This window comes from Chelon labrosus (genome assembly GCF_963514085.1).
Source record: "Chelon labrosus genome assembly, chromosome: 3".
Lineage (NCBI taxonomy): Eukaryota > Metazoa > Chordata > Actinopteri > Mugiliformes > Mugilidae > Chelon > Chelon labrosus.
The window spans coordinates 31153680-31297858 of record NC_140339.1 but is presented as its reverse complement, the minus strand read 5'-3'; the positions used below and the strand labels follow the sequence as shown (position 1 = coordinate 31297858).

At 40.3% G+C, this 144179-nt stretch overlaps 1 protein-coding gene across 1 annotated transcript; it reads right to left on the bottom strand.

The window, feature by feature from the left end:
* Positions 1-43002: 43002 nt before the first annotated feature.
* On the bottom strand, positions 43003-127996 carry cdh8 (cadherin 8). Its single transcript, XM_084541463.1, has 11 exons — positions 126816-127996; positions 94274-94568; positions 69168-69287; positions 63850-64017; positions 63405-63592; positions 58136-58386; positions 51160-51296; positions 48469-48590; positions 47626-47743; positions 43813-44064; positions 43003-43627 (listed from the first exon to the last, which is right to left on the bottom strand). Exons 1-11 carry the CDS (start codon positions 127071-127073, stop codon positions 43134-43136), a joined length of 2403 nt encoding a protein of 800 aa, XP_084397589.1. The 5' UTR covers positions 127074-127996; the 3' UTR covers positions 43003-43133.
* Positions 127997-144179: the final 16183 nt, after the last annotated feature.

Below are 144179 nucleotides of genomic sequence, written 5' to 3'. Positions count from 1 at the left end.
CTAGTTTCTTGTAGGACCAGTCGGAGTGGTAACCAAAAACACAAATAATTAATTTCTTTATATAACTGAAAAATCAATTCAGGCGTCAAGGGGTTAAAGGATAGGAGCTTGGTGGCAGAGAACAGAAATTAGAGGATAGGAGCTTGGTGGCAGAGAACAGAAATTAGAGGATAGGAGCTTGGTGGCAGAGAACAGAAATTAGAGGATAGGAGCTTGGTGCGAGAGAGAAAAGAGTAGAGGACACATACAGTCATTGTGTTGTTGTGTTACAATACAGAGAATACTAAATGTTACTTCTACCGCTATTTTTTTTTTTTTTTTTATGGAAACTTTCTGATCAGCCTGAGGGGTGACATTACTCAGAACTCAGAGCTCAGAGAAATCAGGGACAATATTCAGTTTGTTTCAGTGCAATCACTGTGGGTTTGTTTGCAATGGGAAAAGACATTATTGCAGTGATTTGCTTAGAGTTTACATTTTCTTGACATTGCAGTCCTTGAGGGAACAGAGTCCTCTGGACTTTTTTTTCAACCCACTCTGAGAAGCATTAAAGCTTTTTTTTCTACCCATTTTGCCACTAACACGATTAGAAGCAGCCGACAGCAGTCCCTGCATGTCCCACAGGTAGTCAGCATGTCGCCGAAGCTCCATCTACAGCTACCCACTTGTTCAGTCATTCAGCTCTCCCCATACAAGAGACAATAAATATTCTACTATTTTAACAAGCCATGCTTCAGTCTTTATCACCAAGTAATATATATAATTTTTTACTATAATTTTTAAGTTAAATGCATTGCACTTTGGTATTGTACTGTACATTCTATATACCATACTTTTGTAATTCACAGTGAAACACTTTTTTTTCAGCTCTATTTTGAAAACGAGTCTCAGACAGCAAATAGGAAGTGATTTTTCACACAGCCCGAGTTTCCTGTACCGCCTATATTTCTAGATTGTAAATATTACTTTAACTAGGCCTTTTTCTTTTGTCACTGGATATTTACACTTACACTTTGTGTCTGTTAACCATTTTGCATTAGGTATCACAGTAAACTGTACATTGTAAATACTGCAAGAAGAACATGCATCATCAAGCACATACACTTCAACCCTCAGAGACTGCAGACTGACAGCTGGTGGTGCACATTAGTGGGACAGTAACAACCAGACTGCAAATGTAAACACATGAATGCACATGGCAATAAGTATTTTGTCAGCTGTTTATTTTTTTTTTTTCCCTTTGCCATCCTTGTCAGGATGCTGTGTCCTGTGAGGTGTCTTGCTGCAGGCCAAGCAGGTGTGCACTGCCTGGGCCTATGTGCTTTTCAACATGGCAGTGCCACACACAGGTTAATGTGATAGTCCCCTGCCTTATCTTATGTGACGAGGGGCCTTTCTTGGCCGTGCCACAAAGCTGCTTTGAAGCATCTGTCAATGCCCTCCCGTGGATAAATGTCATGTGTGGAATATCTCAGGAGGCAGCTGCGCCATTGCAATGACAACGGCAGGAAGCAAGAAAACAGCCCAAAGCTTACACTTCAACATTCAGGACAAGGAAGGAGCTTTCTTTATTTTTCTGTCTCTTTTTTATAACAGTCTGCAAGGTCACACATCAGCAAAGCAAAGTGACAAAAGAAAAAAAATCTAAAAAGGGTTTGTTTGATCTCTACTTCTTTCAGAAACAAAAACACGTGTGTCTCTTCCTACTTGCTGCACTCCATTGTGCCACCTATTCATCACTTCTGTTTTTCTAAATAATATTTATGGCTTCAAAATAAGCCACTCCCTTTTCCACATATTTATGTGAAAACACATTATTTAAAACTTACAAAAACACTGTGGCAAATCAAGCATGGGTTTCTCAAACATTTTGCAGAGGTCATTTGTTCACACGGCTATTCACATATTCACCACACTTTCAAATGAGAAAACCCCTTGTTCCCTCATAATACCAATAGCTGGCAAGCCTCTTTAGTGGCATTGAAGCTCACTGAGCCTTGCATTCTCATTGTAGTCTTTGTTAACTGCCATTAGACTGAGGTGGAGAAATGGAGGTAGCCTTGAGATTGTAATCTGGTTGTCTTTGAGTTTCGTTCAAGGAGAGACTTCTGTTGCGAGTCTGCAACATTATAGAACTTTCAGCCTTTGTCTCTCCACATACTTAAAATACAGAATTCATATCCTGAGTCCTCAGTGGTACACTTTTCCTCACCAAAATGAGAGCAGTATTATTTGTATTAATGTCATTAATGCAGTTTGTGCAGTTTAGAATGCGGCCATGGCTGAAATGAAATAATCATGAATAGAGCACACAGGCTTATTGGTAATAATGACCTCCCTTTAAGGGATGGCACTATATTCACTATTCACTATTCTCTGTATTCTTCTATTTTCCAGATACTTACTGACAAAAACACCTCAGGTCATGATGCAAGCCACTTCCATGGTCTTGAAAACAAGATACATTGTAGAAGCATATACAGTTACAGTTCCATAGCAGTCATTCTGGGTACTAGATTATAACTGGAGGATGGTTTCACATGAAATTACTTTTTAATCACTTTCTAGACAGCTCTTGCAGCAGTTCCCCACCAAAGCCAGTCAAAACCAGTTTTTCTTCTCATTTTAAAACTGAACATGTATCACTGCACAGTGAAACGCCAACATCAGAGTTGGATACATGAAGGTGTTTATCTGATCTTAGATAACATTATAATAGATAACTGATGACATTATTAATGTAAAAAAATAAATAAATAAATAAAACAAGACAAGTCTGTAAACATGACTAGAGGCAGATGTTTAAGACATAAAATTTTCCATTTCACCACTACATTACATTTGCTAATATTAAAGTCATTCTTAAATGCCTCAGTGGCCTAGGGAAGTCTGTTTCTGGCTTTCTACAACACAAAGTGTTTATAGGAAACAGTGAATCTTCATCTAGACATCTTTTTCTGTTTCGGAGACCAAACCGATCAACTGATGTTGGAGCTTACTAACAGAAACTAAAACAGATCGAGTGCAAGAGTCATTTTGGTAAAATTTTGCTATTGCATTATTAATTAGTATTTTAAAGGCCTATCTCAGATCGGCTCTGCAAATAAGCTTAGGCTTTTAAGCACCAGTAAAAAGTTTGGACGCACCTGCACATGCAAAGGTTTTTCTTTATCTTTTCTGTTTTCTAGTGTAGAAAATAAAAGTTAAAACTGAATAATGCAAATGGAATTATGCAGTGAAGAAAATGTGTAACTAAAGCAAACATTTTGGCAGATATTTAAATCAGCTTTACAAGGTTGTCACCTGGAAGGGTTTTCAGTTCACACCTGAGCTTTGGCCAAAGTTAATTCAGAGGATTATTTTTTATTTATTTTTGCAGCCTTGAAGCATTTGAGAGCATGAGTTGGGCTGTGCTGAGGTACTGTTGGCATGCAATTAATAGCCCTAGTCAAGTGGTATAGATGGGAAAAGAATCATTAAACTAAGTAAAGAGAAACAACAGCCCGTCATTACTTTAAAACAAGAATGAATTACAAATGTTTCTTAAAATGCAGCAACACAAAACACCCATTGCTGTGATGAAAATCCAATGTCTGCAACCGGACCGTTTACAATGTTTACAGTTTACACGATGACTATCGTGGCTTTGTTAAAGATATTTCTTATGTGATGTCTTTGCTGGCTTGCCAAAGGTACTTTTGCTCTTTTGCTCTCCACAGGGACGATCAGCTTTATGCAACCAAAGTCTGCTCAAATATTATTGTCCAATTCTGTTTATATTGTACCAGATAGATTCCAGTTCCAAAATCTTGTTCTTAGCATAGGTGTGGAGATATCTGATTCTTGATCTGCTGCTGACAAGAAGTTCATTAGGGTTACCGGCCTCAGAAATCACCAGCACCTCAAATTACCTCCCACATCAGTGCGTCCTCGGGTTCAAGTAGCAGACACATGTTAACATCAAGCAGAAGAGACTGCATGCTCCAAGTGCTTGAACAAACCTGTCTGCGACACTGCTTACGATTCACTCAGAATTAAAACTCAACCAGTATGGCATTGACTCAAAAGGCACCTCCAGATGACCTAGCCTCCACAATCAAAATCTGATTAAGCTGGTTTGGTCTCAGCCCATAAATCCAAATGTGTTACTTCATAGGTTTGATCTTGTCAGTTTGGTTCTTTGCTACAGTATGTGGCACTGATTTAGGTCTCTTTAAAAAAAAAATAAAAAAAAATAAAAAAATAAAAAAATAATATACAAACAATAATCAAGCAAGCTGCAATTTTTGTAGCCACTTTAAGTTACTATTGCACACATACCCAGATCGCTAGAGTGACTTACTCTTTAACTGGATTTGGACTTAAACTGTTCATAAATATCTTTTCACTGCATGTACATTTAAATAGAGTTTCCAAAAACAAACTTTTATAGAAATCATCATTGAAACAATAATGCACAACCTGTTAAAATAAGGTGCAAAAGGCCCACACCGTAGCCGAGGAGACAGTTTCAGTGGAGCTTGTAGAGAGCAGTCAAATGATTTCAGCTCAGTGTGAATGTAGATTGGTGTTGTTCTACTTATCCAGTGAGGATGGAGAAGCCAATTCTTTCCACTCCAGTAAAGTCTTGGATAATTGGAGTTTTGTATTAAGATTGACACCAGATGAAAGTTGGTTATTAACACAGGGTGAAGCGTGGCAGATTGTTTATTAGAATCCTGTCACTATTTACAACCCAAAACGGTAGTGCCCTGACATTGAGAGTTCAATTGAAAGTGGGGTAAGGCGAGTTTCAGCTGCAGACTTTGTTTCCTTGCTGCAATCAATTTGACTGACTCAAACTCAAAGTGCAGAAGAAACACTGATGTCCATTTTCAGGAAATTGCTGTTCACCATATCCATTGGACATATCCACTTCTGCCTCATATTTTTCATATATCGCAAAATGTGTGACAGGTCTTCGACGAACCAGTTCCTTTTTATTTTTATTTCATCGTTTTTTATCAGTTTATCAGCATTACAAATACAGTGGTATTACAAGTGAAGTGTCTGGTTGAAGATATCATAAAATACTATCTGGTAATTTTAAACAGTTTGGAAAAAAATATATCTTCACATTTCTTTACATATTATGTGTTGAAATATGAATTCCGTGCAGTATGAATCTCAAGAAGAGAGGCTTTTAAATCAGAAAGGCATGCTGTTGGACAGTAGGGAGATACAACATTAATATCATTCTGCATACCTGTGTGCGTATCATATGAAGGCATATACTGTACATGCTGTGCACAGTGTGAGATAATATGCATGTGTCCGGCGTAGTCTTGTTTCAACTTTTTTCTTTTTGTATCCAAGTGCTGTGTTGCCAAACTCAGGATCCTCTGCATAGTTCAGAGCTGCCCTTTGTCCAGGGGTTCGGGGATGGAGTTGGTCTGTGCATGGCAGGTAGTGTCTGGCTTTAGAGCTGAGTGTTGCTGCTTGCTAGTAAGTTAGTGTGTAGCAGTCTGCCATAGGTGCCAAGTCTGACTCGATCTCTTTCACCTGCACTGGTACTGACTCCTTTTCTCATTCTTAACCTCCTTCTCTCCCTCTCACTCGCATGCACACATGAGCACACATTGGAGACGACCTTATCTGACGCACCCCAGCCTGCTAAAAACACCACAACATACCTAATGAATCTGCATGAAAGCAAAATCTGCCTCTCCACCACCAAATCTGATGTGTTTTGTATTTACACTGTTAAATCCTGCAGCATCCCGACTTTAGCCCCGTAGCTTCAGTTTCTCCTAACAGATGATGACATGAGGCTTTAGGCTTCTGCGGAGTGTACCTAAGTTGGCTTATCTATCATACTCTTCAATAAAGATGGACATAATGCAATGTTCAGCACTCTGTCCACACACCCTTCAACCTCACCGTCTCTGTTCCTCTCTTCTTCACAGTATACGGCCTGATTCCCTCTGACGACTGGTGAACAGAAACGGGAGCAGTGCTAAATTATGCACAATGGGGATATCTATTTTCCTGTTTCCTCACAAGATAACGGCTTGTTGTTCCATCCTTTGTTATGGACCGTGTGGGCCCATGGGATAATAAGTAGAACAAAGGATGGGAGAAAGCAAACCTGCTTGTAGTTCAAAACAAGTTGTTCATGCCTTTGAAGATGCACACTTACTTCAGGCAAAAGTGGGTTTGGAAGAGGAAATGTGCGTGTTATCTGACACACACACACACACACACATGCATTCATACACACATAGCAGCGTGATTACCAAGACCTTTGACCAGGTTGATAACCAGTCTGCTGCCTGGTGACATGCACATGCAATTAAGGAAGTGCTTGAAAGGGAACAGATAGTGTGCACCCTCAAGGTGAAGGTTATGAGAGCACTGTTTAGCAAAGATGTTTGATCCATTATACATTGTTTGTGTCTACAGCTGGTACGACGAGAATTATAAATATTGTATTAGTCATGGGACCTGCATCTCCGTCTCCCAGACAAGTTCATAACATTCTCGGCAGGGAAGGGCGGGACCTCCTGTGGCTTTTTTTTCCAATCCTCTTCTGTTCCTTTCCCTCCTGCTCACTGAGATCAGTCACAGAAAAGACTCTGTACAACATACAACATGTGCATCTCAGCTGGGCAATTGTTGCATTTTTCATTCGACCGATGAGCAACCGGAACACCAGCATCAGCAGCGTGTTAATAATGGTGATCACTTTGTCACAAATCTGTTGCTCCTGTTGTCTCTTAATCCCACCAAGGTTTTGGCATTAGACTGTTGTATGTGGTGCAGATTACTACCAGTTATGAGCCAAATGACACATTATTGAATGATCATTTGTGTTCTCCCTCCAAAGGTTTTGACCATATGCCCAGGCCATCTTCAGTGAATGTAATTTGCTATGGTGTTACCACATGAAATAAGTATAAAAGTTTGGTCGCACAATAACAATCGGTTGGTAAAGAACTGTAAACACAACACTAGTCACAGCACTGTTTCTAAGAAGAAGCAATTTCCATTTAACCAGGTCTACAGCCAGGAGTCTTGAATCCTGAGGCGTTAGATTATCACACTACAGTTGTAAGACATATTTTTTTTTCTGTCAAAACATGCTAAGTAAAAAAACAAAACAAAAATAATAATAATAATAAAATATCCAGAAACCTCAGACATAGCATCACTTTGGGGTCATAGGCCTTTGTCACTCCAAATATTTTATAACATCACTTAATCATTTTATAACATCACATCAATAAGAATGGCTCTATTCGAATAATCCAGAACCATGAAACCTGGTGATTCAGGTTATTTACACCTGTGAAGTTACTTTCTCATTTTGTAAAAATATTGTGCTTACTGATAAAAAATAATGTATTTGTGTATCTGTGCAATACAGTACACAACTGGTATTAATATGTATGATGTGATAACGCAATAGTACAAATCACACTTAAGTCAGTTCAAACTGACACTAAGTTACATTAGGAAAGGTATGGTTCGTTCTGTACGTACGTACTGTAAAAGGTACGTACTGTAAGTACGGTTTATGAGTCAACATTCAGTAAAAATAATCCCTACTTTAGAGGAAAAGATGAATGAGTCAGAATGTGTCAGAAGTAATACATGCTACCAGGTCGCACCCTTATTTCCTTCAAGGTGAATTTAGTGGTTCGAGGATCTGACTAAAACTCTGAAGAACGAAGGTTTCACCACAAACTGTCAGTCAGTTTGCACCCTAACTGGTATTGGCTGGAAGCGTAGAGAGGGAGAGGGAGAGAGAGAGAGAGAGAGAGAGAGAGAGAGAGAATGAGAGAGAGTGATGGATTACACCTCTACTGTCCTTCACACTTCAAACTGTGGCTTTGGAGGAAAAGCATCAGGTGAAGCTTTTATGCACGTATAATTGAATTTTATTCATGTTGTTGTGATTCCCAGTGATGATCACAACAATTTTACTGTTCTCGCCACGACTGCAATTATTATACATCGTTAATGCGGCAGTTGTGCATATGCTGTGCTGTCGACCTGCACCTGTTCTTACTAGCAGTTCCTACATATGGTGGAGGATATTTGCCGTGCTTGTCATGCAGTCTGCCGTGTTTTTATAGCAGACTGCTCTGCCTTGACAAAGGTGTTGACATGGCTCTGCACTGTTCTCTCACCTATAAATGCCTTGTCATCTAGAAGCAATTTCATATCTCAGCCCTTGAATAACTGGTCTGCTGATATTAGGGTCGCGCCTCTCAAAGCTCCCAGTGGACAACAAGAGGGAAATACACTTGCCAGTTGTCCGACTGTTCAAAACAACACACTTGAACAATGAGGATGTGTAAATAATGGCTGAAGAAAATCTTGACAATTTTGAAGGCAGGTGTTGAAGCTACCCTGAAAATCTAACAGTGGAGTTTTTCATAACAAGAAAAGCACCAAAAGATGCTCATGTACAACTATTCAGTTTTAGTATTTACAGTTAAAAGACATTGACTGCTACAACTGAGGGAAGCAGTTCATCTATGTATTTTGAATTGGCTTTGAAAAAAACAAAACAAAATTGCTTGTCCACTAGTAAAGCGAGTAAGTCACACAAAGAAATTACAAAGCACAGGGCTGATGTCATTCCATGTGTTGGTAGGTTTAGACAAGAGCTGTGCAATGCAATAATAATATAAAAATATTCTTTTCACTTCAGAATGATTGATGTGGAAATCACTATTAAATAACATTAATGGGGAAGTCTGTCATTCCTTAAGAATCCACACAGTGAGCTTTGTTTACAAGAAAACTCCACAGGGAACCTTTTAATTTGAAGTTCACTTTATGTGTCTATCCCAAATAAATCAAATAAAGATTTGTCAGATTTCCAAGCTATTATTTATTTCTGAATCAATGACTTGAGTCTCTCTGCAGCCAACACGGTCCAACATTTATCCCAGTACAAAGCAACAGCAGTGTTGCTTTTCAATGAACACCACACAGATCAACATATTCTGCTGCACAATGGTCTGTACTCTGGTACTGGCATTATTTACTTTATGTGTCACATAATGTAAAAAGACAGACAGTTTCAGGTCTGCTCCCGTCACGGACTCAGTCATGACTGAAAAGGCAGACAAGCGACTGTTGCTGAGGTTTCAACTAGCATGACTACTGGAGGCTTGTTAGTGAGCCTGGCTGTTAATGCCAGGGCTAGCAGTTTAAAGCACAGCCCTTGTGTACGCGGCGTGAATGTAATGATAGCTTTTCATCTCAGCCGGCACAGATTGCCTCCATTCATTGCAGTGGATATCGCTCTGTTTGTGACCCCTGTTTGAGACGATTTTCTCGTCCTGTACCTGTGTCAGACTCTCCTTGTTTAATTTTACTTCTCCAAAACTGTGAACAGTCTCTGTGCCCTAAAAAACGATAAATGAGAGCTGATCCACACACAACTGATACATTTATTGTAAATTGCTCATCAGTTTATCATTGGTATTGTTTTGGGAAAATTACTGAGATTGTTCAAAAGATAAAGATACTAAGACACTTGGTTAAATCTCCAACGGCTGATTGATTTTGTCACTTGGGAACACATATATCCTTCATGTCAACTTTTTAGCAGCCACTTATTCATTTTAGCTGTGTTTTTCATGTCTTTCAACTCCTTAGGGAAACATCTGACTCTTTAGCTGCTAAATTCTTCACTACGTTCACTAGCAAATAGCTAAGCCGTCTGTTGCTTGGTGCTGAGCAAGTACTGCACAGAGGGTTGTTCTAGGTTGTTGTTTTTTGCTGAAAACAGGACAATGAAACAGTGAGAGTGCACCAAAACAGTAAACTTTTTGGCCAGACAGCTAAACAATGCTCTGGAACTTGCCGCTTTATCAAACCGATTGGAAATGCAGATTCTTTTATTCTTTTGTGTGTGGTCCTTTGGCATGTTACATAACCATTTGTTTATGTTATAATAAATATTGACTACAGCTGCTCTAATGTAAAAAAAAAAGAAAAAGACGGATGACTAAATATTGTGCTCTGTGTTATGTGTATGAAGTTGCAGAAAATAAAGTGCAAGTAAATGCACACAACGTGCCTGATTATATGTGTCTGTTAATATTCATTCATTCATTCATTCATCTTCTGTAACCACTTGTCCTGTGAAGGGGGCTGGAGTCTGTCCCAGCTGTCATCGGGCAAGAGGCTGGGTACACCTTGGATAGGTTGCCAGTCTGTCGCAGGGCATGTCATTTTTATTTATTTTTTTAAACTCATCCTTTGTCATAGAATAGAAGTGCAGCACTGATCATGTGTTCAAACACTTGGATGGGCAAATCATGAAATAGTTGAACGCTGTTAAGAGCGAACCAAAGTCTCTTGCGGCGCTTCCCATTTCCTATGAATAGTCAACGTCAATTTCTTTCAACCATGCTCATAATCTTTTCCCATCTTTAATCAAGTAGTTTTAGTTGTCTAAACGTAGCCCTAACATTAGAAATAGGGATGGCAGATTAGAACAGAAGGAGCTGTGTCTTTCTCTCTTTTTTGTGTTGTTTTATTCGTGCAATCTGAGGTGTTGTAGGGTGTTGTAAAAACATAGCAGTGCTAAAATGATAGTTTGAGGAATTATGTTACAAAAAAAGTACTCAGATAATTCAAATAAATTGCACTTCTATGTGATAAGGCCTCTTCTTCTGTCTGTGTGAGTAGTGGACCTGTGGAAAGGAGGCTTGGGTCATGTTCATGTTTCAATATCCAAGGGAAAATCCAGGGATGTGGTATTTACCTGTGGTCCTTGACTATGACTAAGATAAGTAAAATGTAATTTCCGTGTGCAAATATGTGTGAAATGAAATACACAAAAAGGACAGATTTAAAGGCCTTGGATTTATCTTGACCATATTTACTTTTATATTATTGCATGTTCAGTTTAAGAGAGTGAAATATGACAAATTAGTTTATGACATTTCATGTCTGGGTGGTTCCGCTCTTCTATGTGGAGGCAGCTTGGAAGGAGATATGGAATAACTACTTCTCTATTGGCAGTGATATACCACTCCATCAACACGCAGAAGGAGGATTGAAACAAGCCACAAATCCTCTACGAGTACATTTTTATATTAATGATAAGTTGTCGATGATAAACAGGTGGGATGCTCTGCGTTTAAATCTCATCAGAAGTCAGGCACAGAGTGTTCAGGGGAGCTCTTCGTCCCCTGCATGCAGCACAAGGCTAGTTATTCATGTGCCAGCTTCTCCTGGATTCTAATCCATTCTGAACGCTAGTTCCATTCCCAAGTCTGGATCGGATTGTCTGCCCTGAATTTTAACCTGCCCAACTACAGTATTTTTATTAGCTCAGTTTTCCATTTGAGGTGGCGAGGGCGTTCATCCCTCAAACCTTTCGTAGGATTGTTTTCATGTTCTTAACAATGCCTTTCAGCTTTCATAGCCAGTTCAACATCTTCAATATAAATGGCACCCGATTCCCAACCCTCAACGCTGAAGTCATTCAGTGGGTGGTTTAGCATGAGGAAATATAAATCGCCGGCTCCAATAAATACAAGCAGTTAAATGCTGCATAAATGGTGCTAGGCAAGCCTTCGCAAGTAAATCAAACAATTGCCTGGAGTGGAGGATAAAATCAATAAACTCTGAAGAATCTCCCACATTACCAATCTCTGAGACGTTTTCTGCCGATGAAATGCTGTCCAAAGGTTGAGAGAGTGCTTTTAAGACATGTCCGTTTCCATTTCCTGAAGCCATTCTTGTTAGGACAAAGCTTTAAAGCACAAACAGGCAGAGAATCCTCCTATAGTAGCAAAAACTGGAAAGAATGTATGATACGGCACAGATGGAGAGACAGCTCAATAAGTATTTCATTGGCTGCCATGTATCTCTTTCCCAATGAAACTAAATTTCAAAAATTTAATTCATACATCTGCACTTCCTAGATTAATGCACTGTAATAAACAGTGATTATAGACCCAGCTTCCTCTGAGAGCACCATGTTGTGCTGTGAATATACAGTTCACTTGATTGATCAGTTTGAATAAAAGGGAAAACTAATCAAACTTTGAATAATTTTGAATGTCTCCCAGATGGAGTCATCAGCTGGATCATTTTGTGCACTTCCTAGCTTGCTCGACTTCAGAGGATATAATACAATACATTTATTCAATTGCAGTCTTCCTATTGATGCACAAAATAGTTGTGCTGGCTTGAAATCAATTTCAAATTAGTTCATTTCAAAAAGTTACATCAGTGGTGCCTGAACAAACCTGCCTGCTGGACAGCCAAGAAAAGCTACCGCAAACTATTTATAATGTATTGTAATCCAAAGATTGGACATGGTCACGATCCATAGTCTATGAACTACTACTATACACAGATGAGTGACAAATTAAAGATAAAACCTCAGTGGGGAAGTACAACAAATGCTCCCAACAGACAAGAAAGGTCAGCATTGAACCATTGTGGCTTCTACAGATATTGTCTGCTGCATCTGGTACAACAGTAAGGTGAGTTTGTCTACAGTCTATGGTATGCACACGAGTGGTTATACAGTACAACTTTTGAGTAAAATCCTCCAGATACTCTTAACAACAATAAAAACTGACCCAGCTGCTTTTGGACCGCAGATTTCTGACAGACCTATCATCAGCAAACTAATGTTTCAGTGTAAAAGTAAGCAATGTTTAAAAGAGGTGTGTTATTTTTCAGTGTGGGAATGTGCAAGGGAGAGAGTGGAAGAGAGACGGAGTGAAAGAATGGGAGGGGGAAAGGAGAAGGAAAGAGCAATTTGTACATCTCCGCCCACAGCGCTGCAAGCTCTGTGTTGTGCGGGTCAGAGTGTGACGAACCTACTAGCTCGGGCTGGGCTGCCCTTTCTGTCTCGCTGCACCTGTTTCACCACATTAAACACTTCACATGTTCCTCAGGGTCCCAGCTCTCAACTGTTCTGTACACTTGGCCTCAGAAAAATGTTCATACACGCAGGCGAATGTAGGGGCTTCTAAAAAAAAAAAAAAAAAATGGAGTGAGAATGAAGGTCGAGAATAATAAAGATGATGTATTGAGTAAAGGTTATCCTGTCTCTAAGATGCTAATTGTTCTGTCAACGGTATTCATTGGCCAGGACTCCCAAAGGGCATGCATCCATTTTGTTTGTTCCAAGCAGATGGGTTCTCTCTCTCTCCCCCTCTCTCTCTCTCTCTCTCTGTATGTACGTGTGTAACTGTGTTGATATGCGGCTCTATTTATGCATATGCTGTGATGTTTGCGGTGTGCACACACCAGCATGCTGGATTAGATTACCACCCTCTGTATTTTCATATGTTGGTATGCATGGATCTATTTGCATGATAAAAAAATAACAAGACTACACAAAATTCTGACAATATGAACTATATATGATGATGGATAAGACTCAAGCAGACGGTTGGGATTTAAAGACACTGATTGTTTTCTCTGGACCCCAAGCATGTGGTTATTAGCTACTGACAATAACAGTCTGGTCACATAAGAGTTTGTAAAATAGTTGCACAATGAAATAAAGTGACTGTAAACAAAAATGTGCTTGGATGTACATTTTCCATTTATTTTGAGGCACTGAGCAGGACTCAATACAAAGTTTTAAATTATGCATTTCAATCGGCATTGGGAAGTGAGAGCACCTTTTGTATGAAACTTGAAAAAGAAAGAAAGAAAACAAACAAAAATAGCCTTGCAGTGTTGTGTTACAAAGTGCCATACAGCTTCTGTCCATACTCCTGACCTACATACTCCGATCTCCCTCTCGCCAACAAGTTTGATAAAATTAATACTTGCTTAGAGGTTTCATTTGATTATCTATTTTCATGTATGTTTCTTCAAGTCCGCACCTGGAAGACTGAAGGTCAGTTTTTTGTGAAATATCATTTGTAACTGGTGAACACTCTTCAGCCAAAATGCAGCAGCAGGCCACTTTTTGCTGACAGGTCACATTTGCCATCTGCCAGTCCGCATCGTTGCCTTTTGACACCGAATTTCAAGTGTGATGTAATGAAGAGCAAGTAAAACGTGGAATGACGAGCTGATGGAATCTAATGATAAAACATTTTTTAAGGCCTTAGCTAATTACTGACAGTATAGATTTTTTTTTTGCAGTTTACACTTCTGTGTGCACACTTTAATGCATAATGATCATAATTTGATCATGGTGGTATCTATTCATGATGATTTATAGATGCGTGGTGTGAATTAATGATAATACAATCAATCAATCAATCAATATTTATTTGTATAGCACCTTCCAGCACCCAATGGTGCACAAGGTGCTTTCCAGGGTAAAAACAAGAACAAAAGCAATATTACTAAAACATAATTAAGACACAGCTGAAGAAGGTGCACAAAGTGCATTCAAAATGTAAAAACAAGAATAAAAGCAATATACTACTAGTAAAACAAAATTAAAACACAACTGTAACATAAAGGAGCAACAGTCCCAGTTAGTGGCTACGTGTGAAATGCCAGCCTGAATAAATGTGTTTTTAACTCTGACCTAAAAGTTGTGAGCTCGGTGGTAGATTGAATATGAGCTGGGAGAGCGTTCCACAGTACAGATGCCATAAACATTCACTGTAACGTACAAAGTCTGCTGATCCTTGTTGTCCCAATGGAACATGTATAGTCACTGAAACTGCACGTATTAAAACAGCTGATGTGAATATGCAGAAAAAATCTAATAAATTAATTAAAAAAATGTACTATTGCATGTCTTGATGCTTGGCTGTGTTGGTATAATAGACGGACTAAAATGGTTTGTAGACATAAATGTGTTATTTATTTCTTATTATCTTCTTCAACAGATGCTCTTGTTCAGGTCATTTAGGCGCACACTGCTGGAAAATCTCTGCTACCAATATTCACAAAATATTCACAAAAAAATGAGTGGATGAAACACATTGATTTCCAATATATTCACAGTTTGTTGGTGTTTAACTGTAAGTCAGTGTTTTCAGGTATACTACTTTGATTTCAACAACATAGCTGGTCTGGAACATTGAAGACTCAATTGAAACCATAGACTATAAGTATGGACAATGCGTCCCCATTATCTTGCATTGGCTAAACTGACACTAACTTCCCGTCGATATGAGCAGCGCCATCTTGCGAGTTTGGAGCCAGAGTCTGCGCAGTACGGTCTCTGCCAGACTCACTCGCTTTTCATTTAATTAATACTGCATTCTGCTCTACCTCCACCAGTTACAAAGAAATGTTGGATTATACACTGTACTGAATTTATTGTAATTTATTTATTCTTTCCAAATCTCACGGTTCTATGGACTGCTTCACAGAGCGGTTGGCATGGCAACTGGTAGTCAGTGATGTCACATCCTGTTTCTACCACGTCAAATAACTAATAAACTTTTCAGAAAAACGGACAGAAAATTTTGGGGAAAATACAGATTGTTCCATATATAAGCCGCACCCGACTATAAGCCGCTGGTGTTTTAATGTTTAACTACCGTAAGGGTTTCTTCTACCACGGAGGGGATTGTCGGGACAGAAATGACTGTTTGGAAACGCAAAGCGTCCCATTTATTTACATTGAGAAACACAATAAATCTTTCAATCAATCGATCGATCAAACTTTCACATCTTTGACATTACAAACAGCATTCGTGCAGTGCACAAATAATAGGCTACAACGGTGCGCTCCTAGCGCACTTCCTGCAGTCATAGTACCGTAGTAGTGCAGTATAACAAAAAACAAAGCTTACAACGCTTGACGAGGCAATAACGTTAAATGGCTAAATTTAATTCGTTTTTAAAAGTGCTTGCCTGTAACACGGCAGCAAAAGTGCAGTAACCCGCTGCTCAACTAAATAACCAGCATCTTTTTCGAAAACAGCCAACACAGCAGTAAAGGTGCAGTAACACGGCCGTTTACTGTATCAAAATAACCAGCCTACTATACCAGAAAAGTCAGCCAGATAGATCGCCTTTAACTTAAAAGCAGCTCTCGTATTGCATTTGGACTCACTTGGTTTGTTTTGCTCTCGTTTACCTGTCGCGAGCTGTCTGTCTCGCTCTTGCGCTTCCATGATAGTGCGCCCCTGGTGACCGTTAGCTGTAAGAATCCATATATCCGTTGTATAAGCCGCAGGGTCCAAAGCAAGTGACAAAAGTAGCGGTTTATAGTCCGGAAATTACGGTATTTTAATGTTTTAGTTAGGTAAGTCCCATCTACTAACATGAAGGAGGTGGAGCTTATGACCTATAGGCTAGTGCAGCCAGTTACCAGGGGTTTGGCTTCACTTTTCTGTTCCATCATCCATCTTTATACAGTCAGTGTTTGAAACTAGTATGTCTGTAACCTCTTGTCCTGTGAAGGGGGGGATCGGAGCCTATCCCAGCTGAGTAAAATCACACATCACACATCACTGTGCTGCTGCCCAGTCAGAGGAACTGATCTGTAATAATATAATATATGGTGGTCAAAGGTGTTTTTAATTCCATTGACAGAAAGAACGGTGGGAGTGGAAACCATGCGTCATGTATGTGGTTCCTGTGGACAACTTGACAAAATACATCTCAAATGGGTTACGGTTGCACATTTCTGTCTCTCACTCAGAGCCTTTGTGTTGTATAAGTATATAAGAGACCGTCTGATTCCCAGTCTTCATGGCCTCTTGCAGTTATCCACTCCTACCTGAATGAACAATTTTTCAACCTTCCTCTTACATTTTCAAACTGTCATGTAACATCATCAGTTTGTATCATAAGATTCCACATGTACTCTTTAGTCAGATATGTGTATCTATGACAGATGTATGTTTATCTCGTTTCTCCTGCTGTTCTCTCTCTTTTCTGTCTTTACCTGGCCTTAGGCAGATGGGTCCCTCCATATGAGCTGGGTTCTGCTCAAGGTTTCTTCCTGTTAAAAGGGAGTTTTTCCTTGCCACCGTTGCCTTCAGGCTTGCTCTGGGGGTTTCAGGCCAGGTTTTGTAAAGCGTCTTGAGACGATTTGTATTGTTATTGACGCTATATAAATAAAATTGAATTGAATTGAATTGAATTGAGTTGAATTGAATTCCAACCAGCATTCTTTATCTTCAAAATTGTAGCTTCTCGTACTGTTAATGCTTACATCATTGGCAGGGCCGAAAGATCACTTGTCAATCGCATGAAGCTGGTATTGGCGATCACTTCTCATTTTTGCACACTTTCTCGTTTGGATTATTTAATATGTATCAGAATAAATGTGCTTTATTTTTCAACATTACTGACTTGGTCTAAATCAACTTCACAAGAAATGAGCCTGTGAAAAATAAATATGCTAATGGAGTGTAGAATCCTAAACTGAAGTGTGGAAGAAAAGGAACCCTACAGCTCTAAAAGGCTGATACAATATGCACAAGTGCTGTATGTGCTTTACATGTACATAAATTCCATGCATACTTAAAAGAAAAGCCTTCTGATGAATGACAGTAAGACGTAAGGTTGAGTCTTCAATTTGGCAGTTGAACGTTCAGAGGCAGAGGTGGAATAAATGGCTCTCAGTGGGAACAGTGGGGTCGTCCCTTTGCCACAGGCTTGCTTTCAGTTAAAGAGACAACTCTGTCAGAGTGTGGCCGGTAATGAGGGGCACACAGCGACACAGCTCACACTTACACCGTACAGTCTTAAGGTTAAATGATATGACAGTCTCTAACTAAGTCTTTTTTGCCTTAAAGGTCAGCTGAATATTTTATTGCCAGCCCAGCTTGGCAGTGTATTGAAATGGTAATGTTAATACCACTACAGGACAGCTTCAGTGAGGGAGGTCCTCTGAAAGGTCAGCCAGCCTCCCAACTGCCCCTCCCACGCACACACACACACGCAAGTCTAGTAACATAAACACACACATTCACTGCAAGTAAATGCAACATAAATGCAGATTCTCACTAAGACAATACAGTATGAGAACACACACAGACACACCAGCCCATGTTTTTGTAGTCATCTGCTTGTTAATTGGTTTCCCTCTTTTCATTTCTATTGCAGTCTGTGCTAAACTTCAATGTGGAGTTTCATTTCGCAGCATCATTAGAGCACAAGACAATTTCCTGCCTAGTCCAGTCATGGAGATGAAATGAAAATTACTCTGATTGGCTGCTGTAAAAGATGTGAGTTTAAGGGCAATATCTGAGGTTGTGACTGGTATGACACATTTCTCCTTTAATGCAGGGTGTGTGTAGACAAAACGTAATCTTAAAAGACACGTTTAATCACAGTAGGAAGCTTTCAGTGGTAGGTACAACCAAGCATAGGTTAATGCAGATATAGGCTCAAATGACTGGGTTGTAGGTGGTTCTGTGCTGCTACATTGCTTCTAATTGGTGGAGCTGCTTGATCTTACTAGTACATTCAACAGTAGAATGGACACCGACACACTGGAGTCTACAATGCACATTAAAGTGTCAGACTCAATGCATTATTAATACATGAATTTAGAGGAGCCATTGCTAATGTCATTCGTGTGCTTTTCTGATTCTAAAGGTCTGTTGTACTGTAATGCTTCCACTGCAATATCGCTGCAGACAATAAATCAGCAGAAATCTACTGGCTACTTGCAAATAAGTGCTTCAAAGTATATGAATACATCAAAATACACGCAGAACCCTGACCTCAGAATCATTTAATGATTCTATGATCTTGAAAGCTTCACAGGTGCCGGTGGGCATAATTCGTTTCCAGCTTTCATGCTTAGCTCCAAACATTTCTGGGTATTAGAATTTGGCAGGTTGTCCACAAATCCCCAGTTGCTTCCAGTGCGCGGCACTGGTGTGTGAATGTGTGTGTGCTTGTGTGAGTAAATGGCTAATGTCTGTAAAGCGCTTTGAGTACCAATAGGTAGAAAGGCGCTATATAAAAACAAGACCATGAGGTCCCCAATGAGGTTTCCCTCTCTTGCTATTTATCAATTCCTGTGATTTCAGCTTAAGTAAAGATAAAAATGTGTCATGTTAAAACGTCTGAATGCTCATGCATATGTTTTCTTTTGCTGATTAGTGGACCTCAGCTATAGTTGAAAATGTCTGAAGCCATGCCAAAATTATCTGAGCACACATGACAACTGTGATTAACAGGTTTTTGGTCCCATTCCAACAGGTGCAACAAAACAAATAGACATTTCTGGGAGATGCCAGTCAAACTCAGTCTGTACACACCCACTCAATTCAGAGAAGTGCCAAAATAATCACAATATAGCTGTGTAGGTTTCATGGCTGTGCAGTCTTTAACAAGTGCAGAGTCCAAGACAAATAACAATTAAGGTGGCTGTCTATGTGAACGCGAGGACAAATAGGAGAAACAAAAACAACAAGCTTCCACATCAACCACTCATTTGCCATCATCTATCTGGTCCACAACTTGCTGACCTTGCTGACCCGGCAGACAATGTTGGCTAACCATGTCTCCACCCCCGTTTGTAGTGACATCAGCTTTGGACTAGTCAACATCCGCTCACTCACGGGCAAAGGACATCTTCGGGGCTTCCTGCTCGATCGCAAACTGGATTTTCTATGCTTGACAGAGACGTGGCAGCAACCAAATGACTTTTCTAAGGTGAATGTATCCACACTACTTGTTTTTTTTTTTACCTCTGTCAGCCCCACCTCACTGGTCGAGGAGGAGGTCTCGCGATAATTCACCACGAGAAATGGCGTGTCTCGCCTCTCTCCCTCCCAACATATTCATTGTTTGAATCAGCGGTTCTGCAAACCACTGGACCAACACTGACCATAGTAGCTGCTGTTTATTGTCCTCCCAAACCCAACAAGGATTTTATTGATGAGTTCTCCTCTCTTCTCACCCTCCTCTGCACACGCTCCCCCAATGCCATTGTGCTTGGTGATTTTAATATACACATGGACAGTATCAATCATATTCTCACTATGGATTTTACATCATGCTTGGACAGTTTTGATTTTCAGCAACACAATTTCCCCACCCATTCCAAGGGTCATATCCTTGATCTGGAGTGCTGCTGTAGTGTCTTCCCTTTAAACTGTTTTACTTCTACTCATCTCCCCATCTCTGGTCATATGTATGTATGTAAACCATCACGTATAATCTCTTTTCGTAACATCAAAGACATAAATTTGACAACCCTCACCGCGTCCATTGAATCACTTCCCAGCATCACCTCCCCTTCCACATCTGATGATGATGTTCTCCACTACAACAGCAGTCTCTGCTGCTAATACTATGCAGATCTCATCAATTCCGGTGATGGGACCACTCAGACTCTGTTTTCTTTACTTAACAACTCCCTGCACCCTCCGGACAATTTCCCCCCACACTTCTACTCATTTGAGTGTAACTCACTCATGAACTTTTTCAATGCTAAAATTGAAAATATCCATCAGCAACTGGTCTCTCACACCTCCTACAATACATTCCCTCCTGTTTCCCCACCCCCTTCCTTTCAACTAATTTCACTCTTCTCTCTGTTACTGATGTATCAAAACTCACCTAAACCATCCGCCTGTCAACTCAACCCCCTTCCGAAACCCCTGGTCTCCCTTCCCTGTCTTCTCTGATTACCGCCATCATCCACTCCTCCCTCACCTCTGGTTCAGTCTCACCATCTCTCAAATTTGCTGCAGGAACTTTGATTCTTAAGAAACCTGGTTCAGACCTCAGCAGTTTCAATAACCTCCGGCCTATTCTTCTCTCAAATCCTAGGAAAAACTGTTGGATCCCAATGCCACTCTCATCTCTCCAACAATAACCTTTATGAACATTTCCAGTCCGGTTTCCGTCCCGATCACAACACTGAAGCTTTACTTAAAATAACCACTGACCTCCTCCTGACAGCAGACTCTGGACTCTTCTCATCCTCCTTGACCTGACCACAGCTTTTGATACCATCTCTTACTCCATCCTTCCCCATAGACTGGCATCCATTGGATTGTCCCAATTCATTCAATTAAAAACCTTTGCATTCCAGCCAGATTCTGTACTCGCTCCAGTCCTCTTTATCATCGACCTCCTCCCCCCTGGTCACATATTCCGTAGATACAATATTCACTTTCATTGCTATGCAGACGACACCCAGCTCTACCTTTCCTCCAACCCCTCCACCCTCCCTCCCAGCCTGGATTATCACCAGGACCCCTTCTTCTCATCACATCACCCCTGTTCTCCAGCAGCTTCACTGGCTCCCTATCACGCATCGCATCATCATAAAATCCTCCTCCTAACTGTCAAAGCCTTCCACAACCTCACCCCTCCTTACCTGACTGAACTTCTCCACATCAATACACCTAGCCGGACTCTTAGATCATCATCATCATCCATCAGCCTCACCATCCCTCCTGCCCGCATGACCACCATGGGTCCCAGAGCCTTCAGCCGTTCTGCCGCCCGCCTTTGGAATTCCCTTCCACCCATTATCAGTAACATTGACACATTCACTATCCCATCTCAAAACACACCTGTTCCTACAAGCTTACCCACCCTCACTGTCACTCTCTCCGGATTTTTTATCCTTTTTTAACCAAATCTTTTATCTTTTTTATCTTATCTTTTCAGTATCTCATACTTGTAGTTTTTTAATGTTTTTTATGTCTGTTATGTATTTTAAACCCTGTCTTACATTGTAAGGGTGTTTTGAAAGGCACCTATAAATAATGTATTATTATTATTAATAATAATAATAATAATAATAATAATATGATTAATTTAAGTGTAAGAAACCAAATGTATTTTATTTGCAATGACATATTGACTGTGACAGTGTGACAGTTACGACACACTACACAGTGGCTGATGTATTTAGGCTGTTTTTTGTTTTGTTTTTTCTCCAGAGAAGAAAAGAACATATTTGTTGCTGTCTTGAGAAAATCTTGTATCTCAGAGAAGTCATCTTTCCACAAGCAAGAAACACGGCTCTGTTTTCTGTTTTGTGACAGTCCATTGCATCAGATATTGCAATGAGAGCTTAAATAGTGGGAGCTTTTTCTCAGCACATAAATAACACTTAATTCTTGAGTCCATCTGAAATGGTTTTCATGTGACAGCATTGCTACAATTCCTGACTGTGTTGTCAGGAATTGTGTGAGTTTTTGTGTGAGTTCCTCCGAGTATGGGTTGAATAGTAACCTGAAGAAATTAGGATATTTTGGATCCTACTGATATACAGTACATTTTTTCTTGAATTCAGAATAAATGCCATGATTGTAATTTATCATCTGTATTTTATTTGCATGTTAAATGATTACAGCCGTGTCTGATTGTATGCGTCTATGGTGTGGAAAAAGGTCAAAATAAAAATGAATATGCACCCATGTTTCAATACAAACCATTTACTCATTCTTTTATTCATTCATATAGTCGTTAAAGACAAAACACAGATTTCATTAGCCGTAAAGCTTTATAGATTTATATAATTTTCTCTTTATCTGTGTGATATGTGGAAGATGGATGAAGAGCAGACAGTAAGGTGGCCATTTTGTCAATAGACGAGGAATCGTTAAAGTTTTACAGTCACATTTTAATCCTCTGAAAATGTAAGCCTCCACCCCCTCCACACACACACACACACACACACACTCACCCCCCACACACAGTGGTCTCTACCCCTCTCTTCATCCCTCACTTCCCTCCATTTGATTTTGTCTGGGGTCAGCAAGGTTTCCTTTGCTCTCTTCCTCATGGATGCATTCCAAGCTGAGTTTCCACATATGCAAGGTGGTAGGGAAAGTTGCTGACACTGGTGTAACAATATGGAGCCCTGTAGAGCACATCTGTGATTTCAGCCCTCATTGAGAGCATGCAGCCCAGCAGAAATTAACCTACTCTTATACACACTGGTGGAAAGCTAGAATTAGAAGTCCATTTTTCACAAATTGCATTTTTTTTTTCATTGATCCTTAAAACTGCACTTATGTAAAAATACACTAGTACAAGACTGCAAAATTAAAACACAACCCCCACAACCGTTGCTGCAGATTAGCCTTGTATGCTCATGAACCCTGGGTCTCGGTGTCTTTCATAATTTAGTTGAATTTGAATTTAAAACATTGACTGATTACAAACTGGACAAAGTACCTTTTATCTCCTTGCAATTCATTAATGTGAAGCAAATCCCAGACCTTCTGGAGAGTTGACCATACTCGACCATCGAATATAGGTAGTCGCAGTGGTGGGCCAGCAAAGCCTAAACTTTATCAAAATCACTAACTTACATTTTTATATTTTCCCATTCATTTTATTAAATTATTCCCAATAGCTTATTCTTTTCATTTTATGTCTGTCTCTCAGCTGCGATGCTTTTTGGAGTGTAACTTTGCATTAGAGCTTTTATCTAATCATAATTCAGCCGCCATGTGTTGCTGACGTCAAAGAAATCTGCCTGGGCCTTCACAATTAAAACTGCAGACAGCTGAAGCTTGGAATACATTGTAATGACACTGTTCTTTTAACCTGTCACATTTCAAGTTCATATTCCTAGGCCTTCTCTGACGCCTATGGTAGTGTCAGCGTTTTCACGTCCTCTGATTGGACGGTCAGAAAGTCAGTCTGTTCAAGCCAAACTAGTGGTCTGCTGCGAGCCTATCTATGATGCAACGTCCTGTTTTATTGCATATCCGTATAATGTTGATGGTTTCTATAGCAGTGGCATCGTAGCGATTGTATTAAGAGGTGTTTTGAATGAGGTTGGAGGTCATTGAAGGCCTACGTGGAAAATGCGCCACTGGATAGCTGTTCAATAATGCCACCTAGGTTTGTAAGAGCCTTGGAATTCTCAAGGACTCAATACTTCAATACAACAAGGGAGAGCAATGCAACCTAAGTGTAGATACTGGAACAAAGTAGTAAAAGAAATAACAATAATGCATTATCCTTTCTTTTCGGTGACACAGTTACAAATGAAACATCTTAAAAAATGTAACAATTTGATTACAAAAAGTGATAAAAGCTTAAAGAATGTCCGTGTGCAATGCTCCTACATCTTGCCCCTACAAGATTTAAAAAGTATGAAGAAGTGGGACTGTTTCTCCAGACTGTTGTGAGGCTGAAGTAAACCAAAAGCAATACAATGGTTGTAGTTATTGGCTTGTTTACAGCCCCCTCTCTCTCTCCCTCTCTCTCTCTCTCTCTCTCTCTCTCTCTCTTTAGATGCCATTAGATGCTGCCAGTGCTTTTAGTTATCCCATTGCTCTTTCATAACCAGTGCATCTTAGCTATAGGACACACAACTTGGATAGATGTCTCAAACAACACATCCACACTTATTTGGAGCTTATTCCATTGCTGCAGTAACTCATGTGCCTCCATGAGCATTACCTGTCTTATTGGCCTTCTCTGCAATGTTCTCCAACATACTTCTTACCAATTTCATTATCATCTTAAGCAATTTTCCAATCATCTTCCATGTGTTTTTTGGCTCATGTTGGTGGGAAGCTGAAATTCGTCACCTGGGCCACCTCACAAATTGTGCCTGTCTTACTGATAGAATTTGCTACGAACACTATGCATCAGCATTGACATTTTCTTTACCAATCAGATGTTTCAAATTAAAACGAGGCTAGTCATTCTACCTAGCACAGTTCAGCTGCCCCCGGCAGGTCCGTATGTAGACATGCAACTTGACTGTTTGCATACACAGTAAACTTTTCTCCAGTCAGATAGTCGGAAAGACTGATTTATTTCCATTATTGCCCACCTTAAAGACCAGAGTGGGAAAGAGCATTTCCCATCCATGTTTGCTGTGAGAAGTGTTTGATTTCAGTATTGACTCTTGTGCTAACCCCTTCATCTGATAGTTTATATCATTAATGATTTCCCTTTTCAGGGCCTTTTTCCAGTCAGGTTCACATGATGATGATTATTTTGTCTGGACTCACCTATTGCAAAGTATCTCCTGGCTAGGCTGACACTATTACATTTGTTGAATCACAGGAACTGTGATTACTCACGTGCCAGGGCCAAGGCTCCAGCCTCTGCCCAGCTTCTGTAAGTACAGGCAAATGAGTACAAGCGTTGGCTCTGCTCCTTCTCAACTGGTTTCCAGAAAGCCTTTTGCAGCAAAATCGTGTACATGACAGCAGCAGTGTGCCCTTTTTTGTCTTCTTGGTCTCCCTCTCTTCACCTGCAGCCCTCCTTCCTGGTGCCCTCTGACTGAGTATTGGTTACAGCTATCAGTCACAGTCAGGTTAATTGTCCAATCTGTTGAACTTTTAGTCTAGCAGGCTGCAGTCTATCTAAGAAGCACCACATGCAAACACATGACAGTACAATTCCAAGGCTATTTATCAAAATACTTTCAGTTTTTTTTTCAAGTACATATTCATAAGAGACACAATGATGTTTTGGGCTGCTATGTGGAGCAGTTGTGCCATACCAGTCGCAACCTTCATCTGTGGGCGCCTATTGCATGCACATACACATGTCTGCACATGTTTATAATGCATAACCATCTTGATGGACCTATTGAGATAAATCATATATTAATATGAAGATAAATGCTTTTCATTTTATTTGAAACACAGCATTCTGAGTCAAAACATATACGAGTAAATGAATCAAAATTACATGCTAGTTTTTACAAATCAAGTGAAAACAGCACCTAAACATAATTTCTCCCATTCCTCCCAACAGCAGTCCTGTAGCCACACGTATTAAGATCAATAAGACAAATAGGGTTGGTCTGAAAACAAAGAGTGTGCCGCCCAAGAACTCCATGAACCTATTTATAACAGAGGCTTTGTCCATCGGAATAATGATCCCACAGCAAGGCTGAGACATCTCCCCAGGCCGGGATCCATATCCCTGTTGAGGCTGCCAACACTGCAGCCAAACACATGCCAGTAGCATGAAAATAACCCTCCGCAGTGGCCTCTGTCGTGTCTTACACATTATTCAAGCATGCACTGTGGGCTTCATCTGGGTGATGCAGGGGTTGTTAGTCTGAAACTCGCCAAACTTGACTTTATCAAATCAGATGAGCTTTTAACTTTGGGTTCAGAGAGAACATGTGGTCCAGTAGAGACAGCGATTTGGTTATTGTGCAAATAAATTCCAAATATCTAATTCATGCAGACTAAGTAAACTAAAACGGAAATACATTTTAGAGGAATGGCTGGATGCAAATCTTTCATTTATGCACAGAGTAATGTGGTTTTCAGGGAAGCAGAGGCACTTAAATATTAGTAAATTCGATAGATGGTCTCATCCACTGTGGTCCCTATGAGAAACCAAACACAGAAAATTGAATTACATACTGTAGGTTTTTGTCTTTATTTCCATAATGTGGACCTTTAATGGAATTACTTCACTAAGAGGAGAATTTTCATTTATCATTTGAAATTCAGATGGGTGCATTGTGGGGAAAGTTGCTGACAAAATTGAAACACATAAAAGTGAAACACAAGGCTGTTTCACCCCATTTAATTAGAGACAGCAGAGGAGGACAGAGGAAGGAGACACGAACACATTCTGAGTGCACAGAGGGATATTAATAATGGCTGTTTTTTTAACAGTACTGTGGAAAATTAAGACTAAATACTCTGCTTCATCTCCATTATGTCGCTATTTTTTTTTATGTCGGGGCAAACACACACTGGCGGACAATAGCTATTGGATTTATAATGCATCAAGCTAATATACTTGCACAGCCTTATCATTAAAGCCAAGGCCAAAGCTTTGACATATGGATTGTGCAAGGATAATTAAGGGTTAATGTGTCTGTTTTTTCTTTCAGCATTCACTGCATGAACTGATGTATGAGATTTAAGTTTCTATAAAGAAGGGGGGAAAAATATATACCATGTACCAGTTTTTTTCTATCCAGTGGACTATTTAAGTTTAATTTGACGAGAACAAAAACATGCAAGAATCAGAACTTTCAACACAATAGACATTTAGTTGAATTATCTCTGTAGATTGTGCACACTATAATCTCTATAAAAAGCACTGTAAACACAAGCAAAAGTCACCTTGAATGCATCGGAAAGCATTAACATGTAATATAAAATAATGAGCTGCCTTTGTCTATACACTGACAGTGGAAGGTTTGGTGGTGACTGGTTAAAAAAATTGAAAGTGCCTGGCATGTATAGGAAACAGGGTGTGCAATGGGTTATGTATGTAGGATTTTTGCAGTATCTAAAAACATCGTAGTTTGTACAGATAATTCCGTTAAACTTGCAATTAAATATGTGAATTCCCCCACAGCCCACATTTAATAAGTCATGAATACTTATTTCATTAATTATTAATTCAAGTCACATCATTCTAATAGAAGAAAGCAATAGTGATGCATTTGTCTTTGGTCACCAGTAGTAATGACCGCGGCAAAGGCTAGCTCATCAGAATGACTGCTCCACATGCTCACCTTGCACAGCTCTAATAAGAGTGCTTGACATAAAATCATACTAGACCTTTGAAATACATGCAAAGGTGCATTCTACACAAATGCAAACTGGTTCTCTTCTGACAAGTAGCGTGTATAGAGCGCTGCACACTGCAGAAACAGGAGCACTTTGCATACTTAGCCAATCAGTGGACGCTCACTTCAGTTCGATCTGCAGACTGGCACACCAATTCATGGCACATTCTGCAGTCATTTAAGTAATCAGTTGGTACTTCCAACATCCACACTCCCAGAGCTGCTTTTAGATAGTATGCCATTTAGACCTAGAAGAACAGAATTAAAATTCAGATTTAAACGCCTGCTGCTTTCGTATGTGTCACTTGTAAAGTGATCATGGTGATGAATGTTGTAATTTTGTCTAAGATTTTTTTTCCTACTTTGGACAAAATCATGGCAATCATCAAATTCCCTGTGAAAAGCAATCAAACTACAATCGCAGGTTCATATCTTATAATTGGTGTCAAAGTAATGTTGCATATTTGCCTTTCATTGTATTGAAAGCATTAAAATGCAGAAACCCCACTCAGTTATAGATTCACTTTATTTTGAAATGAATAAATGCAAAGCCATGAAAGGACACTGACATGTACCTTTGTAGGAAATCCACAAATGCTTCTAATGTGGTGCAAATTTTAAGCAAAAGCCAGCTAATAAGTAATAATAATAATAACTAATAAAAACGCTTTGCAGCAAACTCGTGATCGATTTGTTTTATGCAAAATTCCTCGGATTATATAATGAGAGTATTTGGATTATATTACTTTTTTTTAACCTCCTAGTTTCACCACATGTCGTTTTTCTCTCTATGCTTAAGCTTAAGTCCCATAATTAGAGTAGAGCGATGAAACTGTTGGGTGCTGAAAAAAAAAAAAAAATAATCTATCAATGTTTTTCCATTGTTCTCTACATTTACTTATTCCCTCAACACTCACACTGCACCTAAATCAATGTTTGACTGAATGGTTAATGTTCCCCAGTAATGCACGATTTATAGTACCGTGTCAATTTTATGTCATTGCTACAACGTCGCCCTGGACCCTAGGCAGGACCCACGCCATAACCTGCATTTCCCTGGAATTTTAAATACGCATCGCACAGACTGTAAGGGCTGGGTTTAGGTCATGTGAGCATTTCTTTGTTCACGTGATGTGGCCAGATGAGCAGAAAAAGTTCTCCCTTGCTAACTGATGATCCACATTTATTTACTACAACTTTATCACACGCCCTTGTGTGAAGTGCAGAGTAAAAGTGTTTCGGTGGCGTAATTACAGTACAGACAAATCAGCACACAGGTATAAATGCTTTCAACGGTGTAACCCCCTACAACTACAGCTAGACTTAGAATAACATGGAGTTATCTGTTACAGAAAGGTGAGTTGTTGTACATGTGGACTGAAAATGGTATGAAAGAAGTCCTGTAGCGTTCACTGTGGGAGCGGAGCTGGATCAATCTGTTGGAAAATCAGCTCCGGCGCCCCTCTGTTGTCTGGTGTATTGGATGAGATGGATTGTCCATGATGGAGAGCAGTTTGTCCAGTGTCCTCCTGTCCCTCACTGAGACAAACGTCTCCAACTCACTGCCAATAACATGACCAGCCTTTTGAATCAATTTGTCGATCCTACTTATGTCCTTTTTGCTGGTGCTGCTCCCCCAACAAACCACAGCAAAGTACAGGGCACTCACAACAACAGACTGGTAGAACATCTCCAGCAACTTGCTGCATACATTAAATGAATTGAAGCTATGCATTCAACGTGCCGCGGTACTAAATTTACCACCCTGTGGAGGAACTTAACTTTAGCCAATTGTATCCAAAATACTGTCTTCACTACCGTAGATCATACCATAGATCTACTGTTAAACCAAAGCCTTGACTTATGGCTCAGCGTATTCTTAACCATTACAGTTCGATTACAGTGCCTGCATTACTGCAACCGCTGCACCAAACCGAGTTCTATGTCCTCGGTCCTGGTGTCTCCGCACTTTGCTGCGAACAGTGTCTAGTGACAAGGTCTAAAGACAATCTGATTAAGCTAACAGAACTGCATCATCTGCAAAAGAGATGCAATTCACAGGTTCTCTTACTGGACAGCCTAAACACTCTGGCTGCACATTGAGATCCTGTCCATGAATACAAGGCAAGGGACAAGGGTCAGCCTTGAGTCCAACACCCGCCATAAACATTCTTGATTTAGTGCCAAGCATATGGACATATAAACATGAAATCTCGTACACTAGAAGTAAATTCTTAACCACTACCATGGGAATAAACTGTGGGATTTACAAAATGTAAAAATCAAATTATTCATTCATTCATTCATTCATTCATCTTCTGTAACCGCTTGTAAAATCAAATTATTATTTAATATAATTCTCTGTGATGCTTTTCTTAAAATTAAAATAATTTGAGTACAGTTTTGTTCATGGTTTTTCCAAAACATATTCATTGATGCCGAGTAGAAATCAATGAGACTTTTAGAAGACAAAGGGTGTTCTGGCAGCAGCCACAGAAGCAAGCGTAAATAATTGCATTTATGGTAATTGTTACATTTAATATTGAATTCATTTTAACTCTCTTTCCACGTCTGCTCTTCTTTTTTTTAAAAAAACTATATATGGTAAATGGTAAATGGTAATGGTTTTGTTTTTATATAGCACTTTTCTAGTACTCAAAGCACTTTACAGACACAGTGACGCATCTACCCATTCGCACACATGTATGAATTACTTATATCCACAATGACTAAGTACTGTCATCAATAGACCATTTTGCTTATCAGCATTCAAAAAGTATTTCGGTATTAACTTTTTACACTTTATTTCATCATCAAACTCAATTTGATTAAAGAAATAAGAGAATTTGGTGCAGTAGAAGATTATTTCCCCAAAGGTAACATATTTATGCTCAAAGATCATCATCACACTCACATTACTCACAACAGTATGCCAGACTGGCATCTCTTGAGTGGGAGTCCCACTTGCAGGAGTTTAGAAAGGCCTTTATGCCTTTTTTAGTGGCCTTGAACTGTAAAGTAGAGAGCATGTTTTATTCAGATTTCAGACTGAGGTGGAATCGGATTCCCTTCACCTCCATCTGTGGCTGCGAGATAGCCAGGGATTGATGCACAATCAAGGGAGGAGGGTTTCAGTGTAGTGGAAATCACTTCTTTCTCTCCTTTTTTTCTCTTTCCCTCTCTTTTGCTTCATCTCTGCTGCTAGCAAAAATCAGCAATGTTCATGTTCATTTTCTCCCACTTGTCTGCCTGTCCGCACCTCACTCCCCCTCTTTTGCACACCAGTATTGGCAGTCCAAGCTGACTTGGGTTACTTGGGTAAAAAAAAAGGGTCTATGAGTGCCTGCTGCTTGTGTTGAAAGGAAAGTTCCTATTACCTGAGAGATATAAAGAAAGAAGCTGGGGGGGGGGGGGGGGGGGCAGTGTAGTAAGTGGAAAGTAGGCAAAGTAAAATAAAAGGTTTTGAGCAAAGAAGAGGAGAGCAGTGCAGTTGTCCCCAGGGACATAATTAGGTCTTGGAAGGCTAATCATTGGACATAAAGTACACCCTCTCCCCGTGTATTAACACATAACCTCTTCCCTTCACTGCTGGGGGTGATGGAGGACCCCATGTTCATTCATCCAGTGCCACATCACTTCCAAAGAGCCTGTGCAGAGGACTAGGACAAGACGCTTTGAGGTGAAAATCATCTGCATCAAAAGCCTCCGAGTATCACATGCATATAACATGGGAATGTCTAAAATAAGTGCTCTTTCTTTCTTTCCAATCTCAAGTTACTATGGAGATTGTGAAACAAAAGGTTTGAGGGAAAGGGAGAAAGGGGAAAAAAAGAACCATATATATATGTGTGTGTGTGTATATATACACACATACACACACACACCACATACATATATATATATACACACACACACACACACACACACACACACACATATATATACATATATATATATACATATATCTGACAGATTAGTAGGCCTCACATGTCCTGTCTTCCTATGAATGAGTTTAATTTCTGACTGCTGGTTGGGTTCCTGTGCTTCCCTGATGTTCTGTTGCGTTGCAGGTATCAGCCATTTGCCAGCTCACCAGGGTGCCTTTAGATCTGTCTCCCGGTGGCCATATTGGAAAATGCATGATCTAGCTGTGAGAACACATTTGTAATAATTAAAACATACAGTAGTTATAAAACATTCAAACCTAATTTTTGAACTCTATATGTTTCATCGACTCCTGGTTGTTTGATGAAATTAATTGATTTTAATGATGCATGGATTTGAGGCGAGTTAATACAGTATATGACAGAAGCTGTCATTGACCTGAATACTGTATGTTTTCACAGTAGTACTAACATAGCAGGGAAAGTGTAAACTTGAAAGAAATTCAGCTCAACCAGTGTTCAGTGTCTCTAGATGGCAACATTTGGCCTGCAATAACCTTAGCCCTTTTCCCCTTTTTCCCGCTATCTCTCCATCTCCATATCTGCCTCTTTGTCTCGTTCTCCAAATACTTCTTTCTGGCTATCCCTCCCGCTATCTCACCTCCCACTGACTCCGTGTCCCTCGGCCCAATCGCATCTTTCTCTCTTCTTGTCGTAAAATACAATATTTATCTCAGTCTGTTTGAGTTCACTCACCCTTATCATTGGGTGTGATCCCAGTTGCTCTGAGGTGGATTAGTCTAGGACTCATTGACATTACATTGGCCATGAAATATGCATATCACGATCAAAGGTGATGGCAAGAGAGAGAGCATCTCTACAAGAGCTCACAACCTGGAGTTGATGTGATCCTTGAAACCCTAAGCGCCTGTGGATCACAATGTGCAAAACTGCAATGTTACAAATGAGTTACTTAAATAAAACATAATTGTGGATGTGAGTGGGTTTCTTGTGTGTGTGGAGGCTGAAAGATGGAAAGATAGTCAAAGACATGAGCAGAATACTTTGATTTGGATACTTTGATTTTGATTTGAATTTAATGGTATTGATCGTTTATAACAGAGCTCAGCTGGAGATTAGTTGCAGTCATCTTTTTTACCTGAGGGGTTGGAGAGAGAAGCATGCCAAGTCTTTCATTTCCCACATCAAAACATCTCCCTGGATGAATAATACATTTGGGGGGAAAGAATATTAGGTTTAAACCAACAGGATTACAAGCCAGGGAGCATCAGCATATACACAAAGCCTGTGAAAATACTTTCAACAAATTTAGAATAAATGTTTAAACACAAGATCTATCATATAAAGAATGGTTTACTATGATAGTTCATACTCATTTAGAAAAGGCCTATATAGAATGTTTAACCTTTAACTAAGCAAGTGCCTCTGTGGAAACAGTCCTTAGCCTTTAGTTAGTCCAAGCAGCTTATTATCATTCGTGGTTACACTTCATTGTGACTATTCTCTGTAGTAATTATGAGGCAAGTGAAAGAGGAAGTGAGGTAAGTAGATATAAAGCTTGAAACCTGCAAGGAGGTCAGGGTGGATGGATGGGGTAACAAAATATTGGAATGTTGTCTGTTTCCCAAACTGTCCTTATTGCTTTTAATATTTCTTTATATATAGCCTTAAATACATGTCTATTGTTGTAACTATAATGAGGAAACTCCTCTATTTCAACCCACTGCCTGATCTTCCACAACACATTGTTTTTGTGCCTAATCTTAACTGAACAGAGATAGAATATATCCTATTCCTCAAAATGGCATTTTTGACTGTGGGTGCCTCAAGTTCATTTGCTGATTATATCAGTATGCTAGCATGCTAACAATGATCATCTTTGTACAGTGTCTTTGTGTGTCCTGAAAGGCGCTTATAAATAAAATGTATTATTATTATTATTATTATTATTATTATTATTATCTGGTGTTTATATAATGTTTACTATCTTGTGGAATATGATAGCCTACATTACCATAAAACACAAAGTGCAGATGAGGTTGTTAGAAATGAATTAGGTTTTTTTAGGTTTTTTTTTTTTTTTTTTTTTGGAGCTATTTTTTAATAAACCACAGTATTTGAGATGTCAAAAGATTGAACTGGAACTGCTCGGTGACCACCAATGTTATTACAAATTCTGAGGGAGCAGGAATGTCTACCAGATTTCATCTAATATATTTTTTTTAAGACATTTCACTGAAATTAAATGGTCGCGGATTTAAAAAAATAAATAAATAAAAAATGTCAGGGGATCACCAAAGACAAATTTTGTGCTTCAGGAGTTGTTGCAATACTTTAAATACTTTCTCGCACCACTACAATGAGTGAATATAGCTTCCAGCAGAACACCATTATGATCCTTTGTTTAATGCTTGTACACCACAAATCCATGCATGTCTGTCTTGATTAAGTTCAGTATTTTTGCATAAGCTGCCACAGAGGAGACTTTCTTGATTGACTTTCCTTTGATTTGTCTAAACTTTCTCGCTCTAGAAGATTGGCCCCACATAGCAAACTGCACCCATCTGTCACATAAGTAAGTCAAACTAAAGGCAGAAGGCAGTTCTAAATAGTTCTCTGGTAAAGATCTCTACACAAGCAGACGGCAAACAATAATACATTTCACTTACAAGTGACAATGTGAGTCTAAGTCACTTTGGTCTAGTGGCACAAAGAATACGTATATTTTTATACATTTTAACTTCACATCCTATTACAACATTGACATATTGCATAAGTAGGAAGTGAGGCAATTACTGACTGCAGTAGCTCCTGAACAACCATGGACACCAAAATTGCTTGTTACTAAAGAACAGATTGCAACTATGTTAATGAACCACTGTCTAATCGTTCCGAGATGTCTCTGTATCTATGCTGAACACGTATGTGTATCTATGTTGTTCAGAGGCAACCACTAAATAGCCTTTAACCAATACCTAATCATTGCTTCCTCATTATGTTCAGATTAGATGTTTCTGGGCTTCCTCACGTAAAGTGGCGCAACACACTGAGCAGTGCTGAAAACGCATCATTACTTCATGATTACCTAGGCATTAGCATTAGTTACTGTTTTTGCGTCACCTCAAAAAGAGTGTCAGCTATACAAGTGTTTGGTTAACTTATGTGCTTTATAAGAGTATAAATATACTAAGAAATACACAGACAGAAATACTATCAGTATATAAAAAAAGTAATTTCTCATTTACAAATTATTCTTTTAACTGAAAGCCACTGCAAGTGTTTCAAGTGATACATTACATTACTATTTTAATAATACTAATTCTACTACTACTAATAATAACTGACACAACTGGTATTGTGTCAGTTCTAATAGTTCCAGTTTCAAGGAACAAGGAATAGGCTAATTTACTGTGTGGCTAACTTGGCCTTAATTAGCTTTTTACACACCTAGCAGATACTAGGGACACTAGTATTATATGAAGTCATATCTCTAGCTACCTGATTAATGCAAGGCCGTCTGTCTGCCTTTAACATCATTTTGGTCCCCACCAATGTTCTCCATTGTGGACAAGTCACAGATAATGGATTTGCAAAAGGTTGTTGCTGAAAAAAAAAAAAAAAAAAAAAAGCTGCCAGCAGGAGGTTAAAACCATTTCAAGAGCATGTGTTAAAGAGTGTAGGCTGAGGTTGTTTGACAATAACGATGTTGGGGGGTTTCATATTATACATAGCTGTCGTCATACTTTTCTCCCACATTTACAAAGATTTGGTCATCTGTCTGAAAATAAATTTCTTCCCACTGAAAAGTAAAAGAAAAAAAAAGAAGGAAACCTATGATGTCATGATGCAGCAGTAAAGTAAACAGCTGTAATCGCTTCCAACAGAGCAGTGTCAAACAAAGATAATCCAAACACAGCCCATTGCATCTGCTCATGAGACTGGTTCAGTTCTCCGGCAGGGCCAAGTTTCCGTCATCCCACGAGCAGCTGTGAGAGGACCAGTCGGCTTGGGAACCGATTTAGGTTCCAGCAGTTTTTTTTGGCTGAAACTGAAACAGTGGTGCACTGCAGAAACGGCAGGACAGTCATGGTGCAATTCTGCCGGCTGTGCTATCCACCAACAGAGGTGCTAATTAATGCTAATTGCAAGAGGGGGTCAATTATACACTCCGCGGTGCATGATTAGGACCACCGTGTTAGCGACCAATGAATCAAAACAACAGCTATCCTCTCCTCCACTGAAACCAGAATGCAAAAACATGTTGACGGTGAATTAAAGATGTAGTAAGAGGGACATTCTCTTCCCCTCTGCACAAAATGACCATAATATTTTGCTGTGGGAAGGATGGAGTTGCAACCCAACACCAATAATTTAACAATTACTCTGAATTGTGCACATGCTTATGGCTGCAAAAATGTACTTTCCAGCCCGTATACTTGTAATTTAGAGCAATAAATTTACACACAGTACAATGCCAAAGCAATTCAGTTTCAGCTGGCCCCCACCCACCTGCATTTCCACCTGCTCAGCAGCTGATGATGGTGGTGCAAAGACAGATACTAGAGGTGGGCGGATCGATCCAAATATCGATAATATCGATTCCAACGTTGGTATCGAGATTGATCGATACCAATGTAATGAGATCGATACTTAAGTTTCAGTTTCTCTCGTTTCATTAAAGAAGCGACCCGACTCTGTTTGTCTAGATGCCGCTGCTGTCACAGAGCAGATCAGGCTCATTTTGCTCCTCCTCCCCCTCGCGTGTGTTTGTTGTACCGTCACGTGACTCGCAGCGCCAGGTGACCGAACACCGCCCACCGCTACCAGCCAGGCCCGGCCAGCAGCAACGTATTACACACAACGAGAGAAAGAGTAGGGCTGTTTGGTTATATTTTCGGGCCGAAAATGAAACGATAGCAAGTTGTGCTATTTGTAAAAACGTGGTAAGATACAGTGGTAACACAACAAACTTGTAAAAGCATAGAAATTTTTAAAATCCCCGCCCACTTGGCCCCTACAGATCGCTGATATGACGAAAAAAAGTGCACTAAAGGGGAGAAATGTTGTCTTATTTTTGTATTGTATTGTACTTCCTAAACACGTCCTTACATTATTTATAATATTTGTTGTGGAGTAAGAAAAGAAAATCCAGAAAGAAGTTCAATGAAGGGAGAGATTAAGTTTTTATTGTAGTTTCTGAACATGCCTGAAAAATAATTAGTTTTTATTTGTCCTCAAGTGATCATTTTGTTTCTGAACAAAAACTTTTATTGTGATAAAGTATTTTCTATTTACTTATAAACCAAATTCTGTACTGAACTTTAATTGATTAATATTCCAAAAGGCAATCACGAAAACACTTAAAATGTCATGAGAATTAATTCAGATTTAGACTGATTCAGATTGATGGTGCATCCACCTTAATTTTTAAAAAGTATCGATATCGGTATCGGTATCGGCGATACTGGCCCAGTATTTACTTGGTATCGGATCGATACCAAATCTAGCGGTATCGCACACCTCTAACAGATACAATGTCTTTTTCACTAGAGTAGCTACATTTCTGTTGTAGCTGATTTGTTTTTGTTCGTTATATCTCAAAACACTTTGTTTTAATTACCGGTTGACATAGGTCAAGCAGAGTGAAAGAAAACTCAAAGTTTAGCTTCACTGGATGTCAAAGTGTGCTGAATTAGCTTTGGCCATGCAGTCCTTCATGTCAACAAAACTTTGAAAACAGCTAGCAGAATGAATTAGAACAGCAGCTGGGGCCATATGGTGTTTATGGGTTTGGCGGTTCAGTGACCAGTGGTGAAAACACAAGATTGGTTAGACCATTAGTGTGATTCTTTTCCAGTACAGAACATTTAATGGGCTCCCAAAGTTATCTGTCCACTCCAGAAGCAAACTTTGAGAGAGCCTGCCTTTAATCTTGGATGATTTTCATTATCCTTTGTTTAGAGACATCAGCGTGATCTACTACATATAGCGGCACCTGATCACACTGTTTACTTTGATTTTCTTTTGTAGTGATGTTGTGGAGCATTTCTTGCAGCAACCTCAGAAGATCAAAGTGGACTAAATTAGACATGTAAACACTGTTTGATGGAACATAATTAAAATCTTACAGTTAAGGTTATCCTACCTGAATAAGTTCAATCATAATGAGGGAATAAATCCATATAATAAAGAAATTGGTTTATTTGTGAATTCTGTTGGGACTTTGTTATAGAGAGGAAAGGTAAGAAAACTATTTGTCTCAAAGAAATTACACAGGGCTTCGTTTTTCATGTGGTAATATGTATGTGAATGCATGGCTAATGAACTAGTTTAAACTAATAAAAACACTGTCTGAACTGCACTGTACAGTGCACATGTATAATTAATTCTAGTCATTGCTGAATCCTAAAAAAGCAAAGTGACATATGTTGTAAGTTCTTGCGATGTGATGCTCATCGTGTCAGTGTTCTTTGATTAGCATACATGTGTTAATGAATATGCATCATGTAATCACAAATTCAAATAAGATAATAAAATAAGATAATCCTTTAATTTATCCCACAGTGGGGAATTTTTCAGTGTTACAGCAGCACATAGTTAAGGACAGTGCACAAGATAAGAAAAACTGAACATTAAATAAATACAAAAATTGCAGTTAAATACAACAGTAGTTCTGCATATGTGGTCCACTGCCTCAGCAGCAGGAAGGAAGGACCTCCGGTAATGTTCCTCCACACAGCACAGGTGAAACGCCGGGGGGGGGAGCTTTGCTCCCATCACCGACCAACCCCACAGGCTCAAGAGGCCACCCCAGTCTGTTCAGTCTCTTTTTGTCTGCCACTGAGATGCTGCTGCTCCAGCAGTTGGACTCCAGCTATGGAGTCATAGTGAATGGCTGATGCAACCACAGAGTCATAGAATGACCTCAGTAGTACTCCCTGAATTCCAAAGGTCCCAAGTGTCCTTAGCAGGTAGAGTCTGCTCTGGCCTTTCCTATAAAGGGCTCTAGCATGGTCAGACCAGTACAATTTTTAATTCAGGTGAACATCCAGGTACTTAAAAGAATCCATCAGCTCTATGTCCATTCCCTGGATGTTCACCATTGTGTGTGGTGTGTGTTTGTCCCTGCGGAAATCAAATTTCATTTGTAACCATCATAAAAGCAGTCACACTACTGTCACACATTCTTGCCATTCAATAATATTTAAAATTTCATGTTTGCAAGTGCAACTTGCAAAACTAAAAAAAATATATGCAACAGCTGAAAATGCTGAACAACAATAAACCTACAATAACTTTACACCTTCTGATAACAAAGTGCTTACATGGTAAAGCAGTTTATGTACATATGCAGTAGAATGAGAAAAGTAGGGGTCAACAGGAGTCCACGGCCAGTTTACTCTCAGTTCACTTCAAGGGGTTAATCCAGCCATAAAAGAGTATATTGCAGAATGTGGGGGGAACAAAACAAAGAAGAAAAACAACATGAGGTGGGACATAGCAATATATATCTCAGCCTATCCAGAGCAGAAGGCAGCTTTCTTAATTTGTATGCACTGAAGTTTGTTTGTAATTGAGGGCATCTCTGCCAGGCAACAGTAATTACAGTTTCTACACCACACGAGCCAGAGCCACAGGCCTGCCATATAAAATCTGGCACATATCAGCAGGGAACAACGAGCACAGTGTTGTCACCCGAGGGACACTTCCATTACGTGACAAAAGTTAGAAGGTAATTTGATTTACTGTTTAGTTAGGCAACCTCTGTCAGACCTGCAGCCATACACAGCGGAGGGGTGCATGAAGATTGACTACAAATGAGTCAGCTGACCTGCTGGGGTCGCCCATTCCGAAAAACAATTTGTGCTATCATTTAGCTGGAGATATCAGTTGCTAAAATGTGTTCCATGGCTGATTTCTGACTAATGGATCAGGTGCATAAACATAACTCCTGTCGGCATTAACAACGCTTCCAGTGCCGAAGGGCAAAGAAATCTTAAACACCAACACCACTCTGGTAAATTTGGAGATAGTAGATGTGTGCTGCAATGTGAAATCAGATGATAAGATGGTATTTCTGATTTCTTATGTGAAATGCATGTATGCAATCACTGTGACCAATATACATATTATTTTCATTACAGCCTGTCTGAATTGTGCATGTGTGTGTGTGCATTCTACTGTACGAGCTCCATATATAGGCATATGGATTAGTGGGATTTTGTGCCTTTTAGTTCAGCAAGGCACCATTGTTAATTGATATGATCAAAAGCTTTTGCATCTTCATGAAAAACCTCAGTATCAGATAAAGCCTTACAAAAGTCTAATCTTTCAACAAGATTAAGAGACAATGTTAATATATATATATATATAAAAATAAATAAAATGGTAAATAAGAAAGAGCACGAGAATGAAATTGTATTACATCTAATCTGCTTTCCTCATAAAAAGATTAAAAAAAAGAAGAATGGGGGCAGATGAGCATTAGTAACAACAAAACCACAATTTTTATCCAGACTAATTAATATAATGAAGGACTTTCTCATGTAGCTTGTGTCTACCTGGATAGATCTCTCTGAGACGGGAATAATAAGTCAGGATTAATACACAATGGCTTCCGAGCTGTATATTTCTGCTGTTATAAGATGCAGATGATGACAGATAGCAAATTAGGTTGGATTAATATAACTAGCAATACACACCATATTTGCAGTGCTCATGATTCTATACACATTTCCAACCTGACCCACAGTGACCATGTTTTAATGGACTGCTGTGTTCCAATCAGTGTGATAGAGCCGCACAACGTTCAGTCCTGCTGCATTGTCGGCTGTATCCTCCTAAAAGTAGAATTGTTCCCTTCTTCATAATGTCAAACTGATAAAGCACATCCTTAAGACAGCTTTTTTTTCTGAGCAAGCCATACGGCAACTTTTAAGGATGAAGGGTTGCCTTCAACATCAGAGACATTTTCAAGCTAAGGAAAAGCTGCTAGAAGGTAAAATGATAAGCATTTGACATTTTTTTTCCTTCCCTGTTGATGTGTTTTCCTATCTTGTTGCTGCTTCTCGGGTGCAGGTTCAGTCTAAAGCTGTAATAATAGAATGTTGAGTCAAGTGGGTTAGAAGTCCATTTTTGCTTCCTGCAGCATCAATGACAGCGAAACTGGCTTTTATAGCATTCAAGCAGTGCATGGCCTGAATCTGCTAGGTGAATAAGCGAAGAACAGTCTGGGAAATATAATGCTACAGGGCTGCTTTTGTCTTTATCACGCTGTCTAATGACGCATATGCCTGCCAGAAGCATTTTTTGAGATTCAGCACAGTCGCCCTGTTGTGGTGAGAACGGGTCTAGTTGTGCTCCTTGCTCTTAAATTCTGGTCAAATTTCGAATGTGCTGTTAGAGGTTTTCTAGGTGCTGTTTTGTGGTGACATGTTACAGTTTCCTTTTTTTGGTCTATTCAGTCAAACTGCTTTCAGTTTTCTCTGAAATGTATTATCTTTAAAGGTAAAGGTAAAGTGTTTAATTTGTCATTATACAATTGTACAACAAAATTGCATGGTCTGATGGAGGGTTAGTCCTGAGCTGCTGCGACCGAGCACGCCTAGCACCCATGTTTTTTGATGATGGTGGGAGGAAACCAGAGTGCCTGGAGGAAACGCAAGCTCAGGGAGAACATGCAAACTCCACACAGAAAGTCCCTGAGAACTGAACCCTGTCCGCCCTGGGGATTTGTACAGAGGCTTAACCTTCTTGCTGTGAGGCTCCAGCGCTAACCACTGTACCACCATGCTGCTTAAAGAGATCCTCCTAAAGCAACCGATGGTAGTATTGTATCATCAAGTCTGGGGTCTTGGAAGAGGCAGCTTTAAAACAAAATGGTCAAAATCCAAGCACCAGAAGCAAAGGTATCCTAATATTTTGCTCCTGGCTTAACCTGAAGTATCTAACACAGAGTGTCTGTGATTGTAGCCTCCAGTCCCAGATAACCCTGATGATATCAATGTAATATTATCAGGTTTATTTTCTTACATAAACTGGCTTGGTGCTTTGTGGCATGTGTGATGTGACCGTTGTGTTTAAAATTAGTTCAGCTGCCGTTTATCAGTGCTATAGTCCTCTCTAATGGGCAGGGGTTATGGTTTGTATTTTCAGTGACTTCTCACTTGAATAAGAAAATCACACCCATTCAGCAATATTTGTAAAAATATATTTCACAAAGTAGGAAACAATACAGGGTATCTTAGATTACAGTACAGGGAGTAAATAATTGAACATACACATTTATATAAGCATTAAAGCACAGTAGAAAATATGATCTGCATGACTATTCCATATATATTGTTTAGTCTACCGAGAACTGCCATAATACTGTATCAGTACAAACCGAGTATGCACGCAGCTGTAGTGCCATTGGAATTCTCATTATGTGCAAGAGCTAACGTGCAGAGACAAAACCTACCACCTCATTGAAAGCTAATGACGTTAGCAGTAACTCTATGTACAGTACAAGCCTTTTTATTGATATCATACAGTGTAAGCACAATATGCACATGGTCTGGACTTTGTGTTTTCATTTTTCTTGGACTAATGCAATCTGTGTTTCCTAAATGAGATTTGATGTTTGGAAGGAGTCACATATCAATTGGTTTATTGTGCTGCACCAGGAATATACTATGAGATTTATTTTACACACAATTAGCACATCTCAGAAAGGTCCCATTCCTGCAGTCCCGGTTAATTAGTTTATCTCTATTGTTACAGTTATGTAGAGCTCTCCTTTGCCTGCTCACATCTAGTCCAGATCGTCAACTGCAATAAATTCATGATATGGTTTGGCCGTTATGAAATAGTGTTCAAGTTGTTGCAAAAACAGCTGAATGTGAAATAATCTAAACACACTCACTTCAAATAGTCAGCACAAAAAAATGACTTAAGAACAGATATACAAAAACTCATAGAACATTAATGAAGAATCAACACATCTCTTGTCAAAAAACAGTAGATTACAATTGTATTTAATGTTGCTTCTGTAAAAAGAAGGCCTCAGAGTTTCTACATTTCTCTTTTTTGTCTTCACTTCAGTCTTTTATAGGCTAGTAACACTTGCGACCCACACCTGTAGCATGTAAATACAAAGAGTTGTATAAAGCAAGCCTTTCTGGGCTTTAGATAGTTTATAAATGTGGCCACCAGAGAACATATCAAATTATAACAAATTCACCTTAAAGCCAATACTGCTTTGTCTTTTTGCTTTTTTTTCTTCAAATCATACATACATTCATCATTGTAATGTAGACCATATATTGCTTTTTCATTGTCATTTTGTTCCCAATCACCGATCAGCTGGGTGGCTTAGGGAGACATGAAACAAGAGTCCCTCTGCAGCTTCTGTAGTCCAGCTTGGTGTCCATGGAGCATGGAGTATGGTGTCCACTCACGCTTCAGAGAACCCCAAAAAATCCTTTCAACAGGCAACTACCAGCAATGCTGGGGTTTTACAGCTACTGGCAGTCACAGCAAATGACTAACACCCAAGATACTGCTAGACACTCCACAACGGAATCTAAGATACACTCCACAAGAATCATAGATCTCCTAAGAAAGACATTGTTTGGCTCAACAATTACAATGCGCTTGACGTAGTGGATGACAACTGCTATATCTCACTCTAAAAAGAATACAAAAAGGTGGCCTCCCTTGTTATTAACTGTTTTTTAACACCTGTTTCTAAAAGCCAGCAAACCCCCTAGCATTTAATACACAAGTATGTGGACAAAAAAAAATCTCAAAGGTCTTTTTTTTTACTAACAAGCCAAAGGTCAGGTCTCGCGGTCACTCTCACCCACAGAGTAGAGCTCCCCAAGTCTTCTGAAGCGTGGGCCCCACTCTCTGAGATAGTCATAGTTCTGGTCTGAGTCTGAAGACGCCGTCTCCAATGAGCTGAGGGAACCAGCAATGGATCCCCGGCCCTCGTATCCATAGATCTGAATGGAGTCGTAAGGTGGCGCTGTTGGATCATTGTCTGCCTCGTGGAGCCGCACGTTGATGAATTCGTCCACGTCGACGCCATTCGGGCCAGAGTGCTGGCCCGCCCGTGGCATAAACTGCAGATCAGGCTTGATGTCCTTGCGTGGCAGGTAACCATTGATGCCGTCTGGGTTCTGTAGCGTGGCGATGTCAAATGCCTCTGTGTCCTCCTCACCACCTCCTTCATCATCGTAACGGATAATATTCTCCCTCACATCTTCGTCATCCTTGATAATCAGAGGCTCATTCTTGTGTCTCCTCAGTGTCACAAATAGTACTACTATTACTGTCAGAAAGAAAGACGGAGGGAAAGAAAGAAAAAAAAGAAAAACTAGGTCAAGCTTTGACAAGTAGATTTTCTGTTAGTGCAAGTAGATCATTTATCAAGGTCAGATTACACAAGTTTTACTCCATTTCATTCATTCATCTATGAAATCACATCACAGTAATAATGCACAAAAAATACCTCACCTAATAGAAGTATAATGCAGGCAAGGATGGCAATGAGAGCCCCCATGCTAAGGCCAATAGGTAAAACGTAGGCTTCCACGTTGCAGGATTGGACGATGCCATCTTTGCTGCACCCACAGACTCTGATGGTCAAAGTGTTGGTGCTGCTCATTGGTGGATTTCCATTGTCGGTCACAATGATTGGCAGAAAGTACATCTCCTGTTTCTGTCGTCGGAAGGTATCATGCTTGGCCAGAACGCTGATTGAATTGTCTGTCAGAAAGAGGTGAAGCCAGAGATGAATTTTGGCAAGGGTGTGTGAAAAACCCATTATTATTCATGATAGTGACAGACTGAAGTTCTATTATTAAATTGTGTGAAGATCAATGCAGCATGAGGGTAAACTAATTTCACATCAATCGTCACTAGGCCTTTTAGCATTATCACATTCCAATGCTGTGGATTAATTTCAGCCACCTCCCTTCCTTCCTTTCTCAGCAGTCCAATTTGGGAATTCTGAAGCAAGGTGAGCTTGAGTTTGCTGTCCCTTTTCGAAAGCTGAGGAAACGAAGGAACCACGGCAGGCAGCACTGGCTAAGAAGATGGCACATGTCGACCCAGAAAGGTGCCAGCTGCTCTTTGATGGCACTTCTGTGAAGCTGTCTGCTCATTAGCTGGCACTCCTCACCCTGCCACATTATCAAACACTTGGATTCCCATAAGAATCTTCTCCCGCTGATCTTATGGAAAACATACAAGATTTCTGATAGTGTAACCTTTGCCTTACTTCTTGAGGGTGCGCTGAAGAGAGGGAGAACAGATCTGGTGATCTATGCTCTAGAGAGAGGCCATGTTGAAACATCCGTGTTGACAGAGCAAACTTAATCAAAAGAATGGAATGCTTCATGATAGAATTATTTGCTTTGCACAATCTGTAATTGATGTGAACATATGCTCAGATTTTTTTTTCTTACGTGTGCTGTCATAAACTGTATGCTCAGCTTTGTGAGCACCAACATGTCCTAATTCATTTGGATTATTACGTAGTGAGCGTGCAAGCATCACCTACATTGTAGTAAACCAGCAGGGCATGTCCTTGTATAGGGACAAGCTATTTCATTGTTATTCTCTATTGATGGTGAGAATAGAAATAACATTTCTTGCCCATCAGCTCATCCACAGAAGGAGGCTGATATTCAAAGAGGAAGACAACTATGCCAATGACCTTCAAACAGACTGAACTCACTGGAGTTTCAAGAAAGTATAAGAATTTACAATCATTTCTATATTAGGCCACATTTACAGTGTTTCATCTACTGATTGTTGGATTCTGATGAACAGTGTGTACGCTAAAACATTAATCATGCCAATGAAAAAAGCAAAGGCTCATTTACATTAAAACGTGGCTATAAACAATTTAATATGTGGGTGGCATCAAATGACAGTAGTGACAGCAGATGTAACACTAACAGTCTCAACACTTGAAGTCTCTTAAGAATATCTGTGCAACTACAAACTACACATTCATGGATTCTAAATTAGCAACTTAAATGCTTTATAACATCAGAAGAAAGAAGCACATGAATCAAAATAGGTTAAATTGTTAGGCTTAAATTCCCCTAGACAGAAGTGTTCATAATTATTCAGTTTGTGTCCCTCCTTTCCTACCGGCTGAGGACTTCCATGCTGTCCACAACGCTGTGTGTTTTCTATATTTTTGTTCTTATTGTATAGAAACGTTATCACGTGCAGTGTTATTGTGCAAATTGAATGTGTCAGTGGTCAGTCTCAGTGCAAACAAAATGAATATGGACATGAAATAATTCATGCCATAAAATAAAATTAAAGAAAAAAAATGGGAGGTCTGGTGTCAATGTTTGATTGACAACCTTTTACTGTTTTGCTGGGCAACATAAAAAGCAAAATAATTGTTATTTACATGCTAGTGGCATTAGAAAGTACAATAAGGACTTCACCTATTATGGTCTAAACTGACCAGTGTTTACACTGGTAGGTAAGCTGCTCTTTGTGCAGCTGACTAGCTGATTACCCTGCAGAATTACTAGTAAGCACTTCTGCAAAGATTTGTCTGGTGGCTGGTTCATTAAGCCGAAGTGTGACACAACACACCTTTCCAATGCTTGAAAAAAGCCTTGTGACAAAGCTCCAGCTGTTTTGGTTCAAAGCATGTGGTTAGTGGTCCGTGGCTTATTTTTACACTACACAACAGTAGTGATAATAAGCTACGATAAATGTCATGAGTGAAACTGACTGTAAAATGACTTAGTACCTACAAAGTTTGCTGATTTTAGCCACCACATAATACTTAGTAATATCAGACCAGAAACGGAGTTATTTCCTCTTTCAAAAGGTAATCATGGAGTATGAAAATAAATAGTGTCTCTAAGGATAATTTCATATTATGGCATGTTGTCACAGTTACTGAGAATGGGATGCTCTGCACCGTCGCAGCCCTGACTGCTGAATACACCCTCGTCAGAGTGCTTGACATCTTCAGTGCAGCTGGTCAGAACCTTAGCCATTTCTCCCATGGCGGGCAACCCCTAACCTCTTCACTGTGCAGTCCCTACAATTAGACTCATCACTGCAAACAAAAGCAGCACACAGAGGCTCACAGGAGCCTGATGCTCTTCACTGAAGTGTCTCCCACAGCTGCCGATTCAGATGGAAATAGTCACTGAAGTGCAGGGGGAGATGGTGCGATGGGCTTCGTTTCTCTCCTTTCTCTGTTCGGAATTAACTATACCATGAACAAGTGGCTGCTGTGGTGTGGAATATGATATGCAATATAGAATTGAACCATAATATATATTCGCTTTGCTTTCAGGCAAGTGAGGAAATAAAAAATATGAAGCATTTCTAGTGGAGGGTTTATGTGTTTCATCAACTTTAGAAACTATTACTACAACTACATCTCCTCTAAAGAAAAGGGCAGGGTTCAGGAACCTGCATGTCTTATGCACTCAGAGGTTGATCCACATTTAAGTAATTTGCCGCAAATCTACGCCTGGTAAACAGACCTTCACTCTTGATTACCAATTCCATGTGACATGAAAAATATATATTTTTTAAATTATTGCTAGATGAAGAGAGATATATTGCGCCGAATCTAATTTTGTATTGCCGCTGATTATTATTCTGGCATCTCATGTTCCTTTCTGCTTATGTATCAGTTTCAAAGTAAAACATTTTTATTTTTTATTTTATTTAATTTTATTTTTTAAATAGCTTTCCCCTTTATGACCTGATTTTTTTGGACTGTTTCCTCCACCAGAGAGAGGTTGTGGTAAGTTAGCCCGCAGCTTCTGCTTCGAAACAGAAGGCTAGTACCATATGAAGATTTTTTTTTGCCCCAAGCTGAAAACATTACACAATGTCATTGTGAACACAGCTTGTTCAGAGCCAGTAATTTAGGGGGAGGCAGAAGAAGAGGAATGGAATAAAGACAAGAGAAAATGGCAAATAAAGCAATCAGAGTATTTAGCAAATAAATTTAGTACCATCTGCCACACTGCAACAGCTCTTAGGAAGTCATCCTACATTGAGCTGCAAGACTACCAGGAAAAGCCATTTGGATCCCATTCATTTAGTTTCCCTCAAAATGCACTGGGGAGTAAAAAGAAGCTGGTGTCCAGACAATTTCACATCTGCTAATTGTGAGCCACACTGATCCACCAGATTTCGTCTCCAGTACGGCTAACATGCCGCGGGTTAGAGATTAAACTGGAAAACCATTGGAAAAATCTGGAGAGACTTCAGTGATTCTGTCACAAACAAAACGTTATTTTTTTAATGATTTATTTTTCTTTTCACCTTGGTTGTTTTTGATGGTAAAGTTGGGGTTGTTGAGCATCTCTGGGACTAGGCGATAATCAAAGTAGTGGCCTTGGATTGGGTCATCTTTGTCCACCGCGCTGACAGTTTGGATTACCTGTGTTGAAAACAGAGAGGCAAGGTGATATACAGAGGAGGGCTCAATGCCATTAGAGGAGGCAGCATGTTCATTGCTCTGTTTTTGCCACCACAGATTGCCTCAGTGTAATACTGGCTGGATCACACCTGATGAAATATATGCCCTATTCATTCTGGAATTTGAGATTATTATCAATGAGGTCCTGTCTATTCTGGCACACTTTCAGGCTCCTGGCTCTATCTGTTAATCTGTCATCATAGGTCTTATCACGCTGTATGTCTTTATGATTGATTGGAAATTAGAATTCAGGACCTGCAGGACAGTTTCCCCTTTTTTCAGTTTCCTTTTTTTCTCCTTTCAATAAAGCTCCCTATTGTACGGACGCAGGTCCCCTGAATGAGGTCGATTGATGAGAAGGAGAATGCTAAGTACTTGTCCATGATTTTTGGCTGGGGGAAGCATTGTGCCATCTGGAGGAGGACATGAAAGACAGTCTTGAATTATGATCCACTCTGATCAATCCTGACTGCTCTCATTTCCCTTTTGCTCTGCGCACACTGTGTCGAGGGAGGACTGTTGCAGAGAAAAAGGACCGTACTCCCACCTCTGTAGTTTCCCAGTGAAATAAATAGGCTATAATTCACTGCGGCCAATCATTACAGGGGAGGAGAAAGAAAAGGACAGAGAGTAAGAAAGTGATAGATCGCCACTTTGATGAATAAGTCACCTTTTTTTTCCCTTACCTGTCCAGGCTTTCCATTTTCACACAGAAAGGCCTCGTATTCTGTAGCAAATTCAGGGGCATTGTCGTTAATGTCCATTACTCTGATGGCCACAATTGCCCTTGATATCTGACTGTGATTTCCTAGATAGATAGATAGATAGATAGATAGATAGAGAGAGAGGAAAATAAAAGTAGAGACAAATAAATAAGAGACAAAAGCAACAGGGAAAACAAATTAGGTTATATGAGAAATCCCAGGTAAATTATATGACCTAGTTTTAATTTCCTTTATTTTTCATCTTTATTTCTCCCTTCATTTCCTGAGCTGATGGTAGGACAGATGATAAGTCACATCAATCTACATTTCAGCTGGTATCCACGATGCAAAACAGTATTCTAGGCAACTAAAAGAAGGGGGAAAAAATCCCATTCAAAGTGCTTTTGAAATCCTGTGTACACTGTCATGTTTAAAACATGAGGGTTAAAACATGCATATTAATGAGTCATTGGTAACTGAAGTCTAAAAAAGACAATAAAAGGCAGTTTAATTAGATTAGATTTTGATTGGAATTATTCATCACTGGTAATTGACAGTCCCTTTCGAGGGTCCATATGAATGGGTGTATTTATTAATCATTGGTACAAATGCCAACTTTTAAAACAATTATCTATTAATGTGGCCACAAGAGGCCCATGCCAAAGTGTCCAGAGACAGTGGTATTTTTATTTGGTTTTGTTGATTTACTTATTTATTATTTGAATGACAGCATGCACATTGTTATTCCTTTTCAGAACCTAAATCTAAGATAAGAGTTTGCTACTTTAAAATAATCATCATGATCATTCATAATATTTAAAATATTTTGTTCACTGTAGTAGTAGTACTAGTAGTACTAGCAGTATAGTGTAGTAGGAGCCATAAAGACAGCCAATTTAATTTGATCTTATTTATGTAACATCAACAACAATCAAAATGGTCTCACAACGCATTACATGCCTGAAAACCCCAGGAAAAGGTGGTAATGAAAAAAATACATTTTGAAAGGAAGAACAGAACCCAGCTCAAATCCATGGACTCGTCAAAGTCAGTCAGAAAGCATTTTGTCTTTATCTTTCTTATATTACTGATCAGAGCACATGCAGCTGTAGCTTCAAAGATTCTCAAAGAGTGTAATGAGATTAGCTCGGCTGCATTTCATTGTCTATGGATTATAATAACACCAGTTACTCCTGCTCTGCTGTCTTTCAAACTTTAGCTGGTGATATGAATCTGAGCAGTTGCGAAAGAGGAGTAACTAAATATACATTTACTTTACTATACAAATGCTTTTAAAGGCATCCGTTTCATTATTTTTATTTTCATTTTTTTATATAACCTAGAGATGAAGCAGTAGACAAGCTGCACCAGTAATTCAAGGCCTTCAGCCCCTCCAGGAGACAAGTTAAAAAAGAGGTAAGCAGTGAGGTGAGCGGGAATTGACAGTCTGATAGACAGTGATAGATGGATAAGAGCAGAGGGAGGACGAGGCCCCTCCCCACACAAGTGATTTCCCCCCAGCAGCAGACAGGGAATAGAATCTGATTAGTCAGATGTCAACTGGTGCGAGGCAGCAGAACGCGTCGCTGTTTGGGTGGCAAATGGCATCGGGATAGAACTGGGAACACATCTATTCCTTTTCACGCCAGAGAAGACACTGACTTCTCCTCCCCATCCGTGAAGAGTAGCAAAACTACCATATTTATTTTGGCAAATTCCTATTAGGTGTTCTTGCAGATTCCACTATCTCAGGCCACAGTTACTTTACCAAGAGGCATGAAAGTGTGCTTTCAATATATGGGTGCATGACATGTCAAGGCAACCAGTTTATCAAATGAGACCCATTCAGCTTCTCCAACGGGCTGCTTCGATGGTGGGATTTGTCTGTATGCATGGTAAAAACATTATGACAGTGTTTAGGCTTCCATTTGTTTTGAAAATTAATGTATGTTCCCTTTGATTAAGGGTAGGAAGGAACAGATAAAGAAAGAGACAGAGAGAGGAGGGAAAGATAGAGCACAAGCGGACAGAAAAAGTTACAAGCCGTGTAAATTTCTATTCCAATAGCTTAAAGGGGTACATTAAGCTTTATCACAACATACAGCCGCCCTGAAACAATCAGTATGCAAATAAAGCCTTACATATGGTTGGAGCTGTTTGTAGCTCTGCCGGCAAGATTTTCTACGTAGTCAGTGAGTTTTGCGCTTCGCAGATGTTCTTTAATCTGTAATGGATACTGGCGTTGGAGCAATCCACTCTGGAGCATGTCTTTAAAACTGTTTATTTGATACGTCTTAATGTTCTTGCTCTTCCACAAATTGACTACTGAGCTGTTTAATTCAATCAAAACTCAGCAAATTAACGTATTTAATGCCTCTGTGGATTCAAATGCTAATTGTTTGTGCCATACTCTCGGAGTGATTAAAAGTGCGGGTTTACAAGCAGAGCAGAGGATTGTGTGCAGCAGGTCAGTGATTCCTTTGACTGAGACAACCTCTGAAGTCGCTCCAACGAAGAAGATATTGTGAGTGTGTTCATGCGGGTATTTGTTTTTTAAAACTTGCGTGCCAGTGAATGTCTAACAGTATCCTGACTTTGAACACAGGACATTACAATTCAGGAGGAACATCGCGCTCAGCATGGGAAAACAGAGACAGAGGGAAGGTTACTTACTGACTTCTGTGGCAGTTACTGTGATGTTGTGCCACGTGTCCGTCTCCCGGTCCAGCGGTTTGGCTAGTGTTATCTTCCCATTGTCCACATTAATGTTGAACTGCCTCTCCAGATCTGTGTGACGATCAATGAAGTACCTGCAAAGACAAATAATCATCAGAAATGTGAGCCACAACACTTTAGTGACTTTACCGTCCAAATGTGTTTCGCAGTCCTTTGGGTGCTGTGGCAAAAACTGCCTTATTTGTCAATAAGAGAAATTTGCAGATCAATGCATAATAAAATGGATGGGAAACAATTATCATCCGAGAAATTCTAACAACCTTCATGTAAGCAGCAGGGGGCATTTAAGTCTAATAAGGTCCAAGAAGGCCTCCCCTGAAACCCGGTGACGCCTGCCTCCAGGGAAAAAGACAATTAGTGCACGTTATGTCAGGGTAAAAGATGTGGTGCTGTTAACCCTGTTTTGGATCTGTCAACACTCAATGGCTCCCAAAGGCGTTGCATTAATGAGTTAGGACAGGACTGTGACACACACACTCTCACAACAGAGAGGAGGGGGGCAGAGGGAATAATGGATATAATGGAGATGAACCATTGACCCGTCTGAGAGTAACCTTGTCAGATTTTAGCAAATGGACTCTGTTTACTCTTTTTTAAAAAAACACCCTTGCCATTTTTGGAATTTCGTAAATAAGTAAAAAGCATATTTTTGCATTTCCATCTGTCTTTTCTGGATTCTATGTCTCTGTGACCCTGTTTGTGACACACTGACGACTTGTGCAGTCTTAAAAATACAGTGGCAACACTTAGAACTAGAAAAAAATAAAAAATAAAAACTCAAGCAGCGGGTATGAAATTGAAATGCACATAAAAGGGAATTTTCAGATGCCACTTGAAGCTGTGAAATGGCTCTTTCATGTTGAAACACGCACAGTGCCAATTCTTGGGACAAGCCCACACAATGCAGGCTAAAAAAAATTCTGCCATTATGGGTCATCTTTGGTTTCACACGTTTCCTTTGCCACTACGTGTGATTGTCATAAATATCATACTCACCCTAAACAAAAGGATGCAGTGATTCACGTGAGCTAATTACACTATGTACTGCACAACTGTTTCCATACCTTCAGGACAAACTGTCTGTACTCCTTTCTCTAAGTCTTATTCTCACGTCCTCCCTCACAATCTCTTCCCCCTCTAACAGTGAGATTTTTTTTTCTTCTTTTCCATCCAGCTGGGTCTCAAACTCTTCCTAATCCAATTCCCCAATCCAATTTTTAGCAAAACCCCTCCCCCACACAGACATCCCCTAGCCACCAGGTGCCCCTGCTCACCCCCTGTCTCCGTTCTTTCCTCACACCAGGTCTCATACCATCTCCTATTGGAACTGCTCATCCCTATCAATGCAGACCCGTTTGCGGGACCCCTGCAGTATTTATTTAAGAAAAAGGGAGGGAGAAGGAGGAATAGATGCAGAGGGAGGGAAAGAGAAAGAGAGAATGAGCTCTAGAAAATGCAAAGACAAAGTCACAACAACTGTTTATGTGAAGGAGGGTGCTGCTTATACAGGACTATAGGAAATGAAATAAATAAACCACTGGCCCAGATTCCAATTGTTGGGGAGATGTACCGAGCCGTGACATTTCCATTTTTGAGATGAAATGGTGTAAAATCCTCTAGACGCCGGGCTGGAAGAGGTCCATAAGGACCCCCACCCCCTCTTCTCTTTCTCTCTTGCCCTGCAGACGCAGAGCACTTTCAAGACAGGCAGACAGCAGCAAACCACCTGGGAGCAGCCTCTCTCCTGCAGACTGAGTGGAGCCCAGTCAAACTCTGACAGCCTCACGTGGAAGCGAGGAGACAGACCCTGAAATGTTCTGCCACCTGTCACTCAAACTGACAACGCGATGTGAAAAGAATTAAAAGCAAATAAAAAAAAATTATATCCAGCGTTATACGTGCGCAGTTTTCCTGAGTGTGATGCAAGAATGGGTGCCAATGCGTGTGCCGTCTGTGTTTGTTTCAGCTCGCATCAGCTTTGCTTTATCTTTCACAAGCCTTTAAAGAGCAGCAGGCTGACCTCAGTCTAACAGTTAAACAACACGTTGAAATGGTTTGTGCTGAATATTTTACAGCAGCTCTCTTACAACTGACACAGCAGACATCCAGAAATATCCAGCCTCTATATATAACAAAAAAAAATCAAGCTAATTAAGGTGTGTCAGTGAGACAGAAATTGTTCTTTGTATTAAAAAAAGATAACAATAAATTGTAATCAGCGAGAATATTATTAATTTTTCCATTCATTTATTGATTTTTCCACGTCTGCTTGTCTGTCAAACAATATGGTCTGGACATCTTTTCTGCTGGACTTTCTGGGGCTGGTAATCTTTGGTCTCTTTAGCCACGGTGGCTATCATTGCTCATGATAAGCACGCAGTACGCAGCGAAACATACTTAAAAAAAAAATTAAAAAAAAGAATTGCTGTTGCATGGGCTCTTCATTACAATGAGTACAAGTATGGTGAAATGCTGAAATTTTCTGTTGACTGTTAAATCATTATATATCGCTGAAGGAGCTAACATAACTGTGACTGAGTCTATTGCAATATTTATAAATCATCATCAGATTGTGGCTTCCCACATTTCTGCTAATAGAAACTCAACATTTCCTGCTGCTGCATTAACAGTATTCAAGTGACAAAAAAAACTAAAACAAAAAAAAACTGTTGAACTGAAGCAGTAAGCACTTGTTTGATCATCAAACCATGACAATTTGTCCACAAAAAAAGGACAACAGTCTTATCGGACAGCCAACAGCAAATGCATTTCATTTCAGAGAGCAGAACAAGAAGGAGCAGCCACAGTGAGCCGGTAGATGAAGAGAGTTGAGATATTAAGTCAGGAAACAGAAGGCACATTGATTTCTATTTTAGGTTTTCCAACATTAGCCACCATAAACTTTCAGATCAAGCAAGGCTGGATCAGCAAACCCAGCAAAATATAAATGATTAATGTTGTGGTATTATGGCTTTTAATTAAACACTTTCTTTTCTTTCTAGTTATACTAAATATACATTAAAACATTTTGGAGTAAAATAAAGAAATTATATTTAGGCTTTTTAGTGGAAACTACTATAACATAGAAACAATGTCATATACGTATACACTTTGCAATATCGGCCATGCATCTGTATCGGTGTATGTCCTGCAAATTGTAAAGGTTAAGCAGCCATGGAAATATTTCTGTGTGCCTGTGTTGGTGTATTTTTGTTTTTCTTTTAAAGTGTGAATTTGTGTGAATGTGTGCATGTGAGTAACTGAGTGCCTGTACAAGTTGGAGGAAGAAAAGGTGAAAAGATCAAGAACATTTTTTTCCACAGAGAACAAATGCCTCTGACATTCCTGCTTGTTATTAGGTCAGTAATTCCACTGGGAAGATCACAGATGTAGAACTAATTTTGCTGTCGCCTGAATGCTGACCATTTGTGTTTCAACACTACATTTTATTCAGGTTGGTTCCCAGGCCCTTTTTTACTATAGAAGTAGATTTTTCTCAAGAGTAAAATCACCTTCTAATATGTACTTTAAATAACAAAAAATAAAATAAAATTTCATCCCAGTAGGCTGGAAGGTCTTGTCCTAAATGACATAAAATTTCCATTCGTTTAAAACCCTCTCATTTACTCGACTGTTTGTATTACCATATACAGCATGTCAGCTGTCAGCCTACAACACTGAAAAGTCTGCAAAAAAAAAAAAAAGCTACAGAATTCCATTATGTTCCTGCAATTTTCCCCAAAAAGCTAAAAGAAGAAAGGAAATCAAACTTGTTTAAAATTCAAACAAATTCTGGCAATCCTTGTAACAGTATCATTATTTTGGAATAAAATACACTCAGGGTGTTCTCTGAAATCCAGCAGTTCGTGTCAGACAACCTTAGTGACTGCCAGATGTCACATTGCTTTTTATTCGTGATCAGTCAGGTAGAAAACGACAGAACACAGGCTCCAGAGAGAAGCAATACTGAGGGAGTATTTCATGGAGTGTACCTGAAATGTTATTGGTTGGATGCATTAAGTACAGCTAAGGGGTTGTTTGTCTCCTGAGTGCAAAGGACATGGCAGCCCACCAGAGCACTCGCCCCGAGTGGTTTAGACTCAGACTGGTTTGGTCTGGTATAGCGGGGGGGATTAAGACGGAGAGTGATTCTAATCAAAGGGGTCGAATCGAGAGCTCGTTCAGAGGGTGGCTGGACAGCGTTCACTAATGCTGCTATTACTGCTGCCACTCCACAGGTATAGATCCACCTTCACTAACTACAGCTTTCTTTTGGTGAACCTGCTCCCTCCTCAGTTTATAAAACACTGAAAATATAAGAGTGACAGGAAAAGAGACAGACTTATAGAGGGGAAAGGGGCTGGCTGAATATTGTTCATGGGTAATTCATCTGGAAACACGAACACACTGCATGTGTTGCATCGACACATTCACTATTGTTTCCACAGCAATACCTTACTTAAGTTTTCTGATTGAATTTTGAAAAATATATAAAGTTAATAAAATAACAACATATGCATTTTGAAACCTTAATGGTACTTTAATTAAATTCAGTTCACTTTATATAGCGTCAATACCAATACAAATTGTCTCAAGACGCTTTACAGAACCTGGCCTGAAATCCCCAGAGCAAGCCTGTAGGCAACAGGAAGAAACCTTGGAAAGAACTTTACCGAAGTCATACATACATACATGCATACATACATATAAAATCATAAGCATATGCCATTTTAATCATATTCATCATTTAGTACTTGTCATAATTATTCTTCAAAACCTGGCTTCTCCAGCGAGTGGACTGTTTTCAGTCTGTTTTATGCCACTGTAGAGTGACTGTTCTTCTTTTTGACCTAGACAAAAAGAGGAACACCTTGGACAATATAAAAAAAATACATCAGGCATTGTTCATGTTGTCATGGTGTTTTAGAACAAATGATTGCACAAAGATGAAAACAACAACCAAAATAAGTCTAAATATCTGGCTTATTGTGTGGCAAGGCTTTTGTCCAGATTTTCCATTATTTAGAACATTCTTGCGATCTTGTAAGAGGCATTACCGAAGCTACAGCCTTCTGTCAGACAGTATATTTGGAAGGATTAAAATCTCCCAGACCGTAATCATTTTATCAGCACAGAGCTCAGAGTTACAGGCTAATGCAAACCGTGGCTGGAAGTAAAATCAAATGGTCTTTGGTGAGGGCGATGTATCATATTAAGCAGTCTGTGACAATTGTCTGTTTCATCTAATCCTCCCCATAAAGAAAACACTCAGCGTCTGCGATAGATCATCGTGAGGGTTTGTAAGGAGCGTGGGGGTAAAATGTATGACTGAACTTTAAAGAAAATGACACTGACAAAGAAAGAGAGATAAAGAAATAAAACTGTATAGTCAATGCGTTGCTGTGTGTGTAATTTTGGGGTATTTATTCTTCCCATGATGATTAGCGGCTTGGCTAAAGTTGGCAAAGGATTAATAAAGCATTCTATTAGTGGCTTGCTAATTCTTCTTTTTCTTAGAGAGTAAAATTGAAAGTTGAAGAATGAGCTTTATTAAAATAAAAATAAAAAATGTAGCTCTCGAGAACGGTTTGAAAAGACTGTATTCTGTTTCTATCACTGCACAAAGCCCTTAAGCAACAATCCATTCTGAATTTAACAGCCTCTCTATGAAATTATGAAATTACGGATTAAAAGCCTAATGAAGACTGTGCAATACTTTTGAATGAAAATAGAAGAAGAGAGAGAAATAAACTGCAAACAGGCAAATGACCTACTGCATAAAAAAAGATCTCAGGCTATGACTTCATAGCTCCACATCATATCATGCTCAAAACATTTAACTAGTGCCAAGGCAGGATGTTGATATCTGGACAGCTTCATAGCAGCAAATGGGCAAAGAGATCATGTCAGCAGGGTGCTGCCATCTGCAGCCACACTCATTCATTATTTAGTCACTTCTTCTTTCAATGATGAGCTGAAGGAAGCAAATACGAGTATGTGACGAGAACTAGCTATTAAAACTGCAACTAATTCAGAATAAAATGCAATTAGGAGATGATTACATTTAATGATACAGTGGACTTTTATACACTTAAGACAGAAGAAGAAAATCAAGCTACTGATTAGTCTCTTTCTCCCTCCCTATAAAACGCAGTGGAGCTTCAACAAACATAGCAGCGCCGTGACATGAAATAAGGACAGAGAGGCAAAATATGTCATTATACATGAAATAAACTTCCCCTTCCACCAGGGGAGGGACACCATGCAACCTCAGGTCTCAATTCCTTCTGGCAATCTCATCACTAAACATGAGGATGCCACCAGAAAAAGAAAAAAAAAGAAAGAAAAGAAAAAAGTAGAATGAACCAACCCTGCTCTGTGGCCTCAGCCAATCTATGAAACCCAGCCTGCTCTCTGCTCACTATGCAATTACACACAACCTGTTGAGTGTTGTCCCGGGAATGCGGTCAGCAAGTCACTGGAGAATTAATGAAATGCCAAGATGGAGGGAGAGAAATTGCCTGTATAACCTATCCTCAAGGTGCCCTTGTGGTATTTCCAGGAATAAGTCACACAAGAGGAGAATATGACCGCATCGGTCGTACAATGAAAGAGAAAGTTGTTCTGCCTTCAACTCATAATCTGCCTTTTTTGTACATCTGTGGAAATGAAAACAATCATTGAGTTGCTTCACTGCCAAAGATGCCACCACAATCTCTAAAAGTTAGGGACATGAAGAGATTTAATTGGATGCCTCAGTGTCATTATTAAAATGAGTCATATTAGTGTTTAAAGACTCGTTTTTTAACCTACTTTCTCCATCACTTCTGTAGATTAAGCTAAAGACATGTTGCTCTGGGCCTGTCAATAGGAGAGGAAAAGGATGAGTTGATCACCATTAACTGCATCTTACCTGACAAGGCTCCCGGTAGAATCCGGATCCCTGGCAGTGACTGTCCCTATGACCGTGTTGATGGGGGCGTTCTCATTCACTTCCAGTAAGTACATTGGTTTGGAGAAGACAGGAGGTTCATCCGAATCTTCTATCACAATCTTCACTGTAGCTGTATCCTTGAAGGGCCCACCGCTGCTGCTGGGCTCAGCACGGATGTTGGTAGCTTCAACTTTAAGTGTGTAGGCCCGCTTGCTCTCATAGTCTATGGGCTGCAAGAGAGAAAAAACAGAAGAGGTCAAAAACAAATTGTTCTGTTGCTGTTTGGAATTCATTTGGATGTACTTATTTTTCCATAAGGTTTGTATAATGTGCTTATGCTCCTTGGCACTGATCTAACAGTGACACCATGCAACTTAAAATAATAGATACAAAGGACATGATCACCTTACAATTACATGACACACTGTTATAGATTAACAGGGCCTATATATTCAGGTCACTTGGCATGTGGAGTATTACTCAGCCTGTGAAGGCAGTATTATAATATATTCTGGCTCTGGAGGGAGTCTGAAAATACCCTGATCATGTCACTGGGATTACCTCGGCTTGGTGCAAAGTAGGAAAGCCAGCATTACAAACTGGCTGTTTGAAAGATATGCATGTTAGCAATGTAGGGAGGGAGTAATGACAGACACCACAGAGTGTCATCATGGGGAATGCAGAAGCCAGTGTTTTTGGAGCTTGACTCAGTCTACACACACTAAATGTCTTATTACCCCTATCTGACCACAAAAGGTCCTTTTAACAACGACTTATATTTGACAATAAGAGATATGTTGCATAAAATGTTTTCTGTTTCTTTTTTAATTTTTAAAAAATGCAAAATTGTATTTTTCTATTTTTATGTTTTTAGGTTTAGTCCTGTGAGCCCTAGTGTAATGGGGTTTTCATTCACCTTCAGCATTTACGGGAGTGGGAATAAAAAGCTACAGTTCCAACATCAAGTCCCTATGTGTAAGATCTGAACTTGACCAACTTAACTGCCTCTTATCCTAAAACACACTGTAGCAGAAAGCCCTGCATGTGTGACGATTATTTTAATTTAAATTCATCAATCACGGTAATTGTAAATTTGCACAACCTGAAAATCTCAACCTTTATCGGCTGGCAGAACACAAAGCTCCCTGCTAATGCTTTCAGTGACAGCAGATTATTAACACTTTCATACTGCTATCACAACCTGTTCGTATGAAATAAACGAGACAGGTACTTATTCAAGACTGTCAATGAAAGGTATAATTTCTGAAAGAGAAATAAAAACATTTTGTACGGAACATGTCATTGTGTGATCAACATCTGTTTAATTCTACAACTGCTGTCTATTGATATACAGTATTTTTTTCACAAATGGCTCATCATTAATATTTAAAGGAAAGAGGAGAGTCACAATTTTACTCTCTTGGCATCTCCGAGGACACCCCAGACTGTCACAATTTCATTCTGAATCACCTCTGGTCGCTCTCATACTACTAGAATAATGGGATCAAGTCACTTCTACGGTCCATAACCAGGATTTATAGGGAAATCAAAACTGGGCCTTGCCGCTTGAGGGGACAAGAGCTGGCATATGGGAGAGAGGAGGACTAAGAGGAGAGAGATGAACGGAACGAGGAATGTATTCAGTTAGAGAAAGAGGGAGCGAGCAAGAGGAAATGTCTCTAAGGTCAGACAGGGCCAGTGCTGAGAGCTCTGGGGGCAGAGGGAGCAGGTGGGTGGAAGTCCCTCCGGGGGTCTAGCTGGGTGATGGTGGAGGTGATCTAGGCTTTGACGTCCATGCTGTTTAACTCCTGGCATCAGGGCACAAGCACAGACTCCGAAGCCCCAGAAGCCTCTCCAAACCCCACTGTTCCCCAGTCGGAGAAGCCCTTTGGAACTCTCTCATCATTAACCTCCCCTTCTTCATCTCCTCACCCTCTTCCTCATTTGACACCCACCCCTTCCTCCGTTGCTTCTTTTTCTTTCGCTGTGATCCTACCGTCTGTGCTGAGAAAGAACAGAGAGCGTCCTCACGAATGGATTACACTTTGATTCAGAACGAAGTGGAGAGCAAGGGCCTGTATCGAGGTGTGGCTGCATACACAAAATGATTATGTGCAAATGGAGAGAAGGGCAGAATGGAAGGCCTCCGTTTAATATGAATTTTGAAGTCATTTCTTAAATTTAAACCTTTGATTAAAATTGTTGAACAAGACTGGCACACTAAAGCTGCATGCATATCTGTTTATTTGTTTGTGTTTGTCTATATTTAGCTATATTTCACCTTGAAATAATATTGAATTGATATTAACTGATGGGAGATGTTGGTTGCACATCGGGTCCAGATTGGAGTTACGCTGTGGGACCCCAATCAATGTAAGTTGACAATATTCTGCTTGTAGCTCAAGGAAAACATAATGAGCTAGGAGAGGCAAAAATTCTCCATAAGATAAATTCAGTTGAAAGTTCAGATGAGAGTAAATCCAGACAGGATTCTAAAACCGTGTCAGTTACTAACTAAAGTAACCTTTTTCATTTTGTTCAGTGTCAATTAATTTGGCTGAAACGGTGCAAGAGCATATTTGTGACCTGCTTCTCACATTTGTTTATGTATAGCAGAGTATTCCACATTAAATTCATGCAGTAAAACTGGCTTGCATTGCTTTGCTTCAAAATATTTCAGTATTATTCCCACATGACAGCACGTAGAAACATCTCATTAGATTTGTTTCCAATGTCTGCTAGCATATTCAATTATACCAAATCCACTTTAAGCAAAATATATTGGTAAACAGCTTCTTTAATTGTCCTGATTAAGTTTAATTCAAATTATTTTCAATATTGTTTACAAAATCAAATAAAGCTTTATCAAGCTGCTGTTTTAAAACTGTATCATATTCTACCCATGGAATCAGAATACAAGTCTGATGTTGTGCCATTCAAATGATTAATTCATTAAACAAACACTGTGCTTTCACTGCATAATCCTGCTAGAACCACTTTGGTTTTTATTAGTATGCATGGTGATACTGTTCAATCATCGCTGTTGATGATTAAGAAATTCCTGAGAGCAAAAGGAAAACAGTAGAGCTACGAAAAGGAAAACAGTAGAGCTATGTGGTAAAGGTTACATTGTCAGGTGCATTGCTATATTTTCTAAGAAAACAATATGGCTTGACTGAATGACCCTTAAATTGTAAATTGGGACAGCAGACTTTTGCATTCAGCAACAAAGAAACATTCTTGTTTCTCCAGCGTTAACACCCCCTTGTCATCTTGTTCCACCCTGCTGTGTCATTCTTCGGTCTCACTCAAGCGTTAGCATCACATCAGTATGTACACACGGGCCATTTAAAGACTTCAAAGTTCAGTGTTGGCTGCAGGGGTGAAAGCTCAGCATCCCACTAACATCCCTCGACAGGCCTGGGGGCTAGCAGATAAAAAGCTTAAAACTCAAACAGCAAAGAATCTCTCCCCTGGTTTGTGCCTCTCCAGCCTCGGTTAGATCAATATGTTTTAACCTTGCCGCAAAGGATCTTAATAATGTGAATTCCGCATTAGATGGATGTTTATAGACTCATACAGCTGTTGACGGGGACAGTGTTGTGGGGAACAAGTTACACTGAGTCTTTTCTTCTGTCACCCTGGTCAGAGGATTCCACTGATGATGATATGCAAAAAGAGCACAAGCATAATAACTGCTTCTTTTAACTCCTTCCAACTTGAGACACTGTCATCTAGAGGGACACAAAAACAGTTAAGTGTGCAAATGTCTTGCTACTTTCCCAGCACATTATCATCCATCTCACTTAAGTTGTGTCGGCTGCCAAGTCAGGGCTACAGAGAGAATCCTGAGCAGACATGGTAAGAGTGAGTCTCTTAGCAGGACATGGAAGTGAAGGTTGCCTAAAAGACTAACACATTTGACATTTGCTTTGTCAACAGTTAGAGATTTTATGACTTTGTGTCAAGTTTGTTCTGCTGCACGGATGTTGTCTTTTGTGGCAGTGAATTGTGGTCCCAGCAGATTGTCTAAGCTCTTATACATTCCACCTCCCACACAGTTCATTGTTCACACTTTGACAAAGTCACACCACATGTCCTTGGGGTAATGTCATTTTACATCACAACACAATGGCGTTGCGCATTTGAGTGATGTGTAGCTGTTCTCGGCAGACACTGAACCAACCATGACTCAAGACTTAAGAGCACCCATCCATCAATCTTGTGTATGATTCAATATATGCAAACACCTTCTACCAAGCTTCTGTAGACTTACAATATAGAATACATACATATTTAAATAGTGCGCTCTGGGTAACTTTGATACCATGTGCTCAAATCTCAGTTGTCCTTGAGATGCACATGCATCTAGACTTGCTTGCAGGTCACAGTATTATTAAAATATGTTGTGATTTTACAATGTTAATTTCACATACTTCTGTGCTGAACCAGTTCACAGTTTGTCACAATCTGTTTTTAGCTGAAAGAGTTGGACAAGAATGTAATTTTGAAAACCTGTCAGTAAAATGCAACTCTGACCAATGTGCCTTGTAATTTTCATGGTCTGCAAAGTGATATTTAAATTTACAGTTTACAACTTTTTCTTTTGCTTTTCCTTTTTTGTTCATGGATATTTTGGATACAAAAAATAGGTTTTAACATATACAAAACATATACCACAAACTAAGTGCTACTAGTCTCCAACATACTCAGAGCCAGGCTATTTAAAATTTGATGGTCTAATGTTGACCTTCCCTAAAAGCTAGAAAAAAAACTACTAGAAGTAATACATATGAGCTGGAGTAGTCTGCTTATGTTAGCATGGCATTTAGAACCAAACATCCATCTTTAAACATTATTTGCTTATGTCTTCAAGCCATTAGTTGTAGCAGGTTGATGTAGCTTGTGCAACGAGTTAATTAGCTTATAACACGGCAGACATTTTGACTTATCACAGTAAGGAAAGGTGTATTAATGCTGCCTTAGTTCCATTAAGCGTTCCAGAAAGCCATGACTGTAAACCAGAATAGATAAAAGAAGACCTCCCCATGTGTGGAATGCAGCCATCATTAATAAGCCTGTGCTTTCTAGACAAGAAGTCAAAATGTCTTCTGTGAAAAAGGTCGATGAGTTTGCTAACTATCATTAGCGAGTGCACCTTGGTAGATCCTTCCAACTCAGCCAATAACTTTCAACGACAGAGAAAGTGAATTCATTTAACCTTTTCCTGAAAGTTTCCAGGTCATACCTTTTTTAGTTGTAGAATCCCTTCTTGTGTCTGCGTGTCCGTGACAATCTCAAAAAGGCCTTGCTCGTCTCCCTCGATGATGTTGTATGTGGACTTGCCATTCTCACCGATGTCTCGATCATTTGCCTTCACCTTGCCACCCATTTTGCCTATTGGTAGGTCTTCAGGGATCACAAACTCATACAAACCTGGGGATGAACAGTCACAGCTCTTTGGTTTCAAGAAATGTTTATTAAACTAAATTAAATTGTGGAAGCATATTACAGTACTACACCGTAATTACAGAAGTTACAGGAATTAGCCTCCAACGAGCTGTTTGATAAAATTTCCAAAATGTATTTTTCCCAATTATGACCATTCAGAGAAATACTCAAGTAGAGCCACAGTAATTAATTTCTTCCACTATATTTGATTTGGGATGCTTAAGGGTTTTGAAATTACTTACTTTTAGAGAATTTTGGTGGATTGTCGTTGATGTCTGTTAGCGTGACGGTGACAGTTGTAGTTCCTGACAAGCCACCCATGTGACCTCCCATGTCCTTAGCCTGAATGACCACCAGATACTCCTCCCTCATCTCTCGATCCATCCCATGGAGAGCAATTTTTATGGTTGCTGGAGGTGGAAACAGTTCATAACACATTAATGCAATTATAAACATGGCTGATATACTCAGCACATCATTTTTATGATGCTCATGTGCGTATGCACAAGCAAGCACAAAGGTATGTAGTCACCTTCATGCCTACCCTACTCCCCAGGTTGTAACATGCATTATTTTAGACCATGACTTTACACAACAAGGACTCCATAAAGCAGAGGTAAAGAATTCCCTGCAGGTTTATTCTCTAAAAAAGCACAGTCTGTGCAAATGTTGTGAGGTAGTCAGGACTGAGCCAGTCCCAGCCTGAGAATCAGCTGTGTTTGTTTTCGAATGTGTTGTTCCGCCGTCTGCAGTCATTTGTATTCTGATTGAGTGTGAATTATGTCTGTCTTGTATAATCTTGAATATTGTATGCAGAATGGACCTTATTGACTCTGCCGCAGCACTGAATATAAAAAGGGCTCAGCAACGGCATATACGGATAATCCACTCAGGAACAGAGGCCCGCAGGATCATCAAATGAATATAAAACCCCTCATAAAAGCCAGGCTTTGGCATGACACCCTGCCTTGGTCCTGAGCTGCCTCAGACAATGATAATATGCTTGGCTATGATGAAAAACATGGGAGGGGTGAGGATGTTGTCTGTGCCTGCATTATATTTCTTGAGATAGAGTTTCCTTAGAGCTGTATCACAATTCCAGGGTCACTTTTTCTTTTTGAGGTCACATACACACAACACCACTGATCTAAATAACTAGAGAAAGAGACAGAGAGGAGTTGGGCACCTCAATGGTGTGACTGTATTTGAAGATGGAGCAATACCCTTGTTGTATGTTTGTGTTACCATCATTTCCACAGCTCTATAAATTATTGAATCTTCATAGTAAAGACTGAACAAGCAACTGTCTTGGCAAAAAAAAAATGCAGGATTTGTTGACTCTGGGATCAGCATAACACATTGATTTGGAGCTGTTAGTCACCAGTTAGATTACATTATGAATCATGTTGTACATGTACACAGGAAATCATAAGAGAGTCTTGAGGATTGAGTAGGTAAATATAAATGGATCTTCCCAAACAGCACGGCATCAAGGCGAGTATTTAACATATCAGTCATAATGCTGACATCTTTGCCAGTAGAACTAATCAAACCTATATGGTATTACACTAAGAGACCTTTGAGTGCACCTACTGTATCATGCAGTACTTACATCACAAGACAGATTTTAGTGCCAGCTTTGACCGGCAACATCACGGTAGGCCTACCTTCTCTCCAGTCATCCAAACGAATCCAAAAGTAAAAAGAGCAACACAAAAAACTCACTTGCACTCAATCTTCCACACAGACGCACACTAACATGCTTCAGCCGTCCTGCTAGAAGCAACACTCTCATCTCTGTTGATCATTGTTAATTATTCAAATTAATTCCTAATCACTGAAAAGGGAGGATAGACAAACACTAATTTCCATAGATATTTGCCTCAACTTTTTTTTTTCTCCATCGACCATTAACCAAGTGATGAATTGGGGCACGATGTTTATTTATTTATCGAATGCTTTACATTTACAATGGAGTGTTGTAAGTGTCAAACGCATTCTAATGGTTGTTTTCCCCCTTACCTTTTATTTTTCATTAACATTCATTAAAACATCTGGCACACTTGAATGAGCCATCTGCATTGTGCACCACAGTCACACAAAGCATGAATGCTAATCCTTAAATTGTCCGTTTGGCGCATTTTCTATAGCCATATTCCGGTTGCGGACACTTGGAGATTGTGATTCCTATAACAGCAAGGAGGAGCCAAATATCTATGTGTTGAACTGCGTTCACTCTAATTATGTACATAAATTCGAAGGCTCCTTTTCTTGGAGCTTGTTTATTGTGTGCTGTTTTCCAAAATGTGAGATGTCGATTTCCATCTCATTTCTTATTAATGTAATTTCGCCATTATTTAATCACATTGCTTACAGACACGTGTTAAAAAGTCAGCTGGAAAAGCAATTAAAGATCCAATCTGGAAGCTGTTTTGAGATAACTTTATGCATGATGACACTGCTGAAGAGTTTGCCTTGTGAAAGGAAGAAGTAATTATTATTATTGTTATTTGGTATTCATACTCCAATGATGTTACAGTACACAGCAACATGTGAGTACTGGCCTATTTTAGCATCTAGGGCAAGCAGTCAACTGAGGGAAACTCACAACACACACATTCTTATTATTTGTAGTTTTAATAATGAATTGCATGCAGTATGCTGCAAAACCGTCGTACTATGTATCACTGATGATCAGTTGACCTTGCTTAACCAGGACAAACATAATATTGAAACATGTGCCGGGATGCATTCCACTGTACTCAACCACCTGAATGCATAGTCCTCACTTCCATCCATGTGTCAGCTTTATTCACAACCATTCTGGCTGGTTCAATATAACGGCCATGGTTAATTTATTAAGCAGAGTAGTGTCTTTAACAAAACCTCATCTCAATGAGATCAAAATGTTGCTCTATTTGGTACACTCAGTGTGCGGATCATAACTCTCAGTATGCAAGTTTCGTGGGTCCTTTTTTATATTGCATTCTTTCTTTCCAGGTTGCTGCCTCATATTCATATTTTATGTTTCAATTAAACCTACACACTCCTAAGTTTAGTACTGGTGCCCGCAGTAATAGACATGATTGCCCCAGTGTATGGTTTATGTTTTGAAGTACAAGTGTGCATGAGCGAGCAGCTGTAGTGGGAGTGAACCTGGCAGCCTTAGTTAACAGCAGCCCCATGCAGTGATAATCTACAAGCGTTTAAAAAAAACAGATGGGCTGAGTTACCTGCAGCCCTGTTGTTGTTGCACAGCTTTTTAAACCATAACCAACATTGTCAGCTCCCTTTTAGCATGCCTTTGATAACGCTGTCCCTCACAGGTTCGGTTGGTAGAGATGTGGTTACATATGCATAGAAGTGAACAAAATACCTCACCATGAGGCCTTCTTGTATGTGGTTAGCTATAAAGGCCCTCTTTTGTCCTTTCAGACAATGTGTGCATTTTAAGCATAACGCAGAGCAACAGAATCAGATCACCTCAGGTAGGTCAGCAGGTGGGGAGGCTGTTGCCTCTCCACCTGCAGGAATCTGTACAACCTGTAGCCCCTGCAGCCAGTGTGCATAGATACTAAATACAGGCTCTCACTCACGGACCCTCAGTCTTTCATTTCCATTTATTTAGGACCCTCTCGAAAATGAGATGACACATCTCAAGAGGCACTCCTCTTTAAATAAATAAATAAATAAATAAATAAATAAATTTATATCCACATTCCATTCCATTCAGTATTCCTATATTGGTAGCACAGATAAATTGTGCTGCCAAAACTCAAGTAACATTAGACATGTAAAGTTATGCAAAACTCAACTATGTATATAACTAGTATTGATACATTTGATGAAATTAGTTGATATATTAGTTGATATATTTTGAAAGTAACTGACTGTAAGGAGGCTGTATGGCCCTATGTCATAAATATAAGCCGAAGGGGCTTCTATTAATTTATAGCAGATTCATGTATGATGTATGATGAAGTATGATGATCTCATGCATAATTATGTTTACTAAATAATTAAGTTTACTAAAAAAAAGCTTTACTCCCACTGCAAACTGTCAGCTCACAAGTAGCCACAGCTTCTCTATAAACAGTCGTTTTTTTGTTGTAGGTCTGAAACACAGTTAAGTTCTTAAAACCCTACAACTGAGGTACGTCCGTATATTCAGTATTTGATTTGTGTCCATGGATACAAATATTCAGCCTGTTTTGTGACACAGAACAGAGCTATGTATTTCAGTTGGCGGCACTTGTATTCATATGTGTAAACATTTCCCATTTGTTTCTCATGTCACTGACCATGACTTGTTGCAATACCAAACAGAAAACTTTTTTTTTTTACACTCGTTTTCCTGGGTTTCTCCAATTGCTTGGTTAGGCTTTGTAAAAAAAAAAAAAATAGACATGGTTATCTTTTTATTAAAATACACCCATTCAAATGATTGCAGGCACACGTGACCCTGGGCTGATTTTTGTTTATATACAGTAAGTTGGAGTGAAGTTATTCCTGTCAGGTGGACATACTCTCCTAGAGACATGGTCAAATAGTTGTAGCAAACATCTTGACCTGAGGTGACATTGTCAGCTCATTTATCCCAGTCAAAGCAGGTAATGGAAGATGAGAAAGGAAGTTTTATTGTCATCGTGGCAAAAAAAATAACAAAGTTAAGCTTACAGTTAAGCTGCTCTCTGGTTCAGCAGCAATGCAACTAAAAGCTATAGCAGCAGAAGGATAAAAGCTATAGCAGCAACACACAAGAAAATCAACAATATATGCAAGAAGTGCACATATGAATGTAATTAGTAACTGTGGTGAATTAAAGTGACATTGATATAGAAGAGTGAACTGTTATGACATAGCAGTTTTACAATGTGTCACAGAATGGCAAAATTAACAATTGTGCAAATGTGTTTATAGTTTATAATATACACTACTTATATAATTGTGTACTAAAAGGTTCTATTCTGCTATGCCTTACACTGCCCAGAAAAAGACCACTGAGCTAATACTTGGATGCAATCACTGTCTCATTGTTAAACTGATTTCTTCTCCTAATTTTTCATTATCAGTGTGATGCTAATTCATTACATTTTGTGATACATTATGCTCTGCGTTCGTTATAGCAAGAAGAAAAATGTACATTGTATTAATAGCCACTATTAAATTTCATGAATCGATGGTTCAATCTCACATAGATCTTTGGCGCGCTTTGTCAGGCAAACAATGACTAACAGCACAAAGAGCTTTGCCTAACGCACAGAGGTGTCTCTTCTTTAGTTAGTTATTACAGTGGATTTCTGTACAATTACTATTAAATTCACCATTTAGTGTGTGGTGTAGTTAGTAGCAGTAAACTGATAATTAAGTTACCAATTTGACATGATCGTCCCGTATACACCTATACAGGTCACCCATGCTCTGATCTAGCTTGGAGTGTCTGCTCCTTTGTCTTCCGAATTAATGTAAGATGATGCGCCACAGTTTTCTCAGCAACTGTGCCTTCACACAACAGTGATAATGCTTAAAATTCTCACAACAAGTAGACAACTGCACTTACCCGAGTTGGGATCTACAGAGAAATATGGCTGTCCCTCCAGTATGCTGTAGACTAGTTTTGCACTGTTCCCATACACTGGATCATCGGCATCTGTGGCTGTTACCCTGGTAACAGGGGTACCTATGAAGCAGAAAGACAGAGTTATGAACTGTAACTCTATAGGCAATCATCTCTACGTAACTGTCTGCGGAAATGTGGAAATGCTGGGCCAATCAGGATGAGACTATTCCAAGCTATGTGGGGTTGATTTGTTCAAAAATTCAGCCCCATTTATCCCATCCTGTTCCAAGTCAGGAGTTGAACTGTGTTGTTCACCTTTTAAAAAAGCAAAACCTTCCTCAGATTTATCAATATTTTAAATGTGCTTTTCATTGATTAAGAAAGTACAAGCATGTGTACCCACGAACACAGGGAGAGCTGAGGCTCATACATGGCAAATAAAGCTAATTTGGTTTGTAGTGTATTGTGCTTCCACATGCATTTAATTCATCTCATAGAGTCAAATTTGTGACAAATATGATATGATCTCAGTGGAATATGTTACAAAGGGGTTTTGACCTAAACGAGCTAACCAGTTATGTCAGTGTAAATTAGCCATGTAGTCTCTTGTAATGCTAGCTTCTGCTGGATATATTAGCTCGTGTGAAAATCAATATGACAGTGATGGATGTGTAGCAGACAAAGTGATTTCATTGATGACCAAATCGTACTTTTACATGCTTTTACGGCTATTGTTCTTCTAGAACTGCAGACTGAAACTATTCACACCATACACCTGGAAATACATTAGATCGTGTATGTGAGTCTTTCTTAATGTGAACAGTAAGCCTTAACATGCAAAGAAATGCTTTACTTTCTCTAAAGAGTTTGTCCAATATACCATGACTTTGATTATAACCATTGGCACACGTTGTTCTAATTAGATATCACAACTTCTTTAACACTATGGCAATTAGCCATTACCTTCTCTCTGATAATACTGAATGTAGCAGAAATTAGGCTCTTTATTAAACCAGCCTTATGAGGTTTGCAGAAAATATATGCAAGGACCTTCATCAATATTCCAGCTCTGCCAAATGCTCAAGGCAAATCAGAAAATAGATTAGTGACAATTCAATCCACCATTCACAGCTCCATTATAAGGTATCGGGGAAAAAAATGCACTGCAAGTCTGAATATAAAAAGACAATTAACGCAATTAAACTCATCCATTTTAATTCACAGCGACCTAGCTCATCGTCAGTCTCAGTGTGAGGGAGTGTGTGTGAGAAAGAAGGAGAGAAAAGAAAAAGAAGCCGATGCTGACAGTGAGGAACACTCTGGCAGGAAGCTACAGATGGTATGTTAATTGTTTCTGTGAAAGATGTTTAGAGGTGTTCTGACAACAAAGGGAGATGTCCCTCTTCGTAGACAGCACAGGTCCTGCCACAGGCACCTAAATCTGTCCACTGCAGATGAAAAGGCTGGTACTATATAGACTAGCGCCAAGTTCTGGCTCATGTTCTAGCATTGTGATTCAGTGTCTCCGGTTACGAATTGAAACATTAAAATAAAGAAGACGCTGTGCCAGATGTGATGAAAACAGGTTCTGCAAAGTTAACTGTGTGAACCACAAATCAGACATCTGCATTGTGCAATTGTCTTTTGCTGGCTCTGCAAGCACTGGAACAATCCTCAACTGACCTGCTGAGCAAGGTGCAGCACAGTGATGACTGATGATACATCTAACCTATAAGAGGTTCCAAACAAAAAGAGACTACATATATAACCAAAATCAAATCACCACAGTACTGTATCTACTGCAAAACGTATCACAGTGATTCTCACAACCATGTGGTGCAGTTTTTGAACTTAACACCTCCTTTACGCCGTCAGCTACAAGTGTCAACCATTGATTAATAGTCATCGCCGTGTCTGCGGTCCTGTAAAGGCAAAACAAAGCAAAAGCCACCTTTGCACTCCAACTGGAGTATAGCAGTTCCACTGTTGTAACCCAATTATTTCACAGTGAGGGAGCCTCAAGTGGTCCTCTGAGACAGAGGTGTTCTAGTAATTCATAGTCTTATGATGACCCATGCTGTTGTGTTGCCAAAGCTTACCTTGTAAATTTCACACCGCTTGTTACACCCCTGCCTTTTGCAGTGTTTAGATCATAGCACAGATCAATGAGCTCTTTTTTTTTTTTTTTCCTGCTTGCTGCACAGGCATGAGCGTAAAAAAAACCCCAAAAAACACCACAGTATAACTTCATGTTGGCTGCTGATAGACTTGGTATTTTGTCTTATTAAATCCACTGAACAGTCACTCAGATAAATTATTGTCAATCTCCATGAAATGAATGGGGGTTGAGATCTTCCTTTTATCACATTCCATTATATACTGGCACTGTCTATTATTGCATTATTCATTTTACTCAACAGAACAGCTGTTGTACAATCACACCATACTTTAAACCTAAACAACATACAGCACAACCTTTCATAATGAGGTCCACCGTGCCTGCTATTCACAGCTCTGCCTGTACACCTGCCATCACGTGGACACTTCCAAATATGTTAGATGAATGAATAAAATACCAAATAACTTGGCTGACAAAATGTTCATTCATTCATCTTCTGTAACTGCTTGTGCTGTGATAGGGAGGATGGAGCCTATCCCAGCTGTCATCGGGCAAGACGTGGGGTACACCCTAGACAGGTCACCAGTCTATCACAGGGCTAACACAGAGACCTAACGAGCATGTCTCTGGACAGCGGGAGGAAGCCAGAGTATCCAGAGAGAACCCACGCAGACACAGGGAGAACATGCAAACTAGGAAACATAATTATATGACTTATGACCCACAGATGTGTGTGTTAATCCATATTGGTGTGCACATCCAGTATTTCCAGGGAGCAAATTATATCCTGTGTGCCATAGGTGTTTGCCAATTGTCAAATGAATAAAATGAAAGACAGTTAAGGAAATTGCACCTTCCTTTTTTGAGATACAGTGCCTTATCTGCCTTAAAGTTAAATTATTACTACTGCACAGGGAGAAGGCAGCCATATTCATATCCATAAGTATGAAAAGTACCTTCGTACTTCCAAAAGGTGTCTGACTATTGCAAACAGGCTTTATAAATTCAGTTACACTATGGATTGAAGTGGTAAAGTAGGGGTAGAAAAAAATCTTCATAAAAACACTGGGACCAGTGAAGCATGAAATAGCTCCCTCTTTCTTTCCCTCCCACAGGGGTAAAATGCTCCTCACCACCCCTGATAAAAAATAGAAAGAAAAAAAAGAGGGATTAGGAAAGCCAGTGTTTTGGTCCTGTTTCAAATCGGTGCAGATTAGCTCGTCCTTCCCCTTGATGATGCATAGAAATTTCAGGGACACTGCAGATATGGATGCAGCTGTAGGCCAGGCAATGGGCACAGAAACACAATTGTAGGAGGGATATTGTCTCTGGCTTTTATTTGAAGCCTGTAGCATTGTTGCGATTACAATAATAGCAGCACAGCACCTACAGTATAAACTTCAAGGGATGAAACAGCTGAATTGTTGCTAAAAAACAAAAGCCGTTTGGTGAGGATTTAGGTATGTAAAAAGCCTACACTGAAAAATTGAACACATTTACTGGCATACAGCTGATGTCCTGCGTATTTTCCTGCTTTGGCAATCTTTTTTAAGTGTTACACACGATTCTCAGTCAAAAGTGTTTCATATGTGGAAGAAGGTGCAATCATGCTATTTCCTGTCTAAATGGATTAGTGTCTCACTTTTCTCCCGCTGTCTAGCAGATGCCCAGACAATGAGGACTGCTTATATCCTACTTCAGAGAAAGCAAATATCCCTTGGTTTGGCCAGTGGTCGTAGGATGACACACATTAAGAATGCATGAACATACAACATGCCTTTACAGTTGTTTTCCCACATTAAGTGTAATCGCATTAATTGTGTCATGCTGTTCACGGGATTTAATACCACACCACTGAATTAGAAACACATCCTTTTCAAAGAATGTTGTTACTGCATATGAACACTGTCCATCACATCTACAGATGTAGTGTTTTTGGTTGAAGGGCATGCAGTGGCTACTGTACAGGATCTCAGAATAAAGACATGGGGGTCTAGCCTAATGCTTTATCAACCGACAGAAATAATAGGGCACACACTTCCTATTTACTCTGTACACTGGCTCAGTGATGGGAAATCAATAGGTATCTTTCTTGAACCGGAGAGGGGATAAATTGGGGGATGCAGCTCAGTGTGACACACAATGGCTGTGGAAGGACATTGCAGCTTATTTCTGTAACACATTATCCCGCAGCTTCATCTGTATAGTCTGCTTATTTCTTTAGAAGTTCTGCAAGGGTAATCAAACTGGAAAGTCATAAAGATGTAGCTTTGAGACATCACAGGACACAGACACTACACTGCAGGGTGGCAGGGTGGCAGGGTGGCAGGAAAAGGAAATTAATTTGAAAATTAAACTCTAGACTTGTCAACAGTTTTATCTACAAATGGGGATTTTCACTTGTCAGCAGTATCTACACTATTAAACTTCCAGCTTTCAGTTGACGTACAGAAAATACATAAGTACGATTACTGTCCAGAATGAGAAAGAATATATTTTATGTTCATTTACCCCAGCTAATGGTATCCACAGCTAAACTGTGAAATGCAACAGCAGAATGCTTGACAAATTAACACCACAGTCTGAAACTTTGTCAAGTGCAAAACACAGCATTGCACCAAACTAGTGGGACGTCTTTATTAAAATGTTTATATGCAGTGCAGTTCTAGTTTCCAATTGGTCTGACAAGAACATGGGCAGCTTCTTTACCACATTGCCCAGAATTCACCCTCAGCAGGCTTAGTAAACTCAGCAAACCGTACCGCAGGGAAGCACTCAAAGCTCAAGTGCCATCATACCTATAATCACTCCAAAGAATGTGCCATTACAGTTCATTTATGAGTACTGGAATGCTACAGTTCTCTTCCATAGCCCTCCATCCTACAAGCATGGCAGCTGTGTAACATCTTAGCTCTTCCGAGCTTGGACCAGCTCAGAAGCGTGAAAGGTAGAAGACAGGGGGCATTCATATGTATGCAGGCACTGAGCCATAGAGAAGGGATATCACTGAGGCATGGGGAGAGCTGTGGGCTGTATGAGGTGTTGGGCTAACAGTGCCCTGCTGTGAGCCCTACCCGGGTAAAACAATACTGTTTATGTCTGACTGGCTTTACACTGCAGGGGTCGAGCGAGAGAGGAAGAAAGACAGGAATAAATAGAGGAGAGGGCAGAAGGGCAGCTGTGTGCATAACAGCACAGAATTTTGGATTATGTGTTGCTGCTGTAAGGTGTATACAAAGCAGATATTGATATTAGAAAGATTTATTTGAGGAGAAAAAATGTGTGGTGTTTTGTTAACACACTCCTTACTCTGGTAGACTTTTTGGAAGTTTACAGCTATTAGTCAACAGCGGGTGTGAGCAGCTAAAAATAAAATGAGAATGACAAACTACACCAACACGGCTGTAATACCAACTGTAATCAATTCTTTTCTAAAAAAAATATAATACATGAGTTTAACTTGTCAGATGCGGGCTATTGGGTGCAAACAAAACATTAGCAGTTAGTGGCAGTTAAAATGGAGCAACTACTGTACCTTGGCTGTGTGTAACTATTTCTTCCAAAGTAGATTTTGCACTGATCTTATTAGTATTTCACTTTCTAAACGTTTTTTTAAAGTCAATAACTTTATTGTGGTTTTGCTGTTATCACTGTGGCTCAAAAGAGCACAGACACTGCACACCCAGCACCAAAAATCTAGGTATTAGAAGGTGAACATTTAGTGACTTCAAAGATGGTTCTGTTTACCATAGTCAGTGAGATAAGTCCATATGAATAGCGCACTCACGTAATTTTCACAACATTATGGAAGTTTTTCTGTGAACTGTGTGAAATGTGGTACACGAGTTATGTATTTATGTATGTGATTTAGTCACATTGTGACAAATATAGTAGTCACAATGTTGACATTCCCAATGGCCTCAGTCATGCTTTATGGCCATGCATTTCCTATATTAAGTTGCCAGCTCATTACCTTGCTAAACTGTTCTCAGTGGCTTGAAAAAAAACAACAGTTGCCCGTAAGTGATGTTCACAGCTGAGTGTTCCACTTGAACGTCAGTCATATTGTGTGCACAACATCCTATGGCAAACCACAGGCTTTCACAGGTTCTATTTAAAGTTAACTTGAGTGAATGGGTTTTGACATGTTTGCGCACTTTCCGATATAGTGGATGCCATTTTACAGTGGATGTAAGCAGTTGTGGGCGGCACAGTGACGAGGTGGTTAGCATTGATGCCTCACAGCGAGAAGGTCCCGGGTTCGAATCCATGGGCCGACTGGGCCTTTCTGTGTGGAGTTTGCATGTTCTCCCTGTGTCTGCGTGCATATGAGTGTGAGTGGTTGTCTGTCTCTCTGTGTTAGCCCTGCGATAGACTGGAGACCTGTCCAGGGTGTACCCCGCCTCTCGCCTTACAGAAGATGAAGTTATTAGCCGTTGTAATTTACCTGTACAGTTTTTGTTTAACCTTCCTATTGTCCTTCGGGTCAATTTTGATCTGTCTCGTATGTTTCTATATCACATAATTTGTCTACTGCCCATGGATTCAGAATAAAATTTGCAATATATAATAATTAACTGAGAAGTTGGCTAAAATGTGTAACACAGAATTAGGTGACACATTATATTTTAGAATTTATAAATAGCTAAAAGCACATATTAATGCATCATATGTGTGACAAAGATGTAAACGTCAATGTTGCAGCATTACTGTTCCATCTTGGTTCTATGATTTCTTTTCCTTACACACTTTAACATGTAATAGCGTTTAAAGAAGCTGTTAAACTAATTATGTTACATTCAGTTGTTTCATGCACTAAGGCAAATTTGACATGGTATTAGAGAAAAACATATATTGTTATTTAATTTTTTTATATTGTAGTCCACTGGCTGTCAGTAATAGTTTAATAACATCAACAGATTTCTTAAATGTGGAATGATAAGTAAATATATTAAAATGTAGTGCTCAGAAATGTCAAATCTGGTAAATTAGACAAAGTCTTGTAATAAATGGTTATGGTTAATTTTCTAATTGTAAAGCCAAACTAGGATTCTAATCCAAATCCATCGCAATGACTGTCCATCCCCCCACCTCCTACCACCCCGCCTTTCTAGGTCAGGCTGTGCCAGACCCCTTTTTTCTAAAATGGCTGGTCTGTGGGCCTGGACTGTCCCCTGACGGCGCCATTGCAGTGACAGGAAAGTGATTATGTATTGATCATGATCACATAGACACTGGTGTAGCTCTCTCTCCTGTCTGTGGGCAGAGAGGATAATAGCTCATGATCAGACGGGGAGACTGACAGCCCATCTCTCCAGGCAGTGCCGCCAGCACTATTTTTGGACAGTACCACCTATGTGATTGAAATGAATGTGCACGGATGGGGAATAACGCAAGAATTAAGAGGCGATTAGCTCTGCGAGGCAGAGCATTGTTGAGCACAAAGTGTAGCGCTGTGCTGTAGTGTGGCAGGCCAAAGCTCTTGATAACACAGAAAACGGTTGTAACGAGGAGGAGAAAACAAGCGTGTTGAGGCATCCTTTCATCCATCCATCCCCGTCCATCTCTTCTCTCAAAGGGAACGATGACATACTTGAAACACTGCCAGTTGATTTTCCTACAGTAGTCAAAGCCAGTTTTAGATTCCTCGGCTGCAGACGGGCATTTATGGCAACAATGCAGAGGGGCATTAAGGGAAACACTTAAGCAAATAAGCATACTCATGAACAACTGGCATGTGTAAACTTTTTGTGATTTGCCAATGTGGCCTCAAAGCTCCCATCCCTTCATTTGTCACCGTTTCCAACAAACGCTCATCTACAGCCAAAGCTGTGACAAAAAGTATTGGATCGCCTCTACCATGATGTTTTATATTTATATCAGGATAGTGTATGTGTTTCAGATTGCAGGAACTCAGAGCAAATAATTGCAAGGCAGGAAAAAAAGACACCCCCCTCAGCACATCAGTCTTCATAATAAGACTAATGCATACTAATGCTAAACTGCGTGTTTCAGCAGGGCTGCAGAATGCATCTCATGGTGGCTGTGGCTCAGTAGGTAGAGCGGGTTGTCCACGAACCAGAGGGTTAGTGGTTCGACCCAGAATGTGCCACATGCCGATGACACTTGAGCAAGACACTGTGCCCCCCCATTGCTCCCAGTGCGTGGCACTGGTGTGTGAATATGTGTGTGCTTGTGTAAGCACACACATGTGTCTGACTGTAGATGTGTCTGTGACTGTAAAGCGCTTTGAGTACCAACATGTAGAAAAGCGCTATATAAAAACAAGACCATTTACCATTTACCATCCCAACAGGGAAAATAAATGACGAACACCCTGTGAATGTGTTTGGATCAGATTGTAACACCCGTTTCAAAAATTAGACTCAAGCAAATACAACATGGGCCAGAGGATAGCTTAAGTAGGAAAAAAATACCTTGAAGATAAGATATGGTTGTCAGCATCCAAGAAATTGTTCCCCAGAGCCAATGATGGATAAGGGATGCTGCACTTTTGAAGAGTAAGGGGTCCGTCACACTTAAGTACTTACATTGTCATTGTTGTAGTACAATTGCTAGTCTTTCATAAGACAGAGAAACTGGGGACAGCACTTGTGTGTATGCATTTGTGTGCTTGTCTATGCGTGTGTTACAGTATATGTCTATGTGTGTACATGACACCCCCTTTTCGAGGAGTCAGCTACTGAGTCTGCTGCCTTGACAAGCCATTTACAGGAACTGCAGGAACAAAATAATTAAGAGGGTCCTTTGTTCCTTACTGATGGCCGTGACATATGCCGCCATTTTAAAGGGTTGTGTCATTGATTCACTTTAATTAGTTCATGGGAAATGTGTGCAACATGCAGATAGAGTTCAGGACTGGAAGTTGAGGACGGAAAATTGGGCACTTCACATGTTTAATTGCTCCCAAGGCATTTACAATGGCAAGGTAATAACAAAGAATAAGGCAAAGTATATTGTCTAATGAACAACTTTATCATGGGTAAATGAACAAAATGTTGCTTAATTTGAGAACTCTGCCACAGGGCCAAGAGTGTTTAATGTGAATTATGCTTCCTCAATAAAAAAAAAAAAAAGAAGAAGAAGAAAAAAAAAAAAACAAGCTTCAGCATTATGCAAAACTGCGGTGGGAAATGAACTTGTGGTTAATATTTTTATTGCACGACATCAGCATTAGCTACCGAGAGTGGAAACCAGAGATCAAAGTTATTACTTACTACCAGAAACGAATTACTTATGTATACGCTGTTGCCAAAATGCACTTAACGAGGCATGTAGCCCAATACTGTTCCAACTGAACAGTGTTTTGGCCAACAGTAGACAACTCCCAGTGTGTGTTTATATATTCTACTGTACAGAGGTATTAGGCGACAGGATAGGATTATGGTCATGGCAAGAATTTACAGGAACACACAATTAAAGTCAATATAAGTTGATTTAACAAATAAATATGTTGTAATCACTGAAAATAAAAATAAAAGTTGGACTTAATCTATTTTAAGATCTATGAAAGGAAAACCACTATGGAATGACATACATACAGTACATCTAAGCAGTATATACAGGGCAGTGTCAACTTACACATCCTATTCGAGGATTCTTTGTTTAACCACAATCTGTGTAGTTTCCGTGCTGATCTATCAAGTTCAGGCTCCTCACAGTGAGTTAGCAGCAAACGTCATCATGATCAAATCTCTCTGCCACCCATCAGGCCACATCAGTTGGGGAGAGAAAGAATGGCAGATAATTCAGCAATCTTCCCTTGAAACCCAGACAAAAAAAAAAGAATAGACCACAGTGTGCAGGCAGGAAAAAGCCTCACCAATTCAACTGGAGGGAATAAGAGATATTTTCACCGCAGTGAGTTGTCGGCTAATGTTTAATTCTGGTGTAAATGGCAATGTTAAAAGCGCATTTTCTACTCAGCTTCTCACTGAGCATTATGAAGACCTAACGGTTATTGGTTATTTTCTGAGAGATATTTATTTATTTTTTGTTGGTTTGAATTAGATATGGATCGGTAATAATAATCAGTTATGTTGAATAGATCAATATTTTATTCTGACGGCTGTTGGTGGATAGTTTGCTCCTGTTACCGGGACACTGTTAGTCAGATAGTGGTGAAACAGGGAAAACCCATATTAGGGTATTACTGATTAATGAAAAGACACAATAACCGTACAACTAGGAAACATGGTAAAGTACACAACATAATTTTGGCCAAAATTTAAAATAAGTCATAAGAAAAGGATTAAACTTAGAACGGAACAGTAACACTCCACAATTCCTTACCGATGTATGAACTGAATTTAGATATGTGCACCGGAAAAAGTCGATTTGTTTTAGGTGCCAGCAAGAACATTCACATTCTTTCAGAGTATGTTATTTTCATATTCTGGTGATACCAGCAGCAGTGGTGCAATAAAAACAAAGGACAGAGTTAGAGGCAAGCATTGCAATCCCTCCCTCAGCATTGACTCCCCCAGGCTCCTGCACTACAAGGAGATGTTCTCAGTCGATTACATATTTTCTATTCTTGCAGCCAACAGAGGTGAAATAAAGAAAAAGCTCAAGCCTCTCAGTGAAATTCGCAGCACACAGTCTGTGGCCCATAACTCCAGCAATTGGCCCATCTAAAGGTAACATGTAGCAGAGGTCCTCAACATGCCACACAACTGCATTGAGACATTGAACTCAAGAGAATCCAGCCATAGTGCGGGTTCTATACTACAAGCACACTCTAAGTAATACATGCGTCACCTGACAGCCATCCTGGAGGGAGAAGGGTTAAAGACTTTTCCCGGAGGAATGTTGAAACGTACTACGTCTACGTGACTGGTGACTTAATGTCTCCGTCAGTCGGTGAGAGCGGTGCTATGCTGCTGTCTGACAAGCAATCCATCACAGAGAACACACAGACAGAAAGCTGCATGCTGCCACATAAAGTGTCCGCATGACAGACATGCTAAAATACATGCCTAGAGCGTGAACCTACCAACGCACGCCGACACACACATGCACGCAAATCCATAATGGAGACAGACACAAATTCATGCACTTGTTAACAAGATGACAGCCACGAATCACAGGAAGACAGACAGATGCACAAACACACTCCAGATACTGAGCACATACCTAACACATCCATAAACTCTCTAAAAGAGGTAGCCAATAGACAGAAAGAAAAAAAAGAAAACAGGAAGAGAGCGACGGAAATGGTAGAATGTGGATTTACACCCCTAGTAATCCCAAGGTTTGTTTACACTCCCAGAAGTGAAGTGAAATTTTAAAGGGCTATCTTTGTAGCGTGCTGGAGAGCAGATTCACCCAATTACACAGCAGCCCCCAGTGTGACATAGCAAACCTGCTGTAGGATTGACTGTGTGTGTTTGTTTGTATGTGTGCGTGTGTCTCTGCGTGTGTACACCAGACTGTGACTGTGGTAAAACCACAAACTGACTAAATCCATACTGCAGCGCTGAGAGCAATGCAGCTGCCAATGCTCCAATACACACACAGCCAGAGAACAAAAAGGATGTGTGATGCCACAAATCAGTCGCCTGCATGACAGCAAGACAAGAAGGTAAAACACACAACAAGATTGGAATTTGAAATTGGTTGGCTTCAAAGTACAACATTTAAAGGCATTCCTGAACAAGAAAAGGGGGAAAAAAAAGGTCTTGTGGCCATAAATTTTGATTACAAAAAAAAGCAGTAAAAACATGGCAGACAAGTCACCTTCTTTTTTCTTTGTGGTTTCCCTTCATTGTATCAGACAGCTGAGGCGTGGCAGCGACTGTACGAGCCAGGCAAGGGTTTTAGTTAATGGGGACAGACATCAAGAGAAGGGCCTCGCCCGCACTGGAGATTTGATCCTTTCGTCTTATCAGCTTCTTTTTCAAATGACCTTGCTGTACAGACTTTTATGCCTCTCCCCTTTATTCTCTGCCGGTGATTGGATGGGGCTCTCCAGTCTCAAATCTCTGCCACCTTGATGAATGTGTTCCACCCCCATTTATGTTACACTGACCAATCCCTCTCCCCTGCCAGCTATGGTATGCTACATGAATCTTGGCTGTAGTCACTTTGAGATGTACTCACACAAACATGCACATGTGCGCACATGCACATGCACACACATGCACATGCACATGCCCGCACACACACATGCATAAACAGCTAATAAAGATACTAACTAAGCTCCTCTTTGTCTCTCTTTATGCCATTTTATCTTTATTTTGTTCTCCTCCAAAATTAAGTATGTGGTCTTTGGCGGAAGCAAAATGCAACTTTAAAGAGTGTTATCATGGCTTTCATTGGCAGGCAATTGCTGCTTTTAAGTTTAGGTACTCAGTGCTGGGTGCCTGCAGGGTCCGAAGAGCTATGGTTGGTACCTCAGACAATTAATAATGTAGACGTGGCTGGATGTGGGTATGAGGGTATGGGGATACCGTTCTTGCAGCTCAACACTGCAGAATCACCTGAAGCATGACATGGATGCACAACCTCCAACTCAACCTCTCTCTCTCTCTCTCACCCACATGCACATGGTTCGCGCTGCAAAGCAAGAGAGCAAAAGTTCTCACTTTCTGTGAAAAAGCAAAGATGAGAGGGAATGATGCAGACACTACAAGATACAGCAGGTAACAGACGCAAAGGAGCAAAGAGAGATGAATGCAGAGCAGAAAAAGTGCACCAAAAAAGGGGCCCTACAACACATCATTAAATATCCACAACTTTCTTCTTGAATAATTAATAGGTGAGCCTTGGCGGCGGTGTACTGAAGGATGCATGTGGGAAAGCTTCCTGGCATCCTAGTAGATATGAGTAAGCATTTGCCAAGTCGGAGGTGCGAACTTGAGCCCTGCTCAGTTTGCCTGCTACAGCGATGATGCAGAGAGGGACCTCCCACTCACCAGCATGACTTCAACAGTCCCTTGTCACTTCTGGCTGATATGTAGCACAGTTGATAAGAACACACACACACACACACATAAGCACTCAGACCCACACAGAAAAGTTACCTTAGCTCTGAAACTGAACTGTTCAAAAGCAAGATTGAAGATTTCACTAACAAACTGGTATGAACCTGAATGAACAATTCTCCAACCTGCCTATGATTCCTCTTATATTTTCTTATAACTGTCATGTAACATCATCAGCTGTATGTTGTATTTGTATCATCATCAGATTCTACATGTACACTTTAGTCAGATATGTGTATCTATGACAGGTGTATGTTTATCTCGTTTCTCCTGCTGTTCTCTTCTCTCTTTTCTGTTTCTACCTGGCTGACCTTAGGCAGATGGGTCCCTCCATATGAGCTGGGTTCTGCTCAAGGTTTCTTCCTGTTAAAAGGGAGTTTTTCCTTGCCACCGTCGCCTTCAGGCTTGCTCTGGGGTTTTCAGGCTGGGTTTCAGACCGGATGTTGTAAAGCGTCTTGAGATAATTTGCATTGTTATTGACACTATATAAAACTGAATTGGACTGAATTGAATTGAATTGGTATTATACAGATATACAGGAAATAATCCGCCCCTCAATTTAATAAGTAAAGCTACCGTATGACAGAGTTGTGGTTAAACTAGGATGAACTAAAATCTTAACATGTTAACATTTTAACACATTTTTTTAAACACTTTAAAAATGTTTTCAATATCCTATTGACAGATGCACGTTCTATTATTACGACCTCAGCCCAAACCATAGTTTGGGAAATCAGGAAGAGCTTGGTGCAGCAGCAATATGTGTGTCAGCAGTAAATGTGCACAGTAATACTGTGGAAAGCAAATAGAATCTGAAGTGCAGTCGTGATAAATAATTATACCCTGCAGAGGGCAGTGACATGCACTGTAATGTCAAAACTGCCAAACATCCCAAATGAAGAAGAAGAAGATAGATAAAGAAGCAGGCCTTTTGAACAACAAGTTCACCTTCAAAGTCCTGCCAGATGCTTCTCTCAACAAGACCGTCTGTATTTACCACTGATGTAAACTTAATTATAAACTGAGCTAGGAGCTTTCCAAGCAGCTGAGATGTTGATAATAACCGAATGAGTATATGACTGAGTAGTCGAGCTACATCCATCTCTAGTGTGAAGCTGTATGTACCAGGCCCATCGACTGTGGAAAAATGGATGACATGACAGCTCCACTAAAGTGAAGCCAAACCACCTCCTCCATGTTAGCAGACGGGACTTGGGTTAAACCAAAGCACTAGAGTAAACGTCAAATACATTTTTATCAAAGATGGTTTCTGTCGTTTTAGGTATTTAATATAATGCTGATGCATGTTCAAGTATCCTTTTGTCTGAGAAGTTTAGTTTTAAATAGTTATTTGACACAAAAACAACAGGATGTGACATGATGATTGACAATATCCGAAGGCTACTTGTATCACCAATGACAGGAAGTGGAGACGAGTGGTCTATATTTTTTCTACAGTCCATGACCAAGCCTAATGAATGCCGCAATCTTAACTGACCTCAGATGTGATTGCAATTTCAACAGTTATGACACATGATTTCTACTGTTGACTATACCCATGCCTAGCTGAATCAGTCCGTTAACTCATCTTAATGGACATCCATCATAAAAACTCCAGCACCATTTTTCAAAGATCGCACACCACAGCATGTTCAGTTAAGTGACCACCTAGTTCTACTATGAATCAAATGGATGTACAATTTGTGTGGCTGCGATTGTGGTACAATTGCATTTGAGAATTTTTAGATAAGGTTAAAAGACAAATGCTTTAGATGTTAGTCAGTCATTTATCTGTTGCACCTCCAGAACGAACAGCAAGACAAACTTTCATCTTTTTCTTTCTCTTCTTAGAGTGTTAATTCATGATGTCACTCCAATGAATTTTGATGGCATAAAATTAAAATTAAACCTGAAATGTTTATAATGCGCAACGTGTTTTTTTCAAGCGAGAAATATTTGGTTTAACCCAAGATTCTAGTGAGTTCATAATGAGGAGTGTAGTACTGCGGGATATTATTTTTTTCTTTCAAACTAGGATTAGGATATCTCTCCATCCACTCTACTGATTTTCATTAATTAAATCTCTCTCTTTAACTCTCTCGAACCTTATGCCAGTGCCACACTAGATGTCTGTAGATATCATTTACAATGTGAATTATGTTTTCTCCACAGTATGAATTTGTCCTTGATTGTGCTTTCTAGTACTGCTACAATGGTTGATTAAAAGCAGGTCAATTCAAAATCAAACCTATACAAAACAACTGCTGCAAATCAAAATGATTTCCATTATTGACTAATTAGCTGTTATTCCCTCTGATAGGGGTGTGCATCTCTCCAATATAAGACGATTCGATACGTATCTAGATACATGGGGTACGAAACGATTCAGGAAGGATACATTTTAAAAACAACCGATTCGATTCGATTCGGTAGGATTTGATCCGATCCGATCCGATCCGATTCGGTACGATTCGGTACGATTCAGTGCAATATGATGTAATCCGATGAGTCTGTGCAAATTCTCATTTGTCCAGGTCAAAGGCATCTCTAGGCAATTGAATCAGGTCAACTGGACTTGGTTTTTGTCTGTGAAGACGTTTCGCTCCTTATCCAAGTGGCTTCATCAGTTCGAGAGACTAGCAGGCAAGTCTGACTAGCCCGCAGACACAGACCAAAACCAAGTCCAGTTGACCTGATTCAATTGCCTAGAGAGTAATCCGATATAGTTCCTTGTTTAAAGTAGACATTTTACATTATGAATGTTCCTAAATCAATCCTAAAAATGTGATATTGTTTACCTTCATAGTGATAAGTTTAATAGAGTCTCTCGAGATTTTTGCGGGAAAGAGAGAGAGAAAGAGAATAAGCAAGCGGGGCTTCCAACTGTATTGCTGATATACCGTAAATTCCGGACTATAAGCCGCTACTTTTGTCACTTGCTTTGGACCCTGCGGTTTATTATGGATTCTTACAGCTAACGGTCACCAGGGGCGCACTATCATGGAAGCGCAGGAGCGAGACAGACAGCTCGCGCAGGTAACGAGAGCAAAACAAATGCAGTACGAGAGCTGCTTTTAAGTTAAAGGCGATCGATCTGGCTGACTTTTCTGGTATAGTAGGCTGGTTATTTTGATACAGTAAACGGCCGTGTTACTGCACCTTTACTGCTGTGTTGGCTGTTTTAGAAAAAGATGCTGTTATTTAGTTGAGCAGCCGGGTTACTGCACTTTTGCTGCCGTGTTACAGGCAAGCACTTTTAAAAACGAATTAAATTTAGCCATTTAACGTCATTGCCTCGTCAAGCGTTGTAAGCTTTGTTTTTTGTTATACTGCACTACTACGGTATATTGACTGCAGGAAGTGCGCTAGGAGCGCACCGTTGTATTATTTGTGCACTGCACGAATGCTGTTTGTAATGTCAAAGATGTGAAAGTTTGATCGATCGACTGATTGAAAGATTTATTGTGTTTGTCAAATGTAAATAAATGGGACGCTTTGCGTTTCCAAACAGTCATTTCTGTCCCGACGATCCCCTCCGTGGTAGAAGAAACCTTACGGTAATTAAACATTAAAACACCAGCGGCTTGGGTGCGGCTTATAGTCGGGTGCGGCTTATATGGAACAATCTGTAGTTTTCTCCAAAATTTAGCTGGTGCGGCTTATATTCAGGTGCGCCTTATAGTCTGGAAATTACGGTAATAACCCGATTCATAACTTTGTAATCGGGCCATCGACCGGTTCGTGGTACATTTAGATCGGTCCAGGGGCTTGTGTATCGATGCACTCACATCTTTTAAATCAAAACCGATTTCCGATTCATATCGGTAATTTGTTACACCCCTACCCTCTGATAAATTAGTTATGTGGCCAATAACTGACCAGCAATATAAACAAAGACGTAATTTTTTTAATTTTGGACTGTTGTTTGGACAAAAACGAGTGAAATACACAGATCAGTCAGCAGAATGGACATTGGCCTTCCAAGGTGTCCTGTGGTGTCTGGCAACAGAAAGTTGTTAGAGGGGCCTTTGCGTCTTATGGGTTGAGGGGAGAGGCCTCTGTGGATCATCCCACAGAAACTTGATCAGTTTGGGCTCTAAGGAATTTGGAGGCCAGGTCAACACCTTGTGCTGTTTTTGATGTTTTCTAAGTTGTATTGTCACAATTTACTTCTCCTGTCAGTGGTTTTAATGTTGTGGCTGATTGGTGTATGAAAAGCAGGACACTCTTCCATTTTATCTTTAATTACAATAATGTATGTATTCACAGTTGGACCATTTGCCTACCAGTGGCCATTAGAGGGTTTTACAGTATCTTTACATGACATCCTGAATTGAATCGGCCTCTCTCCTTCCCTGCAGTAGTGCTAAAGTGAGGATGCTGTGTCCTTGTTTTCACTTTCAAACTGATTGACCTTTGACCTGACCTTGATGCAATTATCAGCAGTGTGTGACAGTATAACATATATATATATATATATATAAAATGCACTTAGCCAAACAAATTTCATTTATAGCCTTTGATTTCCGCACAACCCATCATGCTACTGTTCACCCTGAACCACATCCACTCACAGTGGATGGCATTTGTGACAGCCTCAGTTATTCGTATCCTTCTGCTTATCGTTACAAAAAACGGTGCCTGAGACCTTGTGCACGTGCTCACACATGAATCACACATGTTCTCTTGCTCTCATTTACCTTGTCTTTCATTAAATCTGTTTGTTATTTATGCCTTCTCATTTTTTCTTCTCTTTCTACTTCATGGGCATGGCAAAGAAAAAGGCAAAAAAAAAAAGGTGACTTTGTTTGAGAAACGGTACTGTGGCTAAGAAGAAGGCGGCTTTTTGTCCTTAGTCTCATTGAGAGTCTTTTGCTATTCATTGGGGCAAGGCAGCCAGGCCAGCAAGGGAGGCAATCTTATGCAGATCACATTGAAGGGCTTCATTACCTAGAAGCCTGCTACTTTTTGTTCTCCCTCAAGGGAAGAGTGAGAGAGAGCATTAGCTTAGCAAATGAGAGAGGTGGCAAGGAAAAAAGAAAAGGAGAAGTACAGAAAACAACCAAAAGGTGTGTGCATGGGAGAGAGAGAGAGAGAGAGAGTGAGTTATAAAGAGAGTGCGTCTCTGCGGGCTACACAGGGGAGAAGGGACAAATTACACCTGAACAACTGCATGTTTACATCCGCATTGTGGCTTTATGCTAACACAGAAAAGGTACGTGTCTTAGAGCACTTATATGCACCTTTGCCTGTGAGGTGTGCATGTGGCAAGATACACACGCATTCACAGTATATGCATGCATGCCCGGCTGCATTTTCTAGAAAAATAAATAAATAAATAAATCACCCAGGAGGCTCTAAAGGGCTCATATTACTGTATCTGGACCAATGACTGATGATGTTACATGCATAATTCAGAGGTACATTGGATAATAAATAACATTTGATGAATTAGTAATACACATTTGTATGTGATATTGAGCAGCTGCTACTGCATTTATTTCCCTCTCCGGAACACTATATGTGTTAGCTGGGGGAATATCTGAATGCCCTTTTTTCTTATATAGGCTATAAGTGTAACTGCATAAGTGTAACACAAAGGCATGCTGAATTAGCAATTAGCTGGATGTAGACACAAGCAAGAGCAGAAGAGAAGGATATAAACGCACACCAAATAGTGGTAATTGTCAGGTGACAAGTACCACAGATACAAACAAAGGTGAAAACAAGCCTACAAATACACCCACATACACAGAACTGGGCACACACACACACAGATGCAACAGTACAGATGCCTTTGCCAAATGAGGTGAGATAGATAGGAGTAGCAGGTTATTTACAGAGAAACTCCAGCATGTCAGTTAAATCCTTTCTGCCTTGGAGGCCTGTCCTATCCCCATTTAGCACGGCCACAAAAAAGGGCAGGCTGGCATGCACACTTCCTGGCAGTTAGACAGACTGGAGAGAGTCAAAGCCTTGGCCAGGTTCACTGCTCTGACCCTATCACCCTAGCTCAGCCTGTGAGCCACCCACCACCATCATCGCAGCCCTGGTCTGCTGCATCCCGCCCAGCCCAGGAGCCTGTCGTCAGATGTGCCCCGACCCAGCACTGGCCCAGCTCTGGCCCAGCTGCCCAACATGTTAAAGGGCCAGGGGCCCCCTGCCACTCAGCCCATCTGCCAAGCTGCAGACCAGAGTCTAGGATCAGAGAAGAGCGAGACACAAGCACCAGACACCCTCTCTCTTAGCTCTCAGCTCAAAGCTCAGCAGAGAAATGCCAGATAAAAGATGCACTATAAATGTGCTTCTTTTACTTATGTGGGTTGCTGTGACCCTGAAATACTGCTAGGGTTTATTCAAGTTAAGCTGTTTTTAATGCATTCAGAGTCAGACTTTCCAAGATATGTTCAACATTTACTGCAAGATCAGCACAGAACAACATTTCTTTTTTTTTTTTTGTGTACCAAGGAAGGGGATTTTTATAGAACATCTGGCCCAAGTGGAGCATGAAATAGTCTGAAAATATCTCAGCGTTCTACTGTATCTATTGATCCAAAAGACTGATTGTTATGCGAGACAAGAATCAGTCATGCACCGTAGATAGATAGATAGATAGATAGATAGATAGATAGATAGATAGAAATGGCAGACAGAGAGATACAAGCTTTGGTGACAAATGCAACTCCATTTAACAATGTTTTCCTTCACAAAGGATTAGGTATCACTTATAAATCATCTGTGATCACGCTGAGCTTTTTTGCTGTATGTTGGAAGCATGACACGATCGGCTCTGATAAAGATCTGCATCGTGCTCATTTCCATACATCTCCCCTTGATCAAGTCTGCTCATTTATCGTCTAAATCTGTGATGACAAGCCTTTACTTATTTTCCCAGCTGCCGGTGGTGATGAGAGTGTAATCAGAAACATCATTAAGGCAGTACATAGACGGCTGTGCCTGTTAGTCCTGTTACCCGGACCCATAATAACTCTGAAAATGCAAATCAACTCCAGGTAATCTATTAATGTCACTTCAATTTTATGTCTATGCTCCAATTTAGCAGATCTTGACACATTTGGCAAGACTGTGCTTCCATACAGGTATTCATTTTGCTGGGGTTTCAGGGAGCACGGCCCATGCAAAGAGGAGACGGGCCATCTGTCTACGCGCCTGTTTATTAATCGCCTTGATAATGAAGCACACTCGCAGCCCTCCACTCCTGGGGCATCTCTTTCATGAGTTCCATCCAAACAACTTTCAGCAAGTTTGTTTCACGGTGTAGCAATTATTGTCATTCACACCCCCCCACCTTGGCATGGGGAGGAGGGTCTAGCGACCTTCTCCTAATTACCTGAGGCGTCACTTCAAGCAGACTTTGTAGCTTCCAACTACATCACATGCCCCTTGTTAGCTGCAGACGGGTGGCAGAGCCTCATAATTCCAGCATATGGTCGACAGACAAACGGGGGGAATTTGTCAGCTTGTACTGGCCTTAAAGTCGAAGACCCCATTAACAGGAAAACAGGTTCTACTAATCCTGTGAGATCTGTGCAAAAGAACTGAAATTCTAATCACGGCCAAGCTTCGTAAATACACAAAAAACTCATGTTTAACTGTGGCTGTAAGTGTCAGTGAAACATAATTACCTAATGAATATACTTATGTAAATAAGACCACAGGAAAGACGTGGAGAAGTGTAGGATATCAAATATTAATATGTGAATTGATATTATTTTTTTTTATTTATTTGAGGCATATGAATATTATTGTTGAATTGGATTTGTAAAAAACATACAACAATATCGACTTCATATACAAAATATACTCTGTAATTAAAGTTAAACTAATTAATGATTTTAAAGTACAACAGAGTAAGTAAAAAAAGTAAGTGTAATGAAGAAATAATCGCGAATACAAGCTCAAACACAAGGAAACATACTGCATTAAGAACACATTATTAAAAGAATTCCCTTAATGATAAATGATAAAACAAACAAACAAAACAAGTAAGCAATTATACAGGAACACAGCAAGTTTTACACAACAGAACCAAGCAACAAAGCAATAGCAGTTTCTAAGGTACAGTGTAGTATAAAGCAATAGCTATTTGAAATGGCCATTTTACTAACTGCATTAGGGACTTCCTACTGGAACAACTTTCCAGCTGAGCTAATCAGACTGCATGTTGGTTTACATGTTCGGGCTGGCTTTCTGGAAACTCAGCAGCTAAATGCATTATTATGAGGAGGATGGTTGGTCGTATTTAGCGAACAAATTTATTCAAGGAGGCAGAGGCAAAACCACAACAGGACTTCAGGAAACTGACTGTTTTCCTGTGCTCGCTGCTCTGGAACTGAACATCGCAAACTAAAAGCTGATTTGTTATCAGGGTGTCTCAATCAGATGAATGTGTGTGGTGTTATGTCCACCTAACCTGGTGTAGACAGAATCAATTTGAGTTGGTTAACACACCATCTGGATTTTACTATGGGCTGTGTTTCAACTGATACAAAGAAAAAAATACCTCTGAATGCAATTTTATAGAACTAATCTGAGTCATTTTGTTGCAAACAAATTCACTCCAGATGACGTGTTTACTGTAACTATCCTGCTGCTACTCTTCTGTCGATCCTCACATAAAGCCCGCCCAAACTATATGATTGGTCAAGCAGATCTTTGCTGGAGCATAATCAGTTCCCAACTGAGGGGGAAAAAAAATGTGGGAAGGGATGTCCACCAGCAAGAAGTTGCCCTAAATGAAGCTCCTGGATGCAGTTAGTAAATCAACTGTTCCAGATAACTAAGTTCAGTGTGCTGTTACCGTCAGTCGTAATTCAAATACAAACTTTTACAATGACTCAACACATTTTTGGAATCCTACAGGGAGTGTTTATATGCAGTGTTTTGTGTGATTCTTTCTTTCCCTGAGTCTCTCCATTGAAGTAAGTGAAGTTAGCATGACCTAAAGAGCTACAATTGCCAAATTAATGGGGAATATGCAAGTTTGAAATAAACCTTTTAATGTTAACTTGTTCTGCATTTGACAATTTGCCATATAAAAAGTATATATTTTGGAGATTTTTTTTTCACATTTTCACTTCTGACAGCGGCACCAGAAAGACCCCTATTCATAAGTAATGCACTTAACACAGTGGCTACTGATAACTGATAATAAACTATATTCAGACTGACCATTTTTCCTGCAGCCCCTTTGCTCTCTACTTCCTCCCATTGTTGGCACTGTACTTAGAGAGACGATTCACTAAACAATTAAAATGGTAGTCGCTGCCATTTTCCCGCCATTCAGGGAATTGAAAGTCAGGGAAAAGTCACAGAAAGCCACACGTCTTATACGACTGGCCCTTTTAAAGGAAGAACAAAAGGTCTTTCTCCTTCATTTCCCATTAACCTCTATGCTCCTCCACACACAGGAAACATGGCGACCTCCGTGGCCCATGTCACATATCTCATCCGGCTGTGGGCACCACTTCCTACAGGGGATGGTGACATTCAGTTTCTATCTAGCCGTAGTCCTTGATAGATAAAAGGTGGTGGGTGTTGATATTTGTGCCTGGTCTCACTGATACCGCGTGGATACAGTCTTGATAAGACAGGAGCTGCTAAGACATTGATGAAGTCTAGAGTGGAACTGACAAGCTCTGTAAGTGGATAACATCGTCACAAGAAGCAGGCTGTTCTGGTCGGGATTAGATTTTTGATTATTCGACACAGGTGGATTCACGCTAAGCATAAATACATCAACGGACTCAGCACTGTCAGAACCTTATATGATACGTACTGTTGCATCTTTTCAGCACGTGCCATAATTACATTTTAATGCTTCCCAGTTTCTTGTCGCTGCTGAGATTTGCTCATATGCAGCATACTTCACCAAGATTCATTTATTTTCTGTTCCCTATCCTGTGGACTTTATTAGTTATCCACCGCTCAACAGACTTCTAGTAATCTACAGCGTCCCACACAAATTTTCATTTCAGAATGGTGAAGATGAAACACTGCAGTAGAGTAAGTAGTGATTTATGAATATGAGGCAAGAGAGATGAATGACTTCTGCTTGTTTGTCCAGGGTGTCTAATTCTTCCCATAATGCCACAGCACATGAAAACTTCACAAGAGGAAAACTAGTTGCTGGAAGAAAACCCTTTCAAGCAAACAACAGAGCTTTCGTGAATGTTTAATTAATCAGTAGTGACAAAAGGGAACAACAATCAACAAAGAGATGCCGATTTTCATTTATTCTGCATTATTCCCACTGGCAAATCACAGAGTGCTGTCAACTACCACTTTGCTCACTACCCCATCACTGTGGTTGTCCCTGCACTGCACTGAGAAAACCCTTGGAGAGCTACAGTACATTTCAACTGAGATCCAACGCTGTGAGCAGCTGGGATCAAGCAACAGAGATCAGACAAGACGAGTTCACTGTTATTCTGTGTTTACACAGGTACTTTTGTGAGGGTGGATTGTATTTTGTTCCTTTTTGCTTCCGCCGCTGCATCAGCAGCAGCTAATAGGAATCAGCTACAATCATCATGAGAAGCTGAAGTTAAATCACCATTGCCTCTGCATTGTACAGATGGGATTTACCAAACAGATTCCATTACATACCTAACACCATCTGCCGTAGCATGTTATGTCAGCTTCATGACAGGTAACAAGAGGAAGTTCAATGAACAAACACAATAACAAGCGCATACCGCCCAACAACAGACCCCAGCACCCTCACTGAACTTTTTCAATGTCAAAATGGCATAAAGGCACAATCTGATCTCCTTCCTGCTACTGATGGAAACATTTTTTTTTACAAGACTCCTGTTGCTCTGGGGTCAGTGGTGAGGCTTCCCTAAAGAAGAAAAAACACAGAGTAACGACCCACTTACACGCTTCTACCAGTCCTACACAAGCTATACATTATCATCACACAGTGGTCATTGATATGCATTTGTGGAATGCAAACAAGAATATATGAATATATTAGCATACAGTGCAAAGTATTCTGCAGTGGTTTGTGTACCAGTTTGTGGAGGCTTGAAGAATGGTAGGTTGTGGCAATTAGCATCAGTCAGTGTTGTCACGCTAAGTGGCAGTTTGTGAGTGTACATGGCTTCATGCGCCTCTTCTGCTTTACCAATGATTATAACAAAACACAATAAAAACCCTCCATGTATAGACTTACAGTGTGATCTGTAAAGATCTGTAAGGAAGAAAAACAATGCCTGATACAAAATAAGGTGAATTGCATTTGGTGGTTTAGATTTTGTCATCCGTCATATATTGCATTCTGAGCCTTTAAATTTTCAATAAATTTAGAGAAATTATTAACAATGCATATCATATAAGTAGCTGCACACATTCATGCTGAATGCCTTAAAAATTGCATATGTCAAAATAGTTCACGTCATATGGGCATTTACCTAGACAAAGTGGAGAACGTGAAGAGCGTTCTTTCATGCCTGGCTGATGTGCTGGACCTACATATAGTATTGTTTCTGTAGCATGTCTGAAACATGTCAATGGTACTTTTCCAGCTTTTGCAGCATTCAGATTGTGTGTCTAACTGAAATTTTAGTATAGCATTCCCTGCTGGTGCGGTGGGTAGTATAACAACATTGTTTGGCTCGTGTTCTGCATATTGTTAGCTGTTTGGGAGTGTGCTGTTTGTAGAGGGGCCGTCCCTAAGTGTGTGTTGACACTGATGCCAGTTGTTGAGCTGCAGCACTGAGCTATGGGTGAAGTCCTGGTAATTTGATTTGATTTATCATTCTTGCATTTTCATTTTCCAAAATACTCATAGCAGGCAAGCATGTAAATAGGCACACTCATTGCCTCCTGTACTTATTCACTCATTATTTTTATGCAATAGCCCATTAGAGATCAGCCATCTCGGAAATCACACACACACTGATTAGGCTGCTGTGCGAGGTAGAGAGGAGAAATGAGGTCTGTCTGTTGCAACTTACCAACAGCAGACATTTCTGGAACAGAGGCATGATAAGGGCCTTCAATGAACTGCGGTGGGTTGTCGTTTATGTCCTGAACTTTGATGATGAACTCAGACGGTGGCTCCAAAGGCTCATCTGTATCGGCATTTACGACCTGGGCTGTAAGTGTGTACTCTGCCTTCTCCTCACGGTCCAGCCTCTTCATAGCATGGATGTCACCTGTTAACTCGTTGATGGCAAAGATGGTGCCTGCCCCCTCACCAGCTAGGACATACTTGATGTTCTTGTTGCCCACATCCAAGTCTGTGTGTAGCTGCAATCAAAAGGAGAGAGAAAATATTAGATAAAGTTAAAATGTGCAGTTTAGTCCTCAGTTAAATCCTATGGTGTAAACACACAGGGGGGATAACCCCCTTAATGAATGCAAGTTGATATGCTCAGCAGATTCTGAAAGTTCTCACTATGTAAATGCAGGTAAGTACACAGTGTTAGTATAATGTGTTGTTTCTGCTGCTGCATTTGGCGGAAACTTGCGTAGCACAGGTACTAAACCTGGCTCAACATGGCTTACACTTCGCTAAATGAGGCCCGCAGGGGACAATAACGGTATAAGTAGCACAGGAAATGGACATTAGCCTACATAGTTCCTCGTTTACATCACAAATACATCATACAAACACACACTGTGGGGTATATCGCACCCTGCATTATGAAAATCCCCAAACGAAGAAGCCAGTTGTGCTAGGAATGTGCATTCTTTACCACGGCAACAATACAAACTCCATGAGAAATTTAAGTGGAAACTCTGCTCATGATGATTCATGCTCACAAACGACTAACCCCAAAGTTACTGGACTATACCGCATGTTCCTCATTATTTTTGTAATTACAGTTTCATTAGTTCTCTAAAGCTGCATTACGTGCTAGGATCCCACTCGCCGCACGGGCTGAAAATAACTAATGAGTCTGACAATGCTACATGAGGCTTTTCAAACATCTGTGGGCAGAAGAGCAGGCAAAATCCTTTGCTGTTTCAAGTTATAAAATGGTAAATTGGAAGGGCGGGAGATACAGCGGTGTGGAAAGAAAGAGGTCAGGGAAAAAAGAAAAGCACTGAGGTTTTAACACAACAGAAAAAAAGAGCTTGGATTATTCACGTAAACAGACAGAGCACTTCCTTTACTGTAAGTCACCTTTCATATAAGCCCCTTGATCCCCGATGTGAGTGACTTTCAGAGGAGGAGAGAGACAACATTTACAAATCCAACAATGCTCAGTTTTAGCTGGGGCACGGCTGGCAGCCCTCGCCTTTTCGTTTCTATTATTGTAAACATACATGCATCTCAAAAACACAGATGCGCACACACAACCGAGCGCACAGGCATGCATCAAAACATCTGTATTCAGCAGCTTTAATTTCATTTCCTGCTACAGTGTTTCAATGGGGACTCCTGTGGGAGCGTGGCTAGGGTGCAGAGTAGCAAGATAGAAATCTGTCTGTGAAAATCCCGACCTCTAAACCCCCCGCATTGTTTTTATAAGCCGACTTTTATGCATATTCTGTCTCCGAGGTGTTGTTTGCAGACACTGACAAAGCATGTTCACTTAAATTGTCACACCTTGCACTTTTGTTTTCCTAATTGTGCCATCATTTCACATGAATGATGTAGCTCATTAACACAAATGCCTTGCAACATCCTGCATGCTGAGAAACTCTTTAAATGAGCTCAAATTAATGATGGTCTGTCACTGTATTTTTTTTATCCTATTCTGTGGATTCTTGCATGCCATGTAAAGCCTGCAGTACAGCATATGACTGCGTGTGTGCTTCTTGCACTGGGGGGGGGGGGGGGAGTTGATTATTTCAGCTTGAATATTAGTTTTGCTTGATTCATACTTCATATTTTTAACAACACCCATGGTTAAATCCTCGTGTGCTTGGAACTGACACTGGCACTAATACGCCAAGCTGAGGTCACCCATGTGCAAATGTGCTGTGTGCTCTATGATGCTAAAGTTTAAAAATTTGTGGAAATATGAGAATTAAATTAAATAAGGAGTTTATTTCAACGTTTCAGTCAGTTGCTTATGAAAAATTGTAGATGTGCTGACGTTGATGGCACGTTTATACATTTACAGTTATGGCACATGACTACTCTCAATCTGCTTATAAGGATCCTGTAGAACAGTGAAAAGCTCCAGAAAAGCAAATAATTGGACCTTGAGCTGAAAATGCTTTATCACAATCTTTTTACAAGGTCAAGACAGAATTGTCTGCATGAGTGTGGTTGCACATTTGTATTATGTTATACTGTATGGCGTTAGTATTTGTTGAGCATGGAACAGATGGTCTTCTTTGCAAATGGAACTTATTCAGGTGCGATCATGTGACTAGAACACAAAACATCCGCCTCAAAGGACACACTCAATAGTTAGTGTGACCTTGAGCTTAGAATACCAACTGGTTTATTAGTATTTGTTTTATATATTTATACAATTTGATCTGATCAGGTAGGACTTTAGTTAGATATACGGATGTTAGTGTCATTCAGATGATTTTCAAATCAGTACAAATTTCGGAAAATAGAAACGTGTGAAGGACTCATCTGGAAGCACTGTGCTCCTCTAAATTGAATGGGGGAGGAGTCACATACCTAGCCTCCCAACCAACAAAACAAACACAAAAACAACAGTAAATAGCATCAAGACACACCTCAGTCAAATACAACATTTTAAAGGTCCTCTACAAGCATGTTGGGAAATGAATAAAAGAAATATTCTGTTTTTAGTAATATTAACACTTTTAGGTGTCAGAAATTTCAGAATCAATGAGAACTGTTCATATCTAAATTTTTAACAACTTGTCTGTTATACCAGGATTGGCTATCAAAGTGTCTGTCACCTTCTGCTTGTAGGGACACACTGCACAGAATATTTCTTCCTTCAGATGAAGAATTTGAGAATAGTCTCCAGTTGTCTAAACCTCTATATACACCATTCTCTACAGTGAAGAAAAATGATATTGCCCAGAGAGTAGTGTAGGCTTTAGTGGCATCTATGCTGTGAGATTACAGTTTGCAACCATCCCTCACCGTCCTCTACTGAGCTAACACAGTGGCAACACTGTCCTGGAGAACTGGGTCCATCTCCCGCGTGGGGCCATTACTTTTCCTCCTGTTTTTGCACACATTTCATGTTTTCTTTCTTTCCGTGTCACTCTTTTGCTTGAATTGTAAGTAGGCAACAAAAACATTTACAGATCATGTTTTGGGTGAAAATACACCTTTTCAAATGGTGCAGACACAAACATTAGGGCCAACTGAAATACATTACTTTCAACGTCGTGCTTTGAAAATGGACGTTTTGTGGAAACGAATCATTCTATTCATTCATTCATTCATTCATCTTCTGTAACCGCTTGTCCTGTGAAGGGTCGCGGGTCGGCTGGAGCCTATCCCAGCTGTCATCGGGCGAGAGGCGGGGTACACCCTGGACAGGGCTAACACAGAGAGACAGACAACCATTCACACTCACATTACAGCCAATTTAGAATCACCTATGAACCTAACCAGCATGTCTTTGGACGGTGGGAGGAAGCCGGAGTATGAATTGGTCCATTTCACAAAAATATTGTCTTAAATTACTTTTTGTGGCAATTACTATTTCTGTCATGAGACTGGGATGTCCAAGCATGTAGGAGAACCACTGGTGGCCTAAAACGCCAAAGCATTTTCTTGAGTGCTCCACTATTTAAATATAGTAGTGTTTAATGGAAGAGGACCGACTCCCTTTGTAGATATGAGGGCCTCATTCTAAGTTAACAACTGTTCTTATTCTCTGGTGTTCATACGCTAATGAAAACCCAATTATGAATATTACATTCCATTTCTGACAATAGATCCCCTCAAATCCTACACACAGCTTTAACAAGCTGTTATTTTCATCCTGACTGTGGCTTCATTTTTCAGGGACTTGAATTGTCTTCTCGTGAGGAGTTTTAGCATTTAACATTTTAATTAAGTTCCCACAGTGTATAGCTGACAAGTTAGGGCAATGCTGCATTATAGCTGACAACTAGCAAAAATTGTGACAATTAATAAATCCTCTCTTTTACAAAAAAAAAAGTACACCGGGTTCTTTCTTTGAAAAAAGTCCCACTCAGTTATCATTTTACTAGGAGCTGCCACTCTAAATTCACAGAAAGATAAGGTGAACTGGCTGTAACCAGCTACAGTTCTCTACACCGATGTCTCCTCTTAATGCCCAGGGCAGCATTCACATTGGAGTGCACAAATGATCATCAAAGAGTACAATTACTTGGGGGGCAAAAAAAAGTCTGTCACAGGTCCCTGTCATTAACTGAGTTGCCCAGGCAACTACAACAGCACCAACAATCAGTGACATTGACTGTGGCATTCAGGAAACAAGCAGATAATGGATAACAACTCGCTCTAGCCATGAGAACTATGCGTTACAATGCACACTGGATCCACAAAACACCAATACAGTATTCCGAGCACAGGGTGAACGAAGCATGCATCATAGGCTGTTTTTATGCTTGTGTTGATTTAGTACATTGTCAGTAGAGATGTTTGTAGTGTGTCTTGCCCGGCTGTAAAGTCAGACCTTTCAGCACCTCAAATAATAATAATACGTACAAGAGCTGTGACGTGAACAGCAGTTTCATTCCAAACCAAAGTAAGCAGTGATTGTATTACTGTATGAAGGTAAACAAAATCTATCAGCAGCATGTGTATTCATGCTGAGAAGGTTTAATAGTGCTTGCCTTAGCCGCTGTACTCTGGCTGTTGAAAAGATAGATGTCCATATTTTCTGAAGCTGCAGTTCAGACTGATGAAGAAAGCCTTGGTTTAACTGAAGAAATATTTCTGTGGCAGTACTTTGCAGTGGTCTCCGCCAGTACACAAGAACACTCACACACACCCATGCACACCTCAGCCACAACTCCCAATCAGGGGATGCATGGGACTGCTTATCCTGTCAGCGGAGGAGGAAATATGTCAGTCCCTGCTGAAGATGAGCTTTTACTGCAATCACTTGAACAATCACTGTGCCCTAATGAGGAGGATTCTACAGACTCTACTCCCACATTCTATTCACCTCCCCCCCAGTCTCAGGCCTGAGTTCCTCATGCTTTAGTGTAGCCCTACAGTGGGAACTAATGATTTTGCTCCTTGTCAGGGCAAATGGTAGATAGGACATGTGCTCCTCCTATGTATGTACCAGTAGGCCTGGAGAAGGAGAGAGATAGACTGGAGAAAGGAGGGAAAGGGAGGAGATGCCTTCACTATGATCAGCTACTGTCTGCTAGAACAGACTGTGCACAGCACGTCTGACTGATTGTTCCAGATTCCACCTCGGTTCGTCCTCAGTTAGGGTCACAGATTGCTTCGTTTGCTGAATTTTAGTTGTAGTTAGTTATCACTTGTGGAAGAGGTAGTTTGGTCCTCCAGCAAACAGAAACATGGAAAGTACATATAAACCGTGTGTTACTCATTGATTTTGTATACAGCATATACATATAATATTAGACAGATGTTTAATTAAATGTGAGAAGGAAAATAAATGTTTAGAGGAACTGCTAACAAAAGCACATTTTTGAACTCTAAAATACTAATCTGAAAAATATTCCATGTAAGTGGTGTGATATCTGATAAAATGATAACACACTTAAAGAAGGTGGAAATACTCAAGTACTAGTAACTCAGAATTGTACAGTACTGAAATATGAATGCTTAGAGACCTTTTGCTTTTAACAATGTAATATTGTACAATATATAGCATTTGGTATAATGTGACGTGCAGAGCAGCATGAAAATGTGCTGTATAATGCATTACTGTGTTGACTCTAAATGTCTTGTTCAGTGCGATCCCGGCGTGGGCTTGTTTAACTGAGGTTGCATGACCAGACCAGGCAATCATACTGTGGGAAATGTCATGCTAACCATTAAATATGGAGAAGATTGCATGTTGTTATGTAAAATGTATGGGAACCCCAAGGCCATGCACTGTGTGGACTAGTTCAAGACTAGCACCTTTTTGTAGCAGCCAGATGTTGACCTTTTTTCTATTCAGTTCAGTCAGTTATTATGGCCCAGTTCTCCTCATCTGGTCAATGCAGCCTGGTCACAGAACAAATCCAAAGAGTTCATTTAAGGGGGCCTCACACTGCAATGAGGGATCAACAGAGGGTAATTCATTGCCAAAATTGATAAAATTAGAGATTTTTTTTTCCCCCATCTGTGCACCCTTAGGCAACTGTAGCCTAAATAGTTACTCCAGATAGATTCTGCTCAAACATGTCTGGAAATTAATTGTAGCTTCCTCCCATTTGTTGGATTTCAACTGTGTTAATTACACCTACATGAATAATATGTAATTCTAAATATTGCAATAACATTTTGAATGTACGGAACAGATGGCGCGATGCATGATATATGATACACTTAGCTATTCTTGGGAACATTTTTCCCTCCAGTCTGTCTCATGGCACATAGCGGTTTATCAAATTGGACAGAAAAGTTCCCTTCTAGTGTGAACTGCAACATACTTTATATAGAAGTGCTGGGACATTGGAAAGGAAAAGTTTCATTCAGAAATGCTAGAAACACTATCAGCTCCCTAATTCTTCGTAACACAAATGAGTCTAAATTTAAAGGTGTAATTATATGATTCGAACAACTCTCATATTCGTTCATTTTTACATGTGTGGTGAATATAGATGTTTCTCATAACTCAGATAAAGAATTTTAGAATGATGGGTTATCTATTGTTGTTTTCTTTCACTGACAGCAGAGGAATTTAATCCATGGGGATTTGTCGGCATCTGTTGCAACAGAACAATAATCAATATTGCTTTTCTCAGGGGTCAAACACAGTATTCATGGAGGCCATACAGGGGAGCGAGTGCCTTACATGTTTTCCTGTTCATGTATTATCACTGCAGACACTCTCTGCTTTATTGAGACAATGGGACAGAGATGGTGTCATGACCCGTGTACCGACAGAGGTGATGGTTTGTAATTGAAGCCAACTCCACTCAGAAAAGGTACAGTAATTACAATCAGTGACACAGACTCTCAATGTTATACCGTCTCCACAAACACACTCCTTGTATTTTTTCCTTATTGAACAGAGAGCTGATTCATTGGCAAGCTATCACCTTCTGCCTTCATTCAGCTTTTTTTTTTCTTGAACAACCATGAATAAATGAGAACAAACAAAAAAGGATACAGTTTGTACTGGATTTGGGTGCAATCCGTACCAAGGTCAATCAAGGCTAATGTGTTCCCTGTCCATCCCTGCACTGTGAGCAATGGCACATGTGTAGCATTCATTGCCACCGGCGCTTTATTGCTTCTGGAGAATAAGTCAAAGTCAAAGCAGCTACCTTTAGTACAAGAGGGCGAAACAATTAGATTTAGCCACCCATGAAAAGCCTTTTGTTTGCCAGTGTGGATACATGGCAGGATGCATTTTAATCACAGGAGGATACTGTGTCACCGCAGAGAGAGAATGGGAAACATGAAGATAAAAACAATTCTGTATAATGCATCCAAGCTCTTGGCTACATTAGCTCTCACTTCAAGAATGATCTTTCGCATGCAAGCAATCTTCAGTATAGATTTTTACTGCCTGCTCATTATAGCCTGTTGTTAGAACAAGAGAGCATTGGACAATCAGTCTGTTCACTGGTGTGTGCCTGATGCAAACCTCAACACCAGAAAACAAAGTTAAATAAAAAAAGCCACGACCTCTGATTAAATGCATTTGTCCAATTCATGGCAGCTCCACATGTGTTCTCTGAAGAGCTCTGCAGCCAGAATAAAGCCTTCACAAGAAAAGCCTGTGATTCGAAGAAAACAAACAAATAAAGAAAGAAAGAAAGAAATTGTGAACAATAAAGAAACAGAGCTGTGAAAAAGTGTAAATGAGCTCAGCTACGGGGGCTGCGGTGCACATGCTGCGTGTTAAATAGAGGGAGATTTTTTAGCATTAACCTCGACTACTGTCATTACCCTACCTGTGGGCCCCAAACTCATCGGTATACACAGCATGTCGAAGGTGGGTGGGTGTGGAGGGGTGCTAAACAAAACAAGCTTAATCAAGGAGCACAACAGTTTTCTCTTTCTTCTGTGCGGCTGACCTAATCAAATCAAGGAATGAGATTGATTTCACGAGGTGCAGATGGATCCCGTAGCAAGTCTAATTCAATGTGCCGGCTTTCCACTATGATGTGTGTTTTCTCGGTCCAGATGGTGCTGCTCGGGTTTGTAATTCATATTTCAACATTTTACTCCCCCCCAACCCCACCCTCCTCTCTATCTCTTCCTCCCACCCTCTTTCATTCACTCTGTTTTTTCCCCTTTTTGCTCATAGTTTAATCACTGAGTAGATGAGTGTTGATGTGGATAAGTATCACAAACTCATCTGTCAAACATGTGATCCTGTGATCTTGTTAAATGTAGCAAACAACACACACGGCGACTGCTGGGTTTCATGGTGGAGGTGTTGCAGCTCGTGTTTAGGAAAGTACAGCCTGGAAAGGAGAGTCCTCGCTGGTATAAATGTAGCCTTCTTCTAGAATTTAATTAAATTACATCAGGTTTAATAAATGTGAAATGGCTTCTTTTTTTTTTTTCAAACAAAGAGGGTTTAAAGAAAATCTAAAAGGAAATTTGCAGACATCTTAAAAGCAACACTGCACTTAAAAAAAAAATATATACGCGATCAGATAGAAAATATAATTTTAACTTAATTAAAAATATAAATGAAATGAGCAAACAAACCAGCAGTGGGCAAAAATCCAATCTGAATTTTCTCTGCATTCCAATCAGCATGTTTCAATATGTATTTTATATATATAGACATGCTCAAATTTCCATAATTGGAAGGCATGCAGCGTCACAGCCAGTCGAAAAATGCAGATGTGCTCCACAGTGCCTGTTCAAGCTGTCAAAGGCATTGTTCTCAACCTGAGAAGTCTTGCAAATTAGCCAGTTTCAATGCCAGCAGGCACTGCTGGAAGGGCATGCATTGCTGGTGTTCCTGCAGGTACCATATACAATAAGTTTATATATGGAGACAGGAATAATGAATGGGCTGTGACAGTTTTGGTTAAGTACTTTGGTTTTTCGTACAGCAAATCTATACTGTCCACCATTTCTGAGTATTATATATGCATTATATCAATTGTTAATATACTTATATGTAATATTGGTTGCACAGTCACTTATGCAAGCGTGCAACTTATAAAGAGTGCCGCACAAAGGCTTTGCACTTACTGTCTGTAGTTTTTCCATATTCAGAGCCAACACATGTCTCTATGGAATATAGCTTTTAAAAGGCAGGTATTGAAAAGGCTCAGGCCTAAGAACAAAAGGCAATATAAATGAGGGCTTCATTGGCTACATTAATAATCATCTGTGCCTTCTCCTTTGAGAGGCCTATGATATCGAGTATCATTAGACATGCAAATAACAGCTCCATTTTCCCATCCCTGGGATTAGCAAGGAAAGAGAGAAAAATGAAGAAGAGGCATTACTGTGGCAGAAACAATTAAGCCATCCTCTTCGCGGAAGCACTTGGCAGCCAGCTTCAGACTGGTAAGGGGGACAGGAGGGGTCCTTTGGCTAGGCAGCAACGTCAACACGCTTGTCTGAGTGAATGTGCAATTGCACAGAGCATCGCTTTAAGATGTCAGATCACCTTGGAGTGGACGGCAGCTACAAGCACAAGCACTCCTTCTGTGTGTCATGATGCCACTGTACGTGTTTCACACTCGGTCTGGAACACAGACCCAGAGACAGAGAGCAGGGAGGGAGGTGGAACAAAGGAACGAGGAGTAGGGGAAAAGTAGACAAGAGAAAGGAGACAGCCGTCTCTGTTGTCTTATATGGCAGACAACGATGACACATTCCCTTTTCTGCCTTCCCTCACCCCACATGGGCAACCATTAAATGCATTACCAAATTGCTCAGAGACAGAATCCCTCAGCCTTCCTCATGCCACATAAGATGGATAACCAAGGCCTCTCTCACTTACATAATCATAGCTTTTGGATAAAAGGGATAAGGTTTGTTTCTAGTTGCACCTCTGCACTCGAATGAGACCAAAATAATGCAAAAGCACTTCCATATACAGTACAGCAAAATATTTTCCTATGCTGAATTTACTCTTCCTTCTGGTGCTTTGAAAGGGGGAGTGGGCAAGGAAATTGCCTCTCATAACCCATTTCCCTCATCCCCTTGTTACCCTCACTTCATTTCCAAGTTATCCTCATCTACATGCTTTTTGCTATCAGATTGCAAATCTTCCAGTGCTGAAAAAAAAAATATATCAATCTTTAGCTGTTAAAAGGTTAGCTGAAAAAAGTAAGAAAGCAGGTTAGGTCTAAGGGGTATTAAAGGAGCATTTTTAAGACAAAAAAAAAAACTTTTTCTGTGTGAGCCTATAAAGTAGAAGGGAGAAAAAAATCATTAAAAATGCCAAATGACAATGAGAGCCATGAAAGCATGCAACCAACAGAGTTCATTCCATCATCCTGGAGACAAAGGCAGGACGCTGAGTCAAAAAGTGAGAAAGTCAAGTCAGTGACTCCCTGAAATGCTCACGTCTCCTCACATCTCTCCCACTCTCACTCTCTTTCCCTCTTTATCACTCTCTTCCTCCTCTCCTGCTCCCGCTCTGTGTCTTTTTCTGGATTCGCCCGTCGGTAATGTCAACAGAGATTTCACGGCACAGTGCCGGTGCATCAGCCAGGCTCACATTTCCCCTACCTGTGATTTACATCAGAGAAGAGGCTCATGGGGGATTTTCCGAGCCAGCATAGGGAGGGGAGCAGTGACAGTGCTGTCGGTGGTAGTGGTGGGCGAGTGGGGGGTGGGGTGGATGGAGCTAGTACCCTGGGGCTTGACGCAGTAGGGCACTCTAACAATGGTGGCGTCGACCACCCGGCTGAGAGATGCTTTTACTGCAAAGGGAACCTGCATGAGTGCATTCAGGGCCTGCTAAATGTCACCATTCTCCTTTTACAGGTCTGACTTTTTGTTATTTCCAGGGGATTTTGGAATAGCATTTGAGTTTGTGCAAGCCAGTTTTAAGTTAGCACCAATGTGCAGTGTATGTAGTTCATATTGTCAGCAAAATAGGAATGTTGAGCACTGAGTAGACACACAAAGTAAACTTATCACAATGTGTGTGTTTTTTTATTAAGGTGACAGTATGTAAAAACTCATACACATACTGTTCACCAAAATGATCTTGGTTTCTTAAATGCAGTTTACGCATTTCCATAAATACTTAAAGAAACGGAAGTCAAAGATACATATATATATATATATATATATATATTAGGGGTGTAACAAATTACCGATATGAATCGGAAATCGGTTTTGATTTAAAAGATGTGAGTGCATCGATACACAAGCCCCTGGACCGATCTAAATGTACCACGAACCGGTCGATGGCCCGATTACAAAGTTATGAATCGGGTTATTACCGTAATTTCCAGACTATAAGGCGCACCTGAATATAAGCCGCACCAGCTAAATTTTGGAGAAAACTACAGATTGTTCCATATAAGCCGCACCCGACTATAAGCCGCACCCAAGCCGCTGGTGTTTTAATGTTTAATTACCGTAAGGGTTTCTTCTACCACGGAGGGGATTGTCGGGACAGAAATGACTGTTTGGAAACGCAAAGCGTCCCATTTATTTACATTTGACAAACACAATAAATCTTTCAATCAGTCGATCGATCAAACTTTCACATCTTTGACATTACAAACAGCATTCGTGCAGTGCACAAATAATACAACGGTGCGCTCCTAGCGCACTTCCTGCAGTCATAGTACCGTAGTAGTGCAGTATAACAAAATACAAGGCTTACAACGCTTGACGAGGCAATGACGTTAAATGGCTAAATTTAATTCGTTTTTAAAAGTGCTTGCCTGTAACACGGCAGCAAAAGTGCAGTAACCCGGCTGCTCAACTAAATAACCAGCATCTTTTTCTAAAACAGCCAACACAGCAGTAAAGGTGCAGTAACACGGCCGTTTACTGTATCAAAATAACCAGCCTGCTATACCAGAAAAGTCAGCCAGATCGATCGCCTTTAACTTAAAAGCAGCTCTCGTACTGCATTTGGACTCACTTGGTTTGTTTTGCTCTCGTTACCTGCGCGAGCTGTCTGTCTCGCTCCTGCGCTTCCATGATAGTGCGCCCCTGGTGACCGTTAGCTGTAAGAATCCATAATAAACCGCAGGGTCCAAAGCAAGTGACAAAAGTAGCGGCTTATAGTCCGGAATTTACGGTATATCAGCAATACAGTTGGAAGCCCCGCTTGCTTATTCTCTTTCTCTCTCTCTTTCCCGCAAAAATCTCGAGAGACTCTATTAAACTTATCACTATGAAGGTAAACAATATCACATTTTTAGGATTGATTTAGGATCATTCATAATGTAAAATGTCTACTTTAAACAAGGAACTATATCGGATTACTCTCTAGGCAATTGAATCAGGTCAACTGGACTTGGTTTTTGTCTGTGTCTGCGGGCTAGTCAGACTTGCCTGCTAGTCTCTCGAACTGATGAAGCCACTTGGATAAGGAGCGAAACGTCTTCACAGACAAAAACCAAGTCCAGTTGACCTGATTCAATTGCCTAGAGATGCCTTTGACCTGGACAAATGAGAATTTGCACAGACTCATCGGATTACATCATATTGCACTGAATCGTACCGAATCGTACCGAATCGGATCGGATCGGATCGGATCGGATCAAATCCTACCGAATCGAATCGAATCGGTTGTTTTTAAAATGTATCCTTCCTGAATCGTTTCGTACCCCATGTATCTAGATACGTATCGAATCGTCTTATATTGGAGAGATGCACACCCCTAATATATATATATATATATATATATATATATAACCATATATATAACTGAAAATAGTTTTCAAATTAACGTGACATAGCACAAAAATTATTTGGGCAATCTAGACCTCCAGCCATACTCCTTTTACCGCATCCACTGTCATGCTTGTGAGAATAGATCAATGAAGTGTAAATCCATGCATCTATAATGATTTTTAGCATTTGAAATTCAACATACTTCAGCCTACTTTCTTATAATACTCATTTTATTATGTGAGGCTTTCTCTATGAGAGAACATTGTTTCTGTCACAGCTGTTCAGCCCTTCATTAAAATCCAAGCATAAGGCAAAGGTGGAAATCCATCTTACTCCGGTTCCTATAATGAGAAAGGATTGCATATTGCATAAAAATGAAACAGGGGAAAAAAAGGTGTTTGGTTCCAACATGCAAATCATAATAAAATCTGAGGAACATAGTAAAACACAGGATTAGGCCCTGCTTTCACTCTCAAAGGGCTGACTGGTCTTAATAGAGGGGTCAACAAAAAAATAAAAATATCTTAACAGTATAAAATAATGTGTTTCATGTTTATCATTTGGATAACCTATAGACGCTCTCATGCTAATGATGTAAGTTCAGTATAAGAACAGATAAAAACAATGTTTAGCTCCAGGCTTGATGAAGACCCTGTTAACTTAGCTACACTACCCCTACTTTTTTTTTCTTTCCTTCTTTATTTTTTGACAAGGTGTTATTTTAAAGTGATAAGGACATGGTTTCTTTATTTTTTAATGCTTCCAAAAAAAGTGAAACGTAATGTAAAGTGCCCCATAAAACAATAAGCAAAATTATTTCTAAAGGTCAGAGATTTCTTTTGAAGCAGAAATGACACCGACATGATAATATCTCATATTTAACTGTGCCCCAAATCAGTGCTGTGTTTCACATTTTTAACTAGCAGAAGACCACACACATCTAAATGAAATGTGTTGTGACGGTTGTCATGTCCGGAGCTAACAAGTCGGGACATGGCATTGGTACAACATGCCATTTGTCTCCCGTAATAAGACATGAGAGCTCACAGACATTTGAAGGAAGTCAGCATTGAAAAAATGACTCCTTCCAGGAAAGACACACGATGAAGCTTGCCAGGAAGGCTTTTTTTTTCGGAGTCTGTGTGTGTGTAGCTCAACGAATGTGTGCATATTTTTCTCGCTTGCCTGCTTGTTTTGTGTGTGTGACAGATATGTGTGTGCATTCTTTGCTTGCTTAAAACTGTGTAAGACAAAGCCTGCAGTGTGCATATGTGTGTGTGTTTGCATGTGTGTGTCCCCGTATAAATGCCCCTTCCCTATTACAGCTGACTAGTAGATGGATGCTGGCTGTCACACCTGCCTGACTTTGTTCTTGCCAGATGCGGTGGGGTCACGGGGAAAGCGCCCAAACACTCATCAATCTCAACCATTGTCCAACATTCTTTCGGCTCCGGCAACAGCTTCCAATATCCATTTAGTCTCTCCAGATGCTGGCAAAAATGCTTACATACACAGAAACAGGGTGGCCAAACCTACTGACCTGCAGTGTCGGTGTGGTTGGAGTTTTTTTTTTTTTTTCCATTATGCAGGACGTCACAGGATCAGTGAACAGTCACTAAGAGCTTGTCACAAATAAAAGTTTAACTTTGCATTTACTCTGCCGGGTCGTCATTGTCAATAGGCCAGCAGTAAAAGAAATTGCCAAAGCAACCTGAGGTCTTTTCATTTAATAACACCATAGCCAAATGTAAGAGCTTTGGAGTCACTGTGGAAGTGGAGGTGAGAGCAGACTGGAAGGTCTAAGGGGTGCAGCCATTAACCAATCACATGATATTGCCAATGTTCTAGATGAAATCTGGAACAAGGTGAATATGGCTGAGCTAGAATTTTGGCAGCGTATCCATAAAGCGAAATAATGTGCCTCTTTTTTTTTGTTGTTGTTGTTGTTGTTGCTCACAAAAACGCTATTTTGCTTCTGTGAACGCACCAAACTCAATTACATTTCAAATACATTCCCGGCCCAATATGAGTGCCATGCAGAGAAGCCAGAAAAGTAATTTCTATCATTTTGGCTTGTGCAGAGTTTTGCAGTTCCCTTGATAGGATGCAGCACTTGAGTAGCCAATCCGCTAATGGGAGGGAGGAACACTTGGATAAAAAAAAAAAAAAAAAAGAAGATAAACCTGACAAATAAATTTTATCATGCTGGAGTTTTTGCTTTCTTCCACTCCAAAAGAAAAATGTTTTTGATGAGCTCGTAGTGTCTGAAATATTAATGGCAGAATAATGCAATAGTGGAAGGACAGACACAGAGGAAAACATGAACACCACAGAAAACAAGCTGGTGTAGTGTCTTCTAGAATGAGTCAAGCTGTGTTTATAGTTTGTTGGTCAACCGCTGCTGCTGTGGGTCATGCTGTCATATTCGTATAAAAAAGTTTTCAGTCTGTAGTGCATCTTATTTTTTTGACATAGCGTAGTTTCTCAAGGTGCTAAAATGCTCTTCAAGCAGTAATGGTGTGAAAAGACAGCTCTCTCACAATCTCCTTTCTTTGCCTGCCTCTCCCTGTCTCCCTCTCAGTTGTGCTACTCTTAGTGTCTACATTTTCATCCCGCCGTCTCCTTCTCTCGTTTTAATTCTCCCTCTCCTCTTCTGGGCCTCCTGAGGGTTGGAAAATAATGTACACAAACATAACAGGCAAACGGGAGTGTTCATGTGCTCATGTTGTTTACCATACGAAAGAGGAAAGAGAGAGAGCAAAAAAAGGAGGAAGAAATCATCACAGCATGCATTTCAATTCCCGTACCCACTTTAATTGTGAAGAAATCAGAAAGTTTGGAGAATTCCCCCCAGTATGCAGATGCACTTTGATGCTGTCACTCACACGGTGTGGGGCTTTTGATTAGGCCTTGTCTGTGCACTGGAGGCTCATGACCACACTTGGCAAGCAGGAGCCATTAAAATCCCAGCAACTTTGGCTCCCCCCTCAGTCTCTCTGTCTCTCTTTGTCTATCTCCCTCTCCAACTGGGTCACCCCTGCATGAGACTTGATACTGAACGTAACACAACTAATAACTTACGCTTGTTATACAGGAGAGGGGAGTGTGGGCACGTGGAATTGAATAAGTTCAAATTTTGCAAAGAGAAAAAATTATTTATTCTGAATGCACCGGATCATTACTGACCACACCAGTACCACTTGGAGAGTAAAGAAGCACAACGATTTAGGGGATAGAATTATTTTAGTATATTTATATGTGTTTAACACTACTACTTATTTTTATTTATTTATTTTCCAGTTCATGTCACTTCATAATGATTGACCGCAAATTACTCTGAAAGGCACCAAGAGAGTACATTCAAATACTTCAGATACATTGTACGGCCAGTGCTGCTCCAAGCAGGACATTTACTTTTAACTGAAAATTTGTGAAATTAAAAAAATAAGTAAATAAATACCTAAAAATAAATGTATGTAGTGGTGCCTTATGATCATTATAATATTGTCTATCTACAGTCAGCGCATATTAAACTACCGTACAAACAATAATCATAACAGTAAAATGTATGGATCTCGATATATATATTGTGTTATAGTGTTATTTCCAACATGGCTGGACATCCCAACATCCACAGCATTGTTAGATTTGTTGTGTGTCAACCTTCTCTTCCCTAATGTTTCTCATCCGTGTCTCTTTTCAATAAAGTCTAAATCTAAAAAAAAAAAAAAGTGTTCCTGAATACGTTATCCTTCAATTAACATCTTAAATAGATAGGATGACCCTCATGTGTTGTGTTTACTGCCTCCTAAGGACTCAAAGCAATTGAATACTCCCTTGAAAACATTACAAGTACTGTTCTGTTGAAAATGTTAAACAGATGTGTTTATCGCTGTACTTCAAAATGAGCTATTTAGGCTTGGAGATGTTTCACCTTTTTTTTTCTAATATATAATGGACATTTTAGAGTGCTGCTTGGGTTGTTGGAAGGCAAAAATCACCATTGCCAGCGTTCCATTACCTGGATGAGAATTTATTTTTTTCAATAATTTCTCTGTACATGTGAATCATACAAGACATAACTACACAAATAATTCTTCCATTTTAAGTGTCTTAAAGTCAGCGGCAAATGTTTTTTTCAGTCCTCTCCTTCATAAGAATTGGTGTTGAGACTGACAGTATATGCACTAGTATATCTTTATTTTACAGGCTTGTGGGATATCCCAGGGTTCAGCGGGTTAAAAAAATGTTTGCGCATTTGTGTAGTTGGACATCTGGAAAGCGACAGCACGTGTGAAGCAAAGACACAGTAGCCATGTGCAACAAGAAGACAGTGAACCAGCGAAAGAGTGACACTTACAGAGAGGATGACACTTCCACTCTGCCGCCCACTCCTCTGCACGACCACACTTCCTTTATGCCTTTGCCGAGTCCTGGGGACATCTTCCATGCACACTGGGTGTCACAGCAGACGGATGACTAGCTTCAGTAGCACCATGCCATTTCCCCTTCTCACACTAAACTGTCACACCCCCTCCTCCACGCCTTCCCAGCCTGCCGGGCCTTACTGCTTCTTGGCCTGAACTGAGATTCACACACACACACACACACAAATTCATTCATGCACACTTGCTGAAGGACAAGCACCCAGGCCTCTTTCTTTCAGTCTGTGAATTACACTCTGTGGGAAACTGCAAAACCACACAGTCATCCCACTAACTAACTTTCCTCTCAGTGACTAACTCTTCACACTGTAATGTTAAAAGGTCATGTCACTAAATTTTACGACACAGTCCATATGACATTCTTTTGCTTTATAATAATACAATACATTAAACAAAACAAAAACAAAACAAAACAAAAAGCTGAAAATCAAGCAACTCTGTCTAAACACTGAGCTTATTTCACAAACAAAACATTTCTGACATCACACGACTGTGACAGAGTCTGAAGTATAAATGATTTTAAGAGTGACCGCTGTGAATGAGTGCAACACAACCTACACGCGTGGACAAAACCTCTGAGCAGTGTGCCTGAGCAGCTTCCACCACCAGTAATAATTATTAGGACAGTTGCAAACACTGCCAGGAAATTATCATAAGCAGCCTATTGCTGTTTTCTCTGCATTCCAATGATTGGAGAATAAACTGGAGAAAAACACAAAACAGGGCATAAAACAAATGCTAGCCCCAAGACAATACACAACAAACAGAATATTCAAGAGGAAACTACTGTATGGAAAGGGATAAAAAATGCCTCGCTCTGAGAATTCAAGATTTGCCAATAGGAAAACTGCACGCTCTTACAAATCAAAATTTGCCACCAATTTGCTCTTGTTCAGATTTCTGGAGGGGATGGCAGCTTGTTTTTGTCCCCTGTCAGTGTCGGGAGGTTTCTGAAATTAAGCTTGTGACAAAACATGCATGGTTACTGTACTGGAAAGAGGGATTCTACCAGCACTGCAAAGTGCCATTTATTCTTATCAATACTCGTGCATTAAAGTTCATTTGCAAAGCCACATTAACGCCTGCGGTAAAATCTACCCCTGCTCTGCCTTCCCTTTAAATCTCTCATAAATCTCCGAACATCTCTCCTTCCCCCAGCATCATCACAGAAAAGCCATACTTTTCAATATCTGGAGTGAGAAAAGGACAGGGGGTAAAAAGCCTCTTCCAGTATTACATCTTTTCTACTTTATTACAAGTCTTCTGGGAAAATGGGGGCAGTGCTGCAGCCTGGCTATCTGTTTACATTTTCTTTACAAGGCTATATTGGAATTATAATTGTGTTCTATGGTGCCTTCTTTTGGTGTCTTGCTCTGTTTAAAGGTCCTGTGGACCTGGGGAGATGAAGAAAAATGGACCCCTTTTGAGGGATTCGATTACTGAAGAAGAAAATGCAGCTGCACACTGGCTCTTTTTTCTTTTCCCTTTTCTGTTTTCCTCCAGGTGCCAATCTCTCGGGATGCTCAATATTAGAGCTCGAATGGCGCTGACGAAAAAGTGTGCAGGGAAATAATTTCTTTCTGCAACAAATGTGGAAACAGGCAAAATAAAATATAAGTGAAATAGGTCATTTTGGATTAGATGATTAAAAAGATGTTGACTGTTTTTCCCATTGACCACAGTTCCTTCTTGTAGATATTAATTGCTTTATTGACTTATTCTTTTTTTCTTTTTTTCTTTTGTCAAGGTTCTGCTGATGTTTAAATGCTTTAATGTTGCAGAAGAGTAAAACCGGTAAAAACAAACCTTAAAAATAAATCATTATAAAAATATTTTGATTAAATCCATTTACACATCCTCTAAATTACAGTTTACACATCCTCTAAATTACACTTTAACACACACCGTGTGTGTGTAAAACGTTAACGTCTATCTGGAGAATTATTAAAGTCACATATTCACTTCTACAAAGACGTAACTGCAAGCACTGCTGCTGTTGTTTGATATAATTTAACATTTACTGCACAATATTTTCCAATGCTTCAGTTTCAGTAAGTCGAGACTGGAAATAAATAAAGAAGGACACAATGCGACATGCAGGTTACACAAACAAACAACATAAATATTCCATCACAATATGGATAATTGCTGATATTCCTACAGCTCAGTTACATTGCATAGTGCAGTGGAGTGAGACAGTGAATTTGTACCCTTAATAATGTTTGGAATTAATTAAAATGCAAAGCCACAAGCCCAGAGTGCTACCACAGGTGGCAGTGAAGAGAGCGCTGCGAAAACAGCCACAATAGTGCGAGCCTGCGTAATTCACGTCCATTTAACTGATGATTTCAAATTTTTTTCATTGTTATTCCTATTATTTTTGCCACCATTTGGGTTTGTCATTTTATACAACAATTTCCTGTGTAATATCATTCTGTCAATAAGTAATTACTTGCTTGGAAAAAAGCTGTGCAAAATGTTCATCGGAGGGGATCCGATGATCCATATCAATAGTTCATTTGCATAATGCAAATGAATCCTCCAAGAGGAAAAAAAACAACTTTGCTGCTATCGCTAACAGTTGGATACCAGCACTGCTGCTGGAAAAACATAAGTGCCTTTACTACAGAGCAGCACAAAGGTCTTCAGCATTTTGGTGTTAGGAGCAGGGAACTTAACTAAAGTCCAAGCCCAGGGCTGATGGAATGATTTTTTTGTTGTTGTTTGGCTTTTTTCAGAGACAATTTCAATTGGCAAGAATTTTTTATTTTTTATTTATATATAAGTGGAGCTTGGTTTGTGAGCATTTGTCCACTTTCTGACACATTAGCAGAGGATGAGCATCCCGCCACTCCATTAGGCTTTCCCCTGATAGAGTAACACCATTTTAGCCCCCTGTTTACTTAATATGCAGGATCCGGCCCCGTCTATTTGTTTCCAATCAACTGATAAGAAGAAAGGCCTTTTCTGCAGCCCCTGGAGGATGAAAACCAAACTCCTAATGGTCATTAGTAGCAATTATGTTCCGTAACTGGCACACCCCTCTCTCCTTTTGCTGTGCTGGCTGCTTAAGCGCATGTGGATTTGATGTGGACGCAGGGGACTTTGAATGCAGCTCCAGTACATTTCAGGATACACTTTCATATGCTGAGGCTGACCACAATTCCTGTTTGATGATGGATACATTTGGTTTCCTGTCTGATTTCCTACTGTGATGTGGATAAGTTGCTATTTGCATTCACATGTGCACGGTATTGAGTGATTGTGTGCTATCTCTATTTGTCTGCATGGTGTGTCAGTTGTTCCATGAAAAAAAACATCCATTCTCCTGCACTCTGAAAGCATCATTAACACAGCACTCTGACTTTACTGTAATTGTGGTGTTGTCAAAGGCATCTTGAGGACACCACATGCAGCTACAATGTAAGTCCATCCCGTTGTGCAGCAGCACATCCCAATTAGCTAACTCAGCTCCTTTGCTACAGGATTCAGAAGATTTTTATGCAAAACCACCAAGATCAAACAGCCTCTGCCCTAATCCCCACAGTCGAACCTGGGTAGTGTGATCCTTATCGACAAACGTCGAGCCAGCGCAGAGAGGAATCCCATTACGTATGCACAGAGACCTTTTTGACATGCATTCCCCCTCTGCACCAGTGATGCAACAAAGGCAAGAATCCCACTTCTTACCTCTGCATTGTAAATGTTAGCACACATACTTGGTGCGTAAAACCAACTTGAGACACCTGATCCAAATAAATTCTTACCTGATTCGATGTGGTATTTGTTGAAGCAATTTAGCACACTCAGTTAAATTCCTCCATCCTGTTTTCATCTGCGCATTGGACTGGAGATGATCCATTTATGAATCCCTAGAGATCACTTCTAAGAAGCTCCTGTAGATGAATAACTGGATAAGAAATGGGATATGATGGATACTGTGGCTATTGTTAAGCCTAAATGACATAAAAATAGAAGCAACATCACACGCTTGTACCATTGTCTTTATCAGATGTGTGCGAGGAGCAGCATCAGTACGGTTGGTGTACTATAGGATTCAGCTGTGTAAACAGGACAACAGAAAAGCCTCTTGCTCTCACACAAACACACACACAAAGCACTCAGTGGTGACGAGGAAGGCCATTGTCAGAAAACTAATAAAGAGGCAGTGTGTTGCTGCAGTGCGGTAATTACACATCCCAGGATATCAGCACAGTATTTATAAAAAACACCGGGCATCAACAAAGAAGAAAAGGTCATCAAGACAGATATGGTATTAGCATTTTGACTGTACACACACTTAGCGTGCGCACATACTCGCTGGGACTCGTGTGTGTGAGTCGGCGTGCACACGAACACAGACACACCAAAAAGATAATGTCATGTTTTCTTATCTGGCCACTCAATGAGACTCACAGACAATGTGTGCTTGTATTTGCATGTGCATCTGTGTTGTGCCTGCATGTCCGGAGAGAGAGAGAGAGAGAGAGAGACGCTGATAACATGCCGCTTCTTGGCAAGTGGTGGTTCAAGCGGGTGCCTGCTTCTGCAAACACTGACAGTGCTGCAGGGATGGAGATGGAGGGAAATGAAGACCTGTGTGACTGCTTCCATCCAGATGGAGGCAACAGTGGCTTTGGGGTTTGCCCAGGTCGTATCCCCCCGATGACAGGCCATTCAAAGATCTGTGGAGCCATTAAAATATTGCTGCCTCACCACAGCTGCTCCTCGTCTTCATCAGCTAACAGCAGCAACGCGGCTTCATGACGCAGATAAAGCACAGAAAGTAACATGAAAGGGCACGGTGCCATTTGGCAGAGAGCTCCTCTTCTTAGAGGCGAGCGGAGTCATCTCATGAGACTCAGAGGGGGGTTCCCTCTAAGATACAGCTCTTTGTTTTTGTGAGATTTAAAGTTTTCACTGTTCAGTGCTTAAAGAGAATTTTCACAAAGAATAATATTGTTGACAATGCTGTATTTTTTTTCTATTCAACGCATAACTCAGATAGCATTGTTAATCCTTAAAAAAGTGAATAACAAATCAACCTAAACCACAACCAAAAGATAACATTAATAAATGAGGGATGCTCAGTGCTGCTGAGAGGACTCCAGCTACAGATGTAGGTTAGGTGAACTGGAAATTCTAAATTGCCTCTAGGTGTGAATGTGAGTGTGAATGTGTTCTTTGTGTGTGTGTGAGTGTGATAGACTGGCAGCCTGTGAAGGTGCCAATCTATCGCCTCTTGTCCAATGCATACTGGGACTGGCTCCGAGCCCCCTGCGACCCTGAGCAAGATAAGCTTAGAATATTGATAGCAGTTTGTTTGACTATAATTCTTCTGTATACATGTTTAATTATCAAAGAGCAAAATGGGAATGAGATATGTGTATTTTATTCTAATATTGCTCTCCAGTAGGCATACATTTTTGGGTTTCACTGACAATGTTATGTAATTTGATCGGTGCAAAATCTGTGTGGGTGAGCGATGAAAAAAGCTCTCTTCCAGTGACCAACACGGACACCTGAATTCACTAGATTTTATTTTAACTTAAATAACTTTGGCTTCCAAATGGATAGCATAGACATTATCTCCTAAGCGGCCCAGGTTAAAATAATAATAAAATTGCCCCCATATTGACCCTCATTGCATTTTTTGGATCACAAACCTACATTATGAGCCTAGAGCTGACATGGTAACTAATTTCTGACCTCCAGTGTTTTACAGTAAATTGAAGTCACCATTTTCTTTGACATACAGTTGAATAGACAGAGTGATGCCATTTGACCATGTAGATTTGGGCATTTGTCACTAATTTAGGACACTGAACTCAGTGCTATCAGTTAATTTTTAAAATGGAAAAGAACAAAACACTTCCACCACAGACTTCCCGCAGTGCAGAGGTTGCAGTCTTGCAGTACTTCTAGGGTAGAATAATGAGAATAATGCAGCATTAGCTCAGATTTTCTATGTGTTAATCACCAACACAGAAAAAATAAAGCAATTTCATTGAGCACAACTTTATAAGAAATTAGCTCACTACAAACAAATATAATTATGGCCTTAGAATTACTGTACATTCTATGAGTGGTGTCACGAGGATGATGGTAGACTGGTTTTGGTAAATATTCTACATCAGAGGTGCAAATTTCTAACAAATTTCTCATTAAACAAATGGCACTTATGGTCTGTGGCCCCAGTTTAATAACACAGTTAGCCCAGCTGGCAGTCTAGCCAAGGACACAATAGTACGTGGAATACAAAGTTCTGACATAGGAGCAGTATTGTCACAGTTTATTTTCATTTACACAAAAGAAAAGAATTCACACTTCAGTTTAAGTCCTTGTTATTATCTCCAGAGGGTTTAACCTACTATAGTGCTATCATCAAATTACAAGAACTAAACCTTCGCAATGCTACCATATTCAGATGCTTTGATACCTTAACTAAATGTTAATAATTGGATGTTCTATTATTCATGAAATAGTGCTAGAACATTTCCTTGGAGCTCTGCGTTTTATTAAACCACAATGGAGAAAACCAGGTGTTAGCAAGATTTGTCAATATTTTTTCCCAGATATGTGGACCATCAGTTCACGTGCACTCCACAACCAGAACAACAAGCAGTTGCAGCTAGGATAGAGGCAATTAGCCAGACTTCAATAACAGAAGGCCTCTTGCCCCTAAAAGCTTTTCGCATGTTTCTGGCATCCTCTATTCACTGTCCCTCAACACCTCATTTTGCTGCCATCGAGAGAGCAGAGAGCAGCTGAGAGAGGCGACGTAACATGCCATGTCCCTACTTGTGCACGCGGCGCTGGCAGACAACGCACATACACTCAAATTATTTGAGAACACTTTCAACATCCTCCGTGCTCGGCCCTGATTCCCATTAAGCATTCATGATTCATCTGGATTTTATATTATAACGTTTTGAATTTTTCATGCAGCCACCCCACCCTACCCCCTCACCCTTCTCTCCGCATCCCACCCCCTATCTGATCTGACAAAAAGAAAAAAAGGAGTTACTCAAACACTAGAAAATTAAAGAGAAAAAAGGTGTCACAAAGGAGCATGTGTTTCCATCACCACCACCTGCTCGTTGCATTCAGGATATATTTTCTCAAAGTCAGCTGATTTATAAGGCACAGGGTAGATGTCTCATATGTACCTTGGAGACACAAACACAAGGAAGAGGGATTATTAGACAGATACAGGTGTCTTCACAGGTAGAGTGTAAGTAAGGTTGAAGAGTGTGTGTGTGTGGGGGGGGTTGGGGGGGGTTGGGGGGGTGCTGCCCTTTTACACCCCGGCCCCCTGTCTCCCTTGGCTATTATTTCAGCTATCTTTTTGTTCTTTCTGCAGAAGGGATCATTAAACCGAAATAATTCATTTGTGAGAAAGGTCAAAGCCACAGTCTGTTGGCACCCAGATACCAGAGTTAGGAGTGGTAGCACTGAGGGAGAGAAGAGAGCCATTGATTCTCCTTGTGTATGTGTGTGTGTGTGGGTTTTTTTTGTCACCTCAATCAGTTCAGTGATTGAGGTGAGCTACCCTGTGCCTTCCACTTGGTAGTGATGATAATCATCATCTTTAATACCCGTTATAGGTGAAGACACCGATCCTCAAGTAAATGTCACGTCCACTGTTTACTGAGGCTGCTTTGATGTTATTATGTCGTATGGGGTGGGTGAGGAGGGTCGGGACGAAGTGAGGAAGTGATGGGAAAGTAAGGAGCCAGAGGGAAAGGGTTGAGGACTGTCATCTTTTAAGTGCCAGGAATAGGCACTCACTCCAAACCGATCCAAACTCCTTCCCCATTGTCTCCCTTGCTCCAGCCCACGTGCGCTCCTAGCAAACCGTGAAGCCAAATGCACATCCAGTCGCACAATAACAACATCCATTCTTAACAAGATTACTCCGGCAGTCCCAGTTTGGCTGATGGGACATGTATGGAAGCAGAGGCGCAGGGATAAGCCGCCTGCAGCCGCCTGCAGCATTTCACATACACTGGGATCTATCCATAGGAGAGGAGCTGCCTGGAGAGTTGAGCCAAACACCGAGCCCACAAGAGCACACTGGCACGTGAAGCAAGAATCTTTCGCTACTCCTGCTGCTGCTGCTGCTGCTGCTGCCGCTGCTGCTGCTGCCGCTGCTGCTGCTGCTGTGGCTTATGCCCATGACTATGTCAGAGGCAAGGGCCAATTAGCAGGTTTCAGATAATCATAATCTCATGATTTGAATAATTAGATTTAAATAATTGTAACCTCATTTACTGCTACTAATGCTTGGCCAGTGATTTAACTTGAAAACACATCCCATATTCATAAGTAAGCAAAATAAATCAACAATAATTTATACGTCAGTAAAAAGACGGACACCAGGAAGCTTAAATATGGTAAATTGCAAAAGCATCTCCTGATGATTTGAAAAAAATATATAAAAATAATAGAAACAAAGCAATATCTCCTACATTTTTGAAAAGAAACAAGCCTAATTTAGACGAGACAATGAAGCAGCCAAGCCTTTGAGGTGAACCATTTTAATTCCTATAAATTAGTTAGAGCAAAGTTCACGGCAGAGTGCCAGATGATTTAGCCCACTAAGCGCTCCACCTCCGCACATCCAGCGCAGGCCGAACCCGGCGAGCCAGGGACTGTGAGGGAGGAAAGGGCAAGATGAGAGGAGAGGGCAGGGAAGGCAGCAGAGAGGAGAGGAGCAGGTGAGGCTTGGCCTTAATGAGAGGCGGGGGATACCCTGGATTTCATCTGGAAGAGTCAGACACTGCTGACTGACAAACACCGACATGGGAGCAGGCAAATCAGGGCGACGCAGTCCAAGGTGAAACCATAAAGGGGCCATTTGCAATGAATTAGCACTGATGTAGGAGCTCGGGAAAGTGGCCCCTGCGCAAGCTGCTCACCGTACAACATGGATTTAATCATGCCGAGCCCCAGATGTGAGTGATAGCAGCAAGCTTGTTATTTTGCTCTGGGACTCTGAAGCTGTGTGAATGGATGTGCTTTCCTGTTACATTATTATTGCAGCTGATGCATGTACACAAGAGAGCTTCCAGGGAGCATGGACGAGACGTGTCATGTGCCTTCCTATGATACACTGAACTGAAACATGATTTCAGCTCCCTCGTGAAAATACACAAGGAGAATCTACAGTATGTAATTTAATGCACAGCAGTCGCTAGGTACATGTGAGAGGAAAGACAGGACATTGTGAGCTACATTTTTATAAGCGTGGGTGTGTTTAAAAAGACATAAAGGGGGGAAAGAAGAAAGAGGAGAGAGTGATATTTTAAGAACTGTAAAATGAGAGTGAAAGCCACAGTACTTCTACTAAATGATCACTGACAGGCTTGTAAAAAAGAGAATAACCTGACAATAACATTTAAGATACAAGCAATGATAATACACCTGGAAAGTAATAATGCCAGTGGGGATAAGGTCACCTGTAAATTTGAAGCATCACAGATTTCGGACTGCAATTTCTACGTGAAGCACATAGAGTGCGTTTAGAGAGAAACCTTTCAGAAATATTACCTTGCTGACACCTCAGCAAATGTTTGGAAAAACACGCCCGCTATAAAGCTTCATGGACCCACCATATTTACTGTTGCACACAAAACCCTCATGTCTAAATATACTCCATCCGAGCCTGTGTCGGCTCATCTCATTTTAGTATAGTTCAACACTCACGAACTGGCTACTGTATGACACTCACATGCGCATGCACATACGCAGGTTGTTAATGGGAGCCAGGACGACAATACAAAGCCATAGACAACCTGTCAAGCTCTTCGAGGGCAGCACTAATGTGATCCCACAGCTCTATCAGAGCCACCGCTGGGCCCAGTGTTTTATTACAGACCAGGAGGGACAGACAGACAGAGAGATTGGAAAGGAAGAGGGAGACTGTTACCATGGCCCATTGATATAATGCCCTGCTGGCATGATATAGTGCACAGGTGAGTCTCAGGGAAAGAGAGGAGCATGATAAAAGAGCAGGAAAGGATGGACAAAGCGATGGACAGAGCGATGGTATATATTTCATTGCTAAATTAAACACAAGGAAGTGACTGACATCTAAGGGTTGTGATGCACCGAGGCGACGGCTGGCCATTCTCTGGTGTCAGACTATCGGTGCTTGTGGAGCTAATTTTTCTGTTTGTAGCTGACACGACTCGGATCCCTGTCGCCAGCTTTTCAGCCGATTCAGCATGTTGAATCAGCGGCCAAACAATATGGTCAAAGATGGCACTCTGAGAATCAGTGCAAGAGAGAAGGCTTTTCTCATTTTATGTCTTTATCTAATCTGAACATTCAAATACACAGATATTTTCAAAAGGACCCTCTAAAATTAAATCTAATAGTAGCTCTCCAGGTTTCCTGGTTCTTCATTCACGCAGGCAATATATGCTCCAGCTCTGTCATAGTCTTTTTGGGGTGTACTGGCCCACGTGAGATGCCGTCACATTCGGCCTTCATTGCCGGCAGTTCTTTGATGTCAGTTTGGCGTGTCCATACCTCAAGGGCTGAGAGACAGAGGAGCTGCTGCTAGACTGCAGCTCAATACGGATCTGTGAGGTGCTGCCTGAAGAGAGATTACCGAGCTGTATTCCAGGAGCTGTGGTGGGTGTGAGAAACCAAATGGAATGAAATGAACTCCAACAAACATAGATGGGCTTCCCTTTCCTGGATTTAATGACAGCTTTTTGATTCAACCCTCTCACTATGGCACTGGAACCTGTGTCTAATTTGGGCTATATTTCAGAATTTATTATGTCTGAGCCAATGCTTATAATTTATGTGTCATAATGGCTATCAATCACTGGCAATAATTCGGTTAATATTCTCATTAACTCCCACTCCTCATCCATCAATCAGCAGAGCCAGATATTCGCTCAACTGTTGGAGCTGGAGTAAATGCAGATAAAGATGGGGGATCCGCGGTAATCAGAGGCCAAATCTGCACCACTCAGACAAGGAGTCGGATCAACCTTTGATCTGTCGTGAACCAGGTGCAGTGGGGTCTCCGGCAGAACCAGTGTCTCGGCACGCTTGGCAGCTGCATTCAGGACTCAGTCTTGCCTTAGCTTTGTCTGACTGCCTCACATCGCCAAAGCCAAACACTTGGAGAAATTTTAACAATGTCATTGCACCACACCCCATCAGCCCGGGAGGCAAGCTTACTTGGGCTCAAGAGTCACTCTCTCCGTAATCACCCCGTCAAAGAGAGAAAGTGAGAGAGAGAGGGGGCTGGAGGTGGAGGTGGGGAGGCAGAGACGGAGACGGAGAGCGAAGCAATCCTGTCGAGCAGAAGTAGCTCGCATCAGTATTTATAGTCTGACTAGTACTAGAAGTCCAAAGCGAATAAAGCGACAGAAGCAACAAAAAGATCTGAGGTTGACAGAGGGAAAAGAAATATGATAGTAAATTAGTAAACAGAATCTCTATTAATAAGCTTTTCAAACAGACAATTCAGTAAATAAATGTGGCAAATACATAGTAGGGACACCTGCATTTTCAAGCAAACACACCAAATCATGAATTCATGATGTTATGTTTTTCAGTTTCACCTTGGTGTACATCTAAAGGGGAAAGAAGAAAGATTGGACCATTTTGAACAAGTCAGCACTAGAAATGGGTCTTCAATTTTGAGGGGAACATAGCTACAGAATATCACCTTTGCTTGCAGCGAAAACACCCAGCAGACCTACATTACACCACCAATCTGATAACACTGTTGCCCTTCTTGTTGGGAATCCTGTCAAACAGCGTGTTTGGAAGAATAAAGCTTGTGTTTCCTTTCCCAAGAAGAAAGACAAAGCTTTTCTTTTTTTTTTCTATTACAGACATTTTCCATTTTCTTTCCTGAATCAGTAATCAAAGCCTTTTTCTCTTACTGCATCACTGTCAGTCCTTGCAATCTTGCCGTTCGGCCTGAACTGATGAATATTAATGGTTGATTATCAATTCCCTTTGTGAAAAAACACATACAATGCCGTGGTGGATAAAAGTGTTGGACAGTGAGCTGGTGTATCGGTCGGCTCACCACATCCGCACTATGATTACGCAATGGAATCCATCATTAACGGCATATGCAAAATGATTGCCTTGAACTAAAGGACTCAACAGAAGTTATGCCTGAGACAGTGAGACATTCCAACACAAACCGCCGTCAATCTGCCTCGCACTACAAAGGAAACAGGCTGATATCTCTTTGGTGCAAACACAGCAATTTGTTCACAGTTTTTTCTTTTGTTCTAAGGCAATGTTTTGCCTTTAATGGCCTGGTGTAATTGAGTTGCTTCCGCTGTATGTTTGAATAATTGAAATAGCTTTGAGTGAAGAGGCAAAATGGTGGGAAAACATGGCTGACAGTTGGAATAACCTTATAGCAAAATGAAAAAAACAAAAAAAAAAAGATCTTGAACAATATTACAACCTTCCACACTGCGGAAGACTTATTGTGTTTTAAAAGCAGAGCTGTGCTTTTCCATCGAGGTAGTGCTGGGAGCTGCTTTGCCTAAAATTACACATCGCTTTCCTTCCAATGGTCTACACAAGAAGCTTTACTTGCTCAAGTGGTATTGTTATCTCCCACTTGTTGTCAGTAATGAAAAAAACGTGCGTCTCTTAGCTGATTCCATACGAACGATACGTTCAAGCTTATCTGCCTTCGCACTTCATTTGCCTATTTCTATTCTTAATGAGGGGATATTTCTGAATGTCCCTGGCTCATGATGAGTAATCCTAAAATCCCTTCCAACGCTGTGTTCATTTTAAGCTACAGCCAAGCAACAAGCTTTCACAGTTGTCTCCCTTGCTTCACTTTAACAGGTACTGCATGTCTGCCTCTCCGACACCAACAGGACTGACGGGGGCTGACGAACGCGCCGCTCAGTGAATCACAATGTCAAGAAACGATGCGCTGAAGAGCAGCAAAGGGGAAGTGGGATGTCACGCCTTGTGGCCGTCCTTCTCACTCTTACACACCTCCGCCTACCCCCCCCCCCCCTGCATTTATGCTAATAGTCTCTGTCGAGAGAGAACACGGAGGATGACATTCAGGCAAAAATCGATGGCACAATCTCTCTCACAAACACTCTCGCATCGCTCGCTCTTATTCCCAGTGTTGGTGAAGTTGCGGGGAGTCCGGTCGCAGGCAGAGATTGGGGATGCAAGTGTAATTAAACCTCAGAGTGCACCAGCAATAAAAAACCATTGGATGGAAAGAGTCCAAGCTTGGCCTGGCCTTCCTTGATAATCGGCCCACAAACACAGACACAGGCGGCCGCACACGCAGCAGAGAAAATTGTGCAAAATACACACAGAGCTGTATGACCCATTTGAATCACACCTCCCACCCATTTGATTCATTTTCTAATTAAGTGTGAGAAATACAGAGAAAGGCGAGGAAAAGGAGACAGAGGGACTGAGAGGGAGAGAGATTTATCGTCTTAAACCAATTCAGTGCCATCTTGGTCTAACATAGGACTTATCTTGGCTCTGCCAGGCATACTTATGAGCACTTAACCTTGCAGTGAACGCAACCCATCATCATCACCTTGCAAAAGGCTAGCCGCGTTCTTCTTTGCCCAGATCTGCCCTCTACCCCAAATACAATGTTTGCTCTGTCCTTCAACAGGAACAAGCTTACACCTATGACTAACCTATCCTACAGTCAAGTTTAGAAAGCATTAGCTGAGACCTTGAGATGATGCATCTTTCATGAACGGCACCATAACTTGATTTTGTGCCACCCGTACTCTGTTGACAGTGTGCAGAACACTTCGCCAGGGGGACACAACACAGTGTTCAATGTAAGAGCGAGTCTAAGCTGAAAAGTGTAATCACGACTGTGTTATCGGCATGCCATTAAATGCAGATTTATTTTCTTGCCTTAAATATTGGAATATTTAACAGTAATATTTGCCAGTTGATATACGTCAGGTCTTTGATGCTCAACATCTCCCAGCTGCGATCTAAGCTTTAAAATCCAAGTTCACGAATGGTCACAGATGCCCCAGTGAGTGTTTGTTTGTTCCAGCGTTCTGATGAGCAACCATTGTTGAATCCAGCAGAGGCTGCCTAATTGACTCGCTTGAAAAATTAATGCATCACTTAACAGCATTTTTGTGTTCGTATGGTATTTAGAGAACACAGGTGCAAATCCCGCATGGTGGCGAATGTTTAATTGATGCAGCCATATGACAATGCTCAGGATAGAAGAAAAAAAAAAAGCAAGGAAGTGAAATTAAAAGTATTTACTTCAAACACAAGGGTCTTACTTTTCTTGTGTAACAAAAATGGAATCAGCTTTTTGCTTCAGTGCTGTCAGCTGCCGTCTATATTTCACTGTGCTACATTGGCAATATGGCTCAACAAGAAAGGCATACCAAACAGTTATCAAATATTAGACAGTGATAAACTGTTTGCAAAAGCTATTACAGAACAAGATCAAATATTATGCTCGATGGTCTGTATTCCTGCCCATGCCAGAGTGGCTGGGTAATATTCTGAGGGAGGTATGTGAGCACGGCTGCCAGGCTGACTCTCCCCAGGTGAATCCCAGCAGTGAGCTGTGAACAAGCTGCTTTGGCTGGGCTGGCCAGCACTCTTCCACTCCCCTGAAACCTGCCTTCCGCACAGGCCAGGGAGCAGGTGGCCCTCAGCTGCAGGATTAGCCCGCAGTTCTGTTCATTACAGAGTCGCAATGGAAAATCTAACCATAACTAAAATAGCATCTCTTACTCATGTTATGCACAATTAGTAACACATGTCGATACGGGGGCAAATGGTAGAATAAATTAAGGGGAAAAAAAGGAAAATGTCCTTCTCATACACTTGCACGTTTTTGGAAGCAAAAATTAAAAATCTTTGTTTTCTGCTATGGACTAACTCATTAGGGTATCTTGAATTTCAAGGACACCCAAAAACAAAAGCTAAAAATGTGCCACCATTATTTGCTGGGACTTTAATTATTCCCGTAAACATTTTGTGACCTCCCTCTCCCTGTCTCCCAATATCTCTGTTTCCCCTTGACAACCAAAACCCTCCCACTGCCCATGGGAAGAGCTGAAAAAAAATGAAGGGAGCATTCAAATGGCCGAATTAATGTTTCCACATGATAAGCGAGCTTAATATAATGCTGACAATCACAGCACTCACCCTGCCAACTAGAATTGGATCTGGTCCAGAAAATTCCTCCAGCACAAACATTTGATTCCAAACCCATCCTCTCTTGGCGCGGCTCAGTAATCTTTGTCCTTCGCCAAGACCGCTTGCCACCGCTGCGGACCCACCAGTTTGTGTACTTATGGACTGGCCTATGATAGGAGTCATAGACACGCAGGGAACACAAGTAATCCACACCAGCAGCAAGGACATCCAAAGATCCATGAGCATCTCCTCGGACCACTTTGGCATCCTGTCGTTGTGTGTTTTGTTTGTTTGCTTTACGAGACTCTTCTTTCTCTGCCTCTTGTTTCCCCCCTCCTCTCTTCAGATCAACAGCTCCTTCTTAGATAACAAGAAAAGGTTACTTGTGTCCTCTTTGAACGGCAGAGCTTGCATTCATGGTGTGATAAAGGTCACTTGCATGGCTTGGCATGCCTCCATAGCAGTTGGTGAGGGGGTGAGGCTCTCAGCACAGCATCCATTTGGCGTTATTCAGAGGGGGAGACCTATGAGGAAGCAATCACAGTTTGTTAGTCGTCTCTTAGTCTTGTGAGGGGTTGTCAGGAGCTGGGGACAAAAAGAGAACGGCGAAAAACAAAGTAGATTCAAATAAATATTTGAAGAAATCAGATGAGACAGACAAAATGAGAGACAGAAGAAAAATCTGTGTCTAAGGCAAACACAAAGATGAAACACATACTTCATTTCTTTTTTTTTAAGGATTTTTTTTTATTTTAGGATAGGAAGTCAAGTTGTCACTTCATCATTATAAATAATTAACTATAGCAGTCATTACCCTTTTTTACATTTTTATCTTGCGTTCATATCATCCTGCTACAACTGAACAACAAATGAGCATGGCGAGGCTATTCAGCCCACTATATAAGATTGTCTTGCCTTAATCTGATGTTCTGGAGATTATCCTAGAAAGATTTTGAGAAATTACATGTGCCTTATGATTAATGTTTTGACCATACATCTTGGGTTAAATATTGTTTGAGGCTACAATCAAATTTCTTAGACATTCATCCAAGCATACATGCAACACTGCCAGGCTTAGAGAGAGATGCCGGCTGCAGGTGAGCCATGTCAGCAGGCTGCAGCTCACTGATATCAAAGTAATCCAAATGAGATAATTGCTGAGGCATTCAGATTCATGTTTACTTACTGAATTAAATATGTAACATTACTCTGGGACTGTTATTTACTAATGAGCATGATCACAAAAATTTTTTTTTGTTTTTTAGTAACACAAAAAAGAGCAACCAATCAATCAAACAAAAACTAGATTCAATAGAGTGGCACTGCGGCAAAGTGCGAGTGAAAGGGTGTAGCTTAATGTAAATATTGCCCTTTAATCAAACACAGTTTAGGCTTTAAGAAACTTTTTCCCCTCTCAGGTCTGATGTGCTCCTCAGCAAAATGCAAAACTAGCGGAGGCTCAGACACAAAGGGTTGGCGTTTGACTTCTCTTCAGCTAAAACAGATGCAGGTGAACATATGAGCGGACTGCCTTCCCAGCATCACTATTAGTTCTGGTAACTTTTACTACGCACAGTATATCACTGTGGTCGTAAGCTGAGTGGTTACAGCAGTGCATTTCCAAGGACAGTAAGCTGCAACGAATTCCACCTGAAGCCAGAAGCAATATCATCAAGTGTGGAGTAACTGTGACAGCAACCTGGAGACTAAATGATTCAGAACCACGTTATTAAAAAAAAAAAGAAAAGAAAAGAAAAAAAAGAAAAGAGGAAGAAAAAAAGGTATAACAGATACCTGTTAGAGTACAAAAATGGATGCCCGGTATAAAATTAAACTATTAATAACTTACATTAAATTATGATTTGTCCTCCTCTCTCAAGAATTTTAAGTCACTGTGATGCGTGACTGAGCAAGCGATTTCAGCACTACGGGGGTAGGACAGCTCCCTGCCAGAAAGCAGCCGCTCCAGACAGCTCAGCCGCAAACAGAGCGCCGGCAGCGGAGGAGCTGTCCAAGGTACGATGTCCACGTTCAGGAGCAATTAATCCCCCGATTTCTCATTAAAAAAATATTTTAAAAAAAATAATAATAAAACCCATAAAGTTTGAGGCTCCTGCTTGCCTTTACGCATCTGCAATAGTCTCCGGCACGTACCCTGGTTCGACCTCTCTCTGAAGTTTTACCCTTTGAGGAGACAGTGTTTCTAATCAGTCCGTCTCAGCGCATCAACTGGGACAATAATCAGTCCAATTTAGGGAAAACAAGCCATATACAGACAGTAGAGGACCGTGCAGCGACAGAGGCAAGTGAAACGAGAATTAAAAAAGGTAGCCCAAGTTGCAGACCTTTTTTAGACTTGCTCTGTCGCTCCATGTCACCTCGCTTCTGTAAATGTGCCGGCTGAAATGCGCTGGGAAAAAAATGGCCATGAGAAGTCCCGTTTAACCTCCTCACAAAACACCAATGAAAAACAGTAATACCTGTTAGGTTTATACAACATGGTGGCGGGCTATACTTACTAGTGGGACTTGCATCCTTTTCCGCTGCTGCATTATTTTATCGCTTTATTTTTTCTCCCATTCAGAATACGCAAAAACTCCGATGCGTTTCATTCGAGGCGGCGAAGAAATGAGCAAAACGCGGAGCGGCGGCAGGCTAGAAATCCTTCCTGCAGTTTGTCAGCGCAGTGACAGTGTTTGAGGCTGTAGTTAAGAGCTCCGACAGGCTTGCTGGCCGACTGGAAAAGTGAGGAGGAGATGGAGGAGAGATGTACGGCGGCGAAGAGAGCCTCCCCTCCGCTGCGCTCATTGGGTTGATGAGGAGTCGGGTCAACAGGCGCACAAATGAATGCATGCCGCTCTGCCCAGGCACGGACGCGCAAAGGTTATCATCTCAGCTGTAGTTGTGACATTAGTGCGTGTGCAGGTAAAATGCTCTTATTACTGTATTCTTTCTTTTTTTTTTCTCTCTTACTCTTGTATTTTTGTTAAGGGCGCACGAGTTGGTCCTCGTTTAATTGTGAAAAGAAACAGGCCAGGCGGCCAGTGGAATGGGAGACGAGGCTGCTCATTTACACAGTCATTTGATAGGGTTAAGCAATGAACAGATGTACACACACACGCACACACACACACGCACACTGTGGCACTTTTGGCACAATGGAAGTAAAGAACCATTGTATCCATTCAGTCTATTTCCTACCGTTAACAATACAAGTTGTGTGGTTTCATTTATTTGTGTATTTGATTTTGAAAGGGAAATTTGGTGGATTACAGTACATAACATTTGGGAAAGAAAGTCAACACAGGTCTCATTAAGACAGTTAGTGAAAAGGTCATGCTCATCATTGCATAACTGAGTGTTTTTGTGTGTGAGAGCAGTAGAGTGTATGAGTGACAGCAGAGGGGGACCATGCTGGTGTCCACAGAGAGAGCCCTCTAGTGTTTGTGTGGTTACTTGGCAGCAGCAAGGCAGACCTTGGGGGGAGAATCCTTTATTAGTGCAGAGGGGAAGGATGGCCAGTATACTGTCTGACACATATGGCTTTTTTGCACCTCTTTGTGAAATTCGTTTGAGCCCACTGAGTACCAAGCAACTGCCCTGGCATCCCTTTTTTCCAACGATAATGTCAAATTCCCAACCCCTCAACCTAGCTGGGAGTGTTCAGCATACATATTCAGTGATATTAAGTCTTGAAAGAATTAGTTTGAGAGCACAACATGGTATTATACCTCACCACCTTAGCACAACAGAGTTGTTCCTCTTAGGGTTTGCCTGGTGGAGGCCTTTTGACCCATGTGCCAGAGATCCCAATTAGCAAAGACATCAAGTCTACCATTATTTATTTCTGTACCATTTAATTTTCCTCCCACTCACGCTTTGATGTTGCAGCTGCATTTCAGATGGGAATTCTCCAATCATCTTTTTTAAAAGCTTCTGCTGCATAATGTATTAGGCTGTAAATGTTGAGCCATGTTTCTCTTTCTCAGTATGAATGAAGATTTCATTGACGGACACTCTGAGTATATCCGAAATGTGTGGATAGTGATGGATAAAAAACGCTCATCTGGAAGAGATGCTTATTTAAAATCACTCTAAACAATAAAGGAAATAAAAGCCAAAATGAACATGCCAGTAACTGAAGCTAATATTTATTGGATGCAGTCTAATGGATCTCTGTCACACAAACAAGCACTGCCTAACCTGACAGTAGGTGTCAGAATTCAAAGCACAGGTCTAATTCATGCTTAATACAATAGTATACTGTCAGTATTATTGTTATTCATAGCAAAGTTTTAAAAAAGTAAGGGTAACCGCTCTACTCACATCCGGTGGATCCGAAACTAACTAATCATTCAAAATCACTTCCTTTGAGCAGAGGTTTGTGCAAATGAGAAGGTCCCTGCTTTAAATTAGTGATAAATTCCACTGACATGGCCCCCGCCAGTGATCAAAATATCTGATGGCTTTGAAAAAGGCAGAGTAAGTGAAGGGGAAATGGTCTTTAGAACACAAGCATCCTCAATCGATCATTAGTTACTGCTCTGTCAGTGGTATTAATCATGGAGCTGTAGCAGTCCTCGCTACAGACCTCCATGTCTGAGGCTCCTCACGAGTCACCACCACAGGGCATGTTAGCAGTGAGAGCCTGTTGCCTGATTTAGATATTTTTGTGCTATTTGTTCTGTGTCCAATCATGTAAAACACAAACTTGCCCTCTTGCATGTATAGCCACACCAGGGCATTCTCCACTTCTATGAGCCTGTTAAAGCAGACACACTTTTGCACCCCACCGGCACCAGCACTAATTTGGCCGACTCAACACCTATTTCTCATCTTGATGAGCAGTCTACCTTGAAACAGCACCCAGCCTGAGGTCAAGATAACCACAAACTGCAAACTATGCTTTCAACTCGGTGTTCCTTCTTTACGTTGCTTTACTTGACTTCTTTTCGTTCATTGTCAGTAAGCTCGGACGCTGCCCCCTGCTGAGTGACCACTAGCCTCGTCTTGACAGCTACAATTGGCTCATAACTGGCCAAGCTCATCCATGGCAAATGCAGTGAAATGTTTTCCTCTTTGAAAAGAGGCCTGCAAGGGGAAAATGTCCTAACAAGAAACATGGCAGGTTTAGAAATAAACCTGGAGATCAAATTTGGTTCCAAGTTAATTGTATTGTCAATTGACTAGAAACAGATTTCTTAGAAAACATCATTAAATATCAGAGGCAGGGTCAATAGACTAACAAATTAACTGACTAATCATCTGTGATCTAATATGGTTTAAATTTAAGTTTTTGTGCTGCATTTGTGAATCTTGAGTGTTCACACCAGAGGTAGCTACCTAAAGTCAACACTGGTATATACAGTAGTATAAAGTGTATGAACTAATGGTTGAACAAGCCGCTATGGGACTTTAAGATCACATGCTCGCATCCCACTATGTCCATAGGTGAGGTACCTTGAGTAAACTCCCCAAATCTGCTCCCCAAGCACCGCACAGGTAGCAGCCCACTGTTCAGCTTTGCTGTATGAATGATGTTGTTAAAATTAGCACAATATGTCTACATGTAAAATGCAATGTTGGTAGACATGTAACTCGTATTCCACTTGTCTCAAGAATGACCAGGATCAGGCCATATTTCTTACAGAAGTTCAAGTCACCACCATTTCTAGGAGGTTGCAGAGCATGGCACATTCTATGAAGAGGCTTCCTGGCACTACTGTGACCAAACACTTGTAGCATCACATTTGGAAGATGAGCAGCTGAGAGCTTTTTTAGAACAGGTTCAACAACATCAGTGCCACTGGCTCAATGTTATAAGAGTGCTGCTCAGTCTCTAACTTACAGTTTTTATTCAACTAGTGTGATAATATCAGTTAGTATTTCAGTTTTCAAGCATCATCAAGGACTACTAATGTGTAAAATGTGTCATTATAACATTTTCTTCTACCTAGAATTCATGGTTGTTCAATTTTGCCCTTCAGCTGTGAAAGTTGCTGACTGTATTTGAGGATGTTTTTTTCAGGTGGAAGTTTCATAAAATAGCACAGGGAAGTAGAGGTTAAGTCACAGAGATGATGGTCAGAAAAAGAAAGTAAAAGAAGCAAACTTCCTTTTCATGTGCTGTTTCTGAAGGCAAAAGACAAATGCTCAGTCTTGTCAGTTCAACCACGGACGCATGAACACTCTTTCAAAGTTTAACCGTGAAAATGATCTGACCGCTCATTTCATTGTTTAAAAAAGAAGAAGAATCTCACATCTCAGACAGCAGCTTTAAAGGAAGTGGACTGCTGGGACAAATGCTCATTCACTTCATTCTCTCAGGATTTCCCAGGTGATCATGAAAACTACTGAAACTACTTTAGTTTCCCCCCTGGTCACAAACGTCTCTCAAAAATGTTTGGAATATTGCCACAATATGTGGAGCTTCAGGAAGGTTACAATGAAGACATCAGCAAATCACAATGCATTTCAAGGGGATTCTGTGAAGTGAAGAAGAAGGGTGGGGTTGGGGGTGGTCTCCATCTAAACTGATCAAAGTATTTTATCCTTCTCCTTCCTCCTCTTCACCCTGTCTTGGTAAATGCAACATTAAATCATATCAATAAAAGCGCTCCACTCATGTGGTGGGTAGACATGAAAGGCTTGGAAATACGCATTGTTCTTCATCGTCTAGCGCTGTCCCCTCCATTTAACAGTATAATATTAACTGCACAATTGAGTTCCCAGGCTGATTCCTTCCATTCGGCTCCTTAAAAACCACCGTGGCTGATTTCAGACAGTATTTTAAAATCCCTTTTTAGAGCCATAGTGAATTGTTTAAAATGTCAAAATATGCAAATCACTCCTGTCAAAAAAAAAATCAAACTTAAATGCAAGATGGATATGAGAAAAAAAATGCAGAAAAAAAAATAAAAATAAAAAATCCCCCCTGCTTAAACACTTACCCCGACACTTGAGGCCACTAACAAAATTTGAGTGACGTGTGTGTGTTTGAGCTGGCTGAGATATAAGTACGGCATGTGGCACATTAGCATTCCTAAAAGTCACACTTTAATTGGTTGCAGATTAAAGTTAATTGATTTAGCTGATAGTTTTAAAGCTCCTGAAGATAATTCAGTGCACTGTTGAGAATTCTGATATGTTGACATTTTGAGAATGAACAACCTGTAACGTGCGGGTACAACATAACGTTAACTAACATCTTAATCATGCAAATTGAAAAACATGGCAGATTTAATTATCACCGGTCGAATCATTGGTCCTCATTAATTACATTGGGCTTATTTATTCATATTCACATATCTATTCCACTTACTTCCCAATTATGCAGGACAGTCCTCAGACCCCCGCTGATATAACAAACAGTAATTCCATTCCGGCTTCATTAGAGGATGCATGTAACAAGACGCCGAGGGGCTGGAGGGACAAATGAGCATCCAAGGTTGAAGAGCAGCAGCAACAGAAATCCAGGGCATCAAAAAAGATAGACTTTTTTAACACTCACTTACACACGCACAAATGTGTGGGTGTGTGTGTGTGTGTGTGTGTGTGTGTGTGTATATATATATATATGTATATATATATATACATATATATATATAGTGTCTACTATAGGGGTTACGAAACTCAACTTTCTATTCGCGTGCATGAATTGCTGCCACAACAGCCAGCCCACACATAATACAAATGTATATGCTATGTTGCCGTTGCAAGCTGTTCTGAAGAGTTGACTGTACATATGGGCATTTTACTTTGAATTATATGTTTTTATTTTTTTACCAGAGAAGATCTACAACTCACCTTAGATACCTTTATGCTTTGCTACACTGTAAATTAATGTGAATATAAAAATATAGCTAATGCGGTCACTGAGTTTCGTGTTAAACTGTTACAGTGAACAAAAGCACTGAAGTTATGTTTTCCCGAGGGGTGCCCGACATAGCTTCAGGAGGAAGCCTCATCTCCTCTGCCCTTCATCAGTGCAAGCCATGAGTTTCATATCTTATTTTACTTCGGCATAACATTGCATCATCCAGATCAAATTACATAAGTGCAGGGTGTAATGTTCAAGTTTTTGATGAGTCGCGGACGTGCCCCACTTCTGTGGTAGCTTGATATTCTGTTCATGATCTAAAGGCTGTCTCAATTCTGCCCAAAGTCCTTACCAAACAAAATGGATATCTGTGGGATAACATATAACTGATAACACTGAAAACTAACAAACAAACAAACATAAATCTTGCGCTGCTACAGATCTATACTGCAGCACAGACATGCTTTAGCCATGAATGTCAGCATACTAAGAATACTAACATGCTTAGCTATAGTGCTAACATGCTGATGTTTAGCAGATCCATTCTTTAAAGTTGTAGTTTACCATGTTAACTGAATACAATGTGCAGATAAAACTGACAAGAATGATGGTGGCTAGAGAAAGGAAGGGATCATCAAACTTAGATCATCTGCAAGCTTTGAATGTCATTGGGATACATTCAGTCTGGACCAAAGTGGTGGACTGACCACGGGCAGAATGACCAGTCCTGCCCAAGATCATACTTGTTTGATTTGTAAGAGACAATCAGGGAAGTTGATGGAACAGAATGTACCTTTACTGAATATTCCTTAAGCTTAAGGTCCTCCGTCAGGGAATTCCATACGTGCATATACTGTCATGGTGTTGATGTTAAAATCTTTTTTTATTCATGAGATTGAGTTTTGAATATTTTACCGTGACTCCGGTTTTCCTTGTGTTTCTTGTTTTTATTTTGTAAGCTTGTTTCTTGGTGTTTCGTGTCCTGCTTTACTTCCTGTCTGTGTTTTCTCTCTCATTATGATTGGTTTCTCCTTGTGTGTGAATGTGTTCCTCCCATAGACTCACCTGTGCTTTATTAGTCTTTTCGTGCGTATATTGTCCCGTCTTTCCCTTTGTCAAATCTTCTGTTGGGTTACTGCTTGTTCACGTACCCTCAAGGTTCCTAGTGTTTCTGTTCAGCTCCTTGTGGTTCTTGGTTCCCAGAGTTTTGTCTTGCATTAGGTTATTTGTAAAGTAATCTGATGAAAGGAGAGTTAATTTAACTGAACTTCATGTACTCCATCTCCATTTATTAACATCAAGCTGTGTCTTCATCCCTCCAACCACTCGACAGTTATGATGCTCTGTGAAGACCGGGATCCAATTGAAAACCTGAGTGTGTCAAATAGCAGTCATTTGACACTAACCTGGTGTTATGTGAGGCTGGCAGAGGTTATAGATGAAGACGAGTGGCCGGAGAAGAGTTCTGTGATTAAATGAAGAAAGACATCAATAGACAGTGATGGTCGTAATGAATGGACAAATTGCTGCAGTAATGACACTTTGCCTTTAATAGTGTTCATTAATAGCACTAGCCATTCGGTTAACAAGACTCGCTATTTGTCTTCAGGCCCAAGACAGAAAATTATCTCAGACAGAAGTGTTATGAATTTCCTTTCTGATAATAGGCAGAGCCAAAAAGCACAAGCAGGAGTGGGTTTGGGATGTTTTCAATGACGTGCCAGACCATGGGACACACTCGAATAGGGCGGGCTACATTTGGGAAACAAATGGAAATGTGTTGCTGTGAAGTTAGAGCCTCTTTATAGGCTACATCCCAGTGATTTTATTTTCCTATTTTACTATCAAATGTTGTATCACATTCCGGGTTCGAATCCAGGCCGACTGGGGCCTTTCTGTGTGGAGTTTGCATGTTCTCCCTGTGTCTGCGTAGGTTCTCTCCGGGTACTCCAGCTTCCTCCCACTGTCCAAAGACATGCTGGTTAGGTTCACTGGCGATTCTAAATTGGCTGTAGGTGTGTATGTGAGTGTGAATGGTTGTCTGTCTCTCTGTGTTAGCCCTGCGATAGACTGGAGACCTGTCCAGGGTGTGCCCCGCCTCTTGCCCGACGACAGCTGGGATAGACTCCAGCCCCCCTGCGACCCTTCACAGGATGAATCTTGTATCGGATATACCAATGATGTCAGTTGTATACTATGAGTTTCATACATGAATACAAGTCGTTTTGGTTAAACAACAGTACTATAATTTGAGTGTAATCATGTTTTTTTGTTTTTTTTCTTTTAATGATGAATATGATCTATACGTTTGGTTCATATGGTGCAAAATAACAGTGTTTGTTCATGAACTTAGCATTTAGTAGCTATGGTGAGTCTAAATGGGCAAACTAGTTACTGGAATCCCCCTGTTTGCCACCTGCTCGCCACTATTCTAGGGAACATTTTGAGCTCTCTGCCCCTGTGCTGCAGCCTGACTTCCCTTCTCTTTATTGCTGCTACATCCACTGCTGGTGCAGCTGCCACCAGAAAACTCTGAATTTAGAAACGTCACTTTTCAATGCTTCTGTATTCATAATATCTCTCCTCCCCTGACTCCTTTTAATATATATATCATTTCATTGTTTTGGAATGCAACTTAGTATTGATTGAATTAAGGGGCTATTTTGCAATCCAGGTATATAAATGTAGCCAAACAATCTGCAGTGGCAGACCGGTGTCTTAAAAGTCATGTAAGGTCTGTGGATTTAAGCATGGTAATATTATTACTATCTGTAGAAATATTTGCTGTTGCTCAGGTAGACATGGACACTGATTAGTATTTAGGTCAGCAGCTGCCAGCCAGTCAATCTGGGGTGCCTGCCTCAATTCACTGGGTGTGACGGCCCCTGACTGCGATCAGTTCTGCACTTTGACAGAAAGTCGGGATTATCAGTCCCCCTCTGGTTAGTGAGGGGTAGAGCTAACTTCACTGACAGCTGTAGAAATAAGAAACTAACAAACAGCACTGTTTGAGCTCAGACAGACACAGGCAGCACAGAGGGGAGTTATTCATTTCTACTACTACCAGAAAAGTTGTAACGCTACTGAATGGAAAATCTGTGATATCTACGAATGTATTAATTGTTTGAAACAAATAATGAGAAGAAGAACACAAAGGGAACACAAGGATGGTGTGTTTTACATTGCTCAAAATGTGTGTTTAATTGCAGATGTCTTTTGCTAGCTAAATGTAGGTTTCAGTTCTAATGAACAGTGAGGCAACAACAGCCAAAATAGTTTGATTAGTTAAAGTTAAAATGACCTAGAGTCAGGATTCCTGATTATTGTATTGTCATTGTGTATTATGAAATGTTAATCCTAAAGAATTAACAATTTATTTAAAGTGAAAATCTGTGTGCAATGCAGTATGTAAATCTAAGAAAAAAGTAGAAGAAAAAGTATGAAGTCTCTCACTAAATATGCACAGACATTAAGTTAATTATCTCTGCCTTTGTGTTTCGTATGTTTTGTTATGTATGTAGCATAAAGTGCAGATTATTACTCCAGTAATAAAGGGAATTAAAGAGCCGGGTAGAAGTAACTTAAACACTGACATGAATAAGTGGCTAATTAACCACTTTTTTTTCTCATATTCAATCATATAATTTGCTAATTCTTGTTTGGGTTTAATTTATTATTTAGTTAGTTAACAGCTACAGGGAAAAGGAGACCTCTCTTACAGAGATTTATCCCCAAATGGCAGTCCTTCATAATAGTTGGCATGTGTTATTATCTGAATGAAAGAGGCAAAATTTGACTTGAGCAAGAGGACATCAGTTGAATAGGTGGTCTGTAAGTGTGGCCAGGGTTCACTATGTGTTCACACAAAAAATCCAAATGTGACCCGAGTGATCAGATTGCAAATGCATGTTCGGTGTGTTCACACCTGCACTTTATGGTGGCCAGTTTTGAGCAGATCACTGAGGGAACAAAGGCAAAAAGGTAAAACACAACTTATTTGTGCGTGTCTTGTGCTCTTGTATACGTTTCTTAACTCATTGTCACCAAATGAGATGACATAATGGTGACTGTCCTTGTATTAAAAATTGTGCTGTGACATTCCCTCACAAAACCAAAAGCCATTCACTGTTACTGAAGCATTTTCCATCACCCAGCAGTTAGTTTTCTTCAAGAGAAGGTGCACAGAGTTTATGCAGTGCCACAATGCTGGTCAACTCAGCTGTGTTTGAGTACATGTTATCACGGCTGAACAAAGACAAGAAGAGAGATTCAAAATCACACCTGCAATTAGTGCGTATCATCACACATGCTGACAAAGAACAGAGGTCTCGCTTTAAAGTGCTTATTTAATATTTTGTTTTTCATATGATTGTGCAGTATGAGATGCATCAACGTAGAAACAATGTGACAACATGAAAGATGTTGCTCATAGCGATGAACCTTACGGTTTTATAGAAGGTGTTCACCATATAGTTTAGCAGTATGGCTTACCATTTTACAGGTTTAGTTCACATTCAGAAGATAATTCCCCAACAGCAGGAAACTACATTTAACTTCGACTGCCTGCTTAGTACCGCAAGCAGACACATTTGGTGACTAGCTGGTGAACATAGTGGAGACTTCGAGAGTGAAAGGTTTCCCTACAGACATTTCCCTAAGGAGTTGATAAAAGTAACACATGTTAGCCGTTTAAACTTAACCAAAAAACAAAAAATCGAATAAAAAAGAAAACAGAAAAGCTTTAAGTAGCTTTAAATATTAAATGATTTGTTACAGAATACTAGGATTTTTTTATGATCATGATTTATGATTTATTTAAAAAAAATAATCTTGTCAAGCTACTTTCATTAATGCTGCACATCACTTTTATTCTGGTTTTTAATACTTACATTGGTGAGGTGTTAAACATTTAAACAAGAAGTTCGTGTGTAACTACAACCTGGAACAAAAAGCTCATGTAACTGTGTCACTATGTAAATACACATCATGTAATTTGAGAAAAGATTCTTGTGAATAATTGGCAATTCCCCATGCATTTGAAGACAGACTTGAAATGGCTTACAGCATGGCAACTTTGGGACTATTTTTTAATTCATTTTTCTTTTTTCTTGCACCAGCACGAGATCTCAGAGGGATTTCCAGTCTCTAATTAATAAATGGTATATGTGACTGACGCTCAGTTAGATTATTTGAAGTCATTGGAATACACCCCCTTCCACTGAATCTTAAAAGAGAGAGAGATGCGACCGGCAATCCTGCAGGGATTGCACAGCCGCACCAAAAGTATTTTGTACAGGAAATTTAATTGCAGTATCTAAATATGTTCCTGTGAGTATTACACAATAATGACTCTGTTCTAACATGAAATTAAAAGCAAAAATTATTATTTTTTTTTCCTCTAGGTTGGAATAATCTTAGTGAAAAATATTAACAGTAACAAGCAAGTCCTGTTGTTCTCTGTGCCTTACTTCATTGTTTGATGATAAATTGCCACTTGTCCTGACTCTCAATCAAATTCCCTCTGTGTTTAGTTTTCCATATCTTGTAGCTTTCACAGTCCAAAAAAACGTCTCCCTTGCTGCTGCATACAGAAAGTTCCTTTTGTTCTCTCTGAAATTAACCAAAACAGACAGCCAAGTGTGAAGTACTGTTTGATGACAAACACTGGGAAATACTGTGAAATGCTGTATCATGACAAATTAGCAGACGGCACAATTTGCAACAGCTTTTAGATCTAAGTCTAACAAATAAGCTTAAAAAATAAGCTGCAAAAGAACAAAGGGACATGGATATCAGAGTCAACGTGTTGAGGGTTGCAAAAGGAAAGGAAGGTATTTCAGGGCAAGAGCCTATGGAAAGGGCTGGAGGAGAATGGAAAGCACCAGGACAAACACATCTAGGATATTGATTTATCGGAGGGTATAGTCTTAGAGACCGGTGCAAGATTGATCAAATGGAAGGTTATCCTTACTCACAGAGGCAAGCTGTTTGCCAATATCCATCACTGGAAACTCAAAATGGCTCAAAGGATCCTTGACATTCCCCACACTGCAGGGCCAGTAGCAGGCCAGGTGGGGAGATTCTATGTGTGAGGTGAGATTGTTTCAGACTCCACACTGACTGAAAGACAGTACAGTATCTTTCATGGGAATGCAACCAAGGCCAGTGTCAATATCTTTATAGCATCATAGCAAAAGTAGAAGATTTATTGTGTTCTGTCTAAATAAGCATATGCTATATCCAGGGGCATGTCTATCTATGAGTCTAAATGCTGGTTAGTACTATGTGCCATTAGTATGATGTGTGTTTGTTTCTGCATGTGCATTTGTGTTTTCTTCTTGGTGATGGAAATAGTTTACTGAGTCGGATGATAATTATCTTTTGGGTTTGTCATTCCAGTCACTCTAACCAGCATACAGACATTTGATCTATTATCAATATAAAATATTGATTGTAGAAGTTTTAAGTAGCCTTGCATAGGACTGTATTGTGCCTTTCATGTCTCAAGAGGTCACTAAGTTATCCTCAGCAGCTCTTTAAGTAGGTTAACAACTGACATTTACTTTTCTATTTTTCCATCTTATCTTTGATACCAAAACAATAGCATTCAGTGTAACTAGTTAGATCTACCAACCATGCTGGGCCAGTGCTAGAAAATGGAAATTGTATATTGCTACAGAGCTGCCATACAAATGGATAGAAATGGTTTCCCTAGACAGATTACAGATTCTCTTACTGATGAAATGTGCTGTAGTAATCTGTGTTCGTTATCATTTATTAAGGTTTGTATCAGATTAGTCCACTGAACTCTGAGATGCTGTGTGTCCAATCTATGGCCCAAACCAGGTGTTGTACTTTTGAAATGACATTAAGAGATCCTCCAGTAAATACTCAACTGAAATGAAGGAATAGAGTTGCTTTGTAGCCATTGGCTATACACAACAGTTACCTAACCAAGACTCTAACTGGGAGAACACGTGAAGGAGAATATGTTTTAGTGTGGTAGCACTGAGACAACTCTGAACATTCTCTATATCCTGAACCTGTCCAGACAGATAAGGGAAGTTATGGCCTGCTGAGCATCTGTTAATTTGCATCTGCACTCGTGTTGACAACAGTCACCACCCGGTTTACTGCCCTGATTGTTTCTTCTATTGGGGCATGTGAATAAAATGACAATTAATTTCTGTGTATTTGTACCAGAACCCTGTAACGGAATCAGCGGTGGCAGCTTGTCAAGTGAGGAAAGGGAGGTGAAGGAGATTTAGTCATTCTGTAGGTTGACTGTAAAAGCAGTGGTGATCTTCACATCTTAGTTTGTCAGTTGTGTTGTCTTGGTTTTGTGGAGCTGAATGTGAAATCAAATATATGGACAGAGTTACCTCCCGATTGTGTAACCAGGGGATGAGGGGAGGAGAACAAAAGAAAATAGCTCCTGGAAAAAGCAAAGCAACACAGAGACTGATAACTGTGTGTAAAATAATGTTTCTTTATTCAGATTAACAATAATGGCAACTAAAAACGCTGGTCACAAACTAAACACAGCAGATCAGACAAACTAAAAGCGCCGCCACTCAGTGGGAAAAAAGGCACGGGAAAATCCAACAGACAAAACAAACCAAGAACACCACCACACCTGGGGAGAAAAGGACACAGGAAAAACCAAGAAAGATTAATAATGTCTTTTCCACAGAAAATATTAGCCAGTACTTCACCGTTAATATGATCACCAACAAACAAAGCCAAGCCTCACGCTTCCACCACGCTTCCCTCTCTCTCCGGGCCGCACCTCTCCTGCACTTTTTAACCAAGATCAGCTGATTACCTGAGTGGAAAAGGCTGCTGGTCGTAGGAGGGGCAATCACCTGGAGGAGGAGAGTGGGAGAGAGAGACACAAACACACCACAACAACCACAGTGGCACTAGGGCCGTAACAAACAGCATACATGAAATGCATAGGACTGCTTACACCTAAGTATTTATTTAATGCTGTAGCCTTTATGATGGAGAGGATGAAGCCAACCTTTTGTTTTGTTTTGTTTTTTTGTTTAATGTTATGCAATGGTATGTCGCATTGCATTTATAATCTGCATATAGACACATATTTACTTTACACAAAGTGACAATTGTAGGTTCTGGGGACCCAGGCAAAGAAGTACAAGTGCTGTCCCCCAAGGGATTTATGTGATACTGTCGATGCACTGTAAGCCTTCACAGGTTTAAAGGGGTCTATGGTTGTCACTGCAAAATATGTCAAATGGTAGCCATCTGGAGTGCATCCCTGTTTACACTGATAAACAAATCTGTGTTTTGAGCTTGATGATTCATGCGTGACCCAGGAAAATATGTACTCTCAAGCAGAGAAAAAATAATGATACATAATTTCTATTATTATAGCTGTGATATATGTATTTATGCACTTCATACAGACAGATATAAAATAAAGATCAGATGGGGAAGATAGTGTTACCGATAAAATGATTATTAACGTAGTTCATCATTAGTTTCAGAGAGTCACTTTCAGTGATTAAAACCTCAATATTCCTTATTCCTTATTAACTTTAAGGCTGGTAAAATGATCTTATTGGAGTACACTGGAGTACATTGGATATTGGAGTTTTGTCTGGAACAGACCACCATTCTTAAAATGCATGATGTCCTTACTGTATTTTTTTAAGGAAGTTTGGGGTATGTAGCATTCACCCTGGTAAAAACAAATGTGAATTATCCTGATAAAAGTCTTTATGTGTGCTGAAAACATCTGACTCTTAAAAGGGCTGTTGTGTTATGTGAAGTGATGTTCCCAGTTGTCCCACAAATCTTCTCACATCAGCAAAAATATGAAACAAATTAGCAGTTTCAGAAACATTTGGGGAAATTAAACATTTATTGTACTCTGCTTTCTCTGTGAAACTTAACTAATGCTGGTTTTATTGGTTGTATTTGTTCTTATCCAACCAATGACATTATTGATGTATTGGATGATTTCTGTTTTCTTGGATGAAATATTAGACTATATTGATTCTGTATGGAAACCAACTCCAAAAAGACAATAGTGTAAAGAATAGTTGCCATAATACAGTATGCTATTACTATGAACATTTCCTACAGCAATGTGCAGTAGTTTTAAGCAGGTCCTGGACAGCTTAAAAATGTTAAAAATGTGCTGCCATGACAAATGCAATGTTTTAGTAATGGTGAGCTATATATATATATATTTTTGATATCACAACTTGTGACAGGTGTACCTTGAAAAAGTGTGTAAGTGTACCTATAGGAAAGCTGCAGCTGTTTTTGGCACAAGACAAAATGTCATTTTTTGTTTTCTGCATGTAGTTTGTAGTGCACTCAGAGAATTAAACGATCCATATTTTTGAAGGCATCCTCACAAGTGCCTAAAAGATTTGTATATGTATACACTAGGGGTTGTACCGACTAGTCGACTAGTTGACTACTGCTGTGCCATGACGCTTTAAGCAGGTAGTCGACTAGTCGGCAACCACGTGACAGCAACAACACAGACGCCTCAGAGAAGACTGGTCAGGAGTCCAGTG

Excerpts from the sequence above, each read along its gene's own strand:
- cdh8 (XM_084541463.1), bottom strand. The coding sequence starts at position 127,073 with ATGCCAAAGTGGTCCGAGGAGATGCTCATGGATCTTTGGATGTCCTTG. Across the intron at positions 51,297-58,135 it reads TCTACCGGGAGCCTTGTCAG|GTACTTCATTGATCGTCACA; the intron begins GTAAGATGCAGT and ends TTGTCTTTGCAG. Across the intron at positions 47,744-48,468 it reads AAAATGGAAAGCCTGGACAG|GTAATCCAAACTGTCAGCGC; the intron begins GTAAGGGAAAAA and ends TTTTCAACACAG.